At 43.4% G+C, this 144,179-nt stretch overlaps 2 protein-coding genes across 2 annotated transcripts; one reads left to right on the top strand and one right to left on the bottom strand.

Annotated features, from left to right (window-relative positions):
- Window positions 1–36,869: 36,869 nt before the first annotated feature.
- znf131 (zinc finger protein 131) lies at window positions 36,870–105,582 on the bottom strand (the record flags this gene model as incomplete). Its single annotated transcript, XM_084323173.1, has 9 exons — window positions 105,492–105,582; window positions 99,598–99,738; window positions 99,083–99,184; window positions 90,163–90,307; window positions 72,713–72,815; window positions 71,176–71,373; window positions 68,432–68,807; window positions 58,470–58,600; window positions 36,870–37,493 (listed from the first exon to the last, which is right to left on the bottom strand). Exons 2-9 carry the CDS (start codon window positions 99,719–99,721, stop codon window positions 36,870–36,872), a joined length of 1,803 nt encoding a protein of 600 aa, XP_084179299.1. The 5' UTR covers window positions 99,722–99,738; window positions 105,492–105,582.
- A 29,374-nt stretch (window positions 105,583–134,956) lies between these two features.
- selenop (selenoprotein P) lies at window positions 134,957–142,763 on the top strand. Its single transcript, XM_084322480.1, has 5 exons — window positions 134,957–135,002; window positions 135,747–136,001; window positions 138,241–138,453; window positions 139,503–139,620; window positions 140,977–142,763. The coding sequence occupies exons 2-5, from the start codon at window positions 135,799–135,801 to the stop codon at window positions 141,274–141,276; spliced, it is 834 nt and encodes a 277-aa protein (XP_084178606.1). The 5' UTR covers window positions 134,957–135,002; window positions 135,747–135,798; the 3' UTR covers window positions 141,277–142,763.
- Window positions 142,764–144,179: the final 1,416 nt, after the last annotated feature.

The following is a 144,179-nucleotide window of genomic DNA, read 5'->3' as shown; positions in this document are numbered from 1 at the left end:
TTGATAAAAAAAAAAGTGTGACTACTGAATGAATGAATACTTTATTTAACAGATTGCAGAATGGGTACAATACAGTACGGCTCAATACACACAATTGTTAAGGGGATGCAGACCAGAGAAAGACTTTCGTCTTGTTTACATCAGGGTCCCCCATTTTCAATTCATAGTGAACACTAAACTAACACTAAATATAGTATGATACAGAAATGGTTGTGTCTTACGCACAGATTATGTGCTTAACCTGTGCGTACGATCATTTCTTTTTTTTTTTGATCCACTTTTTCTCCCATTTTTCTATATTTTTCTCCCATCCCAATTTCGTATCATCCAATTCAACCCTCCCCTGTCACGAACGCTGTTTCTTGCCTCCCACAAGCCGGCTGCAATGTGGACTAAGTCATACATAGCACAAGTCCCCTCCGGTACTTGAGGTAACAGCAGTCGCATCTTTTCACCTGCGCAGCTCGATCTCTCAGTGTCGAGGAGTAACGCGTGGGAGGCTCACGCTGCCCCCGACACTTCCTGATTCTACTGCGCAGGCGCACCAACCGACTTGTAGGAGTCGCTTGTTCACAACGTTCGATCCCCACCCTTCAGTTTTCCCTCCCCGTAATACGGCCAATGTGTATTACTGCGGACGACCAGCCAAACTGAAAAACAATGTGGAGAGCTGGATTCGAACACGCGAATCCTAGCGTCTCCACACTGGTGGCGAGTGCCTTAGACCACTACACCACCTAGCCGCCTGCGTACGATCATTTCTAAGCAAAGAGTGGGATTCATCAATTTCAACTTGAACTTGACTTAGTGCTTATATTTACGCACAGCTCGGAGCACACTTAGCTGACGCCCAGTGGTAGAATATATTATTACAACAAGGAAATGAGCTTCTGTGCATTAGTTTCAACACTGGCATGTTCTGTATGAACCGTAATTCATTATAGTTCATTGTAAAATAGCAACAGTAGTGTAATTATGGTCAAAACCCTATAAATAGCATTTGGAATAATAGATCTTTCTCTCAGAATGAATGCAGCATGGTTTATATAGCGTTATCGGCATTAACTCCGCGTAGCTCAACTCGTTATTATTTTGCGCACAGACCGCAGAAACACGGGAACGTTTTGATTATATTTAAAAGGCTTTACGTTAAACGAAACAAGTGGAATTTCGAAGCTGTAAGCAGAATACAAGTCATATGAACACCCACGATATAGTGTTCTTCCCCCTTTTTACTGTATAAGAAAGAAGAAAAAAAACGCATTGCAATGACACCAGGGTGTATGTGTATTACAAAACCCTTGCAATAATGTGTCTTAAATGAATGAAAAGCATACATGCTCTGGACACAGAGCATATCGTGTGGGTGATATGACTTGTATTATGCTTACAGGATTCCACGTATTTAGTTTTACAATGTCAAAGCCTTTTAATGTAAATCAAAACGTTCCCGTATTTCTGCAATCTATGTGCAAAATAATAACGAGTTGAGTTCTAACAAAGAACATATTACATGCTGGTATGCTGATAGAGTAAACTATTATATGAATATGATATGATATAAGGTATACACTGGTCCGTCGCATACACTGGTATGCGCAAGTTACTGTTGCATAATGTAGGCTATGGCTGCTATTATATGTAATCCATATAGGCTACCTAATATTATATGATTTTTAGAGGCATCTATTTTGTTGTCGGTAATACCGACAACAAAATAGATGCCTCTAAAAATCATATAGCCAATCGAACACAACTAGTAAAGGCATTCATATTACAGCACGGTTATAATGACACACAACCAACGCCAAACAGTGGTCAACGAACGGTCTTTATTAGTATTTTGAGCTGTCCAGGCAGAATTGCAGCAATGGTCTTAGGGAGCCGTTGATATCTGACATCACCGTTTACAAGTCCGCCTTTTATTTATCCCATAACACGCGCTGTGTCTTCTTGGTTCGACAGCAGTGAACAATCTCCGTGAAGTTTCTCAGAGTTCCGCTCGGGTCAGTCCATTATTTCACATCCCATGGGGGGTGTTTCCTCACTTTCATGACCATATATGGATAATCATGCACGAGCATTGACGGTAGAACAAAGTGGTATTCATCAACACGGAGGAGCATAGGACCTGTGTACGCACGGTTGATGAATCCCGATTTTTCTGTGCGTGCACTGATTCTACATTCTGTGCTTACGTGTGGAAATAGAACATATTCTACATCCACGTTGATGAATGAGGGCCCTGGATCCCAGGATAACATTACATTTAGCTCAGTTTGGGTCGCTGACAGAAAACAGTTTGAGAAATCAGTGATGATGTTCTCATGATCCTCGTGACTGAAGATATTAATATCCATCATCAGTGTTTTCTTTGATGGACACAGCCACAGGTTCACGTGCGTGCGTGTGTCATTACCAGGTGACAGCCTATTTATAATTTATAATCCGGATCCATGCAGAGATGCACTACATTGAACTCTGACCATCATCGCCCCACAAATAAATATTGTGTGCATTTTCTGCTCGTCTTCTGACTTGACCTACAGAAGGCTTTTGATACAATAGATCACAGCATATTAGTGAGAAAACTGGAGAAGTATGGGATACGAGGTATAGCTAACTCTTGGCTGAAGAGCTACTTGGAAAACAGACAGCAATGTGTGCAAATCAATGACACTGTGTCAGGATTTAGGAAGGTCACCTGTGGAGTACCTCAGGGATCTGTGATAGGTCCAAAACTATTTATACTTTATATTAATGATATGTGCAATGTTGCTGAACTGTTAAAGTTTGTTATTTTTGCAGATGATACAAATTTATATTGCTCAGGAAGTAATTTAAAGGAACTTTTGCCTGATATTGAAAGAGAGCTTGAAACTCTCAAAACTTGGTTTGATGTTAATAAATTGTCTCTCAATATTAAGAAAACTAAATTTATGGTTTTTGGAAATTGAAAAGAAATAGAGGGGGAGATAGAGTTAAAAATATGTGATGTAAAAATAGAAAGAGTTTGAGATAAAATTTCTATGGGTAGTTATTGACCAGAAATTAACATGGAAACATCATGTTAACTATAAGTCAGTAGCAATATTGTATAAATGTAAGGATATATTAAACTACAAAGCCTTGCACATAATTTACTGCTCACTTATACTTCCTTACATTTCTTACTGTGTGGAAGTATGGGGGTCGACATTTAAAAATACAGTAAATCCAATAGTCGTACTGCAAAAGCGGGCCATTCGGAACCTTTTCAAGGCTGGTTACTATGAACACACAAATCCATTGTTTATAAAGTCTCATATTATGAAATTTAATGATTTGGTTTACTATAAAACTATGCAAATAATGTACAGAGCTAAAGCAAAGTTACTCCCAGATGGGGTGCAAAGGTTTTTTTCAACACATGAAAGAAAATATGATTTGAGAGATATTTGTAAATTTACTGTTCAGAAAGCTAAGAAAGGGATTAAAATGAGGTGTATTTCTATTATTGGGGTTAACTTGTGGAACAATGCGGATATACAGTTAAGAATGAGTAATTCGATTTTGGTTTTTAAGAAAAAGGTTTGTAAAGCTATTTTTGAAAACTACAAGGGTGAATAACACTGTTTTGTTTTCTTTTTTTTTCTTTTAGAATACTGTTTTGGAATCTACATTTTTGTATTTTTTTGTAAAGCTAAATTTTGAAAAACTACAAGGGTGAATAATTGTTACGATGGGGTAGGTTAGAACACAGTTTGCAGAAGGGAATGGAGGCAGAGCCGAGGATTGAAGCTTGGAGAAGGGAGTTTACTGTAGAACCAAGTGCAATACAAAGAACATACAGAAACTACTTAACATACTACTCAAAACAAAACAACAAACACTAACACTTACTAGAGGAAGACAGCGCAATACGGCGTGGACAGGAAACGGGGAGGGAGACAGGAGGAATGGCGCCACAAGGAAGGGAGGAAAGACAGACACCTAAATACCCGAACTAATTAACAATCAAGAACACCTGGCCAACACAGAATCACAACACAACCTAGACAATAAGCAATGACAACTAAACACAACTAAACACAAAAGCAACTCATAACAACCCAAAACAGTGCACCACATCACACCAGGGAAGGGAAAGTCAATGACAGCACACACCAGGACACCACATTGATCACACTATTAATTAAGGTTAAAACAGTAGTCAGGATGTCCAGTGTACTGGACCGCACCGTCTGCGGATGGCCACCAGAGGGTAGGAGACCAATGTTAGACAGAGAGCCAATGTTAGGTAGAGAGCCACTGTTGGGTGGAGGGCACTGCCCAATGTTACCATCCTGCCCAGTCCAGCCAGGACCGGGCCTAGGAACGTGACAAATAATACTGTTTCTTTCTTTTTTTCCTTTTCTTTAGAATACTGTTTGAGTAAATATTTTTTAAATTTTTTGGTAAGAATATAGGACAGGCACATATAAGCACTATGCTTCAGTCTGTACCTTTTTCAGTCACTGTAAATAATCAAATATTGATAAATGATGATGTATATTGTACTGTGTGTGATGATGACTGAAAAAAATAAACTACTACTACTACTACTACTACTACTACTACTACTACTACTACTTCATACAACTAGTTAAACCGACATGCCATCTTTGGCTTTGAGGCGATAAAAAAAACATGTAAAAACAATGTTTGTTAAAGATAAATAACCCACTGTTATTGTCACGGCTGGTTGTTGTACGTACATTAGCCGTAGCCAGGGGTGCAGTGGTCATGCCACGCAGTACCACGCCGTCCCAGCACTTTTCTGAGCAGAAGTACGTGCACACAAAAATGCGTTCACAACTTTCACTCGACTCATCGTCCGTGCGCCAAGTACCGGTACTCAGCTATCACCTAGTCTTTGCATAACAATAGCATAGCAATAGCATAACAAAGAACGAGAAGTGCAAAAACAAAATACAAGCCCTGTACCAATTGGTGGGGGTTTGCTTGAGCTGTGGAACCTCTCAGTGTGACAAATGGTCCCGACTGGAAGGATGAGACATTTCTTAAGTTGTGCTTCAGAAGGAAACTGTCCTTCTGTAAACTGTAAGTTACATTGTTAATTTAGTTTGTATTTATTAAGTTAATTCAATTAAAGAAATTGTAACTACAATATTGTATCTACAATTACATTTAAAACATTGTTTGTTTTTCAACCATATCTGTTGACAATATAATTTCTTTATATATTGAATGCTACATCCTGCTACCTTTTTCAGCTTCTCTATTTCAAGGCAATATTTACAAAAACTAAACTAAAACTAGTAATTTCCTATAGAAACACGTTCCCTACTATTTATGCATAATAATCATCTGTTCTGTGCGCACACGAGGGAACATGTATGCGCATGAGTGGGAGCGCGCGTGCATGTGGCATCATTTAAGGGGGGACAGCACCCCCTAATAGGGGGAAAAAATACTTGAATAGATATCACTATGAAACTTTCCCAGTTTGTTATGTACATATGAACTAAGAAAAAATATATTACAAGTTTTCTGAATTTTATGTTTATATATGCAAATGAGGCACTTCCACCATTAAATATGCACATATTTGCATGTATCGCCAAGACTCGCATCACCAAAATGGATAATGCCAGATTCAAAAACTTGGTTTCATTTTGTTGATACATTCAAAACAAAACTTTGTATAGAAAGACTTTGTGGCTATGTCCTCTTATCAGCCCATACATCAGGACATTTTTGGTATAAAATGTACTATAAACCTGGCTATGAATGTTATATATAATAATAATGCATTTTATTTATAAGGCGCCTTTCAAGGCACTCAAGGTCGCCGTACAACAATTTAAAAACAGTTGAATTCACAATCACAATCCATTAAAATATAAAATCAGACAAAAAATAAAATCAGACATACGCCTGCCTAAACAGGTGGGTTTTGAGGTGGGTTTTAAATGGGATGATGGAGTCAGTGTTCCTGATGTCGGGGGGGAGGGAGTTCCAGAGGCGGGGGGCAGAGCAGCTGAAGGCTCTTGACCCCATGGTGGACAGACGGGCTGGGGGGACGGTCAGGTTGATGGAGGAGGCAGACCTGAGGGACCGGGTGGGAATGTTGATGTGAAGGAGGTCGGACAGGTATGGAGGGGCGAGGTTGTGGATGGCCTTGAATGTATGGAGGAGGATCTTGTAGTCTATGCAGTGTTTAATGGGAAGCCAGTGTAGTTGGCGTAGGACGGGGGTGATGTGACTGATGACAGGGGTTCTGGTGATTATACGGGCAGCAGCGTTCTGGACCAGTTGGAGCTTATGGAGGAGTTTGTGGGGGAGACCAAAGAGAAGGGAGTTGCAGTAATCCAAGCGGGAAGTGACGAGGGAGTCGACCAGGATTGCGGCGCTGTTGGGAGTGAGTGAAGGGCGGAGGCGGTTGATGTTGCAAAGGTGGAAGTAGGCGGACCGGATGATGTTATTGATGTGGGAATGGAATGATAGGGTGCTGTCGAGGACGACACCCAGACTCTTGACCTGGGGGGAAGGGGAAACCAAGGAGTTGTCTATGGTGAGGGTGAAACTGGGGTGCTTGGTGAGTGTGGACTTGGAGCCAATGAGGACTACCTCTGTTTTATCACTGTTTAGTTTGAGGAAATTTGAAGTGAACCAGGATTTGATTTCCTGTAAACATGCACAGAGGGAAGAGGGAGGGAGGGTGGAAGTGGGTTTGGAGGAAACATAGAGCTGGGTGTCGTCCGCGTAACAGTGGAAATTGATGTTGTATTTACGGAGAATCCGACCAAGTGGGAGGAGGCAGATGATGAAGAGGATAGGGCCAAGGACAGAGCCCTGGGGAACACCGGAGGAGAGGGGGGATGGATGGGATGTGAATAATTTTAACTGAATGAACTGAGTACGACCAGAGAGATATGAATGGAACCAGTCTAGGGATGTGTGGGAGATTCCAATGGAGGCTAGTCGGTTAAGGAGGGTGGAGTGAGATATGGTGTCAAATGCGGCGCTTAGATCGAGGAGGATGAGGATGGATAATAGTCCGGAGTCAGCTGCCATCAGTAGGTCATTTGTGATTTTGAGGAGGGCTGTTTCTGTGCTGTCACAGGGGTGAAAACCAGATTGGAACTGTTCATAGAGGTTATTGTTGGAGAGGTGAGTATGAATCTGAGAAGCCACTACCTTTTCCAGGATTTTTGAGAGAAATGGCAGGTTGGAGATGGGGCGGAGGTTATTGAAAATGTTGGGGTCTAAACCAGGTTTCTTTAGAATCTGTGTTACAGCAGCGGATTTGAGAGATGATGGGACAGAACCAGAGGTGAGGGAGGAATGGATGATTGCAGTTATAATGGGCAGGAGAGAGGGGAGGGAGGCTATGCCCAGGGAGGAGGGCAGGGGGTCAAGTTGGCAGGTGGATGGCTTGGATTTCCGGATGAGTTTTGATATATCGGCAGCAGAGGGGAGATGGAAGCAGGAGAGAGGTGCATCAACAAAACCTTCTATAGAAAGAAGCATAATATGGATGGGAAGAAATGTGGACATTTTGGTGTGTGTAGGTACTAGGGAAATGGAGTTCCAACTTTGTGTGTAAGTAAAATGCATAAAAACTAGTTTTTCAGAAAACAACCTCAAAGTTTTGTATTGTAAAATGCAATAATTCTTTTTTGAAACAGCTTTTTACAAACACAACACCCAATCAAACCATTAGTAATAGACAACCTAAACACATGCCTGATAACTGCATAATAATAATGATGTTATTGAACTGAACATAACTACACACAGGCTACAAACAGTGTAGTAACAGTGAATAGATATAGAATAGATATCACTATGAGACTTTCCCAGTTTGTTATGTGCATATAAACTAAGAAAAAATATATTGCAAGTTTTCTGATTTTTTTTTTAAACTTACATTTTTATTAACATTTATAGACAAACAACACTTACACAAAATGGAACCCATAATACAACATTGTTAAACAGACATAAATAATAAAGTACAAAAAATATAATACAATTGTAATACCCAAAAAAATAAAAAATATAATCAGAAAATGCTAACTAAGTCAAAAGTGTGTGACATGGGTTCAGAGACCCTCCTTGAACCTCTTTCCTCCTTTACCCTTCGCCCTCTTGTGATGCATTTGGTTCTTCCTCTGTGATGTCGTTTTCGTTCCCCTTGTAATCCTCCCACTTTCCCCATCTTTCTCCAAATTTCTCTTCCTGTAACCTCAGCATGTGTGTTATCCTCTCCATATCCTGTATCTCCTCCACTATTCCTACCCATTGTGCTATTGTCGGTGGGTCTTCTTTGTACCACAGTCTTGTTATTGCTTTTCTGGCCGCTATCAACATTATCTTTATTAAATATTTGTCCCCCCCTTGTATTCCCTCGTGTGTCAGGTCTCCTAAGTAAAGCACCAGTCCTGTTTGTGGTAACCCGTATCCTAATATTCTGATCATTGCCTCCCCTATCTCCTCCCAATACCCCTTCAGCTTCTGACATCCCCAGAATATGTGTGTGTGATTTGCCCCCTCCTTCCCACACATCCTCCAGCATGCTCTTTGTGTTGGTGCATATTTTCCCTTCAGCTCTGGGGTTATAAAGAATCTGATTATGTTTTTCCATCCAAACTCTTTCCATATCCTCGATCCTGTTGTTGAATGTTGCACCTCGCATATGTTCCCCCATTCCTTCCCTGTTATTCCTATCTCTAGTTCTCTCTCCCATTTCTCCCTTATATAATCGGTCGTGTGTCCCTTGCTGGTCATTATAGCCCGGTACAGTGCTGATATTACCCTTCCTTTCCCTCCTTCGTATGCCCTTACTATCATCCTAATTATTCCATTCTGTTGTTCTTCCTTGTCCCCTCTTATTTCTTTATTATAGTAATCTCTAATCTGTAGATATCTGAAGTGGTCCCTGTTTTCTAGTCCAAAGTTCTCCTTTAATTTTTGTAGTGTTTGCATTTCCCCCTTCTCTATCATTTTGCATATCGCTGTTGCCCCCCCCCCCCTCTCCCACCTCCTGAATCCATGGTCCAGCCTCCCTGGTTTGAATCTCTTGTCATGTGCTATCCATCTCAGAACCCCTGACTGCTTCTCTAATTTGTGTGTTTTTACTACTCTGTTCCATATGATCAAGGTGCATTTGGTGATAGGATCTAACAGTCCCTCTTTTTCTTTGAACAGTTCCCTATCTCCCACCAGAGCTTGTACCTTGTATCCCTCCCCTTCTTTTTCAATGTCTTTCCATCTTGCCTCATATTTGTCGTTACACCAGCACGTCACTGCTCTCAGTTGCGCTGCATAATAATAATCTTGTAGGCTGGGTACTGCCATCCCTCCCTCTTCCTTTGGTAGTTGTAGTGTTTTATATCTGACCCGTGGTCTTCTCCCCGCCCATATGAACCTCGATATCAGTCTGTCCCACTCCCTGAATTGATTCTGTGGTATTTGTATCGGTAGTGATTGGAACAGGTACAGTAACCTTGCTAGTATGTTCATTTTAATGACCTCTATTCTTGAATTGAAGTCCAAGGGCATTACTGTCCATCTCTCCAAGTCTCTCTTGATGTTCTGATTTATCTGTGTATAGTTAGTCTCAAACAGTTTCCCCACCCCTCTCGTGATGTTCACCCCTAAGTATTTAATCTTGTCCATGTCCCATCTTATCCCGTACTGTTCCCTAATTTCCGTCGTTGGGGTATAGTTCCATGCTAAGGTCTGTGTCTTTGTCACGTTTAGTTTGTATCCTGAGTAGTGGCCATATTCCTTCAGTAGATCCATCAGTGCCGGGAAGCTCCTGTCTGGTTGCCTCATGTATACTATCACGTCGTCCGCAAATAGGCCTAGTTTATATTCCGTTCCCTTTATCCTTACTCCCTTAATGTCCTCGGTCTGTCTGATCAGTTGTGCCAGTGGTTCTATGAAAACGGCGAAGAGCGTTGGTGAGAGACAACATCCCTGTCTGGTAGCCCTCTCTAATCTGATTCTATCCGTCAGGCTGCCATTCACTGTAACCCTCGCTGTCGGTTCTTGATATAGCGCCTTGATCATCTTCATCGCCCTCCCGTTCAGTCCGAACCTCATCAATGTTTTATATAAAAATGTCCAGCTCACACTGTCGAATGCTTTTTCTGCATCTAGGCTAATCAGTACCGCGCTACCACCTTGTTTTTGTATCTCCTCTACTATGTGTAATGTCTTTCTCACGTTGTCCTGTGTCTGTCTCCCTTTAATAAATCCAGTTTGATCTTCATCTATAATGTCTGGCATAAACGTCTCAAATCTCTTTGATATTATCGATGTATACATCTTGTAATCCACGTTGAGTATGGACACAGGTCTGAAACTACTACATAATTCTCTATCCTTCCCTTCCTTCGGTATCGTGGTGATTATGGCTTCCTTCCACGAGGGGGGCATTTTGCCCTCTTCCATCGTGTGTCTGAACGCCGCCCCTAACATGGGTGCTAATTCCGTTCTAAATGTCTTGTAGAATTCCGATGGGAATCCGTCGCTCCCCGGAGATTTGTTGTTTTTAGCTCTACTAATTGCCTCTTCCAGTTCTCGTTCCGTAATTATTTTATTTAATTCTTCATTCTGTTCTTTCCCTATCGATGGTAACTCTAGCTTCTCCAGATATGCTTCTATTTCCTCTTCTCCCGCTGCTTTTGGCTGTGTGTATAGTTTCTCATAGTATTCTCTAAATGTCCTCTCTATTTCAGCTGGGTCTCTCAATATTTCATTAGTCTTTGTATCCCTTATTGTGTGTATCGTGTTCAACTTCTGTTGCGTCCTAATTCTCCTAGCCAACAGTCTGGTCGCTTTTGGTCCCCCTTCATAGTACGTTTGTTTCATGAACCTCGCTTTCTTTTCTATTTCCGTCAATAATTCCCTATTTATCCTGGCCTTTACTTCTTTGATTTCTCCGAGCGTTTCCTGTTCTTTTGATATCTGGTGTCTCCCTTCTAGCTTCTTCAGCTTCCCTATCAGATTGTGATATGTCTCCGTTCTGGCCTTCTTCAGCATTGCTGTCTTCTCCATCAATTTCCCCCTTATCACCACCTTCAGTGTGTCCCATAGAATGTTCGGATCTACCGCCCGTTGTCATTTTCTTCCTTATACCTGGCTATCTCCTCCTTGATCTGACTCACCACCCCCTTGTTATTTAATATTCCTACATTTAGTCTCCAGATCGTGTTCCTCCGTCTCCCTTCTAGATCTACTGTCAGATATATGGCACTGTGATCCGATATGTCCGCTACTATTCTGCTCTCCCGTACCCTGTAACTGTCCCCCGTCGTCATCAAAAAGTAGTCTATTCTCGCATTTAGCATGGCGACGGGATAGACATGTTTAGAGTGGCTCCCGCACAACTTGCAAACTATTTATTTATTTGACAAGCGACATGCTACAATGCACCATCTAAAATAAAAGACGAATACTGCACTACGTTTCACAACATGACGGGAAGAGCAAAAAGAATTGATAAAAGAGAAATGTCGAAGGCAACTGCTGCTAGCCTCGAAGCTATTGAACTTGCTAGTGGGGCTATTGAACTTGCTAATGGGGCTAAAGACATGCCTGTTTCCCCAGCCAAAGCGACGCCAGCCTTGCCCAGCGACTTGGAGAACCTCCGTACTGCCATACTCACCGACACGACGGCAGTGGTCACCTCGCTGCTAAACTCAGCTCCGCCACCGGTGAATAGGACCCTGGAGGCAATAAAATCCACGCTGGATATATACGGACAACGGATCTCCTCCGTCGAATCGGGGTTGTCTGACTACAGCGACAGAGTCGTCGAGATGGAAGGCGCATATGCTCAACTCAAAACGGAGAGCGCTCGGCTGGCCGACAAGTTGGATGATCTTGAAAACCGCTCGCGCAGAGCCAACCTGAGAGTGATCGGCATCCCTGAAAAAATGGAAGGCTCGGATCCAATCCAATTCATGACCGAATTGTTTTCGGAGATTTGTGGGGCTAATCTTTTCCCCACGCCGCTCATACTGTCTCGCGCCCACAGGCTGGGGAAAGAAAATAAAGCCGGAGGAACCAACCCCAGACCCAGAGCGTTCATCGTACTTTTCCACAACTACCAGGACAAGGAGCGTGTTTTTGGGAAGAGAAGGGAGGATCTGCGATACCGTGGCCACAAGATCTCACTCTACCCTGACTTCAGCGTCGAACTGTCCCGAAAGCGCACGGCTTACAACGACGTGAAAGCCCGACTGTACAAGAAAAACATTCGTTTTGGAATGCTGTACCCAGCTCGCCTCCGCGTGGACTTCGAAGACCAAACGTTGTACTTTGACTCTCCCGCAGCTGCTCAGACATTCTACAACGCTCATTGGCATGACTGAGGTAACTACACAACGGTCGGGGTTTGTTTATTTACACACCAGATGTAACGTAGGCTGGCTAACAGCTGGCTTGGACTGAATGACGTTAACACACCAGCCTACTGGTTGGCGCGTCCCCTACTCTTTTCTTTTCTTTGCTCGACAAATCTCGAGTTGTTATTCAAGTTCAGTATCTTTCAGTTATTTCTATTTCTATAATGTAATTCTACAACAGCTGGCTTGGACTGAATGACGTTAACACACCAGCCTACTGGTTGGCGCGTCCCCTACTCTTTTCTACTCTTTTCTTTTCTTTGCTCGACAAATCTCGAGTTGTTATTCAAGTTCAGTATCTTTCAGTTATTTCTATTTCTATAATGTAATTCTACAACAGCTGGCTTGGACTGAATGACGTTAACACACCAGCCTACTGGTTGGTGCTCCCCCTACTCTTTTCTACTCTTTTCTTTTCTTTGCTCGACAAATCTCGAGTTGTTATTCAAGTTCAGTATCTTTCAGTTATTTCTATTTCTATAATGTAATTCTACAACAGCTGGCTTGGACTGAATGACGTTAACACACCAGCCTACTGGTTGGTGCTCCCCCTACTCTTTTCTTTGCTCGACAAATCTTGAGTTGTTATTCAAGTTCAGTATCTTTCAGTTATTTCTATAATGTGTCGCTTGTCACAGCGAAATGCTCTTTGATATATACTTTTTTTTTTCTTTCTCTACACTCTTAAATTGGGAGCTCACGCTCACGTTCTAGGTTAGGTTAGGTTTTAGCTTCTAGGCTAGGTTCTAGCTTCTAGGTTAGGTTTTAGGTTAGGCTAGGTTCTAGCTTCTAGGTTAGGTTTTAGGTTAGGCTAGGTTCTAGCTTCTAGGTTAGGTTAGCTTCTAGGTTAGGTTTTAGCTTCTAGGTTAGGTTAGTTTCTAGCTTCTAGGTTAGGTTCAAGGTTAGGTTCTAAGCTAGGTTAAGGTCTGTAGATGCACCGGAAGTTTAGTAGCGATTACCTGCGGTTCTCTAGATGTGGGAAAAAGAGAAGGGAACCTAGGATGGGAATGGAGAGGGGATTATTTTGGGGGTTGCTTACACCGGATGCGGTCCGGGAAGCCTAAATATTAAAGGCAACCAACTTGTGTCTAACCACGCCCAACTTGCGTCTAGCCACGCCCCCGCGGCGACGCGGCAGCAGCAGAGCGGAGCGGCAGCTCCGCTCTGCCGCGGAGCTCCGTCGCGGCACATTATATGCCAGTAACCGCCCCTTATTCAGTATCCAGAAATAGCTCAATTGGCAACGCTGCATGGCTGTGGATCCTACGGCTTGTTGCTGGCTAGTTCGATACCCTTCAATTTTTTTTTTTTTTTTTTTAACGTGCATTCGCATTCTTTCGCCGTTAAGTTTAGGCATAACTTTAAGCATTGTTTCGGAGTTGGTTAAGGTTAGGCATTGTTTCGGAGTTGCTTAAGGTTAGAAGGGTTAAGTTTAGGCGCTGTTAAGGAGCTGGTTAAGGTTAGAGTTTGTCTTAGAGAATGGCAATAGACAGCCTATTTCCGCGCTGCAGCGCGAGGCAATAGACAGCCTATTTCCGCGCTGCTGCTCTCTCGCGCTGCCGTGGTCACATGGGCGTATTGGCCAATCAGAGAAACGCTAAACACAAGTTGGTTGCCTAAAATATTCACGCGTCCAGGAAAGGTCGGTACTTTCTGTTGTTATTGCTGTTTTTGCAGATGTTGTGGTTACACATACATATGTTTATAGTTACTTATTTGTTATTTGTTTTTTTCTTTATCACTTTATGAGTCTACAATGCCCCTGTACAGGGGGCCTGTATATGGGACAATCAGACCACTCAAATCTTGAACTGAATCATGACTTCATCTAATAATAGGAGGGACAACTCTGTTAGACTGATCACGTGGAATGTCAAATCTATGAACGGGCCAGTCAAACGTTCAAGGGTTTTTGCTCACCTAAGAAACTTGAAGGCCGATATTATGTTTTTGCAAGAAATTCACTTATTGAAAGCAGATCAAATTAGACTACACAAGCCTTGGATCAGCCAGGTATTTCACTCCAATTTTAATATTCGGGCAAGAGGTGTTGCGATACTGGTAAACAAAAAAGTTCAATTCACATCCTCTAACGTTATCTCTGACCCGGATGGCAGATATATAATAGTAACGGGCACTCTATTCCAAACCCCAGTGCTCTTAGTCAATATTTACGCTCCCAACTGGGATGACGTTGGTTTTATGAACAAGATCCTCTCCTCCCTCCCAAACTTAAACACACACCAACTTATTTTGGGGGGCGATTTGAACTGTGTTGTGGACCCGGTTTTGGATCGCTCTTCTCTAAGACCCTCAACAGCCTTATCAGCCTTTGAGGGAAAATGGATGTGTGGACCCATGGAGATCTGCTAACCCACTATTAAAGGCATTCTCTTTTTTTCCACATGTACACCACTCTTATACCAGGATAGATTATTTTTTTATTGATAAAACCCTGTTAGACTCTGTCCGCTCAGTTGACTATTTAGCCATTGTAATTTCAGACCATGCGCCTATACAAATGGACATCTCCCTTACTCTGAATAGAAAAGATCGCCCTCCCTGGAGATTTGATACCTTGCTACTTTCCGACAAGGGGTTTTGCGACAAAATTTCAAAGTCAATTGATGACTTCTTACTCACCAATAGATCGGATTCAATATCTCACTCACTGTTGTGGGAGACTTTAAAAGTGGTTCTGCGTGGTGAAATTATCTCCCATGTAGCCCATGCGAACAAAACCCAGAGAAAGCGGCTGCAGGACCTTACAGATTCTATTCTCCAGCTTGATGGTGAGTACGCCGCAGACCCTTCACCTGAATTGTATAAAAAGAAGCTGGATTTGCAGTCTGAATTCGATCTACTATCCACAAAGAAAGCTGAAGGTCTGCTGCTCCACTCCCGCGCCCTGTCGTATGAATATGGAGACAAGAACAGTCGGCTGCTTGCACATCAGCTCAAGCGCAGAACAGCCTCCAGGCTGATCTCACAGATAAGGGATCGCTCTAATAACATGGTCTCGAAACCCCAAGACATTAACAAGGACTTTGAAGTGTTTTACTCCACTCTCTACACATCCGAACCCCCTCCCGACAGAATATCTATGGATACTTTTTTAAATGACCTAGAATTCCCGTCTATAGACCCGGAGCTGGCTAAGGATCTAGACAGACCATTGAACATTGAGGAGATCAAGGAGGCTATCAATGCTATGCAGAGTGGCAAGGCACCGGGTCCAGATGGCTATGAGGCAAGTTTTTATAAAAAGTTTTGTGACAAACTCGCCCCGCTTCTGATGGAAATGTTTAACGAGTCCCTGAAAAATGGGACACTGCCACATATACTCACACAAGCAACCATTTCCCTCCTACTTAAAAAGGACAAAGACCCCACAGATTGTGGATCGTATCGCCCAATTTCGCTGATTAACAACGATGGAAAGGTCATTGCCAAGGTGATGGCTAGGCGTCTGGAGAACATCTTACCTCTGATTATTTCTGAGGACCAGACTGGCTTCATTAAGGGTCGCCACTCCTTTTCTAACATTCGCAGACTCTTGAATATTATACACACTTCAGGTCCTTCTCTCCCTCCTGAGGTAATTATATCTCTGGACGCGGAGAAGGCCTTTGACCGCGTGGAGTGGGAATACCTGTTCACGACTCTGCAGAAATTTGGGTTCGGGGACACATTTATTTCATGGGTCCGGCTACTCTACTCCGCCCCCTTGGTCTGTGTCACTACCAACTCTATAAATTCCCCTTATTTCCCACTTTCCAGAGGGACACGCCAGGGTTGTCCTTTGTCTCCATTATTGTTTGGCATCGCCGCTGAACCTCTATCCATTGCACTCAAGTCCTCGCCCAACTTCCGTGGTATCACCCGTCACGGAGTCGAACACAGGGTCTCCCTTTACGCTGACAACCTTCTGCTCTATTTGACGCATCCTATTACCTCCATCCCTCACATAAAATCTGTGTTAAGACAGTTTGGCTCTTTCTCAGGCTATAAGCTAAATTTTCATAAAAGTGAATGTTTCCCCATTAACAACTCAGCCTTACAAATTACACAATCTTCAATTCCCTTTCGTCTGTCACAATCGGGCTTTAAATATCTGGGCATAAAGATCACCCACACCTTAAACTCTATTTTTGAAGCTAACTTCCCCCCATTAATCACTAACATGAAAGCTGACTTTCAACGTTGGAGCAGCCTGCCCCTCTCACTCTCCGGTAAAGTACAATGTGTTAAAATGAATATCCTGCCCAAATTCCTGTATGTCTTTCAATGTCTCCCTCTATTTCTACCCAAATCCTTTTTTCTCACAATAGACCAAGCAATATCTGCCTTTATCTGGGGGGGAAAGATCCCTAGAATAGGCAAAGCCATCCTACAAGGACCTAGGGGGTCAGGTGGACTTGCGCTCCCTAATTTCATGCACTATTACTGGTCTGTCAACATCCATAAAATTATTCTTTGGTTGAAAGCCCCAGAAACTGACTGGTGTAGCTTAGAAGCGCAATCGTGCCGTTCATCCTCCCTGGCAGCTCTGGTCTACTCTTCTTTCCCTCTCTCTCCTTCCCGGCACTCCTCAAACCCTGTTGTTTTGTCCACTCTAAAGATTTGGATACAGTTTCGTCGCCACTTTAAACTCTGTGCAGCATCAGTCTTGGGGCCTATTAGTAATAACCACCTGTTTGTTCCCTCCACTCTGGACTCGTCTTTTACGCGCTGGAACAGACTCGGAATAAATAGTTTCAAGGATCTATATGACGTGACACTTTCTCCAGTTTTAGCTCCTTGTGTCTCCAATTTGGTCTTCCACGCTCCGATTTATTTTGTTATCTTCAGATACGTCATTTTGTACGTTCACAATTTGACTCATTTCCTAGCCCCCCTCAACGATCAAATTGGGAGAGACTCTTGGGTCTATCACCAAACCAAAAAGGGCTTATATCTGAAATTTATCAAAATACTATGTGCTTGACCAAAGACTAAAGCGCTAAGACGAGATCCAGGCGGGAGGAAGAGCTGGGGGTGGAACTGACAGAGGGGTGGTGGGGGGGAGCACTGGATAGGGTGAATTCCTCCTCCACTTGTGCCAGACTCAGCCTAATACAGCTAAAGGTGGTACACAGAGTACACTACAGCAAAGCAAGACTAGCTGAAATCTACCCAGACTCCAATCCCAATTGTGACCGCTGTAATAGCCCACAAGCTGATCTCTCTCACATGTTTTGGTCCTGCCCGGGGCTTAGACCATTATGGTCCTCGATATTCAATGTGCTCTCGATAGTACTAGATACCACAATACAGCCCTGTCCACTGTTGGCCATTTTCGGCGTACCGGCTGAGCCTCTCCCTATTAAGCCAAACGATACCGACATGTTGGCTTTTGCCACGCTCTTGGCCAGACGGAGAATACTCCTAGCCTGGAAACTGTCCACACCTCCCCCCTTCTCCGCCTGGCTAAAAGATATGGTCTTGTTTCTAAAACTAGAGAAGATTAAGTATGCACTTAGAGGAGTTAACAAAAAATTCTTTAAGAAGTGGCAGCCGTTCATTTCTTACTTTAACAGCCTATCTGTTCTCCCTCCTGACTGTCTTCCTTCTTTGAGTGATCCTCCCATCTAACCAGGCCCGACAGTACTATGTAATACCACCAGATAACTATGTAGATACTCTATAATTGATTAATGTACCATATCTGACTCAGACTATTTTCCTTTTGTTTATTATTATTATTATTATTATTATTATTATTATTATTTTTTTTTTTTTTTTTTTTTATTATATTATTTAATTTGTCTTTGTTATTTTTGTATTTTGTATTATTTAATTTAATTGTATCATTGTAAGTAGCAATTGTTATTATTGTCTGTAATTTAACCTTTTCTCTGGTTGCATGTTATGTATGTAACCCTACCTGTTGATCCGTGGGGTGGGTTTGGGGGTGGGTTTGGGGGTGGGATGGGTGGGGTAGATTATACAAAAAAAAGGGAAAAAAGGGTGAATGAATAATTCTGACTTTGTAATTGTACAAACTTGCTTCACCAATAAAAACTTTTGCTTTAAAAAAAAAAAAGTAGTCTATTCTCGCATATGTCACGTGCGGGTGTGAGTAATGTGTGTATTCCCTGTCCATGGCGTGCATCCTCCTCCAAACATCTGTAATTCCCATTTCCGTCATCTGAATATTCATATATCTACTGATTGGTGCCCGTCCTTTTCTAGTACTCGTGGTGTCTAGGTCGTGATTCAGTACTACATTAAAATCTCCCGCGCATATCAATATCCCTTCTAGTTCCATCACTATCATATCAAAAATGGTCTCATAAATCCCTCTCACTCTCTGGGGGTGCATAAACATTCACTAACGTAATCATTTGACCCTCCATTTTTCCCTTCACCAGAACAAACCTTCCCTCCTTGTCTCTTACTTCCTTGATCAATTCAAATTTGACTGTGTTTTTGATTAACGTGATTACTCCTCTCCTCAGGTTCCGTTTAAAGGAACTATAGTATGCATTTTCATATCCAAATCTCTTCAGTTTCTCATGATCCTGTGCTACCAAATGTGTCTCCTGCAGAAAAATCACTTCCATCTCACTTTTTTTACATTTCAACATCACTTTGCCCCTCTTTATCACATTATTCATTCCATTAACGTTTAACGACATCATTTTTATACCTTTAACCATTGTCATCTTTCTTCTTCTTTCGTCTGTCAGTCCCCCCCATGTCACATTCATTCCCCCCTCCGGTTGTAGCCTCCGCTCTCTTCACCGAATACATATAATGATTAACATAAATAAAAAACATAAACTTTACATAAAGTGCTCCCAAGGCGTTCGGGGGGTCCCTGTGTCCCCCCCTGTCCCCTGCTGGTGGGTGAGGAGTAATTGCTCTCCTAGTGAGAGGCCTCCTCCTGACGGCTTGGGGGTTTGAAACCTTTACCCCCAACCGCTCGTCATATTTGTCCAGCCTTCTTACTGTTTTTATTGCTGTCGAGCTCCTGGTCAAAAGTGCTCTGTCCTTCATTCTGATCAAAGACCCCCATTTCCTAGGTCCCTCTCAATGTGGCTCATATGTTCCAATGTCCCTCCTTCCTCCCAAACCCGTGTGTGGTGTCTTCTGTGTACCACTTCTTACTTTCTTTTCCTCCCCTCTATTTTCTATGTGATGTCCATTTATCCCCTTAATCCCTTCCAACTGTGTTACTCGCAGCGTGTGTCTATGTATTTGTTTTAATATGTTCTGTGTTCCGTCTATCATACCTAATTATATTTCCATTTATTTCCTCCATCAGCATGTGTATTATGTGTCCATGTATACGTTATGTTCGTTCCTATATCCTGCCTCTACCTGGGAATGTGTGTTTATGTATATGTTATTTCAGTTTCTATATTTTGTCTCTATTTGGATAGTTTTTTCAATCTCTTGTGCGTGTACTCATCCGTTCGTCTCCTCCCGCCTCCTCTCCCCTCCTTCTCCGTCTCTGGCCTCCTCGTCCGTCTCCGCCTTCGGTCTGTCACGTCTCACCTCGGCCTTCTCCTCTCTCCTCCCTCCTCTCCCGGGTTTCGATCTCCTACTCTGGTCCATCTGCGTGCTTTCTCCAATCTCTGCTGCAGGCTCAGCGTCTGGCCCTCCTGTCCCCTTCCTTCTCCGTCCTCCGCCATCTGCATCCCCCGTCGCCTCATCTCCTCCGCCGCCTCCCGCGCCGTCGCGTACGTCACCGTCCCTTCCTTCCAGTGAATCCTTAGCGAGGTCATGGGTGATTGGAATTTCATTCCGTTTTCTTTCAGAATTCTCTTCAGTCCCGCGTAGGACCTGCGTGTTATTGCTACCGCTGTCGAGTAATCGTGATCAAACGACAGTCTTTTCCCCTCGATTTCTATCTTCTTGGTCCACGCGGTTCTGAGTATCAATTCCTTAATCTCAAATCTCAGAAAGTTAATAATCACCACCCTCGGATGTCTGTCCGGTTTCGGTCTCGGAGCCAACGCCCTGTGGGCCCTCTGTATCTCCATTTTTTCCAGTCCCGTCTCCTCCAGTTGTTCCTTGATAAGCTTTTCCACATATTGGGTCACCGATTCCCCTTCGACTCCTTCTTTCAATCCCCATATTCTGATGTTATTTCTCCGTGACCTCCCCTCCATGTCCGATATCTTTGTCTCCATCTGTTCTTGTTTTTGAATCGCACACGTTAACACCTCGTGTATCTCTGTGTTCCATTCCTCCGTTTCCGCCGTTCTAGTCTGTACCTCTGTTACGTTTCTGTCCTGTTCCGCCATCTTCTCAGCCACCCTTTTGAGTTCTGTATTCATTTCACCTCTGAAGTCCTCCTCTTCCTTCCTCAATTCCTCCCGTAACTTCCCAATATCATTTCTCATCGTGTCCGAGTTCAATTTTATGGTCGCCAATATCCCGGCCTGCATGAGCACGGCCCATCCTGGCATTCCCTTGTCCGTCTCAGCCGAAACTCCCCCTTCCTCCGCCTGCCCCTTCTCGGTCTCGCCTCGGGGGTTCTGCTCCATCGAACTCTCCTCTTCCTGTGAGTCCTCCATTTCTCTTTCCTTCATAATTGTTTTCTCCTCCTTCCTTCTCGTTTGCATCTTCATTTTTAATCACTTTTCGGGGCTTTATTTCTCCGTTTTTCACTCTTTTGACCAGGAGCCTCACCGTGTGTTACCCTTCCGCTCTCATACCGGAAGCAAGTTTTCTGAATTTTATATATATGCAAATGAGGCACTTCCCCATTAAATATGTGCACATTTATGGATGCAATCAGGCTAAATTAAGTCAAATAAACAACTAAATGTGTGTTATTGACATTTTATTGTCACTAGTTTGATAGAAGCAAAATATAACAAAATCTCAATATCGTCGAAAAAAAGCAAAAAGGCAATTATGGGGGTGCTGTGCCTGTCTCGCCTACAGAGTACAGCCACTTCTGAAATTACGACTGCACCCCTGGCCGTAGCTACAACCACTTACTTACATCAAGGGCAATGCTCTCATCAACATTAATTCACGCCCCCCCTCACTCACGAGCTCCATGTAACGCGGAAGTGCAGTACACTATGAATTTAAAATTGTAAACACGACGAAAGTCTTTCTCTGGTCTGCAATTGTGTGTATTGAGCTGTACTGTATTGTACCCATTCTGCAATCTGTTAAATAAAGTTTTCAATCAATCAATCAATCAATCAATCAATCAATCAATCAATTACGTCAAGGCTCTAATCAACATTAATTCGCCGCCCCCCCCCCCCCCCCCCCCCACGAGCTCCATGTAACGCGGAAGTGCAGTGGTCCGTCTATAAACTAGGCTGCTTACTGCTAGAACTGAACGAAACCGCTTGCTGAAACCACTTAACGTTAAACGTGTACCTGTAAAATGACGGTGTCAGCCCGTTCAAGGAAATCCCCCGGGAATGGCAGGCTCACCGGCGAATGGGGAGCCGCGGGAGCTGTACATCGTGTCCCTTTTAGCCAATGAACGGGTTGGATTAAATATGGGTTGGATTAAAGATGGGCGGGATCACTCAGGAGCTGTCCAGGGTGCTGAGCGGCGTGCGTCACCCACTCACCAGGTGGCGTCATCGATGCACGGGTAGCATGTCTATGTTCCCCAGGTCCTATGTTCCCTGCTTTGATTGATTGATTGAACATTTTAGACCACCAGCCCTGATTCCAAACTCTAACCTTAACCAGTTCGAAAGAGGGCCTAAGCTTAACCAGTTCGAAACAAGGCGGACATTAATAATTAATACAATTATAAAAATTTATAAAATTTCAATCTATTAATCAATCAAGCGGGGAACATAGGACCCGGGGAACATAGGGATGATCCAGATGCATGCACTCCTACTCAGAGCCATTCATTACCAACAGTGCTGGACTGGCATTTTTGGCCCAGACCGGCCCACCATAATCGGTCGGACACCACCCACCAGTACACCATCCTTGCGGTCCCCTTAAATATTCCCCCAACCCACTACAAAGCTGGGTAGTAAGTGCCATGGACAAGTGGACCAGTGTACTCACTCGCTCTTGGCTGAATCTTGTTTTGGGTGGTGATGTAAAAACACCTGCATCATAGCAGGCTCAGGATGGGCAAAGTAGTCTATAGCCTGTTCATCCCTGCCTCTCTCCTCCACAACCTGGCTTGACTAGACGACATAAGGAGAGAGAGATGATTACAATTAACTGGTACATTCAGGTCCAGAATTGTTGGAATTCCCTGAAAGATGTGCAAAAAGCTGTACAATTTAAACAATACCATACTGGTAATGAGCAAATAGTTGTTTATTCAATGAATGCATGGAGGTGTTCCATCTTATTTCATTTGATACCAACTACTCAGTTCATACAGATTTCAAGTATTCAAATATCAATGATGAATATTGCATAAGGTTTACAGTTAATAGATCACCTTCTTGTTTTATATTCATGTTCAGAGAGGAGTAATAGTTAGATCTTTGTATGTGATTTATATGGCAATTAAATCAATGGTGTGCTTGTTTGTTTGTCGAGTTTGACCTACAGTTAATGTGCCTACCATGTGAAGGTGCATGATCAATGGACAGCACAAAAACAATTTGTGTAGGTGGAGACTAGAGCTACCACAGATAGTAATAAGTTATAAGAGTAAGTAATCCATACCATATATATCCAAATAGTTACCTTATTACCATACTTGGCTGAAAATAAACTTTGCTGCCTGTTGTGAATGTGTTTTTCCCTGTAGGCTACATAAGTAGGCATACATTTGTGCAGTTGAGCAAAAATTAGCAGTTGAGTAGGCTATATGTGCTGTGTTTTTATGTCTTCCATCGAGGACCACCTTGGAAATAAGTGTTTTAATGAATGCTTTTAGGTGATATCCTCAGGAATACAAATTGGTCAAGATAATTAGTTTTTATGATGTGTTTTTAATTTCCAAATACAAATCTAATCAAATAAAAAAAGCAGTTTTTGCAGTTGAGCTACAGGTGTTGTATATTATACAGCATTTGCATGCATCTTTATCAAGGGAACCCTTATCCTAATGATTTTTTAAATAATATTATGATGATACGATATGGACCTAGTAGTTGGGTCATCTGTGGCACTTCGTTTCTCAATGGATTTGTCATCTAAGAGGGTTAATAAACTAATTTAGCCGGGGTGTATTTAAAAAAAAAGGCGGGGGGAATTTGTGAGAGACCAAAATCCAAAATGGCTGCTGTGGAAATTAACTTTTTAATGGTTTGACCTACAATGATGCACAATACATGGTACCAGCCCCCTCTCAGCCATGTACCAGCCAGCCCCCTCTCAGTCATGTACCACCAGCCTCCTCTCAGTCATGTATACCAGCCCCCTCTCAGTCCTGTATACCAGTCCCCTCTCTGTCATGTACCACAGCTCCCTCTCAGTCATGTACCACAGCCCCCTCTCAGTCATGTACCAGCCCCCTCTCAGCCATGTACCAGCCAGCCCCCTCTCAGTCATGTACCACCAGCCTCCTCTCAGTCATGTATACCAGCCCCCTCTCAGTCCTGTATACCAGTCCCCTCTCTGTCATGTACCACAGCTCCCTCTCAGTCATGTACCACAGCCCCCTCTCAGTCATGTACCAGCCCCTTCTCAGTCATGTACCAGCCAGCCCCCTCTCAGTCATGTACCAGCCAGCCCCTTCTCAGTCATGTACCAGCCCCCTCTCAGTCATGTACCACAGCCCCATCTCAGTCATGTACCAGCGCCCCTCTCAGTCATGTACCTGCACGACTGGCGGGGGGGGTGCTTAGTAAGATATGTGATTGGGCCAGCCCAGCTCAGTCAGTACCAATGGGCCGCTGTCCCAGCCTAGTAGTGGGCCGGTCGTTGACCAAATGTAATATTTTTTTTTTTTTTATAAATATATATTTTTTTATCAAATCATAACGGCCCAAATATGCGTCGGCCCACCGGGCAAATGCCCGGTATGCCAGATGGCCAGTCCAGGCCTGATTACCAATGGCAGATCTGTGAAGCAATACCGTTCATATATTCTGATATTTTAAAGCCTGTGTGATGACAGAAATGTGATCACTACTAGAAATGTGATCAATATGATATTATGGTAGTCGGGTCCCAACTGCAAAATTACTATATTATTACCCTGTATTTTACTGTCATACACTTTTACTATTATGTAGACTATTCTGTTTTGTGTTTACATGTGATGTATTGTATATTGTATACATGCACTTTTATTATGTTCTTGTGTGATGTACCGCACATTTGATTGCTGTCTGATATTTTGCAAATGTTATTGCTGTCATCTTGGCCCGGTCTCCCTTGCAAAATAGATCTTATATCTCAATGGGACTTCCTGGTTAAATAAAGGTTAAATACATTTAATAAAAATATATATATTTTTTTTAAAGGTAAATGAAACAAAACTTAAAACAACTACTAGCCCTCTCTATCCATTATAATTATCTGGACCTATTGATATTTGGGATGGAGAATCATAAAGCATGCTGCTGTGCTGTATATCTGTAGTCTATCGTCCCTCCTTGCTCCTGTAACAAGTGCCTTGTTGCCTTGTATGGATAATTACACCCCATCACAAAATACACTAATACATTCCACTAATAATCCTAAACGTTTTATTTTATTGCTTTGGTTTTATTTCATTGCTTTGGTTTTATTTTATTACACTTTTGGGAGCTAAGGCTTTTATTTTGAAATCGACACAGTCCCTTCCGGAGCACACATATTGTCTGTTTCCTGTTTAACGTCAGTCTCTCCGGGCGGGACGCGTGTAGCTTATTGCCAGCGGAAGAGTGCAAGAATGCTTCCGCATTCGTCACCGCACGCCAGTACGGTAATGCGCCTTTCCTTTCGCCCCGCTCAGACAAATGCATGTAGTACATTGCAACACAACGCAGCATTTCCGCGTACATTGCAACAAATCACTTGGAGTTTGAAAGTGATATCAGAAGAAACTACTCAACCTCGGCTGTCTTTAACTATGAGTGAACACAACGCATTGTAACGTTAACGCAGCTGTCAACTGTACTTTACTATGGAATATACATGTATATTATCGCGACGCGTCGTCACAGACTAAACAGTGTTCTGGATTTTCCTACAATGGATTATTGATTGTAAATTGAACCCTTGCACTGAAGAACCATTATGAATCTGTGTTAGAAAATGTTTTGGATCTAAATCACTTGGAGTTTGAAAGTGATATCAGAAGAAACTACTCAACCTCGGCTGTCTTTAACTATGAGTGAACACAACACATTGTAACGTTAACGCAGCTGTCAACTGTACTTATCTAAACATGGTAAGTTAGAGTGCTGTGTTCACTCATAGTTAAATACAGTAGAGGTTGAGTACTTCATTATCTAAAGATGGTAAGTTAGAGTGTTGTGTTCAGTCAGACAGTAGACAAGTAGAGGTTGAGTACTTTATTATCTAAACATGGTAAGTTAGAGTGTTGTGTTCACTCATAGTTAAATACAGTAGAGGTTGAGTACTTCATTATCTAAACATGGTAAGTTAGAGTGTTGTGTTCACTCATAGTTAAAGACAGCCGAGGTTGAGTAGTTTCTTCTGATATCACTTTCAAACTCCAAGTGATTTAGATCCAAAACATTTTCTAACACAGATTCATAATGGTTCTTCAGTGCAAGGGTTCAATTTACAATCAATAATCCATTGTAGGAAAATCCAGAACACTGTTTAGTCTGTGACGACGCGTCGCAATAATAGACATGTATATTCCATAGTAAAGTACAGTTGACAGCTGCGTTCTGTGTCATACTAGCTCCCGCTCAGCGTCATATTGCATATATCTCGCTTCAGCGTATATACACTGAATAAATTTCAAAATGTACCTTTAAATGCCAGCATTCATCTGGCCACACCCCCATCCGCTTACCTACATAAGCAGGGGTGGTGCCACACACTCATCTCCTTCTCAAATTTCATCACAAGCAACATGCTGCTCATATGCCCACTTGACGTGGAGAAAAATATTTACTCTGAGGAAAGGAAGAACAAGGAGATACGTTGACATCATATCTTTATTTTCTCTCTCACTATTTTCGAGAAAATACGGTGATATTGTCTTCGTCACTGGAGTGTCTGGAAGATGGTGATCATTCTAAAATCCTCCACCGGTTTTCGTATTGGGAGCACGCTGCATGCCTCTCAACTGCAGTTCCTTGCTGTGGCTGGTTGCGGTAAAACCTTTCAGGACACAGCTGAACTGTAGGACGCGCCGCTGTTGTGAGAAGCGGTGGGTTCCAGGTTGGTGAGTAATGTTTTGCTTGCGGCTCCACTTGTCTGTTAGTGCTATGGGGGCTGGCTGACAATGTTTACGAACACAGGCCCCAGATTAAGGTCTTTTGTTCAGCCTCTTAGGCAACAGCGGAAGACCTTGGTCTGAAGCCCATTATAGTTAACTAGTGGGCCATGACCATTAACACTGGTGATCCCTGTGTTTTCTGGACGAGTGGATGTTTTCTCTGTCACCGTGTAGGCCCCGTCTTTCATATCCAAATGAGAGTATTCCCTCACGAGGAAATATGGGCATGGATGTTCGTTAGCGGAAGATCTGTGTTCAAGTCAGCTACAGGCCAGTTGGGTATTGTGCTGGCTCCGTCGGGTGTTGGTAAAATCACCGCTGTAAAACTGTGTTAACATCTTGTTTCTCTTTTCTCTTAAAAAGTGAGGAGGGTTTCAGAACGGCGGCCTGTCTGAGTGATTGTTATATCATTGTGTACAAGTTCAGGTGATAGCTGCTTAGCTTACGTGCTAGTGGTGGCCTACTGTTAGCCAGTCAGCCGTTAGCTGCGGCGCTAGCCTGCTGTGATCACTAGGCTAGGAAACGTTAGCTTGCGTGCTAGTCGTGGCCTACCTAGGCTAGGCTAGGAAATGTTAGCTTGCTGCTATCGGCCGAGGCCCAGCGCGGGGTGGCTCCGGCCCCTCGCGCGCCGCCGCGGTTCCCAACTCCCCTCTCCCTCACGGGGAGATGTAGGGGGGATTCGAAGTCTCCCCTCTGGTCGCGTGCGCCGTTCGCTCGCCGTCTCGCGGGCAGGGGCGGTAGCGCCCGACGGTTAGAGCGGCCGTTAGCTTAATGCTACACTGTTGAACGTGCTTTGATTATAACATGTTTTAAACACTCTTGACTACGACGTCATCTTTGACAGAGGATGTTCGTCGACCCTGCCCTGAGCCAGGATGGCAAGGACTGCGTCAACAAGGGGGACCGTAGGGACGGGATGGAGCGGCGACGCTGCCCAGGTCGACAACACGGCTGTGTTTACTACGGTGTCTTGTTAGAGACTGCACTTCGCTTGATCTGCGCTCCGGGTAGGCAAGGTCTGGACCAGACCTTGAACACTTCTTCTTGCTTTCCCTTCTAAATGTTTTGTAAATAACGATGTTTTCCAAAACGTGTGCTGCTGCACTACATTTAGGATACAATGCGAGTTATGTGTGAATTGTCTTGTCACTGGTATTAGCTTCTCCATGCAAATAGGGTTGTTTATTACAGATGTGAAAATGATCTGGTTTGTTGTGTTGAGAAACATCATGTGTGTTCTTGTACCGAGCACTCTCAACTAAGGGGGTTAAACTAACCTATAAAGCTATGCTTAGTGACATATGAGTAAAGAATGATTCTTCTCTCAGCCTGTAATGACAATGAACAGTGTGTTCACATATTAACAGGTTTACCTGTTCAACTGGCCGTATTAAGGGTAAAGTAGGAGGGTTGTGTTTTTCCCCCCGGTTCCCTGGGGACTTCTTCATCCTCCTCTCAGACATGTTGTTACACTACATTGTGTCACTGTGTGGTAGGGATACGATGTAACCCTTAGCTTGATTGCTGAGGTTGTGCTAAAACTGCTTGAGAAACTTTATTTTCCTAAAAGAAAAGATTGTTTGGTCGCTTTTCGTGTGTGCTTAGCAAGGCCTGTGGCCGATACTAATCGAGAATTATGTATTCTCTCATTATGAAAAACGGCGTTCCTCTGTTGAGTGTTTTTGCCATTTTTTGTAGGTGATGATGGGTTGTGTGTGTCATGTGACCTACAACTGGGTTGGGCTGGCCACAGAAGCACATGTGTAAGTTTGGTACCGGGGCTCTTGGAGAGCCCTCTCTGTTCTGTGTTTTTTCCTTAGTAAAAATCAGATAGCAGGTTAGCACATGCGCTGTGTGAAGCTGTTAGACGCTTCATGGAGCTGACTATGACTGTGTCATACTCTCTTTTTGTCATTACATCGTATCATGGGTGTGGGGTCGTAAAGGGGTGAACTGGTAACCTTTCCTCCCCCTTGTTTCTGTTGGTCAGGGGTAAACCCACCTGTCCTTCAAGGTTCCTGTCACGTTGCGGTTCGGCACGTTACAGGGTGAGGGGGGGGGGGAGGGAGTTTCCTGGTCCCATGCCCTGGAATATTGGGCGTGTGCACCGCAGAAATTCCCCCGCCATAGAGTACGTCACTGTGCGCGTCTCTGTTGGTAGGACTTCCGTGTGCTGTTCAGGTCCATATGATGGATCTGTTTAAAACGGGGGGTGGTCAGGGCTCCTCCTCACGAAGCTCCTATTCGGGCCTTCTGTGAGTTGGGACTCTCCTTCCATGTGAGGGAGCCTCCTCGGAGTACAGAGCCTCCTCCTCAGATTGATAAGGTGAGTGGAACCTCAAGAAGGAGTCCTACTCTATTGTGTGTGTATTCGATTCAATTCGATTATTGAGTGTGTATGGGTTCAGTGCCTCCTCCCCGGAGAGCCCTAAAACCAAACTTTTACATGGCTCAAGGTGCAATATATTCTTTTCAATCTGTACAGCTCGCGTGGGAAGTCTCTCTGGGGATTTCCGTCTCCTCTCTATGGGAGGGTGGTGGAATGTAAAAATGTAAAAAAAAATTACCCCCGGCCGTGTAGACTGGGATACATACTGTTGGTGCTTCCTTCTTTTCTTTTAAAAAGAGTTGGAGTTAGGAAGTGTCACACCCCTCTTGTCGTTCCCCTGGGCGCCTTGGGGATTCAATGACAGGTCTAAATAGCCTGTTCGTTGATGTGGTTGTGTCCCGACGCACGCATAGTGCTAGCTCGGGGTGTTCTGTAATCAGGCGACTGACTGGCACGCCTTGGTTGCTTGGGGTTAAAACGGCGTTTTTATAAAGCAACTGGGATGGAGGTTTTTCCTCTTCCGACGACCTGTTTTGGTTGTCGACGGATTCTCGTTCATATCTGGGGGATGATGACGGAATGGATCTGAACATATGTAGAGGGGTCTCACGCCCTGGGGGTGGGCCACCGGGCGCGGTTCGCCCCGAACGTCTGGGTGGCGCCTTCTTTTCATGTTTAGGATCAACACGCATATCTGCCCCTTCTCCTGGAGTAGGCATGTCGGCGTGGTTAGGGCACAGGACTGGTTCTGGTCACGCTGGTCCGGATCAGTTGAACCCGTTGTCCGCCGGGGATGCAGATCTGCTGTTCTGGTACCCTGAGGGACTTGGGCTTTTTTCAGGGGGAAAAATGCCAGTTCGGTCCGGGTGTCACAGGGTTAAGCGCTATGGAGACCCTGGTTGGGTAAATTTTTTACTCAGCACTGTCGTAATGGCTTACGGCCATGCCAACCTGTACACGCTCGATCTCGTCAGATCTCGGCCGCTACACAGGTTGGTCCTGGTTAGTACTTGGTTGGGAGACCGCCTGGGAATACCAAGTACGGTGTGCTTGGGGCTGGTTCTCCATTCTTTTTCGCTCCTCTCTCACGCATGGCGAAGAGGGGCCTGTTGGGGTGGTCTTTGACCTCCTCTGGTGACCCTGTGCTTCCCGTATCGCCGGGCCCGGTCCGAAGTCATGTTTCGTCGACCCGTAGGCCTGGGTTAACCCTTTTTTGAAAACTGAAACACTTGTACTGCGGTATAGCCGGTGTATACCCGCAGGTGTGTTTTGGAGTTTTTTTCTTGAGGGGTTATAGGAACAACCACCGCATTGGGTAACACCAAGGTGGTTGATTCCCTGGTGTGTTGGAGCAGTGTCAACTCCCGGGTTCACCGGTTGAGGGTGCCCCTGCACGTTCATGACGTCTGCCAATCGTGTCAGCCTTCTCTGCCTCAACCCCTCTGGGTGGGGGTGTTTTATAAATGGAGGCTTGGTCATGCAACAACGCCAGCATACGCCCCTTCCGCCGGGGCGGCTGTGTTCAGCTGTCCCCTCTGGCGCCTAGGGGTGGGAATCACCAGTTTCATCACGATACGATACGATATCGATTCTTTGGACAACGATACGATATTATCCGATATCACACAGTCTGCCACGATACGATACGATTCGATTCAGGTGCCTGCGATCGATATGAGACGATATTATATGCCCATTTAACACAATCAGTAACATTTAAATCAACAAAAAAAAGGCAATGGAAATATCATTTGACATTTTTATTTTTGAGCTCTTCCAGACATTTAAATGAAAAACAATCTATTGTTTTTAATACAAATAGACCTCCTGTTCACTGTTTTTGGTTTGTTTTTCTTTTTTTTCTCGATATTAATATCCTATTCACTGTCACAGAGCTGTAGAATAGGCACAATAGTCTTGCTCTAGTGACGCTCTGTGTGCTGTTGTTAAACGGAGTTTCACAACACTGGGCGCGGGGCGATGACGTCGCCGTCGCCGGATTTTCAAAATAAGAGTATCGCAATATGAATCGATCTTTTTACGTGGCATCGATCCTATTTGATTATTGATAATAGATCTTTAACGTCCCACCCCTACTGGCGCCTGTCTCGTCCGCAGTCTCCAGGCTAGGGTTAACAGCCTGTTGCCTGGTTTTTCCCCGGTGCGCTGCCTGCTTCCGTTGGTTAACCTTTTTTGTGTGCTTACGGCCATGCTGACTGCCTGTTCTGCAGGGTCAGTGTGCCAGGCGGTGTACTATTGGGGGGACAGGGCCCGCTCGGCTGAGGGGCCTTTGTCCGAATACGCTGGCGATGTGGGGGGTGGGGTCACTAAGTGCCCACCTGGTAGGGTCTTGATGCTGGCATCATGGACTTCTCCGGGCCCCCATTCCAGGGGGTCCAGTCCCTTGCCACGGGGTTGGGTTTGCCCTTGACCCAGTGATTCTGGGGGCAGTAACGAGGTTGTTCCCTCCGTTCGTTCCCGGGTGGCATGCGGGTTGTGCGTGTGTGTAGTCGTGGGGTCAAGCCACGGTCTGCTCACCCTGTGCGTTGAGTTGCTTGAGTGCCTCTACGCACGGTCGGGTCCGTCGCCCTCCCGTGAAGCCCCCAATAGGGGGGGTGCCCTCCATTAGCGGGGGTCGGGGGGGCTCGGTCCTCCCTGATCTGATGGTTGTGGGGGGCCTCAGCGGGGTACATTTGTCGAGCTTCTAGCTCCCGCTCAGCTCCTGCTATGCAATATGACGCTGAGCGGGAGCTAGTATGACACAGAACGTTAGGTTATGTATATAACCAAGTTCTGTTAATACTAGTGACGCTCAGTGTCTAGACGCCGCTGCGGCCCTTGATTTTTCATTGTGGTGAAATTTGTTGGGAAGGAGATGAGTGTGTGGCACCACCCCTGCTTATGTAGGTAAGCGGATGGGGGTGTGGCCAGATGAATGCTGGCATTTAAAGGTACATTTTGAAATGTATTCAGTGTATATACGCTGAAGCGAGATATATGCAATATGACGCTGAGCGTCACTAGTATTAACAGAACTTGGTTATATACATAACCTAACGTTAACGTTACAATGCGTTGTGTTCACTCATAGTTAAAGACAGCCGAGGTTGAGTAGTTTCTTCTGATATCACTTTCAAACTCCAAGTGATTCGTTGCAATGTACGCGGAAATGCTGCGTTGTATTGCAATGTACTACATGCATTTGTCTGAGCGGGGCGAAAGGAAAGGCGCATTACCGTACTGGCGTGCGGTGACGAATGCGGAAGCATTCTTGCACTCTTCCGCTGGCAATAAGCTACACTCCTCCGGCACAGAGAGAGCTCGCGCTGCAGATTCCATGACTGTATCCCTAATGCTGGTGCATTTTGTTGCCTTGTAACCTAACAGGTGAAAATAAATACGACCAACAGTCATTCCATGTCTGTCATCTTTAAAACACAACGCCGTCATCAAGGATGAATATGAAAAAGGGGATTTGATCTGATGATACTTGTGCTCTGTGATATATTATGTATATATGTACATATATTTTATGTCCGGATGGGGTGTCTATGGAATGGTCAATGTCTCTATCACACTCACATGTGCGCAGATATAGCCACATACAAGTATCTAGGATACACATATTCATATGTGTGCATAATAGGTTTACACGCACTCATATACACAAGGATAAGGTATACACGTCAGGGGCACACATACATGCACATACTCATGTATAGGAAATAGACAGACAACATACGCCTACATATACACATAGTTGAGATATAGGCTTTCACTGACACATAGGGGGATACACAAGTATATAGGAGACACACACATACGTAGCTGAAACGTGGAAAAAAGAAAAAAAGGAAAAGGGAAAAAAAAAAAGAAAAGAAAAGATGCAGCACATACCTGCCCGCAGGTAGATCGGCCTACATGTAACGTATGACGTATATATATATATATATAACAGGGATGTATATGCACAATGTATAGTATGTTTTTTTTTTTTGTAAGTGTTTATTTTTATTTTATTTCCATGTCAGTTATTAATGTGTTTGTATGAGTCTCTTACATGTTTTGTATGTTGCTACAAAAACGAAAAAGGCGAATCTTGGATGTTGGATACTATGCTGTGAAAAGATACACTGTGAATAATGGAAAGATTTGTACAAAAATATAAAAAAAAAAAAAAAAAAACACAACGCCGTCAGAGTACACCGGTCACACTCCTACACAGATTGTCTAGTCCTGGTTTGGATAGAAAGACTTGTGATTGGTTTCAGAATGATTTGTTTGAGAGGTTTTAGTGTGAAATCTGATGTCTCGGGAGACCAGGCGCAAAAATAAATACAGCATCATCGAATGCAATTTAAAAAGAATTAAAAATAAACAATGACCCATGTCTCTGTCCATTACCCAGAGTCCTTAGGACAGAACATTGGCTTCTTGTACAGAAACTGAACCAGCTTTCCTATAGGATTAGTAGGATGATCGTTGAAGCAGTTCTCTCATCAGTCTTGGACTATGGTGCTCCCTCCACCCTTAAACCACTCGACTCGCTCCGTCACTCTGCCCTCAGGTTCATTACTGGCGACAGCTTTGATACTCACCATCGTTTCACAATAACGTGGTAGGGTAGGGGTGGAGCTGGACTCTCTAGCAGTGGTGGCGGAGTGGAGGAGCCTTGCTCAGGGAAAACCCCTCCCACCCACTATACACAGACTTGGCTGACAGGAGCATGTTCAGTGCTAGACTAACACTCCCTAAATGCAGCACTGAACGGCACAAGAAGTCCTTCATTCCGACAGCCATCAGACTTTACAATGGATCCTTGCGCCTCACTGCATCACTGAGCACAGTGACAAGAGTGACAGTACCATCTTCCTGGACTTTTACATTTAAAACAACATTGTCAATATTACACTTACTGTACACTTAATGTAGATATCTGTATTTTTTATTTTATTATTATAAATTATTATTATTATTGTTTATTTTTATTATTTACTGTATATTTTATATTAGATTGTAGATACATAACAGCGGAAATGTGAATGTGAAATGTGAATCCCGGATCGTAGTTTATTATTATTATTATTATGTTATTCCTAGGCTTATTTTATTCCTTATTCTTAGGCAAATTTTTTTGTTATTCTTATTCATGATTTGTTTTGTCTACCTAAATGTTTACTGTGAGAGATTTGTTGTGCCAAATTTCCCCCGGGATGATTATTCTATTCCTGTATAATGAGGTTGGTGGTCATTCTCTTGACGAGAGATGCAATAAACATTGGTATTTATTTATTTACAAAGCCTTTACTGGTGAACTACCACCTTACATCACTATTTATTTATTTATTTTTTACCCAGGGACAGTGCACATTAATCAACATCTTCAGTTTCCACCTCAATGTAAATGTGCCAGAATTAGCTAATGAGCTAGTTTTCATCTGTAGTCCCTGCCTACCAATGTTGCTGGATTGGAACTTTGGACCCTATCTAAAATGGTAAATGGTGCTTTTATATAGAGCTTTTATCCAAAGCGCTTTACAATTTTGTTCCTCACAAGGCGGAGGCAACCATGCAAGGTACGAACCTGCTCATCGGGAGCACTTAGGGGTTAACTGTCTTGCTCAAGGACACGTTGACACGCTGCCCGGGATGAGAGGGAATCAAACCGGGAACCTTCCGATTAACAGACCGCTCTACCTCCTGAGCTCCCCCATCTAACTCGCTCAAATGACTGGCTTGTGTTTAAGGTCCCTGAGATTGTTCTGGTCTAGCAAAGTCTGCCCTTTTCTTTAAAGCTCATGACTCACGGAAGTCGGAACATCCTTCAACACACTTTAAAGATCGATACTCTTCCAACCTTTATGCACAGTTTAAAATGATCCCAAACCATTGTATATCAATCTGTAAACGTTTGAGCAGATCTTCTGTTATTATCTTCATTCTTTATTTCAACCATCCGTTTCCTCTACGTGTATGTCATGTATGTCATATATGTTATGATGAATTGAAAATGGGGGACCCTGATGTAAACAAGACGAAAGTCTTTCTCTGGTCTGCATCCCCATAACAATTGTGTGTATTGAGCTATACTGTATTGTACCCATTCTGCAATCTGTTAATAAAATTTTCAATCAATCAATCAATCAGTCATTGTAAACAAGGGTTTTAAATAAAGGTTTGATGATGTCAGAACGCCTGGACAATCGGCGAATCTCTCGATTCTTTTAATAACATATCTATAACATTTCTGTACAAATACAATACCGGCATCATAGACAAACAATTCATGGAAATCTATAAAACAAAAAACAGTCTCTGGTTAGTCAGCTCTTGGATCTGTGGTATATAGAACAAACACAGGAGAAGAGAGAGAGAGAGAGAGAGAGAGAGAGAGAGAGAGAGAGAGAGAGAGAGAGAGAGAGAGAGAGAGAGAGAGAGAGCCTCAGGCACAAAAAATGCAAACTAAACTAAGTCTCTCAACGACAGTTGTAATGTATCCAATACCCAAGGCTACTGGCTAAAAGCTCTGTGAAGATAAAGCTCTTGATAGATGGAAGCCATTTCGCATGCTCTTTTTATTCAGATTCTAAATCCTCCGTCTAACAACAGGCCAGGGTTCAAAGCGTCATTAGGAGAACATGACACTGGTGTGATTCATTATTGTCAACAAAGCCGACGAAAAGAGCAAATTAACAATGCATTAGTACGATCCGTCCTACAAGTCAGAGAGCTGTACACTTAGTTCAGTATAATTCAACAAGCCAATGAACGCGGGTGTCGTATTTTCTACCTGGAGTTACTCTATGAAGTGACAGCCATCGCTGTCTTTGGCTGGTTTTTGACCGTACTTGTGAGTAGAAGAAATGCATTGTTGTTGGTTTTGGTCTTTTCGTCGATGCCGATGTCGGCGATAAGAACTTAATAAGAACGACACCCGTGTGTCGTCCCTGATGCTCGGAGGAAGAAAAGAAAAGGGGCGGCGCCGTTGGGTTCCAGCACCATGCCAGCAACACACCAGCACCACACCAGCACCATGCCAGCACCACGCCAGCTGCTGTGTGTGTTTTGAGTTGCAAACGGCTGCATTTCATTCAGCTTCGTCCCCAGCGACATATTGTCTTGGCAAAATGATTGACACAAACAAACAAACAAACAAACATGCAGTGGAAAAGTAAAAACGAGAAAGACTAAATCAAAAAAGGTCAAAGAAGAAGAAAGGAGACAGACGATATGCCCTGGTTCTTCAACAGGCTCTGGTGAATCCGAGGTCTCGAGAGACCAGGCGCAAAAATAAATACAACATCATCGAATGCAAAAACAAAACATTGACCATCGTCTCTATCCGTTGCCCAGAGAGGGGACCGAGCGTTCCAGTACGACAGAAAACAGCGGGACGTTTTGCAAAATGTCTCCGTCTCCCCGTTCGAAGCTCCGCCCGTCGCCCCGGGTCCGCAGAGGGCTACGGAGCTCGAAGAACCGACAGAAAGAGAAGCGACATTCGAAGCGACATTCTTGAAAAGGTAATTTTTTGGCATCACGTACAGCCTTTTGAGTCGCGTGGCTTTTCACAAACGTTGCGACGGAAACTAGCTTGTCACCATCATCACGGGACGTTTTCCAACACTCGTTCCCGTGACAACGCTAAAGAATGCTATGGCGTCCATCTTAAGCACATGACCGTTAGGCCTCGGCGCGCCACGCTTTCCCCCCTCCGTCCGCCGCGTTCGCACGCCGAGCGCGCCACGTCTACGTGCGTCGGGCGAGAGGCCGCCCGCTCATTATCTCATACGTCCGCAACGACTCGCTCCTCCACCTTCCCCTCCTCCGCGCCCAGCGCCTCCCCTCCCTCCTCCACCTCCGCCCCTCCCAGCGCCTCCCCTCCCTCCTCCACCTCCTCCTCCACCGCCTGCCCCGTGGTCACGTGCACCACCTGGATCTGCACCCCGGCCTCCTGGAGTCTCTCCACGTCCTCCTCGCACATCTCCGCCATGCCGCCCTCCATCACCACCGTGGTCGTGGTCGTCACCTCCTCCTCCTCCTCCTCCTCCTCCTCCTCCTCCTCCTCCTCCTCCTCCTCAACCTCCTCCTCCTCGTCCCCCGGCTCCACCGTCACGTGCTCCACCTGGACGCCGTCGCCCAGCAGGACCGTCTCCCCGCCGCCGGCCCCCGTGATGCTCTCCGTCGCTATGGCGAGGGCGGCGAGGGCGGGGTCCACGGCGACCATGTCCTCAGTGAGCAGGATGTTGTTGTCCTCCAGGACGCCGTGCATGTCCTTCAGGTGGCTCTGCAGCTCGCGGGAGTGGGTGAACCACAGGTCGCACAGCGTGCAGTGGTTGGGCTTCACCCCCGTGTGGCTCACCAGGTGGGTCTTGAACTGGTCCCAGCTGTTAAAGATGCTGCTGCACACCTGGAGGTCAGAGGAGGTCAGGGGTCAGAGAGGAAGCGCTCTTTTTCATTTCATTTACTAGACGATTGTAACAAATACACGTCAAGGTTAACCTGTTCCACCCCTTAGAGTCGGTACCGACCCGAAAATGACATTATGGTCATAGATCCATATTTTTCAGAGTGATGCAAAAAATTTGTGATTTTAAAATCAAACGTTTTCAAGTATTAACATCACTAACATGTCACAAAAGCATGTAGAATGTATATTATCATCAATACGTTAGTTTAGCAATAGGTTAAAAGTGTTAAAAGACAGTTTTAAGTTTTCGATCGTCTATTCCAAGCCTGAAACGGAAATGGACATTTTGAACCATGGGAATTGTAGTCTTTTTGCTGCCATTTTGTAGAGGACATGCATAGCTGTCGACCAGCATTGGAATTTTTCCGAACTACACTTCCTGTCAGAGACTGGGGGGGTTCAAAGTTCAGCGTTCTGAATGAATCATATCAATAATTGTTATGATTCGCGATAATAAGCCACAAAAGGTAACGTTTTTGACAAATATTGAAGCGCAGTTAGTTTCTCCTCCCTATTGTTAGCATGTAGGAACAATTAGATCTGAAATTAGTTTCAAAATGGTTGCACTGTGGGGAAAATAAAAAAGTACACTAGATTACAGTAGATATCATTATCTGTTCTTCTTATGCACGCCTGGTGATACTAAATCCAAATTGAACTTGGGCATTTGAAAGATAATATATGTATATATAATATAAATGTGCGAATTGGCTATAATAAGGTAATGTATAAGCATCATATTCTATATTCTATAATAATATTTCAAATTGCATTGGTCCGGATGGGAGAATTCAGTACTGTATCTACAGAACCTTCTGTTTTATCATCTTCCCTTTATTAATTTCCTTAGATTCTTTGTTGATGATCTCAAGAAGGTACTGAACGAGATCAGTGGCAGTTTTTTAAGTTTGGTCATTATTATCATGGTGTTATTCACTGTCAAAGATGCAAAGAAAAATCATAATTCATATTCTCCTTTGTTTCATCACAATTTAAGCAAGCCTAGTAATAGACACAATATTTCTGACACTGTGAATACATTCCCTGAGGTCCATAGATGTACCTAGACACCAAGAATATGCAAATAGCCCTTGTAGAAGTGGAGCAATATTCCATTTACCTAGGTATATATTTTATGGGGATTTTCACATTGTGTGGAACGCAATGAAGTCAGAGACTTGTTCCCATTGTGGTCCTTGGTCTCTGGCACATGACATACACTCATACAGTATCACAAAGAACAGACATAGGTACAACGTGGAAATCATCTTAAGAACTAAACCATTTGAATTGCATAAATAAAATAAATATAGCTACCCGAGATAAAATACAATATGCTATACTGCAATTTTTTTTCTAAAAGCCAGATTTGTACCTTTTTCTTAAAAAGATAGCGACTGCTGATGCTCTTAGTGGTCAAGGGAAGTTTGTTCCAGTTCAAAGCTCCACTGTACTTAACTCATTGGACGCCAGTCACAAGTATAGTCGGGTTAACTCGCCGACGCTTAAGCTCCAATCACGAGTATAGTCGGGTTTTAATCATTATTTCTTTTATTAGCGATATCCATTCATTTTCATCCATCCAACCTGATGTTATCGTTGGGAATGGGTCTGAGCTCGCAAAAGGGCAAAGGTATTGCACAGCAAAAGGTATTGCACATCATTGGATTGGATTGGCTGGGACTGTGAAAAAAAAAAAAGTCCGGTCCAGGTTTTCCTTCTCAGGCATGCAGTATATTGTACCACATTGACTGGGGACACTCTGAGCAGCGTTGGATCAATAAACGCGATCAATATTTGGAATGGCGATCAGGAATTGGATTCATCTTTTTGCAGGACATCAGATGTGAGGTAAGGACTCTATGTTACCAATCTTGGGTTAATCAGATGTTTCTTTCACAGCGATCACAACGTGTCTGTGTGTGTGTGTGTTTGTTTGTTTGTTTATTAACACAGTTAACACTTGAACTGCCGAAAACGCCGGAACTCGTCATTCCCCGCCATGCTCAAGTTGCAGAGGACGCCGTTTCCCCTCCGCAGCCTTGACACACAGTGCTGATCTCCTCTCAACCCTCTAGCGGTTCAAGAGCGCCATCTGGTGGCCGATCGGCAGATCGAAACCGGATGTCAACCTTTGAACCGGCAGGACTCACTCCATATGGGGTCCAGGCACTCGCTAATGTTAGAGAGACTCCGTCTTCACACAGTGAACATCGATCGGTGGAAATAACTCGAAAAAACAACATGATTTGGACGTATATACTATTATACAACCTGGAAATAGATCGGGCATTTCAACATCCCATAATTGAAAACTGTCTACTCCACGCTGATCGCCCAACGGCCCGAGGAGACTGGGGTGAGTTTTAGCGTGTAGTATTACCGTGTTCGATATAAACTGCTATGATGAACATATGACCCACATTAGATGAATGGTATAACGTTGCCCACGGAATTATAAACGCCCCCTCGCCCATCCGGTCAACATCAGATGACGTGTAGTAAATTCTAGAAGTACGTCCAGTTGAAATTTTTGATCTCGCACAGATTCCTACCAAACTGTATTTGATCATCAATATAATGCATTTGGGGCTATAAATCACGTTCTGGAGAAAGCTGCAGAAAGAGATGAAAACATACTTTTTTTTTATCCACTTTTTCTCCCATTTTCTATATTTTCTCCCATCCCAATTTCGTATCATCCAATTCAACCCTCCCCTGTCACGGACGCTGTTTCTTGCCTCCCACAAGCCGGCTGCAATGTGGACTAAGTCATACATAGCACAAGTCCCCTCCGGTACTTGAGGTAACAGCAGTCGCATCTTTTCACCTGCGCAGCTCGATCTCTCAGTGGCGAGGAGTAACGCGTGGGAGGCTCACGCTGCCCCCGACACTTCCTGATTCTACTGCGCAGGCGCACCAACCGACCTGTAGGAGTCGCTGTCCACAACGCCCGATCCCCACCCATCAGTTTCCCACCCCCTAATACGGCCAATGTGTATTAGTACGGACGACCAGCTAAACTGAAAACAATGTGGAGAGCTGGGCTCGAACAGGCGAGCCCAGCGTCTCCGCATTCGTGGCGAGCGCCTTGCCCACTACGCCACGTAGCCGCCCAAGATGAAAACATACTTATACTTTAGACCATATTTTAGTATGAATATGTGAATGAAAAAGTTTAACGTTGCTACACCATGAACAATACATATAGGACATTGAATGGGCCCTAATAATGGCAATCTAGCAATCGAATTTAAAAAGTTATAGCCCTGCAAAGAAGGGGAACTTCTCCATGTTAAATAGAGCTGGCAAGGGATGGTATATCATGAATTTAACCATGGCAATCAAAGTGTTAAACAGAAGTAAAAACAATACATAATAAGTTATAACGATTGTGAAGGAGAAGTTAGAAGCCTAGAGGCTTATCAAGAACGTCCCGTTTTATAAAATCAAACATACAAAAATACAAAAATATGCATATTATAAAATACCAGAATACATTAAAAGATTCGTGTTAATACAAATATACATACACAGTACATACATGCATATACTGTGTACATAATAATATATAACAACCCACCCACCTGCCTACAAACCTACCCACCCACATAACCAAATTATCTTATTTATTACCTGTTACCTGTTATCTATCTACTACTTTTGGATGAGAATTTTTTTATAGTTTGCTTTAAAAATAAGCAGAGATGGAGATTTCCTTAGCATAGGATCAGCTGCATTCCAAAGATTGGACCCTCTATACCTCACTGAGAACTGCCTAAGTGAAGTACCACAATAAGGTATATGCAGGTCCCTGGACTGACGTGTAGCATATGAATGAACATCTGAATTAAAAGAAAAAAAAATTATTAAAACCATTTGGTAGATTGCGATCATGAATGCATTTGTACACAAATATACATATCTGTAAAGAATTAACCTCAGACACAGTCATAATGTTTAGTTTCTTGAAAAGAGGAGCAGATGGTTCAAATCGATCTGAGAGGGTTGCCAGTCTAACAAATCTTTTTTGAAGTAAAATAATTTTTTGAAGATGAGATGAATGAGTGCTAGCCCAAATTATGTTACAATAAGATATGTAAGGAAAGATAAGACTATAATACAGGATTAAAAACAACTTCTATTTATCAATGAACACACCTTCCTAATTATACCTACTGATTTCATTGCTTTTTTACAAACATGATCAATGTGTTTTTTCCAATTTAGTTTATCATCAACTAGGATCCCTAAAAACTTTGTTGAAGTTACTTGTTTGATTTCGGTGTTACTGATTAATAGCTTTGCCTCCTTTTTCGAATAACTTTTACCTTTATTACAAAATACAATAAAATTTGATTTTTCTACATTTAACGATAGCTTATTAGTCTGGAACCAATCTGAGACACAAGATAAACCATCATTTGCTTCCCTAATTAATACTGCAAAATTCTCATGTGACATTATAATGTTGGTGTCATCAGCAAACAAGATCGAGAATACTCTAGGAGATACCCAAGCAAAATCATTTATATAAATCAAAAATAAAAGGGGGCCAAGTATAGAGCCCTGAGGAACCCCACAGACTAGCTTTGCCCTGTCAGAGTCATCGCCATTTATGGAAACAAACTGTTCCCTATTATAAAGATAGTCACTGAGCCATTTAATCACGTCGCCAGCCAAACCATACCTCTGAAGCTTTGATATAAGTATTTTATGGTCCACAGTATCAAATGCTTTGGATAGATCCAGAAATATACCAATTGAAAATTGCTTATTGTCTAGTGCATCTGTGATTCTATCTATAAACTGTAAGAGAGCCATGTACGTAGAGTGTTTTTGTCTGAAACCATATTGATGTTCATATAATATATTATTGTCATTAAGATGTTTTAAAATTCTGGTATAAACCAGCTTCTCCAATATTTTAGATATGGACGGTAATAACGAAATCGGACGGTAATTGGAAAATAAGGATGAGTCACCAGATTTAAACGGAGGTATAACTTTTGCCACTTTCAAGTCTCCTGGAACAACACCTGTTTCTAGGGAGAGTGAAAAAACGTGGTTCAATGGCTCAATTATTGAAGGTAATACCTCTTTAAGCAGACTACTTTTAATATTATCATAACCTGCTGCCGAGTTTTTTTTAATTTAAAATAATATTTTGCATGTCTTCCGAGGTAGGTGGTTCAAATGTAGACATAGATGGGTACTGACCTTGAATCTTGTCAAGTGGACAGTTATTTGTGCTCTTAATATTTCTAGCCAAGGAAATTCCAATGTTTACAAAATAATTATTGAAACCATTTGCAATCTCTGATGAGTTTGTGTATGTTTCACTTCCATCCACAAAAGTAGATGGAAATGAAACAGCATGCCTTTTTTTATTAAGTAATTGATTTATGACGTTCCATGTGGATTTTATGTTGCTGGCAGCTTCTTTAAATTTATTGGAATAATATGTCTTTTTTTGCTGCACGAAGCAAGTATGTAAATTTATTTTTGAATTTTTTGTAAACATCTGAATTTAAAGGGGTCGGGCTAGTCACAAACTTTTTGTATAATTTGTTTTTCTTCTTTGCAGATTTCAGCAAACCAGAAGTAAACCATGGTTTGCATTCCTTTTTGACTGATGTCCCTTTATTATATGTAATGTAAGGAAAGCATTTTTCAAATGAGGAATAAAATATTTGTGAAAATGTTTGATATGCCAATTCTGCATCATTTTGATTATACACAGCATCCCATGGAACATCATTAATACAACTCCCAAAACGAGCAATGTTACCTCTGCTGAAACTACGGTGACTTCCTCTCACCTCAGACCCCACTCGTTCACTTCTATTAGAAATGGTCAATTGGAAAATTGGAAAGTGATCAGAAATATCAGTTAACAGCAGTCCTGATTTGCTTGTATATTCAAAATTATTAGTAAAAATATTGTCAATAAGAGTGGCAGATTGCTTAGTTACTCTTGTTGGTTTATGAATGAGAGGCAGAAAATAAGTAGAATACAAGATGTTTAGGAAGTCAGCGGTCAAAGAATGACTATTGTTTTCTAACAAGTTGATATTGAAGTCCCCTAACAGAGTACACATTTTACCTTCCAAGTTAATTCCATCTAAAGTAGAAGCAAAAGCATCATTAAAAACTTTTATGTCAGTATTTGGGGGCCTATATATGCATCCAACAATAATATTTTTTCCTCCAAACATAGTACATGAAAGTATTTCTATAAACACTGACTCTGCATCAACTGTCGCCAAAGTTAATGCAAGATCTTTTCTTTCAATAAATTGAACGTTTTGATGTATATAAATTGACACTCCCCCTCCTGATTTATTCTGTCTGCAGGAATGAATTGAGTTATATTGTGACATATCATAGGATGCAGCGATATCCTCACAGAGCCAGGTTTCAGAGAGGGCAATTACAGAAAACCGATGCTCTAGTGATGATAAGTATTGGTTTAAAATGATCGTACTTTTTCTGCAAACTACGTATGTTTAGATGGAAACTTGAGAATATGTTACTATGTACCTTCTGTCCTAGAAGTGTATTGTATTTCTTAAACTCCTCTTCATCATAATAATCACTAGTACCAAGTTCATTCTTAGTGTTGTTAAAAAACATAGAGTCAGGATCAAACTCATTATCATATTCCATGTTTGTTATTTTCATTAAGTTCAAATGGATTAAGAATCAAGTTATTGAAGTCAGACAAAGGAACTAACTCAGACTCAAAAACAATATTGCTAAAATCTGTGTCATTTAAACTGCAAAAGGGCAAAGGTATTGCACAGCAAAAGGTATTGCACATCATTGGATTGGATTGGCTGGGACTGTGAATAAAAAAAAAAGTCCGGTCCAGGTTTTCCTTCTCAGGCATGCAGTATATTGTACCACATTGACTGGGGACACTCTGAGCAGCGTTGGATCAATAAACGCGATCAATATTTGGAATGGCGATCAGGAATTGGATTAATCTTTTTGCAGGACATCAGATGTGAGGTAAGGACTCTATGTTACCAATCTTGGGTTAATCAGATGTTTCTTTCACAGCGATCACAACGTGTCTGTGTGTGTGTGTGTGCCGTTGGCGCCGACCAATGCACGGATAAGCGATTCTGTATTGTGCATGAGGACACATATACTATCGATAATCTAGCGTTTATTTGAAAAACGATTCATAAATCAGCCGAAAAATTACAACGTGTTTTGTGTATTCCACTAAAGGGCGTTTATCGCGTCTTTCTCTGGAATTACTAGAAATCACCAAAACTATACTCGTATTCAAAACGGTATAAACGGAAATGTACTGATGAAAAAACAATCCGTTTTGTACATGTTGACTGCAAGCAAGTCATTGATAAGCGACGGGTGTATTAGACCCATAGCCATAATTTAAGATATATTTTAAGCACTCGCAAATCTCCCACTCCTCCCATTGATTAAAGCGATGGCGTTCTACCGCCCTCTGGCGCACTTAAGCGGTGGCGTCCAATGAGTTAAAAGGAGCCTTTACTTTAGTATTACTTTCAAAATACAGCTCATCGCATTCAAAGTCCTCAACAACCTGCCCCCCCACACCATACTGTCCTGTAAAACAGTCCTTAAAACCCACCCTTTCACTATATATATATTTTTTTTTATTATCTTTTTCCTCCTTTTTCCGTTTTTCTCCCCATCCCAATGTTAGTCGTTATGCCAATTCCCAATCCCCTTCCTGGTCGTTGCGCACTCTACCCCCTACCGTCGGTCTGGGAGGGCGGAGACTATCACATGCTTCCTCCAACACATGTGTAGCCAGCCCACCACTTCTTTTCACCTGGCAGCGCGGACTCTCACTGGGAGAGTGTAACGTGTGGAAGGGTCACACTACCTCTCATATATCCTTCCCTTGCTGTGCAGGTGCCCCGACCGAACTGTAGGAGTTGCTGTTTACAACGACCAGGACCCACCCACGCCGGCTTCCCACCCGCTAACACTGCGAATTGTGTTAGTATGGACGGTCGGCCAAGCCGGAGGCACCACAGCCGGATTCGATCCCACTGGCTCTGTGGTGGTAGACAGACGCTTAGTCCGCTGCGCTACCCGGCCGCTCCACCTTCTCACTCTTAACACATTGAGTGCCACGCCCCTTCCGGGAAGTGACCTGGCCTTGCCGTCCATTAAACCCATGTAAACGTATTTGTAGTTTGTAGAGCTAAACCTATATTTTATAGTATAGCTATGGGTCTAATAACGCTGTCGAGTCTCATTGAGCTGCTTCTGGTCAACGTGCAAAAAACAGATTATTTTTTTTATCCGTACATTTCCGTTTTATACCGTTTTGAATATGAACATAGTCCGGCCGCTTCTGAGCAATTCCAGTGAAAAGACACAAAAACAGCGTTTTTGTGTAATTCAATAAACACGTTGTCATTTTTCGCCTGATTATCGGATCTTCCTGAAATCAACGCTAGATCATCACTATTATCCTTTGTCGTGCACGCATGCAATGTGGTTTCGACCTCCTGCACCCAACGGCAAACAGCCAAACAGCTATAACACAGATAGCTTCAATAACTGTAGAAATAAATATCAGATCAACGCAAGCTTTCATATATGGTGTCCTTACCTGGGCCCTATTCCCCGTACCTGGTTCAACTAAGTCGATCAAAAGTCCCATTATCCAGATTCAATTAACGGGATGTTTGAATCCAGGCTTTCCCTGTTCCTCGAACGCTGATTCACTCTCGTTAATTCTAACCAGACTTGATGCTCAGGATAAGTGCGCGCGGCCGCCTCACCTGAAAAGACAGCAAGTGTCGATCGCAGAAATCCTGATTTTCTAACGGCATTGATTGATTGATTTAAAACTTTATTAACACTTTCACTGCCACTCACGAGTTTTCTCTGAATTATTAATATCTCGTTGAAAGCCACTCACGAGATTTCTCTGCATTTTTTTTTTCTTTTTTAGCGATCTGAAATCATATTGCATTACGCGAGCCTACCCTAGTCTACCCGAGAGCCGCCGGCGATCAGATGTGGAAAAAAGCACCCCCTATCGTCTCCCAGATGACATAAGGGATTTTGAAATGGATGGGGGAAAAAATCCTGTACTCCACATTTTCCAGTCCACTGATGCAGCCGGGGTCAGAGTTCATTCTGGAGCCTCTGAGCCCCGCGGAATCATGTACTGCACTGTACACACGTTGGATCTATACACTTATCGATTTTTTCTAATGGTGATCAGGAATTGGAATATACCAGTTGGATACCATCTGATGTCAGGTAAGGAATCTATGTTATCAGTGTTAGGATAATCAGACTCATTTTGATGAAGATATAAGCTGTTTTGTGAAATGTCCTCTATCGGTTTCACTGTAAAAATCCAAGAGGAAATGAACACGGCGATTATCCGTGCGCGGCTCGAATGTGTTTGCGTGCACGTATAATATTGATCATCTAGCGTTTATTTGAAAACGATTCATAAATAGGCCGACAAATATCAACGTTCTGGAATATTCCAGTAAAAGACGATTATCATAGAATGGCCCAGAATAGCCTGTTTTTTTACCTCAAAACGGGTGCTTTTCAAAATGCTCTCAAACGGAAATGAAGCGATAAAAAACCAATCTGCCTTGACAGCACTGACTGGAAAAGGATTCTTTGATAAGCGACGGGCAGATTAGACACATAGCCATAATTTAAAACATAGATTAGGCGATATTAACGCTAACATTAAAGTGGATGGTGGCATTCAAGCGCTAACTCTGGCGCCACCTCGTGGCACTGAAAGTGTTAACAGATTGGAGAATGGGTACAATAAAGCAGGGGTTCTCAACCTTTCTGCTGCCAAGCACCCCTGTGTTCAATAAAATATTCCAGGGCACCCCTACATACGATAAATACTTTTCCGGTCCTGTCTTTTTTGCTACAATGATGACAAAAGTGCTTGCTTTCAAAATAATGTTTATTTAAGAAACCGGGAAACACATTTGTGTGTATATGCAGGCTATATAATGCATTATTAACAGGTGTTTCAGGTCTAAATGGCTTAGTACTGTTGACATTACACTGCTTGTAGTAGTAAAAACCCTAAGGTAGTGTAGGTTGTCCTCCTTGGGTTCCTATAAGTCCCAGGTCAATGTCTGGCAGCGACAGCAACTGCTACCAGACATTGACCTGGGACTTATAGGAACCCAAGGAGGACAACCTACACTACCTTAGGCTTACTGCACCTTATGTGGATACTGTGATACTGTGAATAATGTATATTTCAGTGGATACCGTGATACTGTGAATAATGTATACTCAGTAGATAGTAAATTATAACACTACCTTATGCATACTGCACCTTATGTGACACTGTGAATAATGTGAATATTTCTTCAGCTAGTCAGATAGTTAATTATATTGACCATATTGACCAAATTGTTTACACTGCCTGTGTTGTTTTTACTACCTGTACACTGTGTTGTTGTTTTACTACCTGTACCCCCCCCCCTCCCCCCCATGCTGCTATGATGCCTGAATTTCCCCAAGGGGATCAATAAAGGAATATCTTATCTTATCTTAAATCAAATAGCATATTTCTTTAAATAAAATTACAGAAAATTATCACTAAAGTGCTATCTGTTGCAGCTGCACACTTTTCCATAAAAATAGCATATTTGGATAAGTTTGACCATTTCTCAAAAACTGAAAATCATGTATTTTTTTTAAATACAGAAAAGGATCACCAAGTTACCATTTCTCAAAAAATATAAATAAATACAGAAAATAAGCACTCGTTCACTCAGTGGAAATGTCTAGCTCAATGCGAGGTCTGCTGCTGCTGGCTAATAATACGGTCAATACGTGGGGAGATCGTTGACAAGGCAACACGCATGTCATCCTCAAGGCTCAACTTGGCCCTATATTTTGTTTTCAGAGCTGTCATGGATGAAAAGCCAGCTTCACACAGATATGTGGTGCTGAATGGTATCAACACCTTAACTGCTGCATCATGAGATACTTAGTACTCAGCACCACACTCTGAAACTAGCTCTCCAGGTGGTATCAGATGAGATTTCAATGAGTTCTTCCAAGAGTTTGGATGGAGATGTGTCAGGAAGCTTTGTCTCAATGTTGTCTGTAAAGGTTTTTTTTATCCAGAGTAACTTGGTGATCCTTTTCTGTGTTTTATTAACACCAAGTTTCATAATGATTTTCAGATTTTGAGAAATGGTCAAACTTATCCAAATGTGGTATTTTCATGGAAAACAGTGCAGCTGCAACAGATAGCACTTTAGTGATAATTTTCTGTAATCCATTATTTTTTTTTTTTTTTAATCTCAAGGCACCCCTGGCAGCTCTCTGCGGCACCCCTGTTGAAAACCGCTGCAATACAGTACGGCCCAATAGCCTCGCCGACAAGTTAAATGCATAATCTATAGGCTAATTTTAAGTCCCTTATTACCCCAATCAATCAGATTATATTTCTTTAAATGTGCCTGCTGGCAGTAGGCTTAATTTAATGGAATGAATAATCGAATGAGATCTTGCTAGCAAAAATAATTAGTTAAACTCTTTCAGAATAAGTAGTATAAGTAATAAGTAAGTATAATGTGCTTAGGTATCATGTAGCCTACTATATAAATACATGGTTCCCAAAGTTTTCAAGGCGCGACTCCCGAAATAACGTGTCAGAGAGGGAGTTGGAGGCTATATACAGTTTCACTATTAATCAGGTTTTAATCTGTTTCGGACATCATCCATACATGCATTGAATTGATTAACCTTTGGTTTATACCAGTCATGTTCATCACCCTCTTGTTCATCATCAGATAACAGTGCTTGAACAGATAAATGCATTTTCTCAAATTCATTCTACAAAACGTCAAAGGCTTGCAATTGCTCATTCATTTGATCAAGTCACATCACGTCATCAAATCCGTAAAACAGCGCATCTCATCAGACATTTTAAACCCAGTTACAATATCACAATAACGTGAGTGACAGTGATGCAATTCAACAATCCAGATTCAGATTAATTCATATCCACAATCCACGCATAAAGACAGTTCAATTTATGCTTGAATGAAACACAATTTGGGCGCTCCGCCGCAGATACATCCACAGCGAAGAATATGAAACTAATCAGAGTCAAACTCCCGATAGGTTTCATTCATTAAAAATATCCCAGCGGGATTCACATTTGCAATGCGCCGCGTTATTAAAATAACTACATAGTGTTTGTCGCGATAGCAAGGGCCGTATCCGTATAACTTGCATTATTTAGGACAAAGTAAATTCATAGGCTGAATTAGGGCTGGGCGATAAAACGATAACGATAAATATCGCGATAAATTATTTCCTCGAAATAAACATGAAACGTGGTCGCAAAGTTTCGATATATCGATTTTCCAAGTTTGGCTCCGTTCAGCCTCGGCTCAGCACACTCACCACTAACAACCAACGTTACGTGATGACGTCCTTACGCACCACAGCTGAGCTCAGGACTCAAGGCTGCTAGGATACTTAGCTTGCACGTCGCTGTTTTTATATATTTACGTGCCGAGTATGTGTGTGGCGAGAATTCTGATGCCACGGTTATAGTAGTGTGTGATATACGGTGGACGTCGTTGCAATGCATTGTGGCGGAACAGAGTATTTTAGGGATATTTACTAGTACATTGTCATGGAATAATACATCGCTTGTAAACGAAGCTGGCTAGGTTAACTAGCTTGCACGTCGCTGTTTTTATATATTTACGTGCCGAGTATGTGTGTGGCGAGAATTCTGATGCCACGGTTAGAGTAGTGTGTGATATACGGTGGACGTCGTTGCAATGTATTGTGGCGGAACAGAGTATTTTAAGGATATTTACTAGTACATTGTCATGGGATACATCGCTTGTAAACGAAGCTGGCTAGGTTAACTAGCTTGCACGTCGCTGTTTTTATATATTTACGTGCCGAGTATGTGTGTGGCGAGAATTCTGATGCCACGGTTAGAGTAGTGTGTGATATACGGTGGACGTCGTTGCAATGTATTGTGGCGGAACAGAGTATTTTAGGGATATTTACTAGTACATTGTCATGGGATACATCGCTTGTAAACGAAGCTGGCTAGGTTAACTAGCTTGCACGTCGCTGTTTTTATATATTTACGTGCCGAGTATGTGTGTGGCGAGAATTCTGATGCCACGGTTAGAGTAGTGTGTGATATACGGTGGACGTCGTTGCAATGTATTGTGGCGGAACAGAGTATTTTAGGGATATTTACTAGTACATTGTCATGGGATACACAGTACTGCTCGCTCTGGCTAACGTGCGCGGACTGATGACGACATCAACTCGAGACATTCACAGCCGAAAAATAAGTCTATTAATAGCCCGTCCATCGGCGCCGGGCATAAAAAGTTAATTAAACTTGACAGACATTATATCGACGATAATTATCGATATCGAGTTATATGAAAATAATTTTATAATTTTATCGCGATAACGTTTTTGGTCATATCGCCCAGCCCTAGGCTGAATATGATTTATATTACTTTACATTTCAAAAGCCCCCTCTAGAAGAACGAAGCACAAAAACATAATTCAGAATGGTATAATGGGATCTAGTCTAGACTGAGAATTATTTCAGGAAGCGAGCTGAGATTTCTTTGCGAGGGTGTGGCCATGCAGGTTATCCAGCTAAAACTGAACTAAACCCTGCTCTGGAGCAGGTTCAAACTTTCTGATCTGTTACCATGGTGATTTAGACAATCCGACGTCGGGGAACGGAAAGTTCTGGCTTTAGTCAAGCTATGCTGAAAATTATCCGGCTAACTCAGTTAGCCAGGTACAAGGAAGTTTCAAGTTTCTTTAATAGTTGTCATACAGAAGTACAGAATACTTTTATACAAAATGCTTCTTACTGTTTCGCTCCAGAGACTGTGTTAGACAAGATAGTATGAAATAAAAATAAATATAGTATAGCATGTAAAATAGAAGTGAAAATAGAGGTCACAGTGTTCAGTATAGACATATGTACAATGTTCGATGCAGAATAGAAGTAACTGAGTTACCATACAATATACAATATACTATGCAATGTACTAATATACAATACTATATAGTGCAGAGCAGAAATGGGATGAGGTACAATTTAGGTACAATTTACAGTAAGGTGTGCAAGTTGTAGTGCAAATCCTTTACCAATAAATATAAAGTGTAAAGTGTGTTTAGGTGTTCTAAAGTGTGTAAAGTGGGTGCTGCAGTGAGTTGCCCGTTTAAAGTGAGTGTGTGCGTGTGGATGTGTGTGCTGTGTGCATTTGATGGTTGCTGCATAGTGTTTATTGTTCGTTGAGCAGCCTGATGGCCTGGGGATAGAAGCTCCTTCTGAGTCTTTCTGTGCTCGCCTTAAGACTCCGGTATCGCTTGCCTGACGGCAGCAGTTCAAAGAGGCAGTTGTTCGGGTGGCTGGAGTCCTTGATGATTCTCTTAGCCTTCCCCCTGCACCGCTTGTTGTAAATGTTCTGGAGGGTGGGAAGCCCCCCTCCAATTGTGCGTTCGGCTGAACGTGTCACTCTTTGTAGTCTGCTACGGTCTTGTGCAGTGCTATTCCCAAACCAGGAGGTGATGTTTCCAGTCAGGATGCTCTCGATTGTACATGAGTAGAAGTTCCTAAGGATCTTCTGACTGACTTGGAACTTCCTTAGGCGCCTGAGGAAGTAGAGGCGTTGTCGTGCCTTCTTCACAACACTGTCAATGTGTGTGGTCCATGTCAAGTCCTCGGATATGTGGGCTCCGAGGTACTTGAAACTGTTCACTCTCTCAACCGGTGCCCCGTCGATGCTGAGGGGGCTGTAGTCCTTGACCCCCGACCTCCTGAAGTCCACAATCATCTCTTTTGTTTTGCTCTAGTTCAGGGAGAGGCAGTTCTCCTGACACCACTGTGACAGATTCTCTACCTCTTCCAGGTAGGCCCTCTCGTCGTTGGCAGAGATCAGGCCCACCACTACTGTGTTCAGGGCCTCTGGCAAAAAAAAGAATCCAATAATCTCATCGCCATTCCAGTTATCCACAGCGATCCTGTCCCCGACGTTGTTGGGCATTGCACTTCAACGGGCGGGCGGGGTCAGTAGTCCAAACCATCCCTACAAGCGTGTGTTTTGCAGGAGTGTTTAGGACCCGCCCCCATGCCGCAGCTCGGTAGAGAAAATAAACTAACCCGTTTCTAACGGGGTGCAATAATGGCGGAAGGCGTTAGAGGGCGGTATAAGACCGTCTGCCAGCTCAGACACACTCAGAACAGTATGCACAAGGTGCCCCGCTGAATTATGAATGGCAATAGATAATAAAAGAAATACCGTGACAGAAACGTAGATCTACGTGAACGGCACCGGAAGTGTTAACTGTTAACCGTTAACCGTTTTTGTTTTGTTCCGTTTCTTTTGTTGTTTACACTGTAAAGCGTCTTTGAGCAAAAACGCTATATACAGTAAATTGAATGTATTGTTATTATTAGGTATGAGGAAAACCTTGGTTAATAATAATAATAATAATAATAATTTATATTCTCCTTTGGTTCATTACAATTTACTCAAGCATAGTAACAGACACAATATTTCTGACACTGGGAATACATTCCCTGAGGTGCATAGATGTCCCTAGTAGAGATACCAAGGCAAATGGACCTTGTAGAAGTGGAGCAATCTTCCATTTACTTGGGTATGTATTTTTCGGCGAATTTTCTGAAAATATGGCTAGGACTTAAAGGAACACGCCAACATTTGGGGAAATTAGCTTACAATCTTCTCCAGAGAGAGACAAGAAGATAGATACCAGTTTCCTCTGTGTGCATTCAGTAGAAAGCTATCTGTCTGCACATTAGCTTAGCTTAGCACAATGAATGGAAGCGGACATGACCGGTTAGCCATCGGGAGAGGTGTTAGTCGGACAATGCCTAAGCTAACCGGTCATGTCCGCTTCCATTCATTGTGCTAAGCTAGGCTAACATGCAGCCAGATAGGTTTCTACTGAACGCACAGAGAGGAAACTGGTATCTATCTTCTTGTCTCTCTCGACGGTAAGCTAATTTCCCAAAATGTTGGCGTGTTCCTTTAAGAGGTTAATCAGGGACTTCCGGTATGGTGAGCATGACGTAAGACGTGCTTTCCCTCTCTCCCTCATGTCTTTTAAAATTCCGCGTTTTAAGACTCCAACCCTTCACAGTTCTTTTTATATACAAGTAGCGATACAGCTAACTAACTATTTGGCTTCACAAAGATGACATCCAAGATTCCAAAACCAAAAAGGGGCGATGTTCAGAGAGAAGAGGAAATGGACGACGTTGTTAGCAAGGCCTGGCTGGCTACCCTGCTTCTGAGTTTAGAAAAGCCATTACCACTCTGGAAAATAAACTTGACCAAATTCAATCGGACGTGGCCGACAACAGACAGCGGGTCAAGTTCCTGGAGGAGAATGCGGAATTTGTAAGCGAGAGAATGGCGTCGCTGGAAGCCGAACTGAGTACTAGCCATGCTAGGCTAAAAGCTAAAGCTGAGGACCTCGAGGCTCGAGGGCGGCGGAACAAGATCACTACCAGAACAAATTGAAGGCCCAAGACTAACATCCTTCTTCGCCACCCTTTTATCCCAGGTTTTGGGGGCAGAAACCCTCCCTACCCCTCCGGAATTGGACCGCGCACACAGGTCGCTAGCAGCTAAACCGAAGCTAGGTGAAAGGCCTAGGCCCGTTATCGTCAGGTTCCATAACTATCAAACCAAAGAACGGTTGATCCGGGAGGCCAGAAAGAGAAGGGCAGAGATGCTGTACAATGGTCAACAAATTGCTTTCTATGAGGATTATACCCCGGCTGTGTTGGAACAGCGAGCACAACTTTACAAACGTGGGCTTAGGCCTAGCCTTCTGATGATTACGGAGAAGAACGGGGACAGATTACGCTTGATGACTGTGGGCGATGCTGAAAGGTACCTCAAGGCTAAGCTAGCCTAGCATGGACGGCTATCTAACGAACACCTAGGGGTAAGCTAGCCTGGCACCGGCAGCAATGGACAAGAAATGTAAAATGCACAACTGAAATTATAGACATTGGTTGGACTAAACTGTTCAGTCACAGTAGACCTGACACTTACACTTCATGGGGAGATACTATTAACGTTAGTTGGACTGATTTTTTAAACAGAATTTCATACTTCCCAAATAGCCGACGCTGATTCTGTTTATTTTTTTTTAATTCTTTTTATTATCTCTTCTTTTACATGAGGCTCTCTCTCATTCAAATTGCACACGTTCCCTTTGTTTGAAGGCCACAAGACAAATAGACTGGGTCAAATTGACTAGATAATGAAGGTTCTATGTACATGTTTCAGTAGTACTCAGCGCGCTGAATGATACATATAGATAAACCGGGTTTAAATTTATTAGACCATTCAATTAGGTCTAACAAACACCTCGTGGCTAAGTGAAACCAGCACCGATAGCAATAGACATGATTACGACATACTAAATGTGCGGCTGAAATTACAGATTTTGGTTGGATTACATTGCTTAGTCACAATAGACTGGCCACCTATACTTCAGAAGGGTAATATTATTAATGTCAATTAGATTGATTCTTTTAAAGGAAATCTCATGTTATTCAGGGTGCCAACCATGACCTTGTAACGATTTACATGCCGTTTTCTTTTGCTTCCCTTTTCGTATTTTTTTTTATTCAATTTGCCTTTTCTTTTTTATGTATTTTTATACATGTGACTCTCTATGCATGGTGAACCTATTCAAGTTGCACACGCTCCTTTTACTGTTTGAAGGTCTCAATACAAACAAGCCGGACAATATTTACTGGGTAATGGAGGTTTTATATCAGGGGTGGGCAATTATTTTTCCCAGGGGGGCCGAATGAGCAACTGAAATATGTTAGAGGGCCGGGCCAAAATTCCAAACTCAATTATGCATAATATACATTTTATTTCTATATAAAAAGCAGTAAATGGCATTGTTTTGACCCCTGGTAAGAGTGTATGTTATTATTTGGCAATTAAAAGGTGAGGTTAGCTTTCAAAAATATCATTTATTCAAATAGAATTTATTTCCAAAATGATAAACAAAATGTGAAACATTAATAACAGGGCATTTTGAGTTTCATATACTATTGAAACAAGGATTTTCTTAGCTTTCTAAAGACATCACATCATCTTATAGCCAAAATAAACAAGACATGTCACTGAACTGTGTAAAGAAAAGTGTCCCAGTTTTGTAGCCTTTTTTACTTTACATGCCTATATTAAACATTTAATGTTTTCAGAACTGTGCAAAAAAAATATCAAGTGTCCCATTTCACTTGTTATATTTCCACATTTTAGTGTTCTTCAGTTCTTTTTTTTTCATTCAGTGTGAGAAATCCAGTCTCTGTTGAGCTTTAACAAGTCCATCAAAGTCAGGTTGCATGTCTGAGGTGGAGATGAGAAGCACAGCTGCCAGATGTTCATCAGTGAGAGAGGATCTGTACCTGGACTTGGTAAACGTCATGAATGACTGAGAATGTCTGTTCACATATGTAGGTGGATCTTCCAACATCCAACCAACATCTTCTGAGCATGTCTCCTCATGTTTGGAAAGTTCTTCTCCTTGAGAGCAGAGTAGAACTCTAGCAGTGATGCTGACTTAAAGTGCTCTTTCAGTAGTGAATCAGACTGCAGGTCAATGAGTTCAAGCTGAACAACTATCAACACTGCAGGTAAAGGGAGAGGAAACCAGCTGTATTTCATTCTCAACCATTTTGAAATTTTGAAAACGCCTTGAAAATGCATCATGCAGTGCTCCCAACATGGATGAGTACCTGTGCCGGTGATCAGCTGATGGTTTGACTTCTTTCAGGGTTTTCATGTGTTTGAGATTGTTGCTGCCTAGTTGCCTTGAAATTAATTGCAACTTTGTCATGAAGGCTTTCACATGGCTATGCATTTCATGAGCAAAAATGCCCTTGCCCTGCAGTTGTGTGTTCAGTAGGGATGGGTACCGTTCACATTTGAACCGATACGGTACCGGTACCTGTGAATCGATACCGGTACCCAACGGTACCTTTTTTCTGTACTTTAGTCTCTAAAAAATCTACTTACCTCAGTTGTAAAAAAAAATATCCAAACTTCAAATAACCACACTTTCGACCGTTTTCGGCTTGCCCCGACTGCTTTGTTGTTGAATCAAGTAAAATCCTAGGTAAGCGTATATTGTGCGTGTGAACGTTGACATGAAAAGAAAAAAGTACATTTTTTTTTCTTTTCTAATCATCATGTAATCTTTCGCGGCCGGTCAGAATCATCCCGCGGGCCGGATAGCCGTACAATGCCCAGGTCTGTTTTATATACATGTTTCAGTAAGTACTCAGGGTACTGACTGAACCGACTCAAGTTGTACACGCGTCTTTTTTCTAAGATACAGGTTTCCAAACTACCAAATGTAGCTAACCAAATTACTTTTCTATACATATTTTAGGTACACATTGATGCCCCTGATCCGTGTAACCCTTGTAACTGCGTAAACCTCTTAATTATTATTATTTTATTCTTTAATTTAGAAAAATTAGCGCCTTTCTCAACTTTATCAAGGTTTCACAATTGTTATGTCCCTTGTCTGCATGATAGCAGGGGCTAAAGACGTTCTCTTCAAGCTGTTATAGGTTGGAAGCTAACTTTGCTTATGTTCACTAAATTATAAGTTAACCTAGGCACACTGAAGCGCCTAAGTATACCCGTGTACTTAACTTTTTATGGGTCACACTCCTGAGTGAAAGCCATCAGTAGCACTTTTACGTCTATGCTCTAGTGGATGAGCCCCGAGTCCAATGTTCCCTCTAATTTTTTTTCGGTCTGAGCAAACACTCAAACCTCCTGAGCAGACATCAGCAACTACTGAGCAACATACGTCACCTGCCGATTAACCGGTTAGTTGATAAGCGGCGGTTTGTAAAAAATCTGAGAATCTTAATTTTCCTCAATGGCTAACATAAAAATGAGAGCTGGGCCGTTAACGGCGTTAACGTGCTGCGTTAACGCTATACTAGTATCGCGCGATAATATAATTAATGCATTAATCTAAACAAAAAAAGAAAAAATGTTTTTTTTTTTTTTTTTACATTTTTTTTTTTTTACCTTTATTTACCCAGGGTAGGTTCGCTGAGCACAGATGCTCTTTTTCAGGAACGCCCTGCTTCACATTCACACAGTTCCATTCACACCTGGGAGCTGCCCAGTACAACCACAGTTGACACCATTGGCCACTGAGCAACTCCACTGGAGCAGTTGATTCAAGCCATGTCACATAGTTAAAGTTTGAAATGATTCTTTCTGTTTTGCTCCTGAGAGTGCTAGATACTGTACTGTACTGGTAATATTATTTATTTGTGTTAACTTGAAATGTCCAAGTATTAATAGGAAGGATACCATAGGAGGGGGCAGGGATAAAATGTATAATGATTTCATTACTGCTTTTCTTTCCCAGAAACATCTATGTCAAAGAATCTTTCTATCTACCTATGTATGCATATTGCAGATGTGCTTGTTGGTAACCTCCGGGGGTGGGATGGGAAGGGAAAGTGGGAGGGGAGTGGGGAACGGAGGGGGGGGGGAGAAATGGGGGGGGGAATGGAAAATGTATAACATGTACAACTGTAATGTTTAACTCACTGTTTTCCTGAAATAAAGAAAGTAATTTAAAAAAAATTAAAATAGGTTAATCAATCATGTTCTGTAGCGTGTGCACAGAAAACGCGGCTTAACCTCGTTACACGCCTAAAGGAAGGGAGAGGCTTCCTGCAGGTCCTCACCTGGCTGTGGTATATAAACCTAACCTCTCCCCCTCACCTGTACAGCCCTGTAACCCCTCCCCCTCACCTGTACAGCCCTGTAACCCCTCCCCCTGCCTCACCTGGCACTCGTACAGCTTCTTGCGGCCCTTCTTGGCCCCGGCTCCGTTCTGACAGGCCGCCATGTGGCACTTCAGCGTGCTGTTCCTGGCAAAGCGCTCGCGACAGTCCGGACACTCATAGGGCTTCTCACCTGCAACACACACACCAGAACACCAGGATGTTACAACCAGGGGCGCCTGGGAGAAATGCGAGGCCCTGTGCGAGATTTAAACGCGAGCCCCCCCTAAAAGGCAAAACAAATTAAAATAAAAAATATAATTTTTTTTTTCATACAGTCAACATATTCTTAAATAATAGCGCTGCCCGAGGCTAGGCAGGATACAGTCAACATATAGCAAGAGAGAGAGCGAGAGAGAGCTCCCGTTCTACAGTCAATATACAGTGTTATCGCTGCACAGACCCGGCAATGCCCCTGACCCTCCACCAGAGCAAGGCCAGAGAGAGAGAGAGAGAGAGACACATTGGAAAGAAACAACCCAAAACCAGAGCAAATTGAAATGCTATTTGGCCCTAAACAGAGAGTACACAGTGGCAGAATACCTGAGCACTGTGACTGACCCAATACTAAGAAGATCCTTGACTAGGTACAGACTCAGCGAGCACAGCCTAGCCATCGAGAAAGGCCGCCATAGGCAGACCTGGCTCCCAAGCGAAGACAGACCCACTGCACACAAGATGAGGTGGAAACCGAGCTCCACTTCTTAACAACCTGCCCACTATACCAAGACATACTTTCCACAAATTGCAAACACCCAAAGAGACTTTGAAAACATCGACAATAACTCAAAACTCTCATACCTACTGGGAGAAATACAAGAATGTGAAATAAAGCCCATTTGAATTGAAGAGAGAGAGATAGATAGAGCATGTCTGTGTGTGTTAGAAAGAGAGAGAGAGAGAGAGAGAGCATGTCTGTTTGTGTGTGTGTGTTAGAGAGAGAGCATGTATATGTGTGTTAGAAAGAGAGAGAAATATATAGAGAGAGAGCATGTCATTTTGTGTGTTAGAGAGAGATATAGAGCATGTCTGTGTGTGTTAGAAAGAGAGAGAGAGAGAGCATGTGTGTTTGTGTGTTAGAGAGAGAGAGCATGTCTGTGTGTGTTAGAGAGAGAGCATGTATGAGAGAGATAAGCAAAGATGAGCCCCTAAAGGATATTCAACTTTTAATGGAAGAACAAAACAGAAGGAAAAGATAACTTCACAAAGGCAACATGAATATACATAGATCCAAAAGGACAAAGATCAACACTTAAATCCAAAGAGAAGAGGGTCTATACCAGAGAAAACAAAGTAGCAAGGAGCCAATGGCCGACATCAGCTAAATAGGCTAACTGCAAATAGAATAGCCAGGTACTGACACCAGGCCACACACCGTTAGCTACTACAACAGCTAGCCGGCCCGTTTGGCTCAATATAACGTTAGCTAGCCGGCCCGCTTTGGCTCAATATAACATTAGCTACAACAGCTAGCCGGCCCGTTTGGCTCCCGAGAGAGAGAGAGAGATATATCCATGGCGGGAATAGAATAGAGTGCATTAAAAACTCACCAAACGTCCAAGAGGATGGAGACAACCGCATGGAGTTGACGAAGTTCATCTGCCGAATGACCGTCCTCTTCATCTTGGCATAACAATGCTGCATGCGCTCTCTCTAGGTTAGCTAACGCTAGTTAGCCTTTAGATAAGCTAGCTACTAGCCGACATCATCATGGCTATCCCGACTGAACCACACGTTAGCACTCGATATTATAACGTAGCTAAAGCTAACTAGCTGTCCCTGCCTTTAGCTAAGCCGACATGGCTAGCCTGACTGAACTGTCTAACATGCAACAACTTTCATCTTCAGTCCATCTGCCGAATGACCGTCCTCTTCCTCTTGGCTGGCATAACTAAGCATAACCTCCAAAGCTGCACGCGCGAAATAGTCAAACGCAGCTGACGCACGCCGGCGTACACATGATGTAACCCCTCCCTTCGTTGAAACCAATAGTATGTCTGCTGCAGAGCCCCAGAGCTCCAATAGTGAGTATGTCTGCTGCAGAGCCGCAGAGCCAGGAACAAGTCACACACATTCTACAAACGTGTCTAATGTGAAATATATAAGCATATAAGCAAAACTAGATTTTAGGTCTGTGATGAAAAAGGCCTCGCGGGAAGGGGGGCCTCGCAAATAAATAAATAAATCAAAAATAAATAAGGCCCTGTGCGACCGCACTGTTCGCACACCCCCTGAGGCGGCCCTGGTTACAACCTGCAACACACACACCACACGGAGAACACCAGGAAGTAGACTCCACACACACGCCACACTGAGAACACTAGGAAGTAGACTCCACACACACCACACAGAGAACACCAGGAAGTAGACTCCACACACACCACACGGAGAACACCAGGAAGTAGACTCCACACACACCACACGGAGAACACCAGGAAGTAGACTCCACACACACCACACGGAGAACACCAGGAAGTAGACTCCACACACACTGCGTCTATACTTTCCGTAGCCGCATTTCTGCAGACCCCTCTCTGATTGGTTGAGCGAAGCCCCTCTCTGATTGGTTTAGCTCGTCACGCGGCAAAAGGCGAGCGTAATGTTATCATATCAAGATAAAAAGAAATTTACTACCAGATGCACATTGTAACATTATATAACATAACGTTATGTTATTTCGCGTTCATCTCATGCACCTTGTTGTGTATCCTGTTTTTTTCCCCTCATTATTATATTCAGAGTTAATTATATTGTTTACACTGTCTTTCTTCTATTATAACCCTGCCCATTTGATGTTCCCAAACATTTTGGAAACATCATATTCAGAAAGTATCACAGAGGGGCGGTCAGGTGGCGTAACGGAGATTGCGTTCGTCAGCAACCAACGCTCACAGCTCCGGGTTTGTCACCAGCTTGGCTGGCCGTTCACACTAATACAATTGGCAGTATTAGAGGGTGGGAGAAGCTGGCGGGGTGGGTCCGGGTCGTTGTAAACAGCGACTCCTACAGTTCGGTCGGGGCGCCTGCTAAGCGCGGATAGGATCTAAGTGGGATAGTGTGATCCTTCCACACGCTACGCCCTCTCAGTGAGAATCCGCGCTGCCAGGTGAAAAGAAGCGGTTGATTGGCTGGACGTGTGTCGGAGGAAGCACGTGGTAGCCTCCACTCTCCCAGACCGACTGTGGGGGGTAAGTGCGCAGCGACCAGGAAGGGGATTGGGAATTGGCATAACGACTAACATTGGGATGGGAGAAAAATCGGAGGAAAAAGGAGGGGGGAAAAGATCAATAAAAAATAAAAAATAAAAAAGTATCACAGAGACTTCTATTGACCAAGGAATTAGTTATTATTAGTAAGACACAACATTTCAATCAAACATATAATAACATGTGTTTCATCATACCAACTGATCCTGGTGTGACAATACCTAACATTTAGATTAACCCAGTTAATGCCTTAACTAGACAGTTACAATGTAACATTTAGATTAACACAGTTAATGCCTAACTAGACAGTTAGAAGAAAGCAGGAAGCCAGCACTCTCAGATTCAAAGTTTTAATTGCAGCCTGGAACATACATGTTTCGGAACCAATGTGTAACTAGACAGTTACAATATAACATTTATATTAATTAACCCAGTTAATGCCTTAAGAGAAAGAGTCTGGTGGGAATGTCACTTCGGATTGCCGATTGCTACGGACTTTACTCCTGTTGGGAAACGTATAGCGATGGTCTGTGCTCACCACACGAGCCGGCGTCTACCCCCGAGCTTCATTTGACCAATCAGAGAGGGGCTTCGCTCAACCAATCAGAGAGGGGTCTGCAGAAATGGGCTCAACCAATCAGAGAGGGGTCTGCAGAAATGCGGCTACGGAAAGTATAGACGCACACACACCACACAGAGAACACCAGGAAGTAGACTCCACACACACCACACGGAGAACACCAGGAAGTAGACTCCACACACACCACACGGAGAACACCAGGAAGTAGACTCCACACACACCACACGGAGAACACCAGGAAGTAGACTCCACACCAGGGTTTCCGTTAGAAAAAATTGTTGCCGGCCTCAGTGTCCGGTAGATTTCAATCTACCGGTCAAATGAGAGAAATTCCGGTCAGAGTTTATTGAGCTTAAAAACAATTGATAGGCAAAAGAATGACAACAAAACAAAAGAATGACATCATCAAGGCATGTAGATTTATAATATTTTTACTTAAAACTAGGCTACTTTTGCGTATAAAGTCATTATATTCCAAATAAAATAAGTCCCGAGACTCGTGCTGCTGCCGACTTTAAATCAAATAGGTGTCTGTGGGCAGTCGCCCGACATTAATAAACAACAGTCTGTTATAATCACATTTTTATGAGCTAACGAATTCCGTTATATTGGACATTTGTATTAATTATATCAAGCAAAGAACTGAGAAATTTGGCAGAGAGAGACGGCAACATTATCGTGGGTTTGCGTGACGACTCTCTCTCTCTCCACCTCCCAATGACTTATTTGCGAGAGTATGTCGATGCAGAGCAGCAAATTCAGCTGTTATTGGCTCTTTTCTGGGAACCGCACAGCAGCGCCCCCCACCCAACATTGAATTGAAAATGGCTGAATTGGAGTACTGCTGGAGTACTGCATTGTGCTGCTGCTGCTCCGGCTCTGCAGCTTCACAAAAGTTCGCACACCCAGCACTAAGCTCTCGCTGACAACGTTGTTGTCATTATTAGAAGCAACGATGAAACAAATGTAATGATTGTTTCGTTCATCGCATAGGCTATTTAATTTTAGCCTATTTTAATACAATTCAAATAATCAAATTGTGCTTAGACTCAGGGAATTATTTTCACCGGACATTAAGACCGGAGAGATTAAATATGTCGGACTTCAACAGATTTTGCCGGTCAAATACCGGTAATTACCGGCTAACGGAAACGCTGCTCCACACACACTACACGGAGAACACCAGGAAGTAGACTCCACACACACCACACGGAGAACACCAGGAAGTAGACTCCACACACCAGGGTTTCCGTTAGAAAAAATTGTTGCCGGTCTCCGTGACCTGCAAGATTTCAATCTACCGGACAAATGAGATTCATTCCGGTCATAGTTTATTGAGCTTTAAAACAATTGATAGGCAGGCTATATAAAGAATGTCATCCTCAAGGCATGTAGATTTATAATAGTATTACTTAAAACTAGGCTACTTTTGCGTATACAGTCATTAATATATTCCAAATAAAATAAGTCCCTCGATACTCCGTGCTCAGGGAGCGAAATTAACTTTTTGACTCACCGGCCAGTGGCGGGTAGATGGGAAGAGTCTACCCGCCAAGCATATTTCTTACCTGCCAATATATATTTTATATATACAATTTTTTTTTAAATAAAATATATATTATATAATCATACTTGTAGTTGTATTATCTGCGAGACATCGCCACCACGCAATAAGTCAAAATGCTTGCTATCTGCAAACAGCTCCACTGTCTGTTTTGGCTGTGTTGCTCTTCTAGAAAAATAATCCTTTCAGGGTTGCCTATTGAAATACTGTACACTTTCCTACTGTACACTTTCCTGATTAATTGAAATGGGGGACCCTGATGTAAACAAGACAAAAGTCTTTCTCTGGTCTGCATCCCCTTAACAATTGTGTGTATTGAGCTGTACTGTATTGTACCCATTCTGCAATCTGTTAATAAAGTTTTCAATCAATCAATCAATCACACCTCCAGTACAGAAACATTGTTTGAGTTTGCGTGTCAGGTAGACCATTGATTGACAGTAGAGTCTGCCAATTACATCACATCGCTTGCACTCCGGTGCTGCAGCTGGACCCATTGCCCACCTCTGCTGTTGATAACGCTAGCCAAGTTATTATACACACAGATACACAGTGGGCCAGTGACTTTGGTGTAGGGGTGTAACAATGCATCGATCCTAAGGGGGAAATTCAACTGCATCGATTTGAAAATGTTAGAATAGATTATCGCAATTTTAATGTGTACACGTTATGTTATTGTCATGTCCGTTACAGCCAACACACCGACATACGCTACTGCATCAACGTTATGATTAACAAAGCAAGGCATTCGTTTTGTTGCATTAACGTTATATTACTATTGCTATCGATAAATCTAGGTGTTCTAAAATCTATTGCTATTGGTAAGAGAGACTATAATAAGTTGGTGTCTCGGAAAACGAGAGCCCTGATCGCGGAGTTTCAGGAAGTAAACAAGAAAAATTAGAGCTTCTGATTGGTCATTTGCTTTATTTCCCATGAAACCAGTCACTTCACTCTACTGTGATTGGACCGTTGGCTTGAGTGCAATGTGGGACTTGTAGTTTTTTAACGATCTCGCAGCGGAGGAAAAAAAAGACGAGAGAGGCTATAATCTGTATTCGCACAGCGTGCGCGTAATTGATTTTTACCGTTCGCATACAAATATTTTTAGGGGCCTGCTTATGAACTACACGTCTACACGCCACACGGCGGGCAGCCCTCTAAGTGTCATGCGCCAAAGGTAAAAACAGACCGCCCCTGGCGGGCGGCGGGCTTTAGTTTCGGTCCCTGTCCGTGCTGCTGCTGACTTGAAATAAAATAGACCGCGTATGTGGGCAGTCGGTCCGACACTAAACAGCAGTCTGTTATAATCACATTTTTATGAGCTAACGAATTCCGTTATATTGGACATTTGAATTAATTATATCAAGCGAAGAACTGAGAAAGCAGAGAGACGGCAACATTATCGTGGTTTGCGTGACGACTCTCTCCACCTCGCAACGACTTATTTGCAAAGAGTATGGCGCTGATTCAGCTGTTATTGGCTCTTTCTGGGAACCGCACAGCAGCGCCCCCCACCCAACATTGGCTGAAAATGGCTGAATTGGAGTACTGCTGGAATACTGCATTGTGCTGCTGTTGCTATGGCTCTGCAGCTTCACAAAAGTTTGCACACCCAGCACTAAGCTCTCGCTGACAACGTCGTTGTCATTATTAGAAGCAACGAGGAAACTAATGTAATGATCGTTTCGTTCATCGCATAGGCTATTTAATTTTAGCCTATTTTAATACAATTAAAATAATCAAATTGTGCTTAGACTCAGGGAATTATTTTCACCGGACATTAATAATAATAATAATACTTCGTTTTATATAGCGCCTTTCAGAGGACCCAAGGTCGCTTTACATAAGGGGGGGGGGGGGGGGGGAGATAACAAGTCAACAAACATAGTGGACGGACACAACACATAAAGTGAGAAAGTTAGGGGTTGAAGGCCAGGTTGAAGAGGTGGGTTTTGAGCAGTTTTTTTTAAATTAAGACCGGAGAGATTAAATATGTCGGACTTCAACAGATTTTGCCGGTCAAATACCGGTAATTACCGGCTAACGGAAACGCTGCCACACACACACCACACGGAGAACACCAGGAAGTAGACTCCACACACCACACAGAGAACACCAGGAAGTAGACTCCACACACCACACGGAGAACACCAGGAAGTAGACTCCACACACACCACACGGAGAACACCAGGAAGTAGACTCCACACACACACCAGACGGAGAACACCAGGAAGTAGACTCCACACACCATACGAAGAACACCAGGAAGTAGACTCCACACACACCACACAGAGAACACCAGGATGTAGACTCCACACACACCACACAGAGAACACCAGGAAGTAGACTCCACACACACACACCACACAGAGAACACCAGGAAGTAGACTCCATGTTACAACACACAGGGAACACCAGGAAGTAGACTCCATGTTACAACACACAGGGAACACCAGGAAGTAGACTCCACACACACCACACGGAGAACACCAGGATGTAGACTCCACACACGCCACATGGAGAACACCAGGAAGTAGACTCCACACACACACCACATGGAGAACACCAGGATGTAGACTCCACACACACCACACGGAGAACACCAGGAAGTAGACTCCACACACACACCACACGGAGAACACCAGGAAGTAGACTCCACACACACACCACACGGAGAACACCAGGAAGTAGACTCCACGTTACAACACACGGGGAACACCAGGAAGTAGACTCCACACACACGGAGAACACCAGGAAGTAGACTCCACACACACACCACACGGAGAACACCAGGAAGTAGACTCCACACACACCACACGGAGAACACCAGGAAGTAGACTCCACGTTACAACTAGTGTTGTCAAAAATATCGAAAAATCGATACATATCGATTCGGAATATTTAAAACGGTTTCAATACTCATTTCCCGAAATATCGATATTTAATTATTCATATAAAAAAATTATTGGTGTTCTCCGTGTGGTGTGTGTGTGGAGTCTACTTCCTGGTGTTCTCTGTGTGGTGTGTGTGTGGAGTCTACTTCCTGGTGTTCTCCGTGTGGTGTGTGTGAGAATACTAGGATGTAGACTCCACCGTCTCAAGAGAAGAGGGTTTAACTCCTCCTCCTGAAGAGAGTTCAATTCCTCCTGAAGAGAGTTTAACTCCTCCTCCTCAACAGGGTTTAAATGTTCAGTTGCTATCGCTATTAGCTCTATCTTTAATTTTTCAAAATGTACAGTTGCTATTGCATGCACTCATCTGTGTTCCACTACACACATGAGTGCATGCTTACCAACTGTCCGTCTGCAACACTACTATCACCAACATCTAAAGGCCTCTGCATGCTACAGAAACTTCAAAGCAACTTCAACACAACATCGACAAAGCAACGGTGTTGCAGACACATTACCTTTATGCTTCTGCAAAATCAACGCGCAGCCTATGATGCAACAAAATGTACCCCGGATGTGCGGCTCGAGCGCGCCCAGCCCGCCTGAATACTTTGGGCAGCCGAAGGTGCGCACTCTAGCCATTACAAACGGATTTCCCTTCTCAACCATACATCGTTAGTATAATAATAGCCCTGTTTATGTTTGTTTTCACTTGTGTTCTTGTATATAGTGTAATATAGTTATATCGCCACATCAACCCAGTCCATCCCCATTGTTTCCCCAATCTCCTTCCACGGATTCATCGTCATAATGCTATCCTTGTAGTCTTTAGACCCGCTATTATATAAATGTTGGTACTTTCGGACCTCCTCTGCAATACGTTCCTGCATTTGATTCATTTTAAAGAAACAATTAAACAAGTGTAATGAAACAATACACTAGCTATCGAGCTCCTGTCAGAAAGTTTTCTTTTGGTCTCGAGCTCCTGTCAGAAAGTTTTCTTTTGGTCTCGAGCCAGGAAAACACTAGAAGTGACAGACAGCCCCGCCCCCATTCACTACCAACCAATCACTGCTACGCAATACCAACGCAACGGGTCTTTAGATTAGATTTTGGACACAGGTACGCAACGTCCTCGCAACACAGTCTACAAGACTGTCTGCAACAAACGCGCTGAAATCGCGCCGATGTTGTGTTGAAGTTGCTTTGAATTTGCTGTAGCATGTAGAGGCCTTAAGAAGGGAGATCCCCCCTTGAATGGCCCTTCTAAGGTTTCTCTCCTCCACACTGCCTGTGGAGCTTTTTTTCCCCCTATTGTTAGGTTTTAGTGAGTTTTTCCTTACCTTCGCGTGGGGTATGTCTGGGAGTGCTTGCATTCTTTCATTTATTTGCATCCATCTAAAAATGTTTGCACCTTATGGTGTTCTTGTTCTGTTCTTGACTTATTGTTATGTTTTCTTCTTGACTTGTTTAAAGAAGATCTGTACGGCCCATGGGGACATTAACGTGTGTTGTTGGGCCCTATAAATAAATTTGATTTGATTTGATTTAACTCCTCCATCTCAACAGGGTTTAACTCCTCCTCCTCAACAGGGTTTAACTCCTCCATCTCAACAGGGTTTAACTCCTCCATCTCAACAGGGTTTAAGTCCTCCTCCTCAACAGGGTTTAACTCCTCCTCCTCAACAGGGTTTAACTCCCTCCTCCTCCTCCTCCTCACCCGTGTGCTTCCTCAGGTGCTCCTTGAAGTGGCCGAAGTGGTCGAACTGCTTCTCGCAGTAGTCGCACACGTGCACCTTCTTCTGCGGCCGCTGGTTCCGCGAGAGCTCCTCGGCCTCGAAGTGGAAGGTGTTGACGTGCTGCTTGAGCGCGCCCTCCCGCGTGTAGGCCTTGCCGCAGTGGCTGCAGGCGTGCGGCTTCTCCAGCAGGCCCACGTGGCTCCGCATGTGCTGCTTCAGGTGGTAGTACAGCTTGAAGGTGCGCTCGCACTTGTTGCAGCGGAAGGTGTTGTCCACCTGGGAGATCTGGACCTCCACCACCTCCACGTTCTCCAGGACCTTGGAGGCCGTGACCGTCTCCTCCTGGTACACCACCTCCTGGGAGACACAGACGAAGGTTTTAAAAACGAGGACGCGAAGGCGCCGGAAGTCTCACGGAAGTCAGACCAACAGAAGAGCAAGAGCACTTCCTAGACCTGCCAGCAGGGGGGCTTAGCGTAACGTAATGGGCCTATTATGTTTTTTGTGTTGTTATTTAGTCGCAGATTTAGTCATTCAGCTGAACGCTTTTATCCAAAGCGACTTACAAGTTCTGTACGACAGGTCAGCAGGAAGGGTACAACTCAGCTGAGTAATAATGTTCGTCAAACAGTGTTGAAGCTTGGGTGCTGCAGTCTTGAGTGCACAGCAGTTAAGACATATTGGTATTAGGGATGGGCGTGAGTAATCGATTAATCGATTACTCACAGCTATGAGAAAAATGGATCTTAAATTATTTATAATTTTTATGAAAAAAAATATATTTAAATATGTTTCACATGTATTATAAACGTTTGTTGGTTTCCTTAACCCATTTAGACCTAAAAACGCCTGCTAAAAACGCCTATTAAAACCTATGCAATTATTCTACACAATCTCTTAAAACCTGAGGGTCTTTTGGAAAGATTTTCAGAATTGTCAATCTTCACTAAAACCTTTTATATCTCAGCCTCTGGAGCAGGTAGAAACATGAAATGAAAACCATTTGATAGATTACAACTTGGGCTTTTATTTGAACATCATTAATTTACTATAATGTGCATTGACATTTATAAAAAAAATATCTATAAACAACAACAAATATAAAATACTAAATATAAGATACTGCCACCTAGCATGATTCGGCCGACAATCTTGATGTCTCAGAATGAGTCCCAATGATACACTGAGGTCTGTGAGACTGTATAGATATAGAATATTAAAATCAAATAAAAGAAAAAATTATGGAAACGATCGAAAACCAGAGATTTCTCGGGTTCTGGCGCTCAACCGCTGGCGAGATAACCCGAGAAATGTCGGGTCTGGCACTGAAAGTGTTAATAAAATAATTAAAATAATAATTAAAATCCCAAAGCATTCCCCCACATGTATTTCAGCGAATCACAGCGCTTTTCATTACTCACATACCTTGAAAATGGCAACACTGTCTGAAATGACCTAAACGTTGCATCAGGTCTTAAAGCCAACTACACGCACATGTAGCATCCAGCCTTAAAGGTATAAACACACACACGCAGCATCAGGTCTAAGCGAATGAACAAAATAAATAACATTTTAAAATATTTTCTAGTTTTTGTTTTTCCCCCCATTACGATTAATACACGATCACTCGAGTATAGCATGCAATCAATCAATCTGGATTAAAAAAAAAAAATGCCCATCCCTAATTGGTATAGTAGGTAGTAATACAGGTAAGGAAGATTATTTTTGTGGAAAAGTGCATGATAGTAGAAGACAGTACGAAGGTTTGTTTTATTTTTTCTCCTTCATTTCAGAAAGAGGTACCATACTTGTGTGTACCTGATGTAGCAACAGGTTCCATTTAACTGGAGCCAGTGACTCACTTCCTGTCTACCTGCCGTCCAGCACGACGTTAACTCGTCTAGCAATGCTCTCTAGTAACGATGTGGCTGTGAATCTATTTGTTTTATCTACATGAGTGATGAGTGAATATAGAGCTGTATGACCAGGCATCGTATGCCTAACCATTATGCTTTGATAATAAACAGGTGTGTCCTGAAGCCAGAAAGCGATAAATTAAACCATAAACTGCGAGTTCAGTGTCCTCCATGTTTACGGTCCCTCTTCTTCTTATTGTTAATCTGCACAGGCGGGTCAGTTCAGCAACATGACCAGTTCACACTGGAATCTGATGTTCGCCACATTAAAAAATAATAAAATATATATATAGGCGCCCAAGTGGCGAACCACGTAATGCGCTGCGTCGCGGCACGGCCGACCCGGGTTCGATTCCCGGACCCGGCGTTCTTTGCCGAATGTCTTCCCCTGCTCTGTCTCCCATTTCCTCCCCCTCTCTCTCTACCGGACTGCCCGGTAGTAAAAACGCAATACAAATCTACAAAAACATATATAAAAAAAATATATATATATATATATATATATAAAATCATATCGGAGCAATAAATCAGAATTGAGCACTAAGGCCTGCAGTGTGAACGCAGCTTAAGAGGTTTGCGTGCTAGAAGCCTGTTTGTGGCCAGAATGGTAAAAGAATATAATAATAGAAATATGAATATAATAATAATACAATTTAAATAAATAAATATACATAAGAACAATAACAATAATAATAATAATAATAACAATAACAATAACAATAATAATAATAATAATAATAATAATAATAATAATAGAGCAGTAAAATAAATGTATTACAAATTTGTATTGATGGGACAGTAAAAACTACCTCCTCGAGTCCTTCCTTCTTGATGACGTGGAGCGTGGGCGCCCCCTGCTGGTACTTGCTGGTGATGTCAGCCAGCAGGGCCAGCGCTGAGTCGTCCGAGGAGGCCTGGGTGTTCTTGGCCGCGTCCACCACCTCCTCCCCCTCCTCCTCCTCCTCCTCCTCCATCCCCAACTCCTCCACCTCCACCTCGATCTCCACCTGAAGGGAGATGAAGGCATCGCTCAGCCAGGTCTCAAGGTCATCAGTGTGACGATGAGTCACAAGCTCACCCCCTCACCTGCCCCCCCCCCTCACCTGCTCCCCCCCCCCAGTGATTCCCACTGCATGTTAATACTTTGGGGGGGCCCCAAAGTATAATGGCTCCCCAAGTATAATTTGTGTGTGTTTTTTTTTTTTTCCCTCAGTGAGCACTCATTTGCATTTGCATTGGTGGCAATGAGTGCTCAGTGAGTAAAAAAAAACTTAAAAAACCATAAATTATACTTTGGGGGGAGCCACCCATAAATTATACTCATTTCATTCACCAGTTTGTATATAGTTAAAATAAAGTTATCCGGTGATTGACGATCAGATACCAGTGTGGAGTTTTCTGTCTTAAATTTGATATAGATCATGTTCTTTGTTGGTTTGTGAGGATGTTAAGACATTCGGGGCCATTGGGATGAGTCTAATATCACTCAAGAGGACCAGCAAATGTAAACAGACTTTCTTATCATTGATTACCAATAACCGTGTTCGTCTAAGTAGCCACATAGGCCGATCGTATCGTATCATAACAAGGCTCGATCGGGCTGTAATTTACGTGAAAAAGATCTTACCATGAGCCGGTTGGATCCCCCCGAGCATTTCCCCGTTATCGATCGCCATCTGGTAGATCGATATGTCCATTGGCTGATGATAAATCCCCTTATTGCATAGTGAAATCCGCAATCCAAAACGTAATCAAAGCTACAGGCTGCACATCCAGAATCCTGCTACTGAAAACTCCATTGAAAGTAAAAAAAAAGAATGCTCCGTTCAGCCACAGGGCACACTGCATTATCGCGACAGCGCCCCTAAGAGGATCTGGCCGGTATTGCACTTTGGCGAATTCAAAGAGTAGGGTACATCTGCAGTGCAGCTCGGCGACCTTGAATAGGTTATTAAAAAGGAATAAAAGCCAAAACAACTTGCCACGGATATATCCGTGCTTCTGTCCACAACGGGTGGAATCGAAACACGTATATATCCGTTGTTCGTCCCCATTGTGTTAATACACACTTGGTAAGATGTGTGTATCCAAGAAGACCACACAAAACAGCAGTGACTTCTCTCAGCTGTTTAACACTTAAAGACCTAGACACCATCACCAGTTGTTGGTTGTCTGAAGTGCAGTGTGTTACTATGAAAATTCACTAGAATGCAGGATTTGAAAAATAAATTATATCTCAAATCTCAAAAGTCGTTCCCCAAAGTATATTTCATTTCTGCAGGAATAACCCCCCCCCCCCCCCCTCACCTGCTCCCCCCCCCTCTCCCGCCCCCCCCCCCCCCTCACCTGCTCCCCCTCCACCGACAGCAGAGACTCCGTGATGACGTTGGACGTCTCGGCGATCTTCCTCTTCTTGCCTTTGTTCTCGCCGCTCTCCGCCTGGGAGGAGCTGAGGAGATGTTCAGGGTTAGAGTTAGGGAGGAGCTGAGGAGATGTTCAGGGTTAGAGTTAGGGAGGAGCTGGGAGGAGCTGAGGAGATGTTCAGGGTTAGGGAGGAGCTGAGGAGATGTTCAGGGTTAGAGTTAGGGAGGAGCTGGGAGGAGCTGAGGAGATGTTCAGGGTTAGAGTTAGGGAGGGTCCTGGGAGGAGCTGAGGAGATGTTCAGGGTTAGGGAGGAGCTGGGAGGAGCTGAGGAGATGTTCAGGGTTAGGGAGGAGCTGGGGGATGTTTAGGGTTAGGGAGGAGCTGAGGAGATGTTCAGGGTTAGGGAGGAGCTGGGAGGAGCTGAGGAGATGTTCAGGGTTAGAGTTAGGGAGGAGCTGGGAGGAGCTGAGGAGATGTTCAGGGTTAGAGTTAGGGAGGGTCCTGGGAGGAGCTGAGGAGTTCAGGGTTAGGGAGGAGCTGGGAGATGTTTAGGGTTAGGGAGGAGCTGAGGAGATGTTTAGGGTTAAGAAGCAGCTGGGCGTCAAGATGCATTTTGAACCACCAGTTTTTACACAAAGAACCACCACCTTTAGCTATTTTGAAGGCACGTTCAAGTTTTGTTTTATTTGTCACATATAAGTAGGGGTGTAACGGTACACAGAAGCCACGGTTCGGTACGTACCTCGGTATTGAGGTCACGGTTTGGTACGATTTCGGTACAACAGGAAAAAATATTTATAATTATTATTATATATTTATAATAATTATTATTATTATTAAATATAATAATATTCTATAGGCTTGCCGTAGTAGTCAGTGATACTGGTGTAATTCTGTGTTCAGGCATCCACGAGTAAATTAATTCCCTACTGCACCTTTAACAACAACTTAGTTTCACTTTCACTTATAGAGAGAATTTAACTTCACGTGAAGCCGAGACTGAAGAAGACTAGAGAACAGATGACATGTTACACAACAATGGCAGAGGATTATCAATATTTTGGATTTAATAGCAGCAACTGGAGAGGAGCTCAGATGATCTGGTGGTATGTTGTGCTTTTATTTTTTCTTCGATCAGCTGTGAGACTCTGCGGTCCGCCGGAAAAGGTTGACGTGTGTGTTCGCGCGCGCGCGTGTCTTTTGGTTAACATTATTGGGCGAACAAGAAAACTAAAGAAAACTGCAAAATTGTAATCACCCTGCTGTGTTAAACATTTAATTAATTCATCATGGTTTTGTTTTAGGGACAAATAGGCTGTAGTAAACAGGAGAGGAGGAGGGGAGAGCCGAGTGCAGATGTCAATGCGCGCTGTTGTTATTCTGTCCGCTTGTCATCTGAGACGTATTCACCGTATGGCTGGATGTACCGCACCGTGACAGCTGTACCGTAAATTCGCGGGACGAATACACGTACCGTTACACCTCTACATATAAGGTAACTTTACATGTACATTACAGTGAAATGCTTGGTTCTGTATGAGCCCCCTGAGATTGTGCTTCATACAGTAAAAAAAGTAAAAGAATAATCTTTCTTTTCAGACAGGTATTTTTCCAGACAGGATGAAGGTAGCAAAAGTTATCCCACTTTTCAAAGTAGGAGATAAGCACAGCTTCACTAACTATAGACCGGTGTCATTACTCTCAACAGTTCTCGAAAGTGCTTGAAAAACTTTTCGCATAAGTTAGATGTTTTTGTGGAAAATAACAAACTGCCGAGCGAAAGCCAGTATGGCTTTAGGCAAAACAGGTCAACTGCCTTAATGAATATTAGTGAAGAAATAACAACAGCAACAGATAAAAATAAATTAAAAATAGGGGTGTTTATTGATTTAAAAAATGCATTTGATACCTTAGATCAGTGGTTCTCAAACTTTTTACACCAAGTACCACCTGAGAACGTAGCTGGCTCTCCAAGAACCACCATATGGCCGGCGTTAAAATACAGTCTATTCAGCTATGCACAGTTCACGCAGGAGGCAAATGTATTCCTAATACCATTATTTATTGTTAACTTTAGTCAGACACAGCCACAATGTACAAAGGGATAGCACTCGAACTAGCAAACGCTTCCACACAACTCATACAATGCAAGGGGCATTGAGAACATAATAACTAACATTCTCACATAGCAAGTGAGAAAATTAAGAACAACTGTATTTCAGGAAATGTACTTAATTCTCTCTCTATCTCTCTCTCTCACACAGCAAGCAATTGTCCGTCATTTTCTCTCTCTCTCACACACACACAGTCACACACAGTCACACACACACACACACACACACACACACACACACACACACACACACACACACACACACACACACACACACACACACACACACACACACACACACACACACACACACACACACACACACACACACACACACACACACACACACACACACACACACACACACACACACACACACACACACACACACACACACACACACACGTATCCTTCACAATCCACGCTCCTGGTCCCAGGACCCGCCCACAACCGAATCACATCACTCCGCCGTTCGACTTTGTAGAGGGAGCGGAGGAGACAGGAATCTCTACAAATGGATATGTTGATAGCGTCATAACGACTAAATATAAACAGATTCTGTCACGGCGAATGTCTTAGTCTCTTACACAATGTTGGATTGTGTAATCTATGGGTCATGAATCATTGTGGAACAAAAGATTGATTGATTGATTATTTGCAATTTCTTTTCTTCCTTCCCCCTGACACTGTCTGTCTGGCTGGCGCGCACACGCACACACACACACACACACACACACACACACACACAATTATTTTGTTACAAAAACTTAATTTCCTGCATTCTGGTGCAGGCATTTTTGAATTTTTACCCTTTAAATGCCAGTGTTTGTGATGGGCATCACAAATTATTGTGAAAAAGAAAAGAAAACACATATTCAATACATTTTTGAATGTTTACCCTTTAAATGCCAGTTTGTGTGATGGCATCACAAATTATTGTTAACACTTTGATTGCCTAAGGCTAAATTCATGATATACCATAGGTTGCCAGCTCTATTTGTCTATGTAGAAGTTCCCCTTCTTTGCAGGGCTATAACTTTTGAAATTCTATTGCTAAATTGCCATTATTAGGGCCCATTCAATGTCCTATATGTATTGTTCAGGGTGTATGAACGTTAAACTTTTTCATTCACATATTCATACTAAAATATGATCTAAAGTATAAGTATGTTTTCATCTCTTTCTGCAGCTTTCTCCAGAACGTGATTTATAGCCCCAAATGCATTATATTGATGATCAAATACAGTTTGATAGCAATCGGCGCGATATAAAAAAATCCAACTGGACGGACTTCTGGAAGTTACTACACGTAATCTGATGTTGACCGGATGGCCGAGGGGGCGTTTATAATTCACACGCTGTCACTGTGTGAAGACTGAGTCTCTCTAACACTAGCGAGTGCCCGGACCCCATATGGAGTGAGTCCTACCGGGTTAAAGGTAACATCCGTTTTTTCGATCTGCCGATCGGCCACCAGATGGCGGTCTTGAACCGCTAGAGGATTGAGAGGAGATCACACTTGTGTCTCAGGGCCCCGGAAATGAAATATGATTCCGATCACAGATTTTTGAAATATTGATATCAAAGACGAGTTACGGCGTCTTCGGCAACTTGAGCATGGCGGGGAAGGACGCCTAAAAGAGTCTTCCGGCAGTTAAAGTGTTAAAAAAAACACAAAAAGTAAAATATTTTCAATATATCAAATGCAAAGTACATTTTTATGGGGGGATTATTACAGGCTAGGCATGTGTCAATGATTAGCAGCAACACAGATTTTGATGGATTTTTTGTAATGTCAGATTTAACACCAACTCCTTTCAGAAAAGTGGGAGTATTTCATTTTTTATCTGACATTACAAAAAATCTAAAAAGATAAATGGTTATGATCAGGGCTGAAGTTGATTAAAGATTTATGACTGTTTAGACTGCACTACTCTCTGTCACAGTGATCTCCTGGTTGTTCCCCACTTAGGTTATCTAACTATCGCGCGCCGACGCAACCAGAAACACTGGCCTGGCCTGCTTCTAAGTTCAGTGGCCTGACTGCAAAAAAAAAAAAGAAAAAAAAATTGCTTTTTTGTAAATGTTTTCAAGTACCACCAGCAGTACCACCAAGTACCACTAGTGGTACGCGTACCACAGTTTGAGAACCACTGCCTTAGATCATAATATTTAAATTTCAAAATTACGTTCATATGGTATGAGAGGAATGGTTCTTGATTGGTTGAGTAGTTATCTCCACAATAGGCAACAATATGTACAGTTGGCAGATGTCAAATCTGAGCTCATGAAAATTGAATGTGGGGTACCACAAGGTTCGGTTTTGGGGCCTAAACTCTTTCTTTGATATATTAATGATATTTGTGATGTTTCAAAACTATTACTATTACTATTACTCGTCTTGTTTGCTGATGATAACAATTATTTTTGCTCTGGAAATAATTTAAAAGGAACTAGCTGAATATATTGTGTATGAAATGACAAAGGAAAAAAATGTTTGATGTAAATAAGCTATCACGGAATCTGAAAAAAACTAAATTCATGATTTTTGGCAATCGAAAACGAGATGAAAATATAGTATTGTCCATAGATGGAGTTGATATTGAGAGTGAAGTAACAATTAATTAATATGGCCAATCAAGTTAAGATTAAGTTAAAACTAGCTAGATAAATAATATTAATCCACCCAGACACAATCCACACAGACTGACCTAATCACACACTAGTTTCATGTCTCACACACACACACACACACACACACACACACACACACACACACACACACACACACACACACACACACACACACACACACACACACACACACACACACACACACACACACACACACACACACACACACACACACACACACACACACACACAGTGACCATTGTCTAAACCAGTGCTTCTCAAACTTTTTCTGTCAGGCCCCCCTTTGGCGGACCAAAATATTTTGCCCCCCCCCCCCCCCCCCTCGCCCCAACAAAATAGTCATGAAATGGGCCATGTTTAAATTGATTGAAACAACACCAATATCGTGACCTTTCAAATTGGCCCTATATTTTGTTTTCAGAGCTGTCATGGATGAAAAGCCAGCTTCACACAGATCTGTATGTGGTGCTGAATGGTATCAACACCTTAACTGCTGCATCATGAGATACTTGGTGGGCCATGAGATGAGATACTTGGTACTCAGCACCACACTCTGAAACTAGCTCTCTAGGTGGTATCAGATGAGATTTCAAAGAGTTCTTCCAAGAGTTTGGATGGAGATGTGTCAGGAAGCTTTGTCTCAATGTTGTCTGTAAAGGTTTATTTTATCCAGAGTAACTTGGTGATCCTTTTCTGTGTTTTATTAAATAATGATTTTCAGATTTTGAGAAATGGTATTTTCATGGAGAACAGTGCAGCTGCAACAGATAGCACTTTAGTGATAATTTTCTGGAATAATTTCCTTTTTTTTTTTTTTTTTATAAATCTCAAGGCCCCCCCTGTCATGCCTCTGCGCCCCCCCTGGGGGGCGCGCCCCCCACTTTGAGAAACACTGGTCTAAACTAACCAGACAGACTGGTTAAGTGGACCACATACACTGATGAATGACACACACACCCAGTATTGCAGGTGACCGAAAGTAGAGCTCACACCCCCTCACCCATTAGAATCTCACGCAGACAGAGACCAAAACCAGTTTACCCAGGTAGTGATAAGCAAATCACATCACAGCATTTAGATTCGGTTTTAACACATATAAACCACACATCTTGACATTAGAGGACCCACACACGACAGGACAAGCTGTGTGTCAGAGAGATTCTTTGTATCCTGTGATATTGCTGTATTTCTACCGCTGGTGCCCTGCTGAATAAATCGACTGAGAACCTGAAGCCATTGACTTTCAACTTGTATCCAGCGTCTACTTTCTTGCTCTGAAATTGGTCATTCCATAATTGTTGTTTACAAAGTCACAGCGGATTTGTAACTTCAAGAGTTACTTAATTTCGTTTTCTTGGTGTAATTATGGATGATAAACTAACATGGAAATCTCACATAGCACATGTTAAAAAAAAGATGTCCAAGAGTATTTTTGTTATGAATAAACTAAGTAAAGGATGTGTTAAGAGTATGAGGCAATGAGAACACTCTACTGTTCACTCATCTCACCTTATCTTAGTTATTGTGTTGAAGTATGGGGGAATACTTATGAGACTAATATAAAACCATTATTTATACAACGGCATGCAAATTTCTCGATTCTGATTGGCTGAAACAGTCCATTTACACATATTTATCCTTCACAATCCACGCTCCTGGTCCCAGGACCCGCCCACAACCGAATCACATCACTCCACCGTTCGACTTTGTAGAGGGAGCGGAGAGCGGAGGAGACAAGCGGGGACAATAATCTCTACAAATGGATATGTTGATAGCGTCATATTCGACTAAATATAAACAGATTCTGTCACGGCGAATGTCTTAGTCTCTTACACAATGTTGGATTGTGTAATCTATGGGTCATGAATCATTGTCGCGGATTGATTGATTTGCATTTTTTTTTTCCTTCCCCCTGACACCGTCCGTCCGTCCGTCTGTCGCACACACACACACACACACACACACACACACCTGTCTGCAATGGCGGGGGAGAGTCAGACTGTAGAAGCAGCTGAGTGCTGCACTGTTCTAAGTGAGCATGGCCTGCATGATTGATTGATTGATTGCTAATTTTATTACTGTACGCTTGGTTTCCAACTGGTTAAGTTTAGGCCCTCTAAAGTAGGTTTAAAAAAATAAATAAAAAAATAGGGCGAAGAAAACTTTTTTTTCCTATAGGGCAAAGAAAACGTTTTAATTTGTTTTACCTACTTTCTATAGAAGCATCTAAGAATGAAGTTCTATAGAAAGTAGGTCTGTATCCCCTTAACAATTGTGTGTATTGAGCCGTACTGTATTGTACCCATTCTGCATCTGGTAATAAAATGTTCAATCAATCAATCAATCATTCCAATAACAACCACTAACTTCATAATTAAAAACTAAAGAAAAGTTGGATGTGTTAGTTGGTTGGATGTCTTAGTTGAAAGGCAGTTGGATGTGTTAGTTGGTTGGATGTCTTAGTTGAAAGGCAGTTGGATGTGTTAGTTGGTTGGATGCCTTAGTTGAAAGACAGTTGGATGTGTTAGTTGGTTGGATGTCTTAGTTGAAAGACAGTTGGATGTGTTAGTTGGTTGGATGTCTTAGTTGAAAGACAGTTGGATGTGTTAGTTGTAGGGCTGCAACTAATGACTCATTTGGTAGTCAACTAATCTGTCGATTATTTTTTCGATTAGTCGACTAATCAAAAACCAATTATGTAAAAAAAAAAAGAAAAAAAAAAGATATAATTTTTTTTAATTTTTATTTTTATTTTTTATTAAAACTACCTATCTTTGTGAAAGTGGCTTCTCAGCTCTGGTCCAGCTGAAGACAGAGCAGAGGAACAGATTGGACATTGAGCATGACCTCAGAGTTGCTTGTCTACCAGCACCCCAGACTTTGAGACTCTTGTCAGGACCAAACAACAACATCAAGATTCATAACATGATGATCCCATAGCAAATTAAAATAATGACTCATGAAACATTTGAATTTGGATCTTAAGCCACTTTAAATGAAAATGTATTTGAAGAACAATACAGCAATCACTCATAACAAGATAAATAAATTAAATAATACAAATTAAAGTGGAAGTGTACTTTAAACAACTAAAAAAATAATAATAAAAAAGATAAATAACTAGCAGCATCTGCCCCCAGCACTGCGGCTGATGGGGCTGTAACTTGGTCCAGGACCAGGAGGGTGACGTGGAACAGCTGTAAGGGGAGAGGGGGATGAGTCAGATCAGACAGACTTCTAGGTCTTTTGTTTGCTGTGTGTGAGAGGAGTCCGTGTGTGTATGTGTGTATGTGTGTGTGTCTTACTCTGATCGCTGTGTGAGTGAGAGGAGTGTGTGTACTGTGTAATTTGTGTGTGTGTGTCTTACTCTGATCGCTGTGTGAGTGAGAGGTGTGTACTGTGTAATTTGTGTATGTGTGTGTGTCTTACTCTGATCGCTGTGTGTGAGTGAGAGGAGTGTGAATGTGTGTGTGTCTTACTCTGATTGCTGTGTGTGAGAGAGAGGAGTGTGAATGTGTGTGTGTCTTACTCTGATCGCTGTGTGTGAGTGAGAGGAGTGTGTATGTGTGTGTGTCTTACTCTGATCGCTGTGTGTGAGTGAGAGGAGTGTGTATGTGTGTGTCTTACTCTGATCGCTGTGTGTGAGTGAGAGGAGTGCGTGTGTAATGTATTGTGTGTCTAGTCTGATCATCATCTCCTGCAGGGGAACAATGTTTTCAATGTCCAAAATTTGCTATGGGATCATCATGTTATGATGTTGTCTGGAACCCTGAGAAGCCACTCTCACAAAGATAGGTAGTGCACAAAAATAAAATAAAAAATAAATTAAATACATTTTTTTTTTACTTTTTTCTTTTCATGTCAACGTTCACACGCACAATATATGCTTACCTAGGATTTGACTTGATTCAACAACAAAGCAGTCGGAGCAATGACAAGCCGAAAACTGTCGAAATTGTAGTTATTTGAAGTTTGAATTTTTTTTTTACGACTGAGGTAGGTAAATTAAATTTCTTGAGACTAAAGTACCGAAAAAAGGTACCGTTGGGTACCGGTATCGATTCACAGGTACCGGTACCGGTATCGGTTCAAATGTGAAAGGTACCCATCCCTAATTACATCACGCACAGGAGTGGTTTGTGAACAATAAACCATGCCTAGGGGTGGTCGTTAGACCCCCCTAGGCATGGTTTATTGTTCACAAATCACGACTGCAAGTGGTGTAATGCTTTTATACAACTGCCACATTCATCCAACCTTATTGCTATACAATAAACACACATTAATCGAAGATTTATTGAAAAAACCATCCGCCAGAAAAAGTAGTTCCCACAACAACAAAAAAGACAATTTGCCTCCATGTGGAAGCAGCTCGGAAGTGCATCCAACCAACTAACACATCCAACTGTGTGTTATTGGAATGATTGAGACAAGTTGCCTCATGTGGAAGCAGCTCGGAGGTGCATCCAACCAACTAACACATCCAACTGTGTGTTATTGGAATGATTGAGAGAAGTTGCCTCATGTGGAAGCAGCTCGGAAGTGCATCCAACGCATCCAACAAACTAACACATCCAACTGTGTGTTATTGCAGTGGTTCCCAATCCTCTCCTCGAAGCACCCCAGCCGTTCCATGTATTTGTTAAATTCCACCACCAGCACACCTGATTCAACTAATAAAGGGCTTGTTACGTTGAATCGGGTGTGCTGGTGGTGGAATTTAACAAATACATGGAACGGCTGGGGTGCTTCGAGGAGAGGATTGGGAAGCACTGTGTTATTGGAATGATTGATTGAACATTTTATTACCAGATGCAGAATGGTACAATACAGTACGGCTCAATACACACAATTGTTAAGGGTATGCAGACCTACTTTCTATAGAACTTCATTCTTAGATGCTTCTATAGAAAGTAGGTAAAACAAATTAAAAAAAATTCTTTGCCCTATAGGAAAAAAAAAGTTTTCGTCCTATTTTTTTATTTATTTTTTTAAACCTACTTTAGAGGGCCTAAACTTAACCAGTTGGAAACCAGGCGTACAGTAATAAAATTAGCAATCAACCAATCAATCAATTCAATAGACCATGCTCACTTAAAACAGCGCAGCACTCAGCTGCTTCTCTCTCAGTCTGACTCTCCCCCGCCGTTGCAGACAGGAGTGTGTGTGTGTGTGTGTGTGAATGTGTGTGTGTGTGTGTGTGTGTGTGTGTGTGTGTGGGTGTGTGGGGGTGTGTGGGGGTGGGTGGGTACGCCAGCATCGGACAGTGTGAGAGTGAGCGCTGCAGTCAGGGGGAAGGAAGAAATTTAAAATAAAATTGCAAATAATTAATCAATCAATCCACGATTTTTCTTTTGTTCTACAATGACTCATGACCCATCAATTACATCATCCAATATTGTTTAAAGGACTAAGACATTTGCCGTGACAGAATCGCTTAATCGTTATGACGCCATCAACATATCCATTTGTTAAAGATTATTGTCCGCCATCTCGTTTTTCCCGACGGAGCGATCCGGCGGAGTGATGTGATTCGGTTGTGGGCGGGTCCTGGGACCAGGAGCGTGGATTGAGCCCTATACATACGTGCAAATGGACTGTTTCAGCCAATCAGAATCGAGAAATTTGCATGCCGTTGTATAATGCTTAAATATACTACAGAAGAGGGCTGTAAGAATCACACATAAAGTGAATTATCGAGAACACAAACCGATTATTTATTAAATTTAAAATAATTAAACTTGAAGACATGGTTATGTTTCAAACAGTGTTAATTATGTTTAGGGCAAGAAATAAGATACTGCCAGAAAAGTTACAAAATCTTTTTCATTTAAAAAGTGAACTTAGTAGGAGGAAATTTAATTTTGTTTGCACGTACCACACTTAAACAGATGTGTCCTTCAGTTATTGGTGTAAAATTGTGGAATTCTTTCCATAGCGATTTTAAGGGGTGTAAATTTGTCAATTCAAAAAAATAAATATTTTGTCATTATCAAATATGAATCTGAATAGTTAGATATTTTTTTTCTTGTTTAATCTGTCAATTGTTTGTTTCTTTGTATATTGTATGAATTATTATTTTGTGTAAATTAGGTTGTACGCCGTGTTACTTGTTTAGTTCAGGAATAGGGGGCACGTAATTATAAGATGTATTATACAACAGCATGCAAATTTCTCAATTCTGATTGGCTGAAACAGTCAATTTACACGTATTTATTTTTCATAATCCCACGCTCTTGGTCCCAGGACCCGCCCACAACCGAATGACTATCACTCCGCCGTGCGACTTTGTAGGAAAAAACAAGATGGCGGACAATAATCTTTACAAATGGATATGTTGATAGCGTCATAACGACTAAATAAAAACCGATTCTGTCACGGCGAATGTCTTAGTTCTTTAAACAATGTTGGATGATGTAATTGATGGGTCATGAGTCATTGTGGAACAAAATAAAAATCGCGCGAATTGATTGATTGATTAATTGCATTTTTTTTTTTTTTTTTTTCTATAGAAGCAACTGGGAGGTGCGCTGTTTCATAACGACTACTGTACTTTTCGGACTATAAGCCGCGGCTTTTTCCCCCATTTTTCGACCCTGCAGCTTATATAACGGTGCGGCTTATATGTGGACCAAACCCGAAAATATTGCTTTTTTTACTGCATTGAAATGTTATTTATCTGTTCCCTTATTTGCTAAACTTAATACAACTTGTAAATGAGTTAATTCTTGTTATTTGTCCGACAGTATTGTGACAATCCCCTCTGTGCACGAACCCTTACATATGGTAATTAAACATTAAAACACCTGCGGCTTATAGTCCAGTGCGACTTATATATGTACACATCATTCAATTTAGCTGCTGCGACTTATAGTCGGGTGCGGCTTATAGTAGGGCTGGGCGATATGACGATATTATATAAATATCGGGTACAGTTCATTAACGATACACTTTTTAAATGTATCGTGGATATCGTGATGTTTTGCCCTCGCGTTAGAGGCCGCCGCGGCTGAGATGAGACTAACAAGCGCAGTGCTAAATGCTTTCCTCTCCCTCTCGCCTCTCCCTCTTGCAGAAAAAAAAAGTCAGTCACACACACACTTGCCCAAATTACGTCATCTACACGCACGCAAGCGCACACACCTAGCCAGAGACAGAGAGGCGGTGGCTCGGTGCTAGGGATGCCCCCTGAAACCCAGGAGTAAGCTCCGACGTTAACGGTACTGCTATCGGTAAATTAGTCTATGAGCGGATTAGCTACGGAGCTAACAGAGTGTACCATCCATCTGCGACGCAACAGTGGCTGCAACAGTGGACACAGAGTAATGTTAACGTTATGTCGAGTTCATACTACACTACACGTATGAACTCGACATAACGTTAACGTTACTCCGTTTCCATGAAGTGTTTAATTAGCAGCAATCTGTTGTTGAAAATGTAACGTTAACCGGAAAACCGGAAATGGAATGCGAGGACAGGAAGCCGTCATGAAGTCGGCTTCTGGACCTTGTAGTCATATATATTGTAGTCTTTTAGTCTTATTAACTAAAATATTTTAACAAAATAAAAAGCAGCAGCACTATTGGATAACTGAGTCATGTTTACTATGTATTTCTTTCTTTAGGGGAGTAGGACATTTGTTTCACAGTTTTAGCATGATGTTTTATAGATGGCTAGGTTAAACACAGGTTTTTGTTTTTAAGAGGGGGGGTTTGATTTGATTGAAGTTTATTTCAAGTATGCAACACAACCAACAAACATCAAGTACAGATATAGCCTTAAGCCGTTCAAATAATAAATGTATACATACATGTAAATAAATAAATAGTTACAATATGTAATCTAATCATCTAAATCTAATCTAATATATAATCTAAAAAAACGAAAGGCTAAAATGCTAAATATATAATCTAAGAATCCAATAATCTAAATCTAATATATAATATAAAAATGCTAAATGCATGAGTCTTTTGTCTTTAATGTTCGCTTGCAAACTCAAATACTGTCTTGGTAAGCCTCATAATGAATTGTTTGGGGAAAAAAGGAAAAACATCGTGATGTGTATCGTGTATCGCCGAAAGGTCAGAAAATATCGTGATATCATATTTAGGCCATATCGCCCAGCCCTTATAGTGCGAAAAGTACGGTAAATGGAAAACGATTCTGTCACGGCGAATGTCTTAGTTGCTTAAACAATGTTGGATGATGTAATTGATGGGTAATGAGTCATTATGGAACAAAATAAAAATTGCGCGAATTGATTGATTAATTGCAATTTCTTTTTATTTTATTTTTTATTTCTATAGAAGCAACTGGGAGGTGCGCTGTTTTAAGTGAGGGTGGACTGAATGGATATGTTGATAGCGTCATAACAACTAAATGGAAAACGATTCTGTCACGGCGAATGTCTTAGTTGCTTAAACAATGTTGGATGATGTAATTGATGGGTCATGAGTCATTGTGGAACAAAATAAAAATCACGCGAATTGATTGATTGAAAAAAAAATTTAGCTACTTTTCAATCTGCTTCTATAGAAAGTAGGTTTAAAAAAAATAAAAAATAGGGCGAAGAAAACTTTTTCCTATAGGGCAAAGAATTTTTTTTTTTTATTTGTTTTACCTACTTTCTATATAATTATACAACGGCATGCAAATTTCTCGATTCTGATTGGCTGAAACAGTCCATTTACACATATGTATTGGGAACACTCCACGCTGCTGGTCCCAGGACCCGCCCACAACCGAATCACATCACATCACTCCGCCGGATCACAAGATGGCGGACAATAATCTTTAACAAATGGATATGTTGATAGCGTCATAACGACTAAATATGAACCGATTCTGTCACGGCGAATGTCGTGTCTTAGTCCTTTAAACAATGTTGGATGATGTAATTGATGGGTCATGAGTCATTATAGAACAAAAGAAAAATCGCGCAAAGTATGTTGTTAGATGCCATTCGTCAAAAGGACACTAATTTCACTGTTAATAAAATGTCCAATCAATCAATCAATCAAACCAATAACACGCTTTGAAGCAACGTGGGAAGTGTGGTGTTAGATGGCATTCGTTGTAAAATCTCCCTCTCCTTAAAAATGACAGTAATTTCACGAGATGTCCCGCTAGGTTTGTTTGTAAACACAAGTTAGTAAAAATTTCCGATTTCATTGCAAATTTTGATCTATTTGGTGGACTGACATATGATGAATGGGATGCACAGCAGGATAATAAGCCAGATAAGGAAGAAATGCATGGTGACATTGACGAAAACAAACTTGACATTGGACATTTTTATCTATTTGGTGGACTGACCTATGATGAATGGGATGCACAGGAGAATGGTGACATTGACGAAAACAAACTTGACATTGGACATTTTGATCTATTTGGTGGACTGACATATGATGAATAGGATGCACAGGAGGATAATGAGGCAGATAAAAAAAAAAGACATGGTGACATTGACGAAAACAAACTTGTGCACCTTGAAAAGATGACAATCAGTCAAACTAATTGGGCCGTCAATTGTTTTAATATGTGGTGCACGGAGCAGAACGTTCACATTGATTTAAAAACTGTTGACAAGAGCGAGTTCAACCAGGTACTAAGACAGTTTTATGGAACTGTGAAGAACGGCAAGGGAGAACCATACGGGTTGAGCAGTTTAAGTGCATTAAGAGCAGCGCTGAACAGGTAAAATGCCTAATAACAATTATTTGCATTTATAAATTATATAGCCTAACCCTTCTACCTCAACGATGGCCTATAAAACGTTTAACAATTGTTTTCTCATTCACACAGGCACATCAACGACCAGTCGTTCATGGTGTTTAATGAGAGACCATGACTTTATAACCAGTAACAATGTATTCGTCGGGGTCGTCAAGGATATAAGGCGCATTTTTATTGTTTGTGTAATACTTTTATTGTGGGGATTGCATTGCATGTAGGCTATTCTTGTGTGATTTTATATTGTATGTTTTTATACTGTATAAGTTTTCTATCTATCAAAGGGCAAGATAAAACAACCCACCACAAAGCCCTGACAGACACCGACTTCCATCAAATCCAATGGTACCTGACGCCGGACGAGCCCTTTACCCTGGTACATAAAGTGTGGTTTGATCTGCAGACTCACATGGGACGAAGAGCAAATGAGGGCAATAGGTAATAGGAAATGAACTGTTTTTAAATTGTTGTACGGCGACCTTGAGTGTTGTGAAAGGCGCCTTATAAATAAAATGCTTTATTATTATTATAGGCTACTCAAGCGCGACTCGTTCCTTATTTGCACGGATGACGAGGGGAAGAAATATGCCACCCTCTCCTTCTTCCCCCTCAAATGTATATACTCTCCCCCTTAACAATTGTGTGTATCAATCAAAGGAAAGTCAACGTGGGTTCATGTATGAACAGCCGGGTCCACTGTGTCCAGTCGCTTCCTTGGAGAAGTATATTTCCCTGCTGCCAGCTGGAGCTACTGCGTTCTATCTTCACCCGGCCAAAAAGGCTAGAAAGGATGCTTGGTGAGTTAATTTCAGCCTATCAGAATCAAGAGATTTGCATGCCATTGTAGAATGTTATTAACACACTGTTTCCCCCCGCAAGGTTTACCAAAGCCCCGATGGGAGTCAACTTCCTCGCCTCGATGTTACCCCGAATCTGCAAAGCCGCGGGCATCGCCACAATTTACACAAACCATTGTTTGAGAAGCACCGTTGTGCAAAAATTGACTAATGCAGGCTTCCAATCGAGGGAGATTATTGTCTGTCACTGGCCATAGATGTGAGTCTTCCCTGCAATCGTATTGGACCCCAAATTTTGAGAACAGGCGAAATTATAGCAGTGTTCTCGCAGGCTCATCTGCGCAAAAGCGCATTGCAGAAGGTGCAGAAGGTTCTGAGATTTCTGTCCCAGCTAAGAGGCAAAATAACGACCCAGATGCTCTTTTCACAAACTGCACTATAACCGGGAATGTTACCATCAATGTGAATAAACCATAAATGTAAATCTGGTATGTCATAAATTCTTTCTCTGGTCTGCATCCCCTTAACAATTGTGTGTATTGAGCCGTACTGTATTGTACCCATTCTGCATCTGGTAATAAAATGTTCAATCAATCATTCCAATAATACACAGTTGGATGTGTTAGTTGGTTGGATGCACTTCCGAGCTGCTTCCACATGAGGCAACTTCTCTCAATCATTCCAATAATACACAGTTGGATGTGTTAGTTGGTTGGATGCACTTCCGAGCTGCTTCCACATGGAGGCAAATTGTCTTTTTTGTAGTTGTGGGAACTACTTTTTCTGGCGGATGGTTTTTTCAATAAATCTTCGATTAATGTGTGTTTATTGTATAGCAATAAGGTTGGATGAATGTGGCAGTTGTATAAAAGCATTACACCACTTGCAGTCGTGATTTGTGAACAATAAACCATGCCTAGGGGGGTCTAACGACCACCCCTAGGCATGGTTTATTGTTCACAAACCACTCCTACGCGTGATGTAATGCTTAAGCATCTAAGAATGAAATTCTATAGAAAGTAGGTTAAAAACTAAAGAAAAGTTGGATGTGTTAGTTTGTTGGATGTCTAGGTGAAAGACAGTTGGATGTGTTAGTTTGTTGGATGTCTTAGTTGAAAGACAGTTGGATGTGTTAGTTTGTTGGATGTCTTAGTTGAAAGACAGTTGGATGTGTTAGTTTGTTGGATGTCTTAGTTGAAAGACAGTTGGATGTGTTAGTTTGTTGGATGTCTTAGTTGAGAGACAGTTGGATGTGTTAGTTTGTTGGATGTCTTAGTTGAGAGACAGTTGGATGTGTTAGTTTGTTGGATGTCTTAGTTGAGAGACAGTTGGATGTGTTAGTTTGTTGGATGTCTTAGTTGAGAGACAGTTGGATGTGTTAGTTTGTTGGATGTCTTAGTTGAGAGACAGTTGGATGTGTTAGTTTGTTGGATGTCTTAGTTGAGAGACAGTTGGATGTGTTAGTTTGTTGGATGTCTTAGTTGAGAGACAGTTGGATGTGTTAGTTTGTTGGATGTCCTACTGAGAACAGTTGGATCCACATGGAAGCAACTTCTCTTTTTTTCTTTTTTGGGAACTACTTTTTCTGGCGGATGGTTTTTTCAATAAATCTTCAATTAATGTGTGTTTATTGTATAGCAATAAGGTTGGATGAATGTGCCAGTTGTATAAAAGCATTACACCACTTGTAGTCGTGGATTGTGAAAATTAGACCATGCCTATGGGGGTCTAATTTTCACAATCCACTCCTGCGCGTGATGTAATGCTTAATTCTTCTTCCTGCTCCTTTTGCCCATGGTAGAACTAGATTTATGTTTTTGTATGAAAACTGTATGATTTATATTACTTCCATGTGGAAAATAAAACTCTGAATCTGAATCTGTATAAATAGTTGACTATTAAACCTATTTCTACAATATAGTTGAGGAATGGTGATCCAGCACAACGTCCTTCTGTGTAACAGCCTTGTTGTTGAGAGGGTCAGGGTTAAAGGTCAGGGTAACAGCCTCACTTGTTGTTGAGAGGGTCAGGGTTAAAGGTCAGGGTTAGGGTTAAAGGTCAGGGTAACAGCCTCACTTGTTGTTGAGAGGGTCAGGGTTAAAGGTCAGGGTTAAAGGTCAGGGTACCAGCCTCACTTGTTGTTGAGAGCCTTCAGTGCCTCCTGCATCTGCAGATACTCCGCCGCCTTCCAGATGTCGCTGGCCTCCTCCTCGCAGCTGACGGTCAGCGTGGCCGTGTAGGTGAACTCCATCAGCTGGCGGAAGGCCGAGTTACTCACTCCTGTCGGGACGTGCGGAGAACGTGTGGTAAGAGTACAGGCTCAGGGGCGACGGTGGCTCAGGAGGTAGAGCGCTCGTCTGGTGATCGGAAGGTTCCCGGTTAGATTCCAGCTTCTCCCAAGGTGCAAGGTGCCAACCTGCTCATTGGGAGCAGTTAGGGTTTAAGTGTCTCGCTCAAGAACACTTCGACGCGCTGCCCTGGGAGGAGCGGGAATCGAACCGGGAACCTTCCGATCACCAGTCACCGCTCTATCTTCTGAGCCACTGTTGTCACAGTGAAATCTTTTTTTTTTGACCGGTAGCTTTTTTTCTTGAGGTGTGCATGTTTTTAGTTTAAGTTGAAGTTTTGTTTTATTTGTCACATATAAGGTACATGTACATTACAGTGAAATGCTTGGTTCTGTATGATTTTCCTGAGAAGTAAAAGAATAAAGACCAAACATTATACAAAATAAAGTTAGCATTTTTGTACCTCATTGTCTGCATTTTTACTTTACTACTTGTACTTTAGTTGTATATTGTAATTTGTATAGTGTTGGGACTTTATTCTTCTTTTTCCACTATATGAGGCATGTTCTCAGGAGGCTCATACAGAACCAAGCATTTCACTGTAATGTACGTGTACTTTATACATATACAAATAAAACAAAACTTGAACATGTATTTGTATTTTTTGTATTTATTTATTAACACAGTTAAACAAAAGTAAAAAATATATATAATAAGTTATAACCATATTGTGAAGGAGAAGTTAGAAGCCTAGAGGCTTATCGAGAACTTCCCCCGTTTTGTAAAATCAAACATACAAAAATATACATGTTATAAAATACCAGAATACATTCAAAAGATACGCGTTACAAACATACATACACACAGTACATACATGCATATACTGTATACTGCGTACATAATAATACATAACCACCCACCCACCTGCCTACAAACCTACCCACCCACATAACCAATTGCATACCTACATGTATGACCTATTTATCTATCTACTACTTTTGGATATGAGCATTTTTTTGTAGTTTGCTTTAAAAATAAGCAGAGGTGGAGATTTCCTCAGTATAGGATCAGCTGCATTCCAAAGATTGGACCCTCTATACCTCACTGAGAACTGCCTAAGTGAAGTACCACAATAAGGTATATGCAGGTCCCTGGACTGACGTGTAACATATGAATGAATTAAAAGAAAAAAAATGTAAACCATTTGGTAGATTGTGATCATAAATGCATTTGTACACAAATATACATATCTGTAAAGAATTAACCTCAGACACCGTCAGAATGTTTAGTTTCTTGAAAAGAGGAGCAGATGGTTCAAATCGATCAGAGGGGGTTGCCAGTCTAACAAATCTTTTTTTAAGTAAAATAATTTTTTGAAGATGAGATGAATGAGTGCTAACCCATATTATGTTACTTACAATAAGATATGTAAGGAAAGATCAGACTATAATACAGGATTAAAAAAACAACTTCTATTTATCAATGAACACACCTTCCTAATTATACCTACTGACTTCATTGCTTTTTTACAAACATGATCAATGTGTTTTTTCCAATTGAGTTTATCATCAACTAAGATCCCTAAAAACTTTGTTGAAGTTATTGAAGTTACTTGTTTGATTTCGGTGTCACTGATTAACACATTGCCCGCCGGGGGTTATGCCCATCTAATGCCCCTCTCTGCCAGCGCTGTAAGCCTATGGAGATGTTTATCTTCTTTGCAGGGCTATAACTTTTTAAATTGTATTGCTATATTGACATTACTATGGCCCATTCAACATCGATTATCTATCGTTCAGGATGTGGGAACGTTATACTTTTTCATTCATACATTGTTGTGTTAATACCTTCTAGAATATAAGTATGTTTTTAATCTTTTCTGCTGTAATTCCAAAAACGCTAGTTATAGGCCCAAACGCATTATATAGATTATCGATTGCCGTTACCCCCCCCCCCCCCCATACACGCTACACCAAAAAACTCAAATGTATATGATCGGTATACATTATGCCTCATCATGCGCGGATTAATTTATAATTCCCCGATCATCAGTAACTGCTTTATGTAGGTTGGGTGGATATATTGATCAGATGGTTTGCAAACAAGGAAATGCACAATCGGGTTGAAAATAACGTTATATTCCTCTTACTGTGGGCCAATGAGACTGGCGGTGAAAGATCCCAATTATACGACGCCGATCGCCTAGGTCCATTTCCGGTTTGTATGGCGCAATAAACGCCGAAATCATATCGATTATTAAGTTTAGAAAGCGATCCATTATGTACATAGTGTCTGTCGGGAGTCCCGTAACAAGATGTGACTGCCGGAAGATTTTCATCGATGCACTGATGGCACATCCTGTTGGCGAGTGTAACTCGCCCGACCATCGACCAGGCGGTGGCATTGAGCCGTCGTTGCAGTCACATCTAAGGTCCAGCTGCAGGACCGGGGGTGGGTATATGAATTATGAATGCCATGGCGAAAAAATTAAATATTGATCTCAAAAACGCTGTACAGCGATCCTGGCGGTCAACGCATGGCGGCCAATAACGCTGGACAGCGTTTTTGGCGCTGGATGTGTTAATAGCTTTGCCTCCTTTTTCTTTTTTTTTTTAAACTCAATTTTTATTTGCATTTTTGGATTACAAGCATACAAACAACATCATCTTTGAATATTATTTTCATATCAGTCGGTCTTCCAGGTACATAATACATAGACATAATGTACAACACCGTTAAACAGACATAAACAATAAAGAAAAGATTTTAATACCCAAAAACAGAAATAAAAAATACCGACTTAAGCAAAGGTTCCACAGACATAAATAATAAATTGAAAAAAACATAAAACAATTGTCATACCCAAATAATAGAAATGGAAATGACTAACTAAAGCAAAAATGTGCGACATGGGTTCAGAGACCCTCCTTGAACCTCTTTCCTCCTTTACCCTTCGCCCTCTTGTGTTGCATTTGTTTCTTCCTCTGTGATGTCGTTTTCGTTCCCCTTATAATCCTCCCACTTTCCCCATCTTTCCCCAAATTTCTCTTCCTGTAGCCTCAGCATGTGTGTTATCCTCTCCATATCCTGTATCTCCTCCACTATTCCTACCCATTGTGCTATTGTCGGTGGATCTTCTTTGTACCACAGTCTCGTTATTGCTTTTCTGGCCGATATCAACATTATCTTTATTAAATACTTGTCCCCCCCTTGTATTCCCTCGTGCGTCAGGTCCCCTAAGTAAAGCACCAGTCCCGTTTGTGGTAACCCGTATCCTAATATTCTGATCATTGCCTCCCCTATCTCCTCCCAATACCCCTTCAGCTTCTGACATCCCCAGAATATGTGTGTGTGATTTGCCCCCTCCGTCCCACACATCCTCCAGCATGTCCTTTGTGTTGGTGCATACTTTCCCTTCAACTCTGGGGTTATAAAGAATCTGATTATGTTTTTCCATCCAAATTCTTTCCATACCCTTGACCCTGTTGTTGAGTGCTGTACCTCGCATATGCTACCCCATTCCTTCTCTGTTATTTCTATCTCTATTTCTCTCTCCCATTTCTCCCTTATATAATCGGTCGTGTGTCCCTCCGTTCTGGCCTTCTTCAGCAGTGCTGTTTTCTCCATCAATTTCCCCCTTATCACCACCTTCAGTGTGTCCCATAGAATGTTCGGGTCGACCTCCCCGTTGTCATTTTCCTCCTTATATCTGGCTATCTCTTCCTTAATCTGACTCACCACCCCCTTGTTATTTAATATTCCCACATTCAGTCTCCAGATGGTGTTCCTCCGTCTCCCCTCCAGATCTACTGTCAGATATATGGCACTGTGATCCGATATGTCCGCTACTCCTATTCTGCTCTCCCGCACCCTGTAACTGTCCCCCGTCGTCATCAAAAAATAGTCTATTCTCGCATATGTCACATGTGGGTGTGAGTAATGTGTGTATTCCCTGTCCAGGGCGTGCATCCCCCTCCAAACATCTGTAATTCCCATTTCCGTCATTTGTATATTCATATACCTGCTGATTTGCGGCCTTCCTTTTCTAGTACTCGTGGTGTCCAAGTCGTGATTCAATACCACATTAAAATCTCCCACGCATATCAATATCCCTTCTAGTTCCATCGCTATCATATCAAAAATGGTCTCATATAAATACCTCTCACTCTCTGGGGGTGCATAAACATTCACTAACGTAACCATTTGACCCTCCATTTTCCCCTTCACCAGAACAAATCTCCCCTCCTTGTCTCTTACTTCTTTGCTCAATTCAAATTTTACTGTGTTCTTGATTAACGTGGCTACTCCTCTCCTCAGGGTCCATTTAAAGGAACTATAGTATGCATTCTCATATCCAAATATTTTCAGTTTCTCATGTTCCTGTGCTATCAAATGTGTCTCCTGCAAAAAAATCACTTGCATCTCACTTTTTCTACATTTCAACATCACTTTGCCCCTCTTTATCGGATTATTCATTCCATTAACGTTTAACGACATCATTTTTATACCTTTAACCTTTGTCATCTTTCTTCTTTGTTCGTCTGTCAGTCCCCCCCATGTCACACATATTTTTACCTCCGGTCGTAGCCTCCGCTCTCTTTACCGAATACATATAATGATTAACATAAATAAAAAACATAAACTCTACATAAAGTGCTCCCAAGGCGTTCGGGGGGTCCCTGTGTCCCCCCCTGTCCCCTGCTGGTGGGTGAGGAGTAACTGCTCTCCTAGTGAGAGGCCTCCTCCTGACGGCATGGGGGTCTGAAACCTTTACCCCCAACCGCTCGTCATAATCGTCCAGCATTCTTGCTGTTTTTAGTGCTGTCGAGCTCCTGGTCAAAAGCGCTCTGTGTGTCCTTCTTTCTGTCCAAAGATCCCCATTTCCTAGGTCTCTCTTAATGTGGTTCACATGTTCCATTGCCCCTCCTTCCTCCCAAACAAGCGTGTGGTGTCCTCTGTGTACCCCTCTGCCTATCTTTTTCTTTCTTTCCCCCCCTCTATTTTCTATGTGGTGCTTATTTATCCCCTTAATTACTTCCATCTGTGTTACTCGCAGCGTGTGCCTATGTATTTGTTTCAATATGCTTTGTGTTTCGTCTAATATTCTGGACATGTCTGTTCGACCCTGTTGTTTCCCACTGTGAGTGTGTGATTCTGCTGTGGTATCCCCCCCAGGCCTTCGCTGGAACGACGGCTCCCTCCACTGGCCAATGTCTTTCATTTCACATGTCCTTGTCTAATTATATTCCCATTTATTTCCTCCATCAGCGTTTGTAATGTGTGTTCATGCATATGTTACGTCTGTTCCTATACCTTGTCTCTACCTGGGAGTGTGTGTTCATGTATATGTTACGTCAGTTTCTATATTTTGTCACTATTTGGGCCGTTTATTCTATCCCTTGTGCGTGTACTCATCCCGTTCGTCTCCTCTCAGGGAACAACACAGAAACATGGTTTACCCCCTCCTGCCCTGCAGAGAACAACACAGAAACATGGTTTACCCCCTCCTGCCCTGCAGAGAACAACACAGAAACATGGTTTACCCCTCCTGCCCTGCAGAGAACAACACAGAAACATGGTTTACCCCTCCTGCCCTGCAGAGAACAACACAGAAACATGGTGTACCCCTCCTGCCCTGCAGAGAACAACACAGAAACATGGTTTACCCCTCCTGCCCTGCAGAGAACAACACAGAAACATGGTTTACCCCCTCCTGCCCTGCAGAGAACAACACAGAAACATGGTTTACCCCTCCTGCCCTGCAGAGAACAACACAGAAACATGGTTTACCCCTCCTGCCCTGCAGAGAACAACACAGAAACATGGTTTACCCCTCCTGCCCTGCAGAGAACAACACAGAAACATGGTTTACCCCTCCTGCCCTGCAGAGAACAACACAGAAACATGGTTTACCCCCTCCTTCCCTGCAGAGAACAACACAGAAACATGGTTTACCCCCTCCTGCCCTGCAGAGAACAACACAGAAACATGGTTTACCCCTCCTGCCCTGCAGAGAACAACACAGAAACATGGTTTACCCCTCCTGCCCTGCAGAGAACAACACAGAAACATGGTTTACCCCTCCTGCCCTGCAGAGAACAACACAGAAACATGGTTTACCCCTCCTGCCCTGCAGAGAACAACACAGAAACATGGTTTACCCCTCCTGCCCTGCAGAGAACAACACAGAAACATGGTTTACCCCTCCTGCCCTGCAGAGAACAACACAGAAACATGGTTTACCCCTCCTGCCCTGCAGAGAACAACACAGAAACATGGTTTACCCCCTCCTGCCCTGCAGAGAACAACACAGAAACATGGTTTACCCCTCCTGCCCTGCAGAGAACAACACAGAAACATGGTTTACCCCCTCCTGCCCTGCAGAGAACAACACAGAAACATGGTTTACCCCTCCTGCCCTGCAGAGAACAACACAGAAAAATTTCATTCCGTTTTCCTTCAGAATTCTCTTCTGTCCCGCGTAAGACCTGCGTGTTATTGCCACCGCTGTCGAGTAATCGTGGTCAAACGACAGCCTCTTCCCCTCGATTTCTATCTTCTTGGTCCACGCGGTTCTAAGTATCAATTCCTTAACCTCGAATCTCAGAAATAATAATCACCGCCCTCGGGGGTCTGTCCGGTTGTGGTCTCGGAGCCAGCCGTGACCTCCCCTCCATGTCCGACATCTTTGTCTCCATCTTTTCTTGTTGTTGAATCGCTCTTGTTAATACCTCGTGTATCTCTGTGCTCCATTCTTCAGTTTGCGCCACTCTTGTCTGTAGCTCGGCTACTCCCCTACCCTGTTCCGCCATCTTATCATCCACCATTTTGAGTTCTTTATTTATTTCGCCTCTGAAATCTTCCTGTTCCTTCCTCAATTCCTCCCGTAATTTCTCAATATCTCTCCTTATCGTGTCCGTGTTCGATTGTATGGTCGCCAATATTCCGGCCTGCATGGCTACGGCCCATTCTGGCATTTCCGTGTCTGTCTCGGCCGGTCTTCCCCCCTCTTCCGCCTGCTTTTCTTCGGCCTCGTTTCGGGGATTCTGTTCCATCAAACTCTCCTCTTCTCGTGAGTCCTCCATTTCTCTTTCTTTCACAATTGTTATTTCCTCCTTACTTCTCGTTTGCATCTTTATTTTTAAACTCTTTTCGGGTCTTTATTTATCTGTTTTTCGCTCCACCGCACGTGTGTTACCCGTCTGCTCTCATACCGGAAATCGCCTCCTTTTTCTTTTATCCACTTTTTCTCCCCATTTTTAAATTTTTTTCTCCCATCCCAATTTCGTGTTTCCGATTCGTCCCTCCCCTGTCTTGAACGTTGCTAGACTATGCCTCCCACTGGTCGGCTGTAGTGAGGATAGAAGCTTTGCATCACGTGTCCCCTCCGGTACATGAGGAGGCAGCCTGTCGCATCTTTTCACCACAACAGCTCGAACTCTCAGTGGCGAGGAGTAATGCGTGGGAGGCTCACGCTGCACCCGATACTTCCTGTTTCCGCCATACCGGCGTCACCCAACCGATCTGTAGGAGTCGCTGTCCACAACGTCCAATCCCCACCCACCGGCTTTCCCACCCTCTAACACTGCCAATTGTGTTAGTATGACGGCCGGCCGGTAGCAACGCCGAGAGCTGGGCTCGATACCAGCATCTCCTGCGTTAGTGGCAAGCACCTTGCCCACTGCGCCACTCAGCCGCAATCTTTGCCTCCTTTTTCGAATAACTTTTACCTCTATTACAAAATACAATAAAATTAGATTTTTCTACATTTAACGATAGCTTATTAGTCTGGAACCAATCTGAGACACAAGATAAACCATCCTTGGCTTCCCTAATTCATACTGCAAAATTCTCATGTGACATTATAATGTTGGTGTCATCAGCAAACAAGATCGAGAATACTCTAGGTCCTAGGAGATACCCAAGCAAAATCATTTATATAAATCAAAAATAAAAGGGGGCTATGTATAGAGCCCTGAGGAACCCCACAGACTAGCTTTGCCCCATCAGAGTCATTGCTATTAATGGAAACAAACTGTTCCCTATTATAAAGATAGTCACTGAGCCATTTAATCACGTCGCCAGCCAAACCTCTGAAGCTTTGATATAAGTGTTTTATGGTCCACAGTATCAAACGCTTTGGATAAATCCAGAAATATACCAATTGAAAATAGCTTATTGTCTAGTCACGTGCATCTGTGATTCTATCAATAAACTATAAGAGAGCGTCTCGGACTGGTGGGGGCCCCTGATTCGAGGTCTCGGTGAGTCGGAGTGTTAAAGAGGCATGATGCTCTGGTTCGCTGGGGCGCCGGATTCGGGGTCCTCACGGGGTGGGGACCTTGGTTGTCGATAATGGAGATGATGGGTGCTCAGGTAATCTCGCTTTATGGTACATAATATATATAGGTATATATATATATATTCTTTTTCATTTATATATTTAATTTATACATGACTTTTATTTTTCATTATTCTGATTTAACTGATGGTCTTGTCATTGTCATTATTATTATTATTATTATTATTATTATTATTATTATTATTATTATTATTATTATTATTATTATTATTATTATTATTATTACTGTTATTGTCCTGTGATGTCTTGTTTATTAGTATTGTTACTGTATTGTGTTGTCTTGTTTCGTGTTGAAAAGGGAAAAGAAAGAAAAAATGTGATCAAAAAAAATAAACTAAGAGAGCATGGACTTGAAAACTAAAAGAAATGTGAACTATGCCTTAACGTCAAACAGCGGTGCATTACCTTCTATCTCCACCAGGGGCTCCTGAGTGAAGTCCTGGAAGAACTTGTGGAAGAACTGACTGCATGCTGCCAACACTGCCTTGTGTGCTCTGAACTGGTGCCCTGCACGGGGAGAAGAGGAGAGGAGAGGAGAGGAGAAGAGGAGAGGAGGGGAGGAGGAGAGAAGAGGAGAAGAGGAGAAGAGGAGGAGAGGAGAAGGAGAAGGAGAAGAGGAGGAGAGGAGGAGGAGAGGAGAAGAGAGGAGATGAGAGGAGGAGAGGAGAAGAGGAGGAGATGAGGAGAAGAAGAGGAGGAGGAGAGGAGAGATCATCAAGAGATCAACTTGGTCAGATTTTAAACCAAACTCAAAGAAGCGCTTTTTCGGGCACTCAATGTGATCACTGCCTAAAATCTGAATGTAACCAAAGTAACCACTGCGAAAACAGGGCGCGCCTCCTTTCAAATGTTGGAGCACATTGGCCACTGGACCGGGGGTTGGGTGGGTGAGTGATGGGCTCGAGGCGGGATCTCCGTACCGTCCACGATTAAAGTGATGTCTGTGAATTGGTCCAGTTGCCGCTGTTCGTTCAGCTTGTCCAGCATGACTTTGTAGTGAGCTGGGAACTCGTTGCCACACTCCACCTCCGCTTCAGCCGCCATGGTTTACCCCTCCTGCCCTGCAGAGAACAACACAGAAACATGGTTTACCCCTCCTGCCCTGCAGAGAACAACACAGAAACATGGTTTACCCCTCCTGCCCTGCAGAGAACAACACAGAAACATGGTTTACCCCCTCCTGCCCTGCAGAGAACAACACAGAAACATGGTTTACCCCCTCCTGCCCTGCAGAGAACAACACAGAAACATGGTTTACCCCCTCCTGCCCTGCAGAGAACAACACAGAAACATGGTTTACCCCTCCTGCCCTGCAGAGAACAACACAGAAACATGGTTTACCCCCTCCTGCCCTGCAGAGAACAACACAGAAACATGGTTTACCCCCTCCTGCCCTGCAGAGAACAACACAGAAACATGGTTTACCCCCTCCTGCCCTGCAGAGAACAACACAGAAACATGGTTTACCCCTCCTGCCCTGCAGAGAACAACACAGAAACATGGTTTACCCCTCCTGCCCTGCAGAGAACAACACAGAAACATGGTGTACCCCTCCTGCCCTGCAGAGAACAACACAGAAACATGGTTTACCCCTCCTGCCCTGCAGAGAACAACACAGAAACATGGTTTACCCCCTCCTGCCCTGCAGAGAACAACACAGAAACATGGTTTACCCCTCCTGCCCTGCAGAGAACAACACAGAAACATGGTTTACCCCTCCTGCCCTGCAGAGAACAACACAGAAACATGGTTTACCCCTCCTGCCCTGCAGAGAACAACACAGAAACATGGTTTACCCCTCCTGCCCTGCAGAGAACAACACAGAAACATGGTTTACCCCCTCCTTCCCTGCAGAGAACAACACAGAAACATGGTTTACCCCCTCCTGCCCTGCAGAGAACAACACAGAAACATGGTTTACCCCTCCTGCCCTGCAGAGAACAACACAGAAACATGGTTTACCCCTCCTGCCCTGCAGAGAACAACACAGAAACATGGTTTACCCCTCCTGCCCTGCAGAGAACAACACAGAAACATGGTTTACCCCTCCTGCCCTGCAGAGAACAACACAGAAACATGGTTTACCCCTCCTGCCCTGCAGAGAACAACACAGAAACATGGTTTACCCCTCCTGCCCTGCAGAGAACAACACAGAAACATGGTTTACCCCCTCCTGCCCTGCAGAGAACAACACAGAAACATGGTTTACCCCTCCTGCCCTGCAGAGAACAACACAGAAACATGGTTTACCCCCTCCTGCCCTGCAGAGAACAACACAGAAACATGGTTTACCCCTCCTGCCCTGCAGAGAACAACACAGAAACATGGTTTACCCCCTCCTGCCCTGCAGAGAACAACACAGAAACATGGTTTACCCCCTCCTGCCCTGCAGAGAACAACACAGAAACATGGTTTACCCCCTCCTGCCCTGCAGAGAACAACACAGAAACATGGTTTACCCCCTCCTGCCCTGCAGAGAACAACACAGAAACATGGTTTACCCCCTCCTGCCCTGCAGAGAACAACACAGAAACATGGTTTACCCCCTCCTGCCCTGCAGAGAACAACACAGAAACATGGTTTACCCCCTCCTGCCCTGCAGAGAACAACACAGAAACATGGTTTACCCCTCCTGCCCTGCAGAGAACAACACAGAAACAAGCAACTCTCAAATATAGGTCCACTCAAATGTAGGGCTGGCGATAAAAAAAAAGAACACAAAAAAAAAATACACAAATCATACAGCTAAATCTAGAGTTTACCAGAGATGTGTTGTCTAAAACCAACCATCTACACAGTATGGTCTTAAACCAAACATCTCTACAGTATGGTCTTAAACCAAACATCTACAGTATGGTCTAAAACCAAACATCTACAATATGGTCTAAAATCAAACACCTACAGTATGGTCTAAAACCAAACATCTACAGTATGGTCTAAAACCAAACGTTGTCCTCACTGCACTCTGATCCCACACAGATTCATTATCTATTTTGTTTTTCCTGCATCAAATTATCTAGATCTATATGTGTAGACTTGAATCCATAGCGCAACTATGAACAATAACTTCATTAATATCACTTTATGATAACACCTTGTGAATGTCGTCAAAAAGGGCTGGGCGATATGACGATATTATATAAATATCGGGTACAGTTCATTAACGATACACTTTTTCAACGTATCGTGGATATCGTGATGTTTTGCCCAAGAGGATTGTGTCGCGTCAATCTGTCCACACGTTACTCGTTCATATCTCAGCCCGTGCTGAGATATGCCCATTCCGCGGTCTGTTAATAAAGTTTTCAATCAGACAGATGTATGGAAAGGCTTTTATTATAACATTTGTTGTAGTAAAATCATTATGCCTCATTTAGTCATCCTGTGGAGCACTGGTCTCCTACTCGACGGCCGCGGGGAGCTAACGTTAGTAGCTTTGTTGATGTTCAGCACACAGGACATTCAGGAAGTCAAAAACTAATAGCGCTTGCCGATTGGTGCTAAGAACAGCAGGGCGGGGGCAAGCGGTGTGACGTAATTGGCAGACTCGACTGTCAATCAAAATGATTATGTTTCCGTCAGAATGAATGAATGAAAACTTTATTAAAAGGTTGCAGAATGGGTACAACAGTACAGGAGGATGAAAACCAGAAAAAGACTTTCGGCTTTTTTACATAAGGGTCCTCCATTTTCAATTCATCAAAACATTTAGAGACATACATATATACAGTAGTTTCATAAAAATGCTATTGATTGATTGATTGATTGATTGATTGAAAACTTTATTAACATATTGCAGAATGGGTACAGTACAGCTCAATACATACAATTGTTAAGGGGATGCAGACCAGAGAAAGACTTTAGTCTTGTTTACATCAGGGTCCCCCATTTTCAATTCATCATATTTCATATCTAAATCATATAATATCTCATTGCTAAATATATGCAATATATAATCTAATAATCTAAATCTAATATATAATATAAAAATGCTAAATGCATGGGTATTTTATTTTGTCTTTAATGTTAGCTTGCAAACTCAAATACTGTCTTGGTAAGCCTCATAATGAATTGTTTGGGGGAAAAAAGAAAAACATCGTGATGTGTATCGTGTATCGCCGAAAGGTCAGAAAATATCGTGATATCATATTTAGGCCATATCGCCCAGCCCTACGTCAAACCGTTATAAATGATGCATTTATATAACCGCTTTTATCCAAACTAAAGCGATTTACAATTTGTTCCTCACATTCACCCATTCACTCACACACCGACGGCGGAGGCAGCCATGCAAGGTGCCGACCAGCTCATCGGGAGCAATTAGGGATCTTGCTCAAGGACACATCAACACGTTGCCCGGGAGGAGCAGGAATCGAACCGGGAACCTCTGTATTACCAGACGACTGCTCTACCTCCCGAGCCACTCATTCATTCATTCTCAAAGGAGAACCTCTACTCCTTTCTTAGTGAGTGTAGGAAGCTTCATAAAGACCTCTCACACATGAACACACCACAGGTCACTTTAATCACATGAGAAGAGGTCACTTTAAAGGAAAGGAAAAAGGTCACTTTAAAAAGGAAAAAAACAAAACATGTTTTGTATAGTATAGTTGGATAGCATAGTGACATAGGGCAGAACTGTATATTGTATAGAAAGTGTACATAGGACGCATTGCCTTTTGTATTTTATCTTTATTTTTATCATGTCTATTTTCTTTTATTTCTATTCTATTATTATTATTATTTGCAATTATCATCATTTATTTTTTTGCACAATCGAAGTGGGCATGGCAACCTTCATTTCACTATATGTCTTGTGTATGTATGTGATGAATAAACCTCTTGAGTCTTGAATCATGTCCTACTCTGAGGTAGGAAGCTTCATAAAGACCTCTTATGTCCTACTCTGAGGTAGGAAGCTTCATAAAGACCTCTTATGTCCTACTCTGAGGTAGGAAGCTTCATAAAGACCTCTCATATCCTACTCTGAGGTAGGAAGCTTCATAAAGACCTCTTATGTCCTACTCTGAGGTAGGAAGCTTCATAAAGACCTCTCATATCCTACTCTGAGGTAGGAAGCTTCATAAAGACCTCTCATATCCTACTCTGAGGTAGGAAGCTTCATAAAGACCTCTCATATCCTACTCTGAGGTAGGAAGCTTCATAAAGACCTCTCATGTCCTACTCTGAGGTAGGATACTCTGCACCTACTCCCGAACTGAACTCTGCATGTGCAGATTGATAAACCTAGATCTCTGGACAATCCAGAGAGACTCCGTGGGCAATCTGCACATGCATAGTTCGGGAGTAGGTGCGGAAAAGTGACTATAGCTCGGCAGAGAAAGTGCCGAGTCGCCGACCGATCGATTTGGGATTGGTCTCTCTGTGTTCAGGAGACTCAGGCGTATAAAAGTCTATTGGATCATGTCTCCAGCACCCCCACAGCCGTAGCTACAACCACTTAATGTGAGGGTTCTCATCCACATTCATTCATTTTCTCCCCCCTGCTATCTCTCTCCCATGATTTCAGAATACCGGAAGCGTTGCCGTGGTCTATACCAAGCAGGTCTCTTTTGCCTAGAGGTTGCTGTTTGACTGCATTACAGATTCTACCTTTAGATGACTAATCGACTAAAAACGGTGCAGTCCTACTAAAATGCATTATGGCTAATAAACAGGAAGTCCATGTTCCTTATGGTGAAAATATGGATAATAATAAGCGATGGAAAAGCAGACGTAGCAGTCATCTCTCTATATGTGCCATATTGTGAAGTAATGCATATAAATAACTAATATGCAATGTAAAATAAAGATAAGATATTCCTTTATTGATCCCCTTGGGGAATCAAACAGCTATATCTGAATACTAACTATTAAAGTGATATGATGATGATGATGAAGCAGCCATGATGGGTACTGAATAGCAAATCTGGGTGAATGAATGAAAACTTTATTTAACAGATTGTAGAATGGGTACAATACAGTACAGCTCAATACACACAATTGTTAAGGGGATGCAGACCAGAGAAATACTTTCGTCTTGTTTATATCAGGGTCCCCCATTTTCAATTCATATTTGTGTCAAGTAGTACTGGCAAAGGAGAGAAGAAGAGCAAGTACAACTGGTGACGATTCGGATAACTAGCTGGTGGAAGAAAAAAGCAAAACAAAGAGCACTCTACTAGTGGATGAGCTTGTAACTTGCTGCACGGTTGCAGAAAGAGATGGACAGGGTTGCAGAGTTTGGATGGTTGTAGTGAACAGTGCTGTTGTTGAGGCGAGTATATCATGCTCAAAATTAGAGGGTTACTCAGATATTAGACGGTTGCAATTCGAACTGTGTGATAATATAGGGTATATTAACTTACTAGCTATAATATAGCATGTACAGTATATGCCTGTCTCTATGGCAAAATCTGAGAGGGTGACTGACGTTGGATTCAGCCAATCATGTGCGCCCCCCTTAAAAAAAGCTAGCTAATGCTAATAGCTAACTAGCTGTGTTATTAGCACAGCCAAAGCCCAAATCCCGTAGCAAAACGAACACATTCACGTTAAATACTAGACATAGAAAACTCCCCAACTAACCCCGTCTATTATAAGTCTACATTATCAGTTGGGACTCTGTTAACATGTTCCAGTCCAGAGCCGTTAGCAGCTAGCGGGCCTGTGTTAGCACGCTCGCCATTTTCGAGTTGAGACAATCGCCATTACGTCATCAAATCGCGCATTAAAATACACATTTCCCTCACACGTTTCCTCATTATAACCTCCGTGGGTCGAAGTGTGACCCGTAAACAGTCGGTAAACATACCTATTGTCCGGTGGCGCAGCTTTATAGAGTTGTTTTGCGATAACTTTCCTCGCGCCGCATGCAGCGTTGCTGTTCTCTCGGACAAGGGCGGTCGTTCAGCGCGGAGACTCAGATTCCCAGCAGCCCTTGCGAACTAGAAGGACGCCGTGGAGCGTTGCCTGGTGACAGCTGTCAGTGATGCTTGATGTTTGGTGTTGCTGTTTTTTTTTTTTACCCCTCTACTCTGATTGATAGAAAATTTTATTAACAGATTGCAGAATGGGTACAATACAGTACGGCTCAATACACACAATTGTTAAGGGGATGCAGACATAGAGAAAGACTTTCGTCTTGTTTACATCAGGGTCCCCCATTTTCAATTCATCATAACATGACATACATGACATACAGATAGACAGTACTGTTACATCTATACATTTATGACATACCAGATTTACAAATACAGTACTGTTTGTGATACAAAAAGAGTCTAAAAAAGAGAGTATATACATTTGATGAAGAAACTGTACATTGGAGGAGGTTGGGTAGGGGGGGGGGGTGGGTAGGTGGGGGGGGGACTGTACATTGGAGGAGGTTGGGTAGGTGGGGTGGGGTTGGGGGTAACTGTACATTGGATTGTCTCTGCCAGTTTCCAATGTCCTTCATTCAAAACGACAAGATGTAGGCTTGTTTGCGTAATGGTAATGCCAATGGTTTTAAATGAAGGAAAAAGTCACAGGACCCAATAACTGACATTAGTTTGCTGAAGGCCAAGGCCAAAGAGTTCCAGAGAATGATAAAAAAAAAAATGCTCTTTGGTCCATTTTGGTTCAACACAATGTTGAAGTTAACACGCAAGCAAAAATATTGGGCATCGACTGGCACGCATAGTCGCATACACACACAGACACACTAAATGGTATCTATCTTCTTGTCAGATTCTGGAGAAGACAACTGAGGTTTCCCTCATTTAGAGTCAGGCCGAGAGTACATACAGAGATAAGCTATAAAACTAAAAACATAACAAAGACAAGACAAGGCAAATAGCAAGGATAACAAATCAATTAAAACACGTACAACTTGATTGACAACGGTTGGAGATCAAGGTTTTAAACTCTGCAACAGGGGGGAGAATCTCCCAACTGTAAATGAGAGAAACCTCAGTTGTCTTCTCCACAATCAGACAAGAGGATACCAACTTCCTCTCTGTGCGTTCAGTAGAAGATAGCTTAGCACAAATGAATGGAAGCGAATACGGACAACTAGCCTAGCTGTTTTCCCAAAACATCTCTCCAGGAGTTTTAACGTGCGTGCGTGCATGCGTGCGTGCATCCCAGTCAATGCCTAATCTTTTTGACTCAGAAGGAGCTTCTATCCCCAGGCCATCAGGATGCTCAATGACGAAAGTCTTTCTCTGGTCTGCATCCCCTTAACAATTGTGTGTATTGAGCTGTACTGTATTGTACCCATTCTGCAATCTGTTAAAATGTTCAATCAATCAATCAATCAATCAATCAAGACTATGTAACATCAGCCCATCCATCTACACTCATTGCACACACATCCACATGCACACACTCACTTTAACAAACACTCACCTTAACACTCACTTTAGAGTTTAGACACTTTAAACACTCACTACACCATATATATACTTTTTTTGTACCTCATTGTCTGCATTTTTACTTCATTGTACTTAGGTTGTACTTTAGTTTGTATATTGTATATTTGTATAGTGTTGGGACTAGGGCTGACCCCTATTAATCGATTAGTCGACTAATCGGTCGAAAGGGGCCGTAGTCGACTGGCCAACCTCTTAGTCGAATAAAAAAAAAAAAAAAAAAAATAATATTTTTTTTATCATTCTTTCCAAAAGAAAATAGGCCTAGAATCGTGGCTAACGCTAATGGCACGCATACCAGAGGCTAACTGCCTATGAAAACAGGCACAGAGGCACTGAAAGAGGATTTCACCCATCTAATGAACATACTAGACTAGACAAATATCAAGATGTATCCATCAGTGGACCAATTGCATGCTTTTGCAGAGGACAAGAAGCCTTCAGTCGACTCCTTCAGACATTAAGCACCCCCCACAGCCCAAAAAAAAAATATTTAAAAATATTATATATTTTTTTTTTTTTTTTAGTCGACCAATAGTCGACCAACGGCAAATTTTGGCCAATCCTAGTCGACCATCCAAATCCTTAGTCGGGGACAGCCCTAGTTGGGACTTTATTCCTCTTTTACTTACTTAAATTTTTTTACTGTATGAAGCAAGACCTTCTGACCTGAGGTTCAACACAGGCCTTCTACAGACCTTCTGACCTGACTTCAACACTTCAACACTTCTACAGACCTTCTCTGAGGACGCCTCAGTGTCGCTGGAGTGTGTAAGTGAGGAGAAAGCTGTCTCATCAGCTTTACAAAAAAGTTTAAAATTGGACAGTTTAATCTTCAAATCAGCTTTCAAGGGAACAAGCATGGACATGTATACTGACACTTGCAACTGCTCCTAAACTAGCACCTGTATCTGCCTGCCTGCTGTGGCTGTTATTGTTTTACTCTGTTTTTCTTACCATGTTTTAACTTGTTTTAATCTTGTTCTGTTTTAACTTGTTTTAATCTTGTTCTGTTTTAACTGTATTACCTTTACCCCCTGCCCCCCAACAGGCTGTGCCAGTCACCATTGTAAATAAGAATCTGTTCTTACTCAATGAGTTACCTGGTCAAATAAAGTTTTAAGATCCTCTTTCCAAAGAGACTTCTCTACCACTGCATGGTTCTCATGCAAGAGTCCTCTCTCCATTACATGTGTAAGGAATAAAGACTTAAAGGTGCTATATAGATAACATTCAGCCACTAGATGGTTCTATAGATAACATTCAGCCACTAGATGGTTCTATATAGATAACATTCAGCCACTAGATGGTTTTATAGATAACATTCAGCCACTAGATGGTGTTATAGATAACATTCAGCCACTAGATGGTTCTATAGATAACATTCAGCCACTAGATGGTGTTATAGATAACATTCAGCCACTAGATGGTTCTATAGATAACATTCAGCCACTAGATGGTGTTATAGATAACATTCAGCCACTAGATGGTTCTATAGATAACATTCAGCCACTAGATGGTTCTATAGATAACATTCAGCCACTAAATGGTGTTATAGATAACATTCAGCCACTAGATGGTGCTATAGATAACATTCAGCCACTAGATGGTTCTATAATCAGGGGTTCTCAACCCTTCTGCTGCCAAGGCACCCCTGTGTCCAATAAAATATTCCAGGGCACCCCTATATACGATAAAGACTTTTCCGGTCCTGTCTTTTTTGCTACAATGATGACAAAAGTGCTTGCTTTCAAAATAAGGTCTAAATGGCTTAGTACTGTTGATATTACACTGCTTGTAGTAATAAATGAAATAGCATATTTTTTTAAATAAAATTACAGAAGATTATCATTAAAGTGCTATCTGTTGCAGCTGCACTGTTTTCCATTAAAATAGCATAATTTGGATAAGTGTGACTATTTCTCAAAAACAGAAAATCATGTATTTCTTTTATATACAGAAAAGGATCACCAAGTTACCATTTCTCAAAATATATAAATAAATACAGAAGATAAGCACTCGTTCACTCAGTGGACATTTCTAGCTCAATGCGAGGTTTGCTGCTGCTGGCTAATAATACGGTCAATACGTGGGGAGATCTTTGACAAGGCAACACGCATGTCATCCTCAAGGCTCAACTTGGCCCTATATTTTGTTTTCAGAGCTGTCATGGATGAAAAGCCAGCTTCACACAGATATGTGGTGCTGAATGGTATCAACACCTTAACTGCTGCATCATGAGATACTAGGCCTGTCACGATAACACATTTTGCTGGGCGATTAATTGTCCCAGAAAATATTGCGATAAGCGATATTATTGCGGTTTTGAGAGATTTTTTTTTTGAGAAATGTATTTCCCAAAAGTTTTCAATTAACCTTTTTATTTTTTTACTAATATAATAATAGCATAATAATGCAAGGAAACCGTTTCAAAGTGCAATAAACCTTTATTTAACATTGGAAGATATTTTAAATATCCTAAATAAAAAAAATGCTCAGTTTGATTGTTTATTATAAAACAAACTGAAAGTGGAAACAAGCCCTCCGTCTGGCTTTTTGTATCATCCTTTTAACATGTACATTTATTATTAATGTACCTTGCGGTACCATGTACAAAATGTTAATAAAGTATGAGGAAAAAACTGTGGAAACGTAATAAATAAAAAGGCAGTGAAACAATAATCAAATAAACACCAAAATATATACTATCTCTATTGGAATGGAGACTTCAGCACAGGATAAACTAGGGATGGGCAAAAATAATCCAGATCGATTGATCACATGATGTACTCGACTACTCGAGTACTCGTGGAGGAAAACGCTGTACAAAATAAACATCTTTTCCGGTGTTTTAGACTTTTATTTTGAAACCCACCCACCAGTCCGGAGCGGAAGTATTGTTGTTATTATCCTAGCAGAACGTATTGAGCGGACAACTTGTCTCGTCCGGTTCTGTGTTTTTGAGCTAATGATAAAACAAATGTTGAGATTGTTGGTGAACAACTAACTTTAGGTTAGTTTTAACGTTAGATGCAGCTACTACAGGCAATCAACGATGAGGAGGAAGCGCCAAAGCCGTATATAATAGAATAGTAGCCCTGTGGTGCGTAGGCACGACTCGAAACTACCTGTTATAATAAATTAATTCATGTCCCCGTGTCCAGTCCTTTGACTAGCCCTACCCGTTCATTGTAAACAATGATGCATGTAATTGTATTAACGTTATTCTGTGTTGTAGCTAGCTATGCTATACGTTGTATTTCGTTTGTTAGCTATTTAGCTAATGTTGATAGCATCAACGCTAGATCTTTAATCTTTATTTAGCAGTCCAGTTTCTCCGGGCAGTAGCGAGTAACTACTTGGGTCTAAAAATAGCTACACTACAAAGAACACTACTTGGTTAAAAGGAGCAACACTATTGAGAAATGTAGTTAAGCTATGTGGCGTTGCTAGTGCCCCACGGAGCTCCCGTGCTGTACTCTGTAGTAAGGCCAGCCGCCCCCCACACGGAGAGTGACTGACAAGGGGTACTGGTTCCGCCTCATTAAAACAAACGCGCAAATAGCAATTAATTGCGCCCGTCAAAATCATTGCATTCATTTTAATTATTGCGCCGATTAATCGATTTATTGCTTATTGTGGCAGGCCTACTTGGTACTCAGCATCACACTCAGACCAACATGTTTCCAGGGGCACTTCACTGAAACGAGCTCTCCAGGTGGTATCAGATGAGATTTCAATGAGTTCTTCCAAGAGTTTGGATGGAGATGTGTCAGGAAGCTTTGTCTCAATGTTGTCTGTAAAGGGGTTCTTTATCCAGAGTAACTTGGTGATCCTTTTCTGTGTTTTATTAAATAATGATTTTCAGGGTGCCAGGGTGGTGCATGGCCATCCCGGGTTCGACTCCCGGACCCGGCGACCTTTGCCGAATGTCTTCCCCCATATCTCTCTCCCATCCTTCCTCTCTGCCGGACTTGTCCAATAAACAAATGAAAAAGCTACCAAAACATAAAAAATAAGTATGATTTTCAGTTTTTGAGAAATGGTCCAACTTATCCAAATGTGGTATTTTCATGGAAAACAGTGCAGCTGCAACAGATAGCACTTTAGTGATCATTTTCTTTAATCATATAAAAAAAATTATATGAAATCTCAAGGCACCCCTGGCAGCTCTCTGAGGCACCCTAATGTGCTTAGGCACCCCTGTTGAGAACCGCTGCTAGATAACATTCAGCCACTAGATGGTTCTATAGATAACATTCAGCCACTAGATGGTGCTATAGATAACATTCAGCCACTAGATGGTGCTATAGATAACATTCAGCCACTAGATGGTACTATAGATAACATTCAGCCACTAGATGGTGCTATAGATAACATTCAGCCACTATAGATAACATTCAGCCACTAGTGACTAGATGGTGCAACAGATAACATTCAGCCACTAGATGGTGCTATAGATAACATTCAGCCACTAGATGGTGCACTGGAGCACCAGCGTGTATCTAATCATGTGTATTCCACGTGGGGAAATGGGAAGTAGGGAGGAGATACAGTACATGTAAACAGCAAAAAGTATACATTTCTTATTAATTATAAATTTTTGGGGGGGGAATGTCTTAATAATGTATTCATATTATTACAATAAAGAAAAAAGTGTTTTCAAGCCAGGTTAACATGTCCTAAAACAGTGTAAATTAGGCACTTAGTAAGTAAGTGCACGTAGTGGGCACTTACATGGACACTTACATGGACTGGACATAATCCACCTACACTGTCACTTTAAGGACACGGGGCATTGTGGGTAGCTAGAGCGGCCATATTAACTCTTTGCTTGGTTTGTTGTGGTATGCACGCTATGCTAATAAATGATGCACACTGATGTGTGGTCAAAGAAACTCAACTCTCTCTTGTCGTGATTTCCCACTTCCTACATTGGTGACCTTGACGTTCTTGGACGCTTTCAAGAACGATTGAACAATGGAACAGGCAGTCGCGCTGAAACTTATGGAAGCAGCAGTCGCGCTGAAATTGCCAGAGTTCTGGTAAACGCAAGCTACTGCATGGTTTGTGCAGGCGGAGGCGCAGTTTGTAATAAAGAAAATAACGGAGGATGACACCAAGTACTATCACGTTGACGCTGTGCTGGGGACTAACACGGCAGCCAGAGTGGTGAGTCTACTCACAAACCCTCCGGTGCACGGCAAATATGGCACGCTGAAGGCACACTTGTTAAAGTGTTTTGAACTGTCTGAGGTGGAACGAGCTAACCAGCTGTTTTCATTGCAAGGTCTGGGCGACATTAAACCATCCGAGCTTATGGATAGGATGCTGGCGTTGATGGGAGAGCATCAGCCCAACCACTTTCTCTTCAGACAGCTGTTCTTACGCCAGTTACCGGCTCAGGTAAGGGCTGCTTTGGCCAACCCAACAATAAATGACTGCCGCAGAGGCGGATAAGTTATTTTTGGCCAACCAACAACAACACTGTGCGGCCGTGTTCTACCAGGACCAACCCTCTGCCTCTCACCATGGGGACCACCATAGCGGCACGGTGGTGTAGTGGTTAACACTGTCGCCTCACAGCAAGAAGGTCCAGGGTTCGATTCCCGCTTGGGGACCAGGTTTCCATGATGCCAGGTACTCAGGTGGGGGATCTCCCAGGCCTTTCTGTGTGGAGTTTGCATGTTCTCCCCGTGCTCGCAAGGGTTTTCCCCCCGATAAGATAAACCCAATGGAAAAACATGCACAACAGATCGCTAAAGCTGTGGCGTCCTTGACGAAGACTGACAGGAGCACTTGGATTGGTCCCCGGGGCGCGGCTCACGTTGACGCCCTATCTGCTCCCGGCTGCCCATGGGGGGAAGGACAACGGGATGGGAAAAGTGCAGAGAGACATTTCATCGGCGACTCAGTGCATGTGTGTTCCTGTGGGTCGCCCATCTCGCGTGTGTGTGTTAAAACTGCATGACAAATAAAGACTTCTAGTCTAACAATTCTAGTCTAGTCTACCGTTGCTGCTGCGGTGGCAGGGAGAGACACTGGCTGGTGTTTCTTTCACACGAAGTATGGAGCCAGGGCTAACCAATGCCATCCCCTATGTACTTACAAGGGGCCGGGAAATGCCCGGGCCGGCGCTCAACAATGGCCATGCGCATTGGTGGGGCCGGCAGGCTACTGTTTATTCGGGATACCATTTCAGGCAGGCGTTTCATGTGCGACACAGGGGCACAGAGAAGCATGCTGCCTGCGTCAAGGGTGGACACCCTGGCCGACGGACACGGCCCCCCTATGGAAGCTGCCAATGGTACTACAATCCGCACGTATGGCAGTAGGCTAGTGGAGCTGTGCTTTGGTGAGCGGCGGTTTAGCTGGGACTTCATCACTGCTGATGTGTCTGTGCCCCTGCTGGGTGCTGATTTTCTGTGTGCCTATGGATTGTTGGTGGATGTCAGGAACAATCGCTTGATCGATGCCACCACCTTTTGTTCATTTGAATGTACTGTCGGGGCAGCGCCTCCTGTGGGTTTGTCTAACATGTTGTCTGTTACAGATGAGTTTCACCAGCTACTCGCTGAGTTCCCCGTCCTTACCCAGCCCACTTTCTCGTCCTCCACCAGCAAGCACGGTGTGGAGCATTACATCGCTACGGCAGGTGCGCCAGTCTACTCCCGGGCTCAACGCCTAGATCCTGCCAAGCTGGCCGTTGCCAAGGCAGAGTTTTCCAACATGGAGAACCTGGGTATTATCCGTCGTTCTGACAGCCCATGGGCTTCACCCCTTCACATTGTCCCCAAGGCTGCCGGCGGGTGGCGCCCGTGTGGCGATTACCACCGCCTTAACGAGGTAACTACACCGGACCGATACCCGGTTCCACATATTCAGGACTTTTCCACGCACCTGGCCCGGAAACTCATATTTTCAAAAATAGATTTAGTTCGAGGATACCACCAGGTGCCGGTCCACCCAGCGGACATCCCTAAGACATCGGTGATTACTCCCTTTGGTTTATTTGAGTTCTTGCGCATGCCATTTGGGCTTAAAAACGCAGCACAGACATTCCAGCGCTTGATGGACTCTGTGTTACGGGACCTGCCTTTTTTGTTTGTCTACTTAGATGACATCTTAGTCGCCAGTACCTCCAGGGCAGAGCACTTGTCCCATCTCAGGACCCTTTTCCACAACTCAGTCAGCATGGGCTCATAGTTAACCCAGCTAAATGCCAGTTTGGGCTGTCTGGGATCGATTTCCTCTGGCACCACGTCACCAAAGATGGGGCAATTCCCCTCCCATCTAAGTTTGACGCCATAGCAAATTTTCCACTGCCACCCACCATCAAGGCTCTGCAAGAGTTCCTTGACATGGTAAATATTTACCATCGGTTTGTCCCCCGGGCTGCTCGGCTAATGCAACCTCTGTATGAGGCTCTCAGGGCTAAAATCACCAAACATGTGGTGGACTGGACGGACAAGAGACGCAAGGCGTTTGTCGATACTAAAACCGCCCTGGCCAATGCGACCAGGCTGGCACACCCGCTTCCCAACGCCCCTGTTGCCATCACCACTGATGCTTCAGACTATGCTGTTGGAGCGGTATACGAACAGTGGGTGAGTGGGGCTTGGCAGCCACTGGCGTTTTTTAGCCGGCAGCTTCGACCTAATGAGTGCAAATATAGCACTTTTGATAGGGAGCTCTTCGCCCTCTATCTGGCCGTGCGGCATTTCCGTTCCCTGCTGGAGGCTCGTTCGTTCACAGAGTTTGTAGACCACAAGCCACTCACATTTGCTATGGCCAAAGTGACTGAGCCATGGTCTGCTTGTCAGCAGAGGCATCTGGCATATATCTCGGAGTTTACTACAGATATTCAGCACGTCGCAGGCAGGGACAATCTAGTGGCAGACTGTCTCTCTCGGGCCTTAGTCAGGCCGTCCATGTTGGTTTAGACCAGTGGTCCCCAAACTACGGCCCGCCTCCACATTTGGCCCGGCCCCCTAGAGCCCCGGAGCTTACATTTTTATTTTTTATTTTTTTATTTTTTTTAAGATGGCAGCATCCCCATTGTCTGTGCTGAATGTTTGATATTTTTTTGTTGGTTTTTAGTACTTTAAATTGTTTTAGTAAGTAGTAGTTTTCATTTGATCCTATAATTTTTTCATTCACCGATTTGTGGACTTTTTTTTAGTGTCCTGAAAGGCACCTTATTTTTGTTTTATAAATTTCTTTATTACAGGAAAAGTAGTTTGTACACTTACAATTGTCAACATCATACATCTTCCATCTTTTTTTCTTTTCTTCCCCTTCCATTTCGCCTTCCCCTCCCTCATACCCACCCCATCCCCCCCACACCGAAGTTGTTGAAAACACATCTGCAAAACATCCAAACATACAGCATAGATGCTAATGGGAAAGAAAAACAAAAAAACAATAATAATATCAATCAGACCCATCTGTAAAAATATTTAGATAAAAAGAAGTAAAGAAAGAACTAAAAACACAGAAAGAAAACTCTCTAGCACGGCTGTGGCTGTGGAAGAAAGTCATCAATGAGATTAATTCACTCTTTCCCTCACCCCTGTCTATAGTATTGTGGTAATTCTTGAGTAGTTTGACCTTCTGCAGCTGCGTCTCCCGTTCCCCTCTCCCTCCCCCAGTTACCCACCCAGCCCCCGGGGGTCTCATTCACACCCATACATACCAGGACAGGGAAGGGGGGGGGGGGATTAGAAAATAGGAATAAAATAAAATAATAATAAAAGATAAGGAAGTGCAGTTAGAAGTGTAAAGCTCTATCCTTTCTAAGTCTCTTCATTGATAGTCAGGGTATCGATGTGTTGCAGAAATGGTTGCCAGGTCACATGGAATGTTTCAAGGGAGCCCTTTAGGGAGAATCTGATTCGCTCAAGCTTAACGCAATGTAGTATCTCATGTATCCATCTGTTGTGAGTGGGTGGGGAAGGGTGTATCCATTTAAAGAGAATAAGTCTCCTAGCGAGGAGGGTAGTGAACGCCACAACTCGTTTTTCTGCCCTAGATGTGATCGAAGGGGTATTCGGGATACCGAAAAAGGCAGTTAGTGGATCAGGGTCTAACGTCACACCCAAGACCCTACTCAGTGTATCAAATATTGCAGTCCAAAACTCTGTGAGTTTGGGGCACGTCCAAAACATGTGCATATAATCGGCTGGGGATTGTTTACATCTATTACATGCATCCGTTCTATCCGGGTATATCTTTGCTAACCTCGCATTGGTGTAGTGAACCCTATGCAGGATCCTACACTGCAGCAAACTGTGTCTTGCACATATAGAGGAAGTGTGTACAAGGTCTAATATATGATCCCATTGTTCATCTGTAATGATAATTCCCAGATCTTCGTCCCATTTGGCTTTTAGGGAGTCTAAGCAAGTTGGGTTCATCCAAAATATTTTATCATATAAAATTGAGACGAGCCCTTTCCGCCCGGTACCGAGCGATAGGAGAGGGTCAGTCCTAGAGTCTGGAGGACGGCCAGGGAATTGTGGGAATTGGTTCTGAACAAAATGTCTGATCTGAAAAAAACTAAAAAGGTGGGAATTTGGGAGACCAAATCTTTTTGATAGTTCTGCAAACAACGAGAACACACCTCCGGAGTAGAGGTCATTAATGGTTAGCAAACCTTTGTTCGCCCAGCTTCTGAATACAGGATCAGAACAGGACGGTAAGAATAGGTGATTATGAGAGATTGGAGCTAGCCCCGACGGAGCGTGTAGGCCAAATTGTTTCCTAAACTGATTCCAGATTTTCAAAGTATCCGTCACAATTTGGTTCCGAGCCACCTGTTTAATAGGGATCGAAATGGGTAGTTGGGATGTTGCCACAGACCAGAGTGAGTACTTTGAAGAGGAGACTTCCATCCGAGCCCATTGGGGTTGGTCTTCTTCCTCCCTCCTGGTCCTCCAGTAAAGGAGTTTGTTTATATTACATGCCCAATAGTAATAGCGAAGATTGGGCAAAGCCAAACCCCCTTCCGATTTGGGAAGTTGCATTATCGTCCTCTTAATACGTGCTCTTTTGTTACCCCACAGGAATGAACCTATAAGTTGATCAATTGAAGTGAAAAAGGCTTTATTAATAAATATTGGTATATGCTGAAAAGCGTACAGAAATCGGGGCAAGACCACCATCTTTATCAGGTTAACCCTTCCCAGAAGCAAGAGGGGGAGAGAGGACCATCTCGTCAGATCTAGCTTAAAGCGATCCAGCAGAGGACGGAAATTTTTTGCGAAGAGCTCTGTCGGTGATTTGGCCATAAAAATCCCTAGATATGTGAATCCCTCCGTGGCCCTCTTAAAGGGGAAAAACGATTGAGGAAGCTGTTCCGCAGATGCATTAACAGGTAAATATTCACTTTTCTGGAGATTAAGTTTGTATCCAGAGAGCTACCTATGTTGTTCTAGAATATCCAGGATAACAGGGATGGACGATGACGGATTGGAGACATAAAGTAGGAGATCGTCGGCATACAATGAGAGTTTATGAACCAGGCCGAACCTCTCGATCCCCTCAAATCTGTCCTCACTGTGAAGCCATATGGCTAAAGGTTCTGCAGCGAGCACATAGAGCAAGGGAGAAAGCGGGCATCCTTGACGAGTGCCGCGATAAAGCGCAAACTGGCCCGACTTGGTACCATTCACATTAACCGAGGCCACCGGGGACGAGTATAGGAAATAAAGGAGTATGAAATAAAACCCGGTCCCAAACCGAATTTCTCAAGTGTATGGAACAGGTACCTCCATTCCACTCTGTCAAACGCTTTCTCAGCATCCGGGGAGAGTACCATTTCTGGCGCGCCAGTCGTGGTTGTGAAAAGGATATTTAACAGCCTCCTGGTGTTAAAGAAGGATTGCCTATCCATGATGAAACCCGTCTGATCCGGGTCTATCAGGAACGGGACCACCTTCTGAAGACGGCATGAAAGGACCTTAGCCAATATTTTACAATCCACATTAAGGAGGGAGATTGGTCTGTAACTACTACAAAGGAGAGGGTCTTTACCTTTTTTGAGCAGCAGGGACAGTGACGCCTCTGATAGCGTAGGCGGCATTTGGCCCTTTAGAAGGGAGTCGTTATATACTCTCAGTAGAAAAGGAGCAACCAACATGGATGGCCCGGGTGATTTGCCACTTTGTAAAGATTTGATTGCCTCAGCCACTTCAGAGATGGTTATAGGCGTGCCTAACTCTTCAGCTTCCGCTTTATTCGCCTGAGGGTACTTGAGAGACTTGAGGGGGTTTGGGCGATCCCAGTCCTGCTGGGAAGACTCCGACGTGTAAAGTTTGGAATAGTAGTCGGAGAAAATTTCAGAAATTTCTGTAGGGTCTGTTGTAGTGACACCTAATTGGGATTTTATCCTGGGAATCAGTCTAGAGGCACTCACCACTCGTGCTTGGTACGCAAGTAATTTTCCGGCTTTATCCCCCTGCTCGAAAAAACGTTGCTTGGTGTGCAGGAGTAGTCTCTCGATCTTACTAGTTGAGAGCAATTCATATTGTGATTGGAGCTGGAGTCGTTTCTTATATAGAGCAGGAGTTGGTTTAGATGAATACTGGATGTCCAATCGTTTAATCTCATCTGATATACCCGTTAATTTGGATTGTTCCTGCTTCCCAAAATGAGAGGTAAAGGAGATGGCCTGTCCGCGGATATATGCCTTAAAGGCCTCCCAGAGCATGTCACTGCTAACTTCAGGTGTGTCGTTTATCTCCAAGAAGATTTTTATTTGGGCATGAATAAAATCCTTAAATTCAGGTTCAGATAATAAGTGGGAATTGAATCTCCAAAATGTAGAGGGTGTTCTACCCTGGGGGAAGTTAATCTCAACGGATGTCGGGGCATGATCGGAAATGACTATACTATGGTAATTAGTAGAGACCACATTATGTAGTAGTTTTTCATCTAGTAAAAAGAAGTCTATCCTCGAATACGTGTGGTGGACATGGGAGAAGAAGGAGAAAAGTTTATCGGTAGGACATTTTGCTCTCCAAGGGTCTATAAGGCCAAGCTGTTCCATATGAAATTTTAGGATACTTGCTGCTTTGGAGATGGTAGTACGTCTATCTGAAGACCTATCCAGTTCTATGTTTTGGACCTGGTTAAAGTCTCCTCCGATAATTATATGTTGATCATTAAGGTTAGGTATCGAGGAAAATAAATTAGATACAAATTTATCATTGTCCCAATTTGGTGCATATATTGAGGCCAAAACCACCGGAATGTTCTGCAGCCTGCCCGACACTATAACATATCGTCCGTCAGGATCAGTTAAAATGGTGGAAGGCTCGAAGGGTACATCCCTATGTATAATAATTGCAGCTCCCCTGGCTTTTGCTGAGAATTTATAATGAAAAACGTGTCCCATCCATGCTCTCTTAATGCAGGGGATATCTGAGGTGCAGATGTGTGTCTCTTGTAAAAAACAAAGGTCACCCTTGAGGTGCCGTAGATGGTTAAGTACCTTGTTAGCCTTGATAGAGTTATTCATCCCTTTGACATTCCATGAGACGAAACGGATGTTCCTGCCCGTCACTGCCATGTTCTGTTAAGTATATACATACCTGAGTCGAAAAGATAAAACATTGGAAGAGAGGAGAAAGGTAGAGGGGGATAGAGAAAAGGGGGGGGGGGTTGACGCACACACATACACCCACACAACCATACACAAACATACTCACCCGGGGGTACATCCCTTGGTCCCTAAGGGAATAGCAACAGCCTCTGTACCTCTCCGGATACATTCCTTCCGGTGGGGACTTCATCCTCACTCCCCTTTTCCCCTCTCTCCCGTCAATTTCGAACAGCCTCCAATACTGTTATGGATAAACCTTTAAATTTGAGTTAAAAGAACATTCGAACAGCCAAAGAAATTAGAAATACAAACCAAAACAAAAAAAGGGATGCTTAAATTAAAAAATTAAAGATTGGGATAACAATGAAAGATATCTGCAACACAACTCGAGGCTCATCCATTAGAGCATGGGCATAAAAGCGCTACCAATGACTCCCAATAAGGAGTGTGACCCATAGAAAGTTGAGAGTGAACAAGTAAACCGAGGCGTTCCAGTGTGTGTAGGTCAGCCTATAATTCAGTGGACCTGGGCAAAGCCCACCTCCAGCCTACAACAGCTCGGGGAGAGTGTCTTTAGCCCCTGCTACCAAGCCCACTAGGGATATAGAGATTGCAAAACCAAAACAGAGTTGAAACAGAGGTGCCACTCTCTTCTTTTCTTTTTCCCCCCTTTCTCCTTCTGTCTACATAAAAAAAAATTATATACATACATTTAAAGAGTAACATAGTAATAAACATGAGGTATATGCAGTTACAGGGGTTACACGATTCAGGGACCTCACAATGTACCTAAAATATGTATAGAGAGGTAATGTGGTTAGTTACATCCGGCAGTGTCAGAGACCTGTACCTTAAGACAATAAAAAGAAGCGTGTGCAAATTGAGTTGGCCCAGTCAGTACCTTGAGTGCTTCCTGAAACATGCATACAAAACCCCCACTACCCAACAGATACTATCCGGCTTGTTTGTATTGAGACCCTCAAATATTGAGAGGAGCATGTGCACCCTGAGTATGCTCACCCTGCATAGAGAGTCATATGTATATAAATCCATACAAAAGAAAAGTCAAATTAAGTTAAGAAAAAAAGGGAAGATTATATAAAAAATAAGACAAAAAATACGAAATAGGGAGCAGAAGAAAACGGCATGCAATCATTCACAAGGTCATGGCTATAGCAACCTGGTTGGCATAGGGTTCCTTTTGAAGGAGTCACTCCGACTGAAATAACAATATTCCCCTTCTGAAGCATAGGTGGCCAATCTATAGTCACTGGGCACTATAATATAACCAAGGTCCACAAGTTCAGCCGAACACTCAGTACGTCGTAATCATGTCTATTGCTGTTGGTGTTGGTTTCAGCTGGCCCCGAGGTGTCCGTTAGACCTAGGTAGATGGCCTAGTAAATTCAGGCCCAGTCTCTGCGCAATGAGCACTCCTAAAGCATACAAATATAACCTTCATTATCCTGTCAAACCGGTCCATTCTATTTATATAGCAGCCTCTAAACAGAGGGAACATCTACAGTTTGAATGATAGAGAGACACATGTAAAATAAGGGCTCTTAAAGAATAATAAGAAAAACAAAAAGGAGTTAGAAACACGGGCAAATATAATCCGCGTCAGCTATTTGGGAAGCATAAAGTTCAGTTTCAGAAGCCAGTCCGCTTAATGTCAATAGCATCTCCCCATGAGGTCTCAGTGTCAGGTCTAACGTGGTCGACCAGTTTAGCCCAACCAATGTCTATAAATTCAGTCTTGCATTCTACATTCATTGTTCATTGCTCCCGGCGTCAGGTTAGCTTACCACTGGGTACTTGTTGGGTAGCCGTCCACGCTAGGCTAGCTTGGTCTTGAGGTACGCTTCGGCATCTCCAACAGACATGAAGCGTAGCCTGTCCCCGCTCTCTTCCGTAATCATCAGTTTGGCCGGGTAGTGAAGACTAGGCCTCAGCCCCCGCTTGTAAAGTAGTGCCATCACATCGCGGTACGGTGCTCGCTGTTCCAACACAGCTGGGGTATAATCCTCGTAGAAAGCAATTTGTTGACCGTTGTACTGCATCTCCGCTCTTCTCTTTCTGGCCTCACGGATCACCCGTTCTTTGGTTTGATAGTTATGGAACCTGATGATAACAGGCCTAGGCTTTTCACCCTGCTTCGGTTTAGCTGCCAGAGACATGTGTGCGCGGTCCAATTCTGGAGGGTTAGGGAGGGTCTCTGCCCCAAGAACTTGGGATAAAAGGGTGGCGAAGAAGGATGTTGGTCTCGGGCCCTCAATCTGTTCTGGTAGCCCAACGATCCGAAGGTTGTTACGTTGTCCTCGAGCCTCGAGATCCTCCGCCTTAGCCTTTAGCATAGCCTGGCTAGCCCTCAGATCAGCACATGTAGCCTCTAGCGACGCAATTATTTCGCTTACAAATTCCGCATTCTCCTCCAGGGACTTGACCCGCTGTCCGTTATCGGCCACGTCCGTTTTCATTTGGTCATGTTTATTTTCCAGAGTGGTAATGGCTTTTCTGAACTCGGTGGTAATAGCTTCTTTGTGGCTCTCAAGCAGGGTGGCCAGCCAGGCCTTGCTAACAGCGTCGTCAGCCTCCTCCTCATTTTGAACATCGCCCCGTTTTGGTCTTGGAGTCTTGGTTGACATCTTTGCAAAGATAAATATTTAGTTAGCTATATCGATACTTGCATAACAAGAATTATGAGGGTTTGGAGTCTTAAAACGTAGAATTTAAAAAAAAAAATCCGGAAGTCATGGAATCGAAAGGCGCCTTATAAATAAAATGCATTATTTTTATTATTATCATCCAGGAGGGAAAAGACACTTTGGATAGTAGGTACTGCATCTCTGCCTGTCCTGGCCAGGAAACACTTTGCAACTGTGATCTCCTCTGGCAGTAGTTGGATATTGTAATGTGTGGCTAGGGATTGCAGCAATTCCACTGGGAGAAACTGGTCTGAGGCTGGATAACATGCCTGTATGCCTCTCATAAGTTGTTCTCCAACTCATGAGAACCTGCTCTCAAGCTCTTGCAGCATTCTGTCGAGGACTGGATAGAACAGTCTCTGTCTCAGCTGATCTCCTGAGCTGAGGTCTGAGCTTGTGCCACAAGATGACTCAACTACATACTCGTCCATCCTTTTCTGCTCCTCCTTTGGCTGGTAGTATGTTCCTCAATCCCAAGGCCATTACATATGGCCTTTGTCCTGTCATATATGTCCACTGCCATCTCTGAGGTGCGATAACCTTTGAGTGTGTCCTGCACTGTGCTTTTAAATAGTACAGAGCTAGAGCTAGGTGGTCTGTAGGTACTGTATATTTATTTCATAAAGTGTTATTTATTTCATTAATAGTGTTATTATTTATTTCCTGACTTTTTTTTTCTGTGAAGATCCCGGAAAGGGTTATTAATATTTGGTTATGTGTGGCTTTCTGGAAAACAATAAATGTTTACGTTTAGGGACCCCTGCGATCGTCACACTTTTTTTGTTACAAACTGACCCCGGCCCCCACCAGAGAAGGGAAAAGTTATGTGGCCCTCACAGGAAAAAGTTTGGGGACCCCTGGTTTAGACTATGCACGCATGGCCTCAGACAAGGTTTCCGACCTGGACGTTCAGGCCTACAGGACGGCCATCACAGCACTCAGGCTGGAGGATGTGGCATTTAATGAGGCTAATGGCACACTCCTGTGCAACGTTTCCACGGTACGGCCGCGACCGGTTGTGCCCAGCAGTTGGAGACGTCGTGTTTTTGATATCATACATGGTCTCTCTCACCCCGGAAACAGGGCATTTCAAAAACAGGTGGCAGCCAAGTTCATTTGGCACGGGCTGAAAAAGGATGTGAGCGGGTAGGTTAAGACCTGTGTGATGTGCCAGCACGCTAAGGTGCACCGCCACATTAAAACTCGTTTGGCCCAGTTCTCCGTACCCGAAAGAAGGTTTGACCATGTGAATGTGGACCTGGTGGGTCCATTACCCCCATCGCATGGTTTCACATACCTCCTCACAATGGTGGACAGAACCACTCGGTGGTCAGAGGCCGTTCCGCTGTCATCCACAACGTCCACTGATGTGGCTCGGGCGTTTATATATACATGGGTGGCCCGGTTCGGTGCTCCGTCTGACCTTTCGTCGGACCGCAGACCTCAGTTCACCTCAGAGCTTTGGTCTGAGATTGCCAGAAACTTGGGCGTGAGACTGCACCGCACTACCGCTTATCACCCGCAGGCTAACGGTTTGTGTGAGCGGTTTCACCGGTCTATGAAGGCCGCTCTCCGAGCTACCCTTAGCGATGGTAGTTGGGTCGACAGGCTCCCATGGGTCATGTTGGGTCTCAGGACCGCCCCCAAGGAGGATCTCCAGTCATCGTCAGCTGAGCGGGTCTATGGCCAACCGCTGCGTGTCCCCGGGGAGTTTGTACCTGACACCACAGACCCCTGGTCTGCGACCCAACAGCGGGCTTCGCTCTTGGAGAACGCTAGGGCATTTGTGCCGGTCCCCACCTCGCAGCATGGTTTGCCACGGACTCGTATTCCGCCCGGCCTCCAGGCCATGGAATATGTGTTCATACGGCACGATGCCCACCGCGGGTCCTTTCAACCCCCCTACGATGGCCCATTTCGGGTCCTACAGCCGGGAAGTAAGACCTTTGTGGTGGACATTGGCGGTAAACCAGAACATGTCTCGGTGGACCGGCTTAAGCCAGCTCACTTGGATGTGGATCACCCGTGGCACTCGCTCAGCCCCCGCGGCGAGGGCACCTCCCCATGTTAAACCTCATCACCCTAAAGCACTTTGTCCATCACCGCCCAATAGCCACCTTGCCCTTTGCCCTCCTCGCCACCACAAGGCCCCAGGGGGTCCCGCGGTTTCTCATATGCCAGCTCCAGTTGTTCGGAGCCGTTATGGTCAGGAGGTCCGTTTACTGACCTGTTTTTTGAGTTAGTAGGGTGAATTCTGGGGGGACATATGTAGTGGGCACTTACATGGACACTTACATGGACTGGACATAATCCACCTACACTGTCACTTTAAGGACACAGGGCATTGTGGGTAGCTAGAGCGGCCATATTAACTATTTGCTTCGTCTGTTGTGGTATGCACGCTCATAGATATCTATATAGAACACTAGATAGCTCACCCGCGCTGCCGGCCAATGTAGAGCGACGTCGTCGTAGGGCGGCCATCTTGCTCGAGGCAGCTCAGCTACTGATAACATTCATGTCTACTTTTTTACTTAAAGGCCGTTTAAAAAAAATATTTACAAACCGCTTGAATCATAGCCACGTTAATAATTCTTGTAATAAACCAACCCGTTTGTAAATCCGTCAATATTTCAGCGAGTTATGAGTATTTTTGTCTGTGCAGCTCACTCACTCTCACTCAAGGCTGACTCGAGCAAGATGGGGGCGGTTCAGTGACGCTGGTGACTCCGCCTTAAGCTATCTAGTGTTCTATATAGATATCTATGTGCACGCTATGCTAATAAATGACGCACACTGATGTGTGGTCAAAGAAACTCAACTCTCTCTGGTCGTGATTTCCCACTTCCTACACTACAATGCTTTACACATTAGCTTGCAAAAATAAGGTATAGATAGATGGATAGATAGACTTTTGCCTTGTGTAAAAGAAAAAAAGAAGAATTATAATAAACATTTGCATCTTGATCCAATTTACCTCTGCTTGCTTTCTTCAGGCATGTGCCAATATTTCCTTTTTTATTATAAATCCATTAATCAATAGTTTTTTTTGGGAAAAGCAATACTTTAATTCCGCACCTTTTTAAAAAGCTCTGTGGATGTTGTTTTTCTTTTAATGATTATTCTATATAAAAATTTTATATAGCACCTTTAAAACAATAAAACTGGACCATCATTATTATCATTGACAGGTTGAATTTCCAAATGTTCCCTCCCTTCTCTAATTTTCTTCCCCTTTGTTTTAACTGACAACAGGAACGTTTCTCATGTACAGTATGCATGAATGAATGGATGAATGAATGGATGAATGATCTTTATTGTCATTATACGGGTACAGGTACAGGTACAACAAAATTGAAATGCTTCTTATACTGCACAGTAGCTTCTCATATTGCACAGTAGCTTCTCATATTGCAGGTAGCTTCTCATATTGCACAGTACCTTCTCATATTGCAGGTAGCTTCTCATATTGCACAGTACCTTCTCATATTGTACAGTAGCTTCTCATATTGCACAGTAGCTTCTCATATTGCAGGTAGCTTCTCATATTGCACAGTAGCTTCTCATATTGCAGGTAGCTTCTCATATTGTACAGTAGCTTCTCATATTGCAGGTAGCTTCTCATATTACAGGTAGCTTCTCATATTGCACAGTAGCTTCTTATATTGCAGGTAGCTTCTCATATTGCACAGTACCTTCTCATACTGCAGGTAGCTTCTCATATTGCACAGTAGCTTCTCATATTGCAGGTAGCTTCTCATATTGTACAGTAGCTTCTCATATTGCAGGTAGCTTCTCATATTGTACAGTAGCTTCTCATACTGCAGGTAGCTTCTCATATTGCAGGTAGCTTCTCATATTGCACAGTAGCTTCTCATATTGCAGGTAACTTCTCATATTGCACAGTAGCTTCTCATACTGCAGGTAGCTTCTCATATTGCAGGTAGCTTCTCATATTACAGGTAGCTTCTCATATTGCACAGTAGCTTCTCATATTACAGGTAGCTTCTCATATTGCAGGTAGCTTCTCATATTGCACAGTAGCTTCTCATATTGCACAGTAGCTTCTCATATTACAGGTAGCTTCTCATATTGCAGGTAGCTTCTCATATTGCAGGTAGCTTCTCATATTGCACAGTCGCTTCTCATATTGCACAGTAGCTTCTCATATTGCAGGTAGCTTCTCATATTACAGGTAGATTCTCATATTACAGGTAGCTTCTCATATTGCACAGTAGCTTCTCATATTGCACAGTAGCTTCTCATATTACAGGTAGCTTCTCATATTACAGGTAGCTTCTCATATTGAAGGTAGCTTCTCATATTGCAGGTAGCTTCTCATATTGCAGGTAGCTTCTCATATTGCACAGTAGCTTCTCATATTGCACAGTAGCTTCTCATATTGCACAGTAGCTTCTCATATTGCAGGTAGCTTCTCATATTGCAGGTAGCTTCTCATATTGCACAGTAGCTTCTCATATTGCACAGTAGCTTCTCATATTGCAGGTAGCTTCTCATATTGCAGGTAGCTTCTCATATTGCACAGTAGCTTCTCATATTGCAGGTAGCTTATCATATTGCACGGTAGCTTCTCATATTGCAGGTAGCTTCTCATATTGCATGTTAGCTTCTCATATTGCAGGTAGCTTCTCATATTGCAGGTAGCTTCTCATATTGCAGGTAGCTTCTCATATTGCATGTTAGCTTCTCATATTGCAGGTAGCTTCTCATATTGCAGGTAGCTTCTCATATTGCACAGTAGCTTCTCATATTACATGTTAGCTTCTCATATTGCAGGTAGCTTCTCATATTGCAGGTAGCTTCTCATATTGCAGGTAGCTTCTCATACTGCAGGTAGCTTCTCATATTGCAGGTAGCTTCTCATATTGCAGGTAGCTTCTCATATTGCAGGTAGCTTCTCATATTGCACGGTAGCTTCTCATATTGCAGGTAGCTTCTCATATTGCACGGTAGCTTCTCATATTGCAGGTAGCTTCTCATATTGCATGTTAGTTTCTCATAATGCAGGTAGCTTCTCATATTGCAGGTAGCTTCTCATATTGCAGGTAGCTTCTCATATTGCATGTTAGCTTCTCATATTGCAGGTAGCTTCTCATATTGCAGGTAGCTTCTCATATTGCACAGTAGCTTCTCATATTGCATGTTAGCTTCTCATATTGCAGGTAGCTTTGCAGGTAGCTTCTCATATTTCAGGTAGCTTCTCATATTGCAGGTAGCTTCTCATATTGCAGGTAGCTTCTCATACTGCAGGTAGCTTCTCATATTGCACGGTAGCTTCTCATATTGCAGGTAGCTTCTCATATTGCAGGTAGCTTCTCATATTGTACGGTAGCTTCTCATATTGCAGGTAGCTTCTCATATTGCAGGTAGCTTCTCATATTGCACAGTAGCTTCTCATATTGCAGGTAGCTTCTCATATTGCATGTTAGCTTCTCATATTGCACGGTAGCTTCTCATATTGCACGGTAGCTTCTCATATTGCACGGTAGCTTCTCATATTGCATGGTAGCTTCTCATATTGCACAGTAGCTTCTCATATTGCATGTTAGCTTCTCATATTGCATGTTAGCTTCTCATATTGCACGGTAGCTTCTCATATTGCACGGTAGCTACTGCACGGTAGCTTCTCATATTGCACGGTAGCTTCTCATATTGCATGTTAGCTTCTCATATTGCAGGTAGCTTCTCATATTGCAGGTAGCTTCTCATATTACAGGTAGTTTCTCATATTGCAGGTAGCTTCTCATATTTCACGGTAGCTTCTCATATTGCAGGTAGCTTCTCATATTGCAGGTAGCTTCTCATATTGCACAGTAGCTTCTCATATTGCAGGTAGCTTCTCATATTGCATGGTAGCTTCTCATATTGCCGGTAGCTTCTCATATTGTACAGTAGCTTCTCATATTGCAGGTAGCTTCTCATATTGCACGGGAGGGTGTGATTACAGAGGTATTTAAATATTAGCTGCGTTTAGTGCATGTATGACCCTGAGAAAGTCTGTTAGTCTGGGTAAACATAGTGCTGAAACATCTGTTAGTCTGTTAACACTTTGAATGCCACGAGGTGGCGCCAGAGGTATCGCTTCAATGCCACCATCGGCGCCAATGTTACGCTTAATATCGCCTAATCTATGTTTTAAATTATGGCTATGTGTCTAATCTGCCCGTCGCTTATCAAAGAATCCTTTTCCAGTCAGTGCTGTCAAGGCAGATTGGTTTTTTATCGCTTCATTTCCGTTTGAGAGGCCTATTTATGAATCGTTTTCAAATAAACGCTAGATGATCAATATTATACGTGCACGCAAGCACATTCGAGCCGCGCACGGATAATCGCCGTGTTCATTTCCTCTTGGACTTTTACAGTGAAACCGAAAGAGCCCATTTCACAAAACAGCCTATATCTTCATCAAAATTAGTCTGATTATCCTAACACTGATAACATAGATTCCTTACCTGACATCAGATGGTATCCAACTGGTATATTCCAATTCCTGATCACCATTCGAAAAAATCGACAAGTGTATGGATCCAACGTGTGTACAGCACAGTACATGATTCCGCGGGGCTGAGAGGCTCCAGAATGAACTGTGGTAACCCCGGCTGCATCAGTGGACTGGAAAATGTGGAGTACAGGATTTTTTTCCCCATCCATTTTCATTGAGTCCATTCCAAAATCCCTTATGTCATCTGGGAGACGATAGGGGGCGCTTTTTTCCCACATCTGATCGCCGGCGGTGCTCGGGTATACTCGGGTAGGCTCGCGTGATGCAATATGATTTCAGATCGCTAAAAAAAAAATCTCGTGAGTGGCTTTCAACATAACTATCGGAAACCCGAGATATCTCGTGTGTGGCAGTGAAAGTGTTAATAATAATAATAATACATACAATTTGTAGTGCACTCTACATTTGGAAACCAAATCTAATGTTAGTCTGTTAGTCTGGGTAAACGCTGAAACGTCTGTTAGTCAGATTCAGGTAAAAATAATTAATAATTTTTAATAATTTCCCTTAATAATATCTGAAATGAAGAAATCTTGCATCTAAAACTAACCTTTTACTATCATGCACTTTGCCACTAAATAATCTTCCTTGCCTATATCACTATACCTACTAACTATGCTAATATGTCTTTACTACTACACTTCTTTTCATTGTGCTGTATAATGACAATAAATTTGAATCTAATCTAATCTATGCACTCAAGACCGTAGCACCCAAGTTTCAACACAGTTTTATGTTGTTACTCAGCTTAAAGAGTTCCTGCTGACTTGTCGTACAGAACTTGTAAGTCACTTTGGATAAAAGCGTTCAGCTAAATGAATAAATGTAAATGTGAATGTAATAACGTTTCAGGACACAGGCGTGATTTTGAAATAACTTATTACAAACAACAAACGCCTTGACATAAGAACTAAGAAATTGTCATTTACTTGTTGCATTTGTAAAATTGTCAATGAATGTCCTGTCACATTTCTATGTCCCGTCGCCCTGGCCCATGTTACATTTCAACCTGCAACGTCAAAAAGGTTTAATTGGACACCAAGGACAAACTTTGCTCCATTCATTTCCACTCGATGAACTGGAAACTGGTCCCAGATCAGGAAGCCAGACCAGACATGTTTAGGCCGGTCACCTGTAACAACAGATCCCAGATCCCAATGTTAGATCATTACATCATCAACAGATCCCCAAGATAGGATGTTAGAAAGCACAGGCTCCTGTTTCTTTCCACCTCAGGAATATAGCCAAACTCCAGGCTATTTTATCGCATGCAGAGCTGGAAATGGCTATCCATGCTTTTATTTCCTCCAGGCTGGACTACTGTAACTTCCTTATTGACGTGCCGGAGCAAAGCCTCAGTGGACCGGCTACAACTGGTCCAGAATACTGCTGCTAGGCTGCTCACCAGGTCCAGGAGGTCCGCCCACATCACACCAGTCCTGGCCTCCCTGCACCTGCACTGTACAGTTCAGGATTCAATGGTCCTGGTTTTTACATTATAGAGAAGTTCACAGTCAGGCCACCACGTACATCTCGGACCTCATACACCCCGATAGCTCCAGCCGGTCCCTGAGGTCCTCTGATCAGGCATTCCTGGTGGTTTTGATTGATTGATTGAAAACTTTATTAACAGATTGCAGAATGGGTACAATACAGTACAGCTCAATACACACAATTGTTAAAGGGATGCAGACCATCATAACATATGACGGGGCGGTTAGGTGGCCGAGCGGAGATTGCGTTCGTCACCAACCCCGGAGCTGTGAGCTGGATTCGCCTGTTCGAATCCAGCTCACAGCTCCGGGGTTGTCACCAGCTTGGCTGGCCGTTCACACTAATACAATTGGCTGTATTAGAGGGTGGGAGAAGCTGGCGGGGTGGGTCCGGGTCGTTGTAAACAGCGACTCCTACAGTTCGGTCGGGGCGCCTGCTAAGCGCGGATAGGACCTGAGGGGGATAGTGTGATCCTCCCACACGCTACGCCCTCTCAATGAGAATCCGCGCTGCCAGGTGAAAAGAAGCTGTGATTGGCTGGACGTGTGTCGGAGGAAGCACGTGGTAGCCTCCACTCTCCCAGATGATCTGACTGTGGGGGGTAAGTGCGCAGCGACCAGGAAGGGATTGGGAATTGGCATACGACTAACATTGGGATGGGAGAAAATCGGAGGAAAATGGAGGGGGGAAAAGATCAAAAAAAATAAATAAAAATCATAACATATGACATACATGACATACAGGTATACAGTACTGTTACATCCAGACATTTATGACATACCAGATCTACAAATATACAGTACTGTTTAAGAGAAAGAGATAAAAAAATATATATACATATTTATATATATACATTTGAGGGTGAAGAAACTGTACATTGTAGGGGGTTGGGTGGGTTGGTGGGTGGGTGGGTGTGGTGGGTGGGTGGTTGGGGGGGGCGGTTCGACATTTACAGGGGCCAGTTCCGAATTGCAGCCTCCCGTAGGATGAATGGATCAGCTCATGTTGGATCAGTTCATGTTGGATCAGTTCATGTTGGATCAGCTCATGTTGGATCAGTTCATGTTGGATCAGTTCATGTTGGATCAGCTCATGTTGGATCAGTTCATGTTGGATCAGCTCATGTTGGATCAGCTCATGTTGGATCAGTTCATGTTGGATCAGCTCATGTTGGATGAATGGATCAGCTCATGTTGGATGAATGGATCAGTTCATGTTGGATCAGTTCATGTTGGATCAGTTCATGTTGGATCAGTTCATGTTGGATCAGTTCATGTTGGATCAGCCCATGTTGGATCATTGGGTTGCTAGCAGTTGTTTACACACACACACACCTGCAACTGTCACCCAGCCTTTTAACTGTAATCTGCTTCATGTATTACATACCTTGTCATTGGTTGTTTGTTTGATGTGTGTTTTAATTGTTTCCCTGACCTCTGTGATGTCTGTATCGTCTTTCTCTTTTCTCTTTTTTTGTCCCCTTTCCCTGTTACCCTTCGAGAGGCCCCCTTTGTCCTCTCGCCAGGCCGTCATTGTAAATAAGAATTTGTTCTTAATTGACCTGCCTGGTTAAATAAAGGTTAAATCAATAACAAAAATACATTTTCTAAAATAGTAATTCATTATTAATTATCCTGACAATTGTTGGGTCTTTCTTTCTTTTCGTTTCTTTTTTAGATGCAGTCTCAAAACACTGTTGCCTCAACACGCCTAACCAACGCTCATCACACAGTCAAGTGGTCTGGGAGGTTCGCTTTGCCATAGCGATTAACGATGATATATTTGCTGTCTTATTCCTCAGGACCTCAGAGCATCTGGATCTGAAAGTCTCTCAACGTAAGATAGCCTGGTGTGAGTTGATTGGGATATTTCTAAAGACAAGTGATATGCTGTGTCACAGATTGTCTTGCAGGTCATTGTGCTGTGAGAGAGACTAACTGATTGCACTGCACATTGTTGTTGTTGTTGTTGTTGTTGTTGTTGTTGTTGTTGTTGTTGTTGTACACTCACCAGTTCTGTAAATGAGGTGGCCTCACCTCAGAGCTCACCTGAGTATAAATAAAGGTTTCAATCAAGGTCTGGCGTGATGCCAGCTGTGGTAAACGAGTGTTTATGAGGTAACAAGGCAGATAACTCCTTCCTTTGATTGGGACGAGAAACGCAGACAGATCCCTCCTGTGACGGCTGTGCTCTCAGACTCCTGGGTATGAAAACCTGCTACGTGTGGCTTATCACTAACACGGCTGATGTCGGTGACGTTCTGAAGTACAACGACCCCAATGACCTTTAGCCCCCTTGTGCTTACGGCAGCCTCTTTGACCTCCCGACCTGCTTGTCTTTGCACAAGACAAAATAAACTGAACTTTGAGTTACTTTTTACAATGTCTTTCACAGTAGATGACATTTAGATCACTGTGTCTTTTTTTTATAGACCTCTGATAAACCAGGGATCGATAAGATATACGTTATTTTCCCTAGTTGGGTTGGTGATGAATGAATCCCCTCTGTTTAATGATTTCATTTGTCTTTTAACCCTTACAGACCCACATTAGACTCATTTGGGATCTAGACACTGACCAGCCCCCACCCCTAGACACTGACCAGCCCCCCCCTAGACACTGACCAGCCCCCCCCCTAGACACTGACCAGCCCCCACCCCTAGACACTGACCAGCCCCCTCCTAGACACTGACCAGCCCCCCCCCTAGACACTGACCAGCCCACCCCTAGACACTGACCAGCCCCCCCTAGACACTGACCAGCCCCCCCCCCCCCCCCTAGACACTGACCAGCCCCCCCTAGACACTGACCAGCCCCCACCCCTAGACACTGACCAGCCCCCCCCCCCTAGACACTGACCAGCCCCCCCCTAGACACTGACCAGCCCCCCCTAGACACTGACCAGCCCCCCCCTAGACACTGACCAGCCCCCCCCCTAGACACTGACCAGCCCCCACCCCTAGACACTGACCAGCCCCCCCCTAGACACTGACCAGCCCCCCCCTAGACACTGACCACCCCCCCCCCCCCCTAGACACTGACCAGCCCCCCCCTAGACACTGACCAGCCCCCCCCTAGACACTGACCAGCCCCCCCCCTAGACACTGACCAGCCCCCCCCCCCCCACTAGACACTGACCAGCCCCCCCTAGACACTGACCAGCCCCCCCCCCCTAGACACTGACCAGCCCCCCCCCCTAGACACTGACCAGCCCCCCCTAGACACTGACCACCCCCCCCCCTAGACACTGACCAGCCCCCCCCCCTAGACACTGACCACCCCCCCCCCTAGACACTGACCAGCCCCCCCCCTAGACACTAACCAGCCCCCCCCTAGACACTGACCAGCCCCCCCTAGACACTGACCAGCCCCCCCCCCTAGACACTGACCAGCCCCCCCCCCCCTAGACACTGACCAGCCCCCCCTAGACACTGACCAGCCCCCCCTAGACACTGACCAGCCCCCCCCCTCGACACTGACCAGCCCCCCCCCTAGACACTGACCAGCCCCCACCCCTAGACACTGACCACCCCCCCTAGACACTGACCACCCCCCCCCCCTAGACACTGACCAGCCAGCCCCCCCCCCCTAGACACTGACCAGCCCCCCCCTAGACACTGACCAGCCCCCCCCTAGACACTAACCAGCCCCCCCCCTAGACACTGACCAGCCCCCCCTAGACACTGACCAGCCCCCCCCCTAGACACTGACCAGCCCCCACCCCTAGACACTGACCAGCCCCCCCCCTAGACACTAACCAGCCCCCCCTAGACACTGACCAGCCCCCCCTAGACACTGACCAGCCCCCCCCCCTAGACACTGACCAGCCCCCCCCTAGACACTGACCAGCCCCCCCCTAGACACTGACCAGCCCCCCCTAGACACTGACCAGCCCCCCCTAGACACTGACCAGCCCCCCCCCCCTAGACACTGACCAGCCCCCCCCCTAGACACTGACCAGCCCCCCCCCTAGACACTGACCAGCCCCCCCTAGACACTGACCAGCCCCCACCCCTAGACACTGACCAGCCCCCCCCCCGCCTCTCCTCTCACTTCCCCCCTGGAGAGAGAGACTAACAGGATGTCAGCATGTTCTGCTCTGCGTCAGCATGCCTTTTATCAGCGACGTACAAAGAGGAGCAGCTACAAACTCAATAAAAATATAAAACCCTTCCAGTTAATTTACAAGGCAAATGAACGGCAGGCGACATCTTCACCAACAATAAAAGTAAGAACCTCTGATCTATAGTCGCCCCCCCCCCCCCCCCCCCCCCCCCCCTCCCCCAGGGCCACTCAACCCTCAACCGAACCCATGCACAATCAAATATTTTAAACCCCGAAACTCGATCTCTACAAAGCCCCCAGACTGACCGGCCATTTCGTTTTGAAAAGAGTGACTTATCTAACTTGAGGAGAGAGAGTCTAGCAGCAGATATCAGCAGGCTGTCTGAACTTTGTCCTCCTTCCTGAAGGGAAAACAACAGACGGAGTATAAAAGGGTGGAGCGACGGAGGGGAGACATGTTTCTTGTTCCAGGAGCTGCCCGAGGAACCAGCCGCAGAGCTGAAGGACTCTTTAACCAAACGGTAAGAAGTGTTTTCTTGGCACTTGGCAACGGTACCCAATTTGCAGTATCAATGCTTTGCAATGTGCTTGGCATTGTATCCAATTCTGAAATGTGCAGCTTGTGTATTTCTGCACAACTGAGTGCACTTTGATTTAGCATTTTATGGAAATGGTTCCAAATTAATCACAAAAAACACAGATTTTTGAATACCTCTTGTCTGCAAACAAGTTACATTTGTTTTGTTATTTACTTTTATTACCGGCACTGTTTCCATTATGGACTGAAATGCTGTCGGGTCAGTATGAGAGTGTGCAGAGCTGATGGATAGGGAGGCTATCGAGGAATGTTTCTACAATTTTAATTTAATTTTATTATTATTTATTATTCATTTATTATTATTCTTTATTCTTAGGCAATTTTTTTGTTATTCTTATTCAAGACTTTGTTTTGTCTACCTAAATGTTTACTGTGAGCGATTTTTGTAGTGCCAAATTGTGCCAAATCTTCCCTCGGGATGATTAAAGTATTTCTATTCTATTCTATTCTATGTTGTTGACACAGTCCTGACCTTTTGTACGCACGATCAGTTAACTTTGGTGCTCTTCTCCTCCTCTCCTCTCCCCTCCTCCTCTTCCTCCTCTTCCTCCTCATGTTGTTCTCTCACATACCCCCTCCCCTTTTATCCCCCTCTCACTCCCACCTTCCCACTTCTCTGCGCCCCCCCCCCCCCCCCCCCTCCCCCCTCCCCAACATACCACCACAGATCTGTAGCCAGCGAGGAGGCGCAGCAGAGAGGAGGAGGAGGTGCAGCGGAGATGTGGGAGGGCCTCAGCCTGCTCCTGGCCCTCTGCCTGCTCCCGGGGGGCGGGGCAGAGGTTGAGGGGGATGGGCCTCGCTGTAAACTGCCGCCAGATTGGAGGATAAGGGAGGAGGAGCCTATGAAGAAGGCCATGGGCCGGGTGACGGTAGTGGCTCTGCTCCAGGCCAGCTGATTATTCTGCCTGGTGCAGGCGTCCAGGTATGTTGTGTACGGGACATCCCGGGGCCACCATGACCTCTGCTCCTATAGGCCAGGGTCCACCATGACCTCTTCTCCTATAGGCCAGGGTCCACCATGACCTCTTCTCCTATAGGCCAGGGTCCACCATGACCTCTTCTCCTATAGGCCAGGGTCCACGATGACCTCTTCTCCTATAGGCCAGGGTCCACGATGACCTCTTCTCCTATAGGCCAGGGTCCACGATGACCTCTTCTCCTATCAGATGGTGTTGTAGGAGTACTTTGGAGAGGAAAATATAATGTTTAAAAAAAATAAGAATAAAAAAGTTTTTGTAAGGTTTTATTGAAATGTTTTAATATTATCAGGTAGCAGAATTTCCTATAGGCCATTTTTACTTACTGTCAGAATAATAAGCAGAGCAAACTGGAGGGACATTAAGGACCAGCCAGTCACTAGAACAGGGTCCATAGGTTCCACAATTTCATTCCAATAATGATATATAATTTAATATGTATGAATAGTATTAATGAAAAATACAGACATACAAACGTACTCAATAAATAATGTACAATAAACCTTCGGTGTAACCTTCATGTGTGTACACATGCCTTTGTGTTTGTGTGTGTATATAGCCACTATATGTTTTATTTTTTCTTATGTGGGTGCATGTGTTAGAAAAATGGCACTATTGCGCGTTGTGTGTGTGTGCGTGCAGGTGTGTGTTAGTGATGGAGGGGGTCTAAACTAGCCACTGTCATTAGAAGGATAAATATAAACAATCGGTGACACACTAAACCAGACTTGACTAATCTGTCAGTGAAAGTGTTATCTTTATTGCAGGAGGCCAGAGGGACAGTGCTGGTTGATAAGGGGAGAGGTTTATAAACTCTCTCTCGGTGGTCCAGTGTCTAACAGATGGGTGCACAGGGTGCCTTGTGTTAAGGTTAGGGTTAACCCAACAGTGAGCTCGCTGGACTGTGACCAGTTATGAATCTGGGACACCATGTATATGTCAGTCGTAACCACTTAAAGGAAAACGCCAACATTTTGGGAAATTAGCTTATTTGCCATCTTCCCTGGAGTTAGACAAGAAGATACATACCCTTTTCTTCTCTGTGCATGCAGTAGGCTTAGGTAACAGCCGCTCCATTAGCGTAGCTTAGCTTCATCACTGGAAGTGGAGCAGTCCTTTACCCTGACGTTCCCTACAGTCCAAATACAACTTTCCTGTAAACATGTTGTGACCTGTGTATTTACCACGTGGAGAAATAACAAATAATTGAATTCAACAATTACGTTTTCTAAGCAAATATACTCTGAATTTTTTTTTGCCGAACCAGTCCTGTCTGGGCTCAGTCAGTGACACTAAAGCAGATAATGTACAAAAGAAACTTATTTCCGGTGGTTTAGACGTTGCTCTTTTATTTTGAAACCCCCCGACCGGAAGTATAGTAGATACTTTGTTATCTGCTTTAGTGTCACTGACTGAGCCCAGACAGGAGTGGTTCGGCAAAAAATTGTTCCGAGTATATTTGCTTAGAAAACGTAATTGTCGAATTCAATAATTTTTTATTTCTCCACGTGGTAAATACAGAGGTCACAACATGTTTACAGGAAAGTTTTGGAGTGTATTTGGAGTGTATTTCGTGACTGTAGGGAACTTCAGGGTAAAGGACTGACCCACTTCCAGTGATGAAGCTAAGCTACGCTAACGGAGCGGCTGTTCCCTAAGCCTACTGCATGCACAGAGAAGAAAAGGGTATGTATCTTCTTGTCTAACTCCAGGGAAGATGGCAAATAAGCTAATTTCCCAAAATGTTGGCGTTTCCTTTAAACTGGACCCGTGAAATACCTGGACGTGATTAAATACCCTCACTGACATTAAACTGGACCTGTGAAATACCTGGAAGTGATTAAATACCCTCACTGACATTATATTCAGATCAACACAAATCCCTCCTCATTTTAGTTTTCTTGGCAGTGGAAGTGTCTCTGATTCTGATTTAGGACTAATGGGGAGGTTTAATCTAATGCAGGTTTGAACCTTTGTTACATTTTGTTATATTTCTTATATTATGTGATCTATTCATTACGTTTATCTCTCCAGCTGGTGCTACTTGTCCTGTGTTTCTTTGATTGGTCATGAGTTAATTGAGGCAGAAAAAAAAAACACTGAGTGTGTCTGTGAGTGTTCTGTTTCATCTTTTACGACCATATTATTTATCGTCTCTCTCTGGTTGTTTCCCCCGGAGCGCAGACTGGACGGGCTGCGCCAGAGGTTGGAGGACCGGGGTCTGGAGAACGTGACCTACCTGGTGGTGAACGGGGGCGGGGAGCAGGCCCAGCGCCTGCACTCTGTCCTGGCCCTGAAGCTGTCCGCCAACATCAGCCTGTACCAGCAGGAGGCGCAGCAGCCCGACGTCTGGCAGACCCTGGGCGGGGAGAAGGATGACTTCCTTATCTACGACCGGTTAGTCCGGGGATGGAGGAGTAGATCTGTATAGTCAGGGGATAGAGGAGTAGATCTGTATAGTCAGGGGATAGAGAAGTAGATCTGTATAGTCAGGGGACAGAGGAGTAGATCTGTATAGTCAGGGGACAGAGGAGTAGATCTGTATACAGGGGACAGAGGAGTAGATCTGTATAGTCAGGGGACAGACTAGTAGATCTGTATAGTCAGGGGATAGAGCAGTAGATCTGTATAGTCAGGGGATAGAGTAGTAGATCTGTATAGTTAGGGGACGGAGAAGTAGATCTGTATAGTCAGGGGATAGAGAAGTAGATCTGTATAGTCAGGGGATAGATAAGTAGATCTGTATAGTCAGGGGACAGAGGAGTACATCTGTGTTTTTAAGAACGTTGGGTTTGCACCTTTTTTGATGAAAAGGGGTCACTAAATGATCTATTCTTAAGATATTCTATTCTTTGCTTTGATTCTTTGATTCTGTTAAGTTTATATAGATAAAATTCAGCCACTAGATGTCGCATTAGAGCACCAGCATGTCATACATTTTGGACCCGCAAAATATTTACTATTAATAATCAATAATTCTTTGGGGGGGGGGGGGGGATTGGATGTGTTATTTATGTTTCCAAGCCAGGTTAACATATCCTAAAAAACTGTGTAAATTAGAGAGAGAGAGAGAGAGAGAGAGAGAGAGAGAGAGAGAGAGAGAGAGTGAGAGGGAGCAAGAGAGAGAGAGAGAGCGAGAGAGAGAAAGCGAGAGAGAGCAAGAGAGTGAGAGAGAGCACGACAGAGAGCAAGAGAGAGAGTGAGGGAGAGAGAGTGAGGGAGAGAGAGTGAGGGAGAGAGAGAGAGCAAGAGAGAGAGAGCGAGAAAGCGAGAGAGAGAGAGAGAGAAAGCGAGAGAGAGCAAGAGAGAGTGCGAGAGAGAGTGAGAGAGAGCAAAGAGCGAGGGAGAGAGAGAGAGGGGGGGGGGGAGAGAAATTAGCCTATTGCAAAAATAAGGTATAGATAGACTTTTGCCTCGTGTAAAAAACCTCTGCTTGCTCTCTCCAGGTGTGGCCGCCTCACCTACCACATCGCCCTGCCCTACTCCATCATCGGACAGGGTCACATAGAGACGGCCATCAGAGAAACCTACTGCAAACAGACGTGTGGGAACTGTACACATCAGGTGAGCCTCACTCGCATGCAAATCACATGTATTTAGAACAGGGTTTCTGCAGGTTTCAACAAGTAACATTTTATACTTTTCTTTATTCTATTTATTTTTTGGGCTTTCTGTATTTTTTCACCCATCCCAATTTAGTCGTTATGCCAATTCCCTTCCTGGTCGTTGGGCGCATTGCCCCACTGTCGGCCTGGGGAGGGTGTGTAGAACTACCACATGCCTCCTCTGATACATGTGGAGTCAGCCAGCTGCTTCTTTTCACCTGACAGCGAGGAGTCTCACTGGGGGAACGTAACACGAGCAGAGGTTCACGCTATTTCCCCCAGATCCCCTCCCTGCTGAACAGGCGCCCCGACCGACCAATAGGAGTCGCCTTCTCTGCCCAGCGACCTCCTGTGGAGCCTCACCTTCCATCCTCTTTCTGCCTTTTTACCCTACCCTCCAATCTCCTCCAATCCCATTCAATCTAGTTTGCTGCAGCTCAAATGTATCCCCTTGCCCCACTTTGCCTTTTATGTCTCTGTCTGTGTTTTGTGTATTTGTATGTTTTTTTTGTTTTGCTGCCATTTTGGCCAGGTCTTGCTCGAAAAAGAGATCTTTGATCTCAAGTGACTACCTGGTAAAATAAAGGTAAAATAAAAAATATACCCCACCGGCTTCCCACCCGCTAACACTGCCAATTGTGTTAGTAGGGACGACTGACCAAGCCGGAGGTACCGCTGACCGCTGGATTCGATCCCAGAGTCTCTGCGGTGGTAGGGCCAAATTGAATACTTTTTAAGACCTTTTTAATACCACATTAGAGCCAAATTTAATACTAATTTCACAACCATACTAGCAAAAACACACAGCGACACTGAACTGGCGGCTGCACTTGTGTGCCAATTTAAATGCTAGCGTGTTCCATACAAGCTCTCGCCAGACGCACCAAGCTCCCGGTAGCCCCGCAAAAAACTAAATTATTTAATTATGCATTTAATACCTTTTAAGCCTTTTAAATAGAATTTAATTATGTATTTAATACCTTTTAAGACTTTACACAGCAGATATCCTATAGAAACAGAGGCGCCACTCTACAGGAAGTGATAGTGACTGATTCAATCAGAAACAACCTCTGACCTCTCACCTCCACTCCTCCTTTTCTTCCGCTGTTTCCACTCTCCCTCCTACTCCCCCTCTTCTTCCACTGTTTCCACTCTCCCTCTACTTTCTCCTCTCCCTCCTCCTCTCCTCTCCTCTTCCTCTCATCCCCATATCCCCCTCTCCCCCTCTCCTCCCCCTCTCCTCCTCTCTCCTCCTCTCCTCCCCTTCTCCCTCTCCTCCCTCTCCTTGCCCCCCCCCCCCCCCCCCCCCACGCAGAGCACAGAGAGCCCGGAGGAGTGCAACAGGACAGCGGTCGAAGCTCCGCCCACGACGGCGACAGAGGAGGAGGAGAGCGGTGGTCACGCCCACGGCGGGCACGGCCACCACCACGGGCATCACCACGGAGACAGGCACGGTGCCGGTCATCACGGCCACCACCACGGGCACGGGGGGCACGGTCAGGGGATGTCACACGGGCACGGGGGGCACGGGAGCCAGCAGCAGCAGGTAGACCTGGTGGATCACGGCCAGGCGCCCCAGGAGGCGCAGGGGGGCGCTGTGATGCAGAAGCCCTGAGGCAAGGCCCGGTGAAAGACCCAGTACAGCTGACAGGTGATGAGGAGGGGGGCGGGCTCCGAGAAGGACGCCGCCACCCCCCCCCAGGTCAGCTGATGCTGACACTGACGCAGGCTGCTGGGCGAGGTGGAGGGGGGGAGGGGCGAGCAGCCCGCCGCGCTCTGACACTGTGACGAGGCGCTGCCCGCCTCCTGACAGTGACGGGGGCCGACGGGCGGAGCGGCGTCCAATCAGGTCGCGGAGACCTGACAGTGACGCCCACCCCCCGCCGGCTGACCGCAGGCCCCCCCACCGGCGGCCCGGTGAGGCTGACCCCCCGGTGTGGAGAGCTGAGGGTGAGAGAGGCTGTAGGCAGTTCCTCTGGTAACTCTGGCGCTTGTAGTGACACACCGGGCTGTTTATAGCAGCTAGTATTGCCCTGTAGCAGCAGGGAGGGGGCAGCGCCCGACAGAGAGGGGTCGGAGGAGGTCACGCCATCAATTGTTTAATTTAAGATTTGGTTCTTGAGAAGGCACCATATTCTGACCACTTTGACCGCAGACGATTAACAGTGGTGTAGCACAAGTAGCGCAATAAAACCCTGGTTAGTAAAACCTGTGACCAAAACGATCTTTCAGTAACGTAAACTATCTATACGTCACGTCCATCTGATTCCGTGATGGAGGGCGATACCTCTCTGTCGACACGTCAGCCTCGTCTCTCTGTTCTCGGGGGAGGGGTCGTGATCACGCCGGCGCCCCCCCTTCCTCCATTTCGGCTCTCTCCCATCCTTCATGAAGGCAGGTGCGGAAACTACGCTCTAGTGGCGTCTGTCTGAAGCCAGGCTGGGGAGAGGAGGAGGAGGGGACGGGCACTAGCGTGATAGGACCCCGCGAAAAACAACAACAACAACAACTCTGAAAAGTAATGTGAACTTTGAACTTTGGTGGGGGGGGGGGGGGGGGGGGGGGTGCAGCAGAAGGGAGAATAATCTGCGAATGCTTAGATGACATCGAGGCTTAAGAAGAATAACAACTGCTCGTTAATATGAATGCTGTTGTTTTTAAAGGATGTAATCGGAACTATACAGCGAATTTACTCTTTGTAGCTTAGCATTAGCTTAGCATACGGCTACTGCATTAGTAGTCCTAAAAGTTGGCAAACGTCATTATATCTCAGGTGCATCGCTCACCGCTTTGAGCCTGAGCTTTTTTAAACGTAGTGTTTCTCTGTTATTCATATATTTCCATGTTCTAGATGTGTGCCGTTAGAGACGCTGTGCTCGTATCCTACGCTTGTCGTGGCGGAAGGAAAAGAAAAGCAAGACCTGTAGATGAGTGATTGTTTGAACATGATTCTGTATTTAATGAAGGCTTCTAGGAGAAGACAATAGTGACCTGGCGAGCCTGATGCCAGTACAGGAAATGTTCTTTTCAATGTGGAACGTAAGGGGTGGACAAGAAAAGAGCTTAATAAACATGCCGGCACATATTTTGTGGTCTCACTGACTTGTGTGTGTGTGTGCGTGCTTTGGAATTGTGGTCTAAATAATAATAATAATGATATGATATGATATGATATGATATTTGCATTTATAATGCGCCCCCCAGCCAATTTTTCCGGGGGAAAAAAATTATACGAATAAATGGACAGGACAAAGAAACAGGGAACCAGGCAGACGGACAGACAGAGAACATACGAACACCTCAGACACACAACAGACTTGATGTTGAGAGGGAGCTTATTCCACAGTGTCGGCGTCATCACTGCAAAGGCCCGGAAACCCTTTGTCACCAGTTTGGCCCGCATGACCCTCAGACACAGTTGGTCATAATAATAATACACTTTATTTATATAGCACCTTTCATACAAGTATTGCAGATCAAAGTGCTTCACAGCAGCAAAAAAAGACAGGTATACAAAATTGGCATAAAATGAGCACAAAATGTGGGGGCGGTCTGTCTACCACCGCAGAGACAGTGGGATTGAATCCAGCTGCGGTACCTCCGGCTTGGCCGACCGTCCATACTGACACAATTGGCAGTGTCAGCGGGTGGGAAAATCGGCGTGGGTGGGTCCTGGTCGTTGTAAACAGCGACTCCTACAGTTCGGTTGGGGCGCCTGCACAGCAAGGGAAGGATCTGGGGGAGGTAGTGTGACCTTCCACACGTTACACTCTCCCAGTGAGAGTCTGCGCTGCCAGGTGAAAAGAAGCAGTGGGCTGGCTACACATGTGTCGGACCAGGAAGGGGACTGGGAATTGGCATAACGACTAACATTGGGATGGGAGAAAAACGGAAAAAGGAGGGGGAAAAAGATAATATTTTTTTAAATGAGCACAAAATGTACAAAAAAAATGCAGACATAAAACAAGTATAAAATAGACAGCAGCTAAATAGACAAAGACAAGGTAAGGCACAGAACACCAAATGACACCGTTTTTCATATTGGGATCTAACATCTCTTAACACATTGGTTGCCAGCCGGATATGGCGATTTATCGCTTGAATGCCACCACCTTAATGAATGGGAGGACGAGCACATTTGCGAACGCATAAACTATATCTTAAATTATGGCTATGTGTCTAATACACCCGTCCCTTATCAATGACTTGCTTTCAGTCAACATGTACGAAACGGATTGTTTTTTCATCAGTACATTTCCGTTTTATACCGTTTTGAATACGAGTATAGTTTCGGAGATTTCTAGTCATTCCAGAGAAATCCGCGAAAATAGCCATTTACTGGAATACACAAAACACATTGTCATTTTCCGGCTGATTTATGAATAGTTTTCAAATAAAAGCTAGATTATCGAGAGTATTTGTGTTCTTATACACGATACAAAAGCGGGTTGAAAAATAATTTATCCGTGCCGCGCTCAGCGCCGAACACCACACACACACACACATTGTGCAATTTGT

This window comes from Notolepis coatsorum (assembly GCF_963971535.1).
Source record: "Notolepis coatsorum genome assembly, chromosome: 10".
Lineage (NCBI taxonomy): Eukaryota > Metazoa > Chordata > Actinopteri > Aulopiformes > Paralepididae > Notolepis > Notolepis coatsorum.
Note: the sequence above shows the minus strand (reverse complement) of the source record. Positions and strands in the feature narration are given on the sequence as shown.